This window comes from Cryptomeria japonica, chromosome 9 (assembly GCF_030272615.1).
Source record: "Cryptomeria japonica chromosome 9, Sugi_1.0, whole genome shotgun sequence".
Taxonomy (NCBI): Eukaryota; Viridiplantae; Streptophyta; class Pinopsida; order Cupressales; family Cupressaceae; genus Cryptomeria; species Cryptomeria japonica.
This window is the reverse complement of record NC_081413.1, coordinates 502,861,058-503,005,236: the sequence shown is the minus strand read 5'-3', so window position 1 is coordinate 503,005,236 and position 144,179 is coordinate 502,861,058.

Sequence of the window (144,179 nt, the reverse complement as noted above, 5' to 3'; positions counted from 1 at the left end):
CAATGCCTTATAAGTTTATCAGAATTTACAGGTACTAGACACCAACTCCACCTAGCTCCATAGGTTTGAGCGTGTCTTTAAATCTTAATGGCATGTGGTTTGGAGTTGGCACAAGTTCCCCTCACATACTCTAGGTCTAAGTTGTTCACTGTGAGTCGTTAGTGTCTTGGCATAGTTCGCCATGTTAGTTAGTAAGCTTGGTCTTCTTGGTGATGTGAGTATGTTTATTGATTTATTTATTTGTGTGAGATGATGTGATTATTAATGTTGAGACTAATAATTTGATTATCGATGCGAGATTAAATAGTTAATAATTCTTATTTTAATTATTTGATTAATAGTGATTTGATTATCTAATTATTTAATGTTTAATTTAATTTATTGGATTATTAGCCTTTTGAGTATTTAATTATTTGATATTTAATATTTATTTATTTAATGTTGATTTGTGATTTATTTAATATTTATTGTTTAATTTATATTTGTGGTTTATTTATTTATGTTTATTTATTATTGATAGCTTAATTTATTTATCCAAGTTTTTGATATTTTATTTCATCATTTAATTGTTTATGGAGCTTTGACATATTTATTTATTAAATTCCCCTTTGTATTATTTAATTAAATATTTCTAGCCTATGGTATATTTATTTGATAAAGTTGATTATTAATTTGCATTGTGTGTATAAATACCTTAGCTTATAACAATATTATTATATCCCACTTGTATATTATCAATCTGTTTTATATTAATCTCAACTACCACTTATTCCTATTGGTTGGATTTGAAATGGGAAATAAAATTATAACCTAAGACAGGCAACTAAAATATATTCTAAAATGGAATATTGTGATTGGCTGGAATTTTTGCTAGGGTTTTGAGTTTTATGGCTTTTTATTTTCGAGCCTGTGAGTGTTGTCGGGTTACTTTCTCTTGGCTTTCTATACAATTTTCATTCTTGGCTTTTGGATTTTGTGATTTTGGCTTCTAGAGTTTGTTGGAGTGTGTGTGGGCTCTCCTCCAACTTGCTTCCATCACACAGGGTGCAGGTTGGAGCTCCCTTTTTCTCTGCATTTAATTTTTGGTTTAATATCTGTATGCTCCATGTCTGCATATTATTTTGGGAGCTTGTGATTGAAATGTATTTCCTATTACATAGTTTGATACAGTTTATTCAATGAATATCTGGTGAAAGACCTATATTATTCAACATTATGTATAGTTTGGGTTTTGAAATTTGCATATGTGGATGGCTATTGTCGTGAATGCATGGTTTGCACCTTTTCTTTTGTGTATTGTCTATTCCATGGTATTTTTGAGCCTTGTTTTTGAGTTTATTATCTTCTAGGATTGTATGTGTAAGCTATATGAGTTGTATTGGTTGTTTTTGTGTGTTCTCGGTGAAATTTTGGTCCTTTGGCTAAGTAATGTTTTTGGAAAGATCTCTTGCCTTGTCTTATGTTATTTCGATTCGTTTATGCCTTTTTAAAGGTATTTTTTGGGCGTCTTCAGTGTATTTGGTTTCACAATTTATCTATACTTATGCAAATTTTAACTTCGATTTGTAACTTAGACTCTTTTCTACAATTTATGTCTTTGTTAAAAATGTGCCACAGAATGTGACATATGCACCACTTTAGGGAACATATGCGCCACAAAACTACATGTATGCACTACTGGATTGGACATATGCGCCACTCTAGGGAACATATGCGCCACAAAATTTGACATATGTGCCACAGAACTACGTTTATGCGCTACAAGATTGGACATATGTGCCACAAGATTGGGTATATGCGCCAATTTGTACTTTTTTCATGTTTTTCAAGTTTGGTCATTTGTATTGTACTTTTCTCGGTTTGACCTTATACCAGAGGCATTTGTGTTGGTCTTTTCATGTTTTCTAGTATTGGTATTGATATAATTTTGTAATTTTATGTGATTTTGCATCTTGGTAAGTGATGAATACTAAGAGGTGGGGGTGAATTAGTATACCCAAAAACTTAAACAATCTCTTAAGCAGTTTAACTGCAGACCGGTGTAGCAGATTAAACAATAAACCAATTAAAACATAAACAAGCCAAATAGCAAATAAAGCATTCACCCACAGAAGCACAATCACCATAAGACAAGATGTTTTGATGTGGAAACCCAAATGGGAAAAACCACGATGAGTAAAACTCACAAGTCAACTATCTGAAGAATAGTAACTAGACTGGTTAAGGCCTTACAATGTTCTTCACCAGAATAGATCCTGTTAGGAATCCAGATCTCTGTTAGGAGATAAGTCTTGCTAAAGACTACCCTATTAGAGGATTTCGGATCCACAACTATGAACCACCTTCTTAGAGGATTTACAATAGGCCTGGTTGGGCCTACCTGGTTAAGGGTTTCAGACTTGTCGAAGATATTAGTAATCAACAAGTGAATGATCTAGACAGTAGCACAGAATGCTTGATTAGATCCTTGACAGCTCCCTGTTAATGCATTCCAGCATTACTTCATTCTTCTATATTTTGCACTCTCTATCTATGTTGTGAGAGACCTTTTCTCGCATGGACCTAATCTTCTTTCCAACATTCGCACACAACAACTTATATAAAACCCTAGAAATGATGTCCTCATATACGAACCTAATTTCATGTTGGTCCAATAAAATTAGACTATAATTTCCTAGGTACAGTGCATCTAGACACATTTGGTAACACGACATAGAAATACTGCCAAAGTGTCGGTGGATGATAACTCATCACACATTACAATTATATCAGTTTAATACAGTATACCGATTACTAATTGACAAATGAAGACTAGAAAATTGGAGCGCAGTGTTCTCATCAAAAGATTAACTACCACTCAGGGTCTTCGTTCCACTTGAGATCTTCATACCTCTTGGGGTATGTGATCATGCTATGACCCGTAAGAATCTTCTGCAAAACACCGATAGTCTTCAACAAACAAAGACTATACATTTAATGACATACAATACCAATTGGAACAACTATCGGTTGAGAATAACTCATACATCAAATAAGTGTGTGTCCATCAATGACAATCACAACTAATCATCATCAAAATACCAACAATCTCCCCCTTTGGCATTGATGGCAACACTTAGGAAAATTTTGACATCTAAGTGCTTACAAAACAAAAACAGATGTCATAATCAAAATTACTCCCCCTAATCATATACACTACTCCCTTTGCAAAAATTACAAGTATGTGCCTAAAATGTTAATACTCACCAAAATTTTAATACACTACTCCCACTTTGCCAACAATGACAAAGTAATGCAAAATATTCCCCCTTTTTGCATAATATGAAAACAGAGTATATGTTCATGACAATAAGGAGTAAAACTTCTCAAAAAGAGATTTAAAGTTTTGCATAAAATTCTTCATGTCTGAGGACCATGACTCAAGAAGTGAGGCAGCAATGTCACTCTCGGGCTTCATCTGGAAGGCTAGTTCTTCCATTGCATCGATGGTGCTCATCTCTTGTGTCACTGTAATAGCCTCCAAGCTCAGGAAGCACTTCTGAAGAACATGCAATTTTGGCAATATGAGCAACTGGAGCTCCTGTAGATCTCGAGTCCGATTGCAAATCTCTGAGTCAAGCTTTGTAATCTGATGCTGGTGAGTATGAACAGTTTGTCCATATATTGTGAATAGATCATAGGGTAGTTTGAAGTTGTTGATATATTTATGTAACTCCAATTAGAGTTGAGTCTTCTATTTCAGAGCATCTTCACAAAATAGGTGAGGTTGGCAGATTTTACTCAAGAGTAGGTTACCTTCACCCATAGCTAAACTTATATCATCTTTTTTCTTAAGCAGTTGTGTCCTATCTTCATCCATTTGCTTTACTAAGGCAACTTTGAGTGCCTTTTCATGGTTTTTCTTTGCAGTGTCCTGGGCAACATCTTCCAAACATTGTACCTAATCATCCACTATTGTGCAAAGAAGTTTGAACTTGGTCAGCGAGGAATCAGTACTAGGGAGGTTAGTACCAGGGATTAGATTAGAAAGGGTGTCAACAACAAATTGAATGACATCATGTTCTTTCTTTTTCCTTAGTTCTTCCAATCTCTTGTGTGCTAGTTGAATGCTCCACAGTAGCTCAGTCTCATCAACCGATTGAGTTAGACAGGCAAGAGTCATATCGGTGGGACTGGTGGAATCAACCTGCTTGGCTTGATCTTCAGTTGCCTTAGGAGTCTGTCCTCCTTCCTTTGCCTTGATCTCCACTTATCTTTTCTCCTCCTCTTCTTCTTTGTCTTGGGCTACCTTGGCGGCCTTCACTTTCTCCTCTTCCACTCTCCTCTTCTCCTCTTCTTTCTTCCACTCTTCTTCCCTCTTTTTCTCCTCTTCTTTTTTCTTCTATGCTTCCTCCTTCTTCTCTTCTTCCCTCCTCTTCTTCTCTTCTTCCTTCTTCTTCTCTTCTTCCTTCTTTTTATCTTCTTCCTTCCTCTTCTCTTCTTCCTTCTTCTTCTCTTCTTCCTTCCTCTTTTCTTCTTCCTTCCTCTTCTCTTGTCTCGCTTTCTCTACTTTCTCTTTCTCTTGCTTTTCTTTCTCTACTTTCTCTTTTTCCTGTTTCTCTTTTTCCTCTTTCTCATCCTTTTATTTCTCCATTCTCTCTTTTTCAACTTTTTCCTTGTCTGGAGTGATTTTGTTCTACTATTCTTTCACCTAGACTGTCAAACACTTCATCCAGTTTGGTTGTGGATAGGTCAGGCTCTTGCTCAACCTGTCGATTAGCTTCAGATACTTGTTTCATTTTGACAGCAGCTTTAACCTGCAAATGGGTGTCTTTTTCCACTTCAGAAGTTTTGCCTCTGAGTAGTTGAAGTCTTCTTCTTCGCATGAAGAAAATGCCTTTGTACTTATTAATAATTTCAAACAATTCTGAGTTAGAGGCACCTAGAAAATATTGAGCAAAAACTTTCTCCCTGATGTCTTGCTCTTTTTTAATGGCAATGCGCCATTTGTTGTCCAAAGAATCATACAAAGATTTAGAAGTAACTGATTTAATTTTGGAAGGTGACCGATCATTAATACATAAATATTTAATAAGTTCTTGTTCAACATCCTCCTTTTCACTATCATTGAAATCATCAAAACATCTTTTTAAATCATCAAGAACTTTTCTTCTAATAATCTTTATGGTCCTTTGACAATGTGTCATAGGTTTGTAAGAGGATATATCTAAATTTACTAGTGTAGAGATTGCTGGTACATTACCGATTGACTTCGTCTTCTTTCTTGATTGCCTTGTCTTCTTCATTTCTACCTCTGGTTCAATGCCTTTTGAATCCAATGATTTATTCCTGGTTTTCCTCTTCCTTTCAAATACCTTTGCCGAAATAGCCTTCAGTTTCTTTTTAGCTAGTGACCTTTTGGTCACTTTAGGACTAGCAGCAGATGTAACCAGTGTCGATGCCGATGGTACTGCTTTATTCTTTTTCTGCTTCGGTACCTCAATAGGTTTGATCCTCTCTAAGTAAGTAAGGGTCCTCTTCTTCTTGGGATCTATTGGTGAAGCAAGTAGGGTAGAGGCATACCCTGTCAGTATATCATTTACCACTCCATACCCTATAGGCTCAACTACATCTTCTTTGGGTTCGACTGCTTCCATTATGTAGTGATCTGTTTTGATTGTAAAACAGATGTCATCTTCATATTTCTTAACTAAATCACCAGATATTATCATTCTTTGGTTCATCTTTAGTTTGAACTCATCAAAATATTTGTTCAGAGTCTCTGGATATGCAGTTCCCACTACTTGCAGACTCTCCTTTATTTGTCTATAAACCGATAGGTCAGTTGACCATTGAACATCATCGACTCCATGAAAATATCCTTGAAAGTAGAAAAATAAACTGACAAGCAGTTGACCAAACTTATACCTCAGGTTTTTGTCCAATTTTATCGACTTTAGGTTATCTATGAGTTGTTTCTGCATGCAGGTACATAAGTCACATTCTGCATTCTCCTTGATCATCCTATAAGCATCATCCACCACAACTGTAGGAACATAATTCATTCTACTAGCATAGAATATTCTATACCTAATTACCATGCATGCATATTTCACCAAATCATTTTTAATGGTGTTAACAATCATTGCCCATTGGTCACTCATAGAACCGGTGAGCTCTATCATTTTGCTTTTGGTGATCTTTCAAAGAACGGGGACTTCCCCAACATTTCAGAAACTGGCCACGATATGAATTGCCTCTGGTGTAATATCATGGGTTCGCTCAAGGTACATCTTATCACCATGAACCCCACTAAGGATAATCCTAATGTGTTCTTCTGTAAATTCTTTGAGAAAGTATACTGCATTATGTAATTTGTTCTTCTCTATTATGTTGTATCCAGGTTTAATCTTCTTATTGTCTCCACATAAGAGACTCAGCTGGGAGTGAATCACTAGGGACCCTAGGTCTTCTAGTTTTCAATCAATATATCCTGAAACATCACCTTCGACAATGAATCCGGTGGGAATTTGAGATAGGGCAATACATTTCATCTTCTTTTTAAGAAACTCAAGTGCATCCTCAGGTTCAGTAGTACTAGAGGGGATTTTAGATGCAGAAGCAATTTCAAGAAGATTCCGAATAATAAGAATGTTTCAACGAGAAATACCTTCACACTCCGAACTTAGGGTTTGTCGATGTCAAGCACAACACACTTCTTCGGAAGCTTGTTTACCACTTTGACTTCCACACTTATAGCTTGAAGTGGTTGCAAAATCTTGTGCAAGATTCCTTTCTGAATTCTTTTGAATGCAAGATGAATCACTCTAGTTGCACTGCTCAAGCTTAGAAAAATTCTTCTCTGAAAATAGGCAAGTAAAAATGATGACAAAAGTCACTTTTAAACATGCTCCCACCTACCATAATAAATACATCACCATTAGGGCTCAAACCCTAATTTTATCTTTTATCGCTTCATTTCTTCTATCGGTTGACAAGTAACAAATATCGATAAAGGTACTTTACCGATATACTTCGGAGGTTCGAAACATTTTATCGATATGTTCCCCCTAAGCTTTTCGAAGCTCAATTTGTTGGTTTAGGGATTTCCACACTGGGTGTAGAAACTGGTACATCTTGTGGCTTCTCTTCAAATTTCTTTTTTCAAGTTTTATCCATGCCCACCTGAATGGTTTCAACATCAATCTTCCCTTCTAGGTTGATTGGTATGTCTCCCGATGGATTCTTTCTCAGTCTGCATGCTCTGGAAATGTGTCCTAGTTTGTTGCAATGATAGCATATCATTCCAGGTGTTCTCCATAGTTTGGTGTTCACATTTCAATTCTTCCTTCTACATGTTGCAGCAGTGTGACTACTACCATGACAGATCAAGCAGGTTTCTCTCCAACTAGTTGCCACTCCATAACCATTTGACTGATGATCATAGGTTCTGTACCAGTTTAGGTTCTGGGGCAACTCCTTTAGATCTTGGTGGATAACTTCCAGAGTTGTTCATAGCCGACATGCACTCAAAAGATTTATGCCCAAACTTGTTGCATGCATAGCAATGACCATTAAATCTACTAGATCTAGCCACATTGTTTTGAAAGTAAGGAAAGTTGTTGTAAGCCTTGCTCCTACATACATTGGCAGTATGTCCTTCTTTAAGATAGTTAAAGCAAACAGGTTTAAACTTTTATTACCTTTACTCCTATTGTTGTTCTTAGGTGCCAATTGCTTCTTTAGTGCATCACTCTTGGTTCCAAAGGTCTCACCTTCCTTGTATCCAGAGAAACCAAGTCCAGTGTTATCCTTTGATGGCTTCACCGATTCCATCTTTTGTTCGAACTTAGTAGCACTCCAGTTGAATTTAGCAAGTATCTCCTTTGTCTCAGCAAGTTCCTTGGAAAGAGCAACATTGGTCTCCATCAAGGTTTCATTCTAAGAAATAGCTATATTTGGTTCAGCTTGTATTTCTTCTTTCTCTTCTTTACCCTCCTATAGATAGGCAGTATTGGTACCGATTTTTTGTTTCAACTTAGAGATCTCATGCTCCTTGTCCTTTACCAAATCTTTAGCTTTTCTTCTATTTTCTAGCTCCTGACTCATCATGATAGTCAGTCCTTCCAACTCCCTCCTTAGGTTAGTTTTGGATTCATTCAGTTTTTCCACTTCTCCAACTTATAAAAAGGTAGGCTCTGATACCAATTGATGAATACTAAGAGGGGGGGTGAATTAGTATACCCAAAAACTTAAACAATCTCTTAAGTAGTTTAAGTGCGGACCGGTGTAGCATATTAAACAATAAACTGGTTAAAACATAAACAAGCCAAATACCAAATAAAGCATTCACCCACAGAAGCACAATCACCATAACACAAGATGTTTTGACGTGAAAACCCAAATGAGGAAAACCACGATGAGTAAAACTCACAAGTCAACTATCTGCAGAATAGTAACTAGACCGGTTAAGGCCTTACAATGTTCTTCACCAGAACAGATCCTATTAGGAATCCAGATCTCTGTTAGGAGATAAGTCATGCTAAAGACTACCCTATTAGAGGATTTCAGATCCACAACTGTGAACCACCTTGTTAGAGGATTTACAATAGGCTTGGTCGGGCCTACCCAGTTAAGGGTTTCAGACTTGTCGAAGATATTAGTAATCAACAAGTGAATGATCTAGACAGTAGAATAGAATGCTTGATTAGATCCTTGACAAATCCCTATTAATGCATTCCAGCATTACTTCAGTCTTATATATTTTGCACTGTCTATCTCTGTTGTAAGAGACCCTTTCTTGCACAGACCTAATCTTCTTTCCAACGTTCGCACACCACAACTTATATAAAACCCTAGACATGATGTCCTCATATAGGAACCTGATTTCATGTCGATCCAATAAGATTAGACTATAATTTCCTAGGTACAGTGCATCTAGACGCATTTGGTAACACAACACAGAATCATTGCCAAAGTGTCAGATATTAGTAATCAACAAGTGAATGATCTAGATAGTAGAACAGAATGCTTGATTAGATCCTTGACAGCTCCCTGTTAATGCATTCTAGCATTACTTCAGTCTTCTATATTTTGCATTGTCTATCTCTGTTGTAAGAGACCTTTTCTCGCACAGACCTAATCTTCTTTCCAACGTTCGTACACAACAACTTATATAAAACCCTAGACATGATGTCCTCATATAGGAACCTGATTTCATGTCGATCCAATAAGATTAGACTGCAATTTCCTAGGTACAGTGCATCTAGACACATTTGGTAACATAACACAGAGTCACCGCCAAAGTGTCGGCGGATGATAACTCATCACACATTATAATTATACCGGTTTAATACAATATACCGATTACCGGTTGACAAATGAAGACTGGAAAATTGGAGCGTAGTGTTCCGATCAAAATATTAACTACCACTCGGGGTCTTCATTTCGCTTGAGATCTTCATATCAATTGGGGTATGTGGTCATGCTATGACTGGTAAGCATCTTCTGCAAAACACCAATAGTCTTCAACAAACAAAGACTATACATTTAATGACATACAATACCAGTTGGAACAACTACTAGCTGAGAATAACTCATACATCAAATAAGTGTGTGTCCATCAATGAAAATCACAACTAATCATCATCAAAATGCCAACAGTAAGTTGATGTGCCCTACCTATGAGTTTTGAGGTTTCTCCTTTCATGTTGATGAGCCATGATTGTGAGGATTGTTCTATTTCTTTTGGACTAGAAAGTTGGTGTGCCTTGTTGCTACCTTTTATTTTATGTTGATATAGTTTTGATTGCCTTCTTATGGCTTGATGTTTGTTTCAGGTATGAGGCTCAAGGTTGCTTTACTTGCTATTATGGCTTTTTGGATGTTCATGTTTTATGTGTATATTTATGGATGTATGATGATGACTATGGTTTTAGATTTGTATATGATTTCGGGCCTCTCATTATTTCTATTGTTCTTTTTGGAACATGTCAGGGGGAGCGGGCTTCCATGTGATGACCCAGATCATGAGAGATAGGCGACGAGTTGATAAGCCTCCCGTCTAGATTGCCAGGGCACATTGGAAGTTTTCCTATTGTTAAACAAGTGATAACATTGATAATGAATTAGATGGGATGGGTAATTAGGACTCACCTAAACAAGATGATTAATTAATTGATCCCCATGTTTTGATTCTATGAAGGATGTTTTAGGATAAGCTTGGGAAGACCACTATGGTGGTAACTCAAATCTCCCTTGATTCTGTCATGGGTAGAGATGGCTCCACATGTCTATTGGGGTTATGTTATGCCTTGAAGAGTTGTGTTGGTAGTATAATGAGGAGGATAGAATTTGATGACACTCCACTCCTACGTGTGTCCCTGCTTGAGATGTATTGATGCCTTGTTGTTTTGCATGCCTCTAGGAGTTTCTACTTGTGTTTGCTTGTGATTGCTTCTTCCTTGAGAGTCCTTGTATTGTTAGTCTCATTGGTTTTAAGTGTCAACCTAGATGTAGAGTGTGTGTTGGGACCTTGTGCATCTCCTGGCATGGGGGGTAGTTCTTTTGGTTCCACATGGTTGGGTGGTTGGTGCTTTTTAACCATTGGGATAAGCCTATCTTTGGATTCTTCTTGCATGGATGTGGATACTTCTCCACTATAATCTATGGATGATTATTGTAGTAAGAATTTAAATGATGTCATGGTGTACGTAATGAAATTATCTTGTAATGGTTGTAAATGAAATCATATAATAAGATAACCTTTCTCATGGAAAAAGATTATGTCATTCTAATAATAGTGTTAGCACAAGATATAGCATATGATTGTAATGATAAGAAATGATGCAAACGTAGTGATAATGGTGTTAGCTTAGGAATGACGTTATTGATTAATGCATTAAGTAAGAGAAAAGCTATGCTCTTGGTTAGGATGATTGTATGTATGTATATTGGTAGAAGATATCTTAGGACATGTTTATGATTTGTGATTGAAAATTTTAGGACTCATTGTATTGTACCTCGTAGCTTGTGATCTAATGGTGGATTGAAATCTTGTAATGCTTGGGTTGTAAATGGATGTTTCATATGAATGTGTTGTATGAACTTTCTTAATGGAAGAATTACTATTCTTATTAATGAATATCACTAGTACATTGAAGTAGACAGTTGAATGGATGATTATCTTAAAGGAAAAGAATTAGATTGTGTTAGTTGATGTGGACTAAGATTCTATCTCTAATTGGATGATGAATGAGAGCATATCCTATCATATTTTAAGTTTGTATTGAATTGAATTCATGTAGCTAATAGATTTGTAATGATTTTTTATTCGAATGGAATATATTATGCATTGGTTAATTAATATAGTTTAGAGAGAGCCTATGAGTTTTAAATGAGTCATGGATTATAATGTTTAAGAAGTTAAAGTGTATGAATTTTCTCTAATGTAGGGATTGTAGTAGCTAAATGGTATCATGTATGGCTAGTGGCATTCACTACTTATGGTTCAGTTGGAAAGTCAAGAAGACATGTATAGTATATAAAATAAGTAATTAAGGAATACCCTATGATTGTTGCATTATGCAGTTTGGGATCATAATAAGGAAATGAACATGCTAGGAACATAGATTATATATAGTTATGAGAATGTTAAATGTAAATGGAACTTATGTTAATGCATAGGTAAAGGTTAATCTTGGTTTATGAATGATGATCATAATAGTTGAAGGTTGGTTAAGGGTAGTAGGAACATTTGGACTTGGTGCGTAAAATGAACCTAAGTAAAAGGGGAAATAATTTTGCATGGAAAGGTAGAATCTCATATTGAATGAATGATTAAGTAGGTTGCATATCATGAGTAATAGGAGTTAATAGGTTGCACTTATGCTTGATTAATGAGTAAAGGCGTTGATATACCCTAGGGAGGTAGTTGTAATGATTTATTATATTCTGCTGGTGCAATTGACTAATAGTTTAAGTTAAATATTTTATGTTCATAATGCTTAAATGTTGATGTATGCTCACTGCATTGCTTAAGAGATGTTAGGTGTTGTATTGATAAATAAACAAAAAAAAATTAGTGTGTAGTTAGCTATATTTCTCTAGGGTATTTTGGCGGGCATTACATTTGGTATCAGAGCCCATTTTGCTACACTGGGATCTCTGGTTAAGGATGTTTCTCTTGGTTTTGTGCAGTATGTTATATTGTCCTTTTTAATTAAGTTACTCTTTGAGATATATGTTGCAAAATGTGTATTTGTTCTTTATGCATGCTCTGGATGAGAGAGATGTGTGATATTTTGCCAAGATCAAGAGCTCAATGAAAATAACAATAGAGAGACAAAATAGATGATAGAAATAAACTATATTCTATCAAGATGAAAATACTGATCAACTGGATCATCAATCAATACATATAATGTATATGAGTCTTCTTATAAAGGCAAGGCTAAGAGACGAGATCACACAATGATTACATGTGGCTCAATGAGATGCAAGGGTAGGTAGGGGTAGGGAGGAGAAATAGTAAAATATTCCACATGAGGTGGATCACCCACCAAAGGTGGGATTATCACTCCACAATAAGTGGATATGATAAGTAAAAATAAGATCACACCACAAAAGATGAAAATTCTCCTACATACACACTCCCAATGTATCACATCTCCCTAAGTGTCTCATATGCAAACTACTATGATATGCATGTACCTAAGTAAACTTAAGTAAAGTGTAATTATATCTAAGATGAATAAATAATTACACCAACACCCACCCTTAAATGCAACTTAGGGGAATGTACTTAAGTCTACAGTGCAACTAAATAATGCAAGATGGGTCCCGGCTACTAGGCCATGTTAGGTACCCATGTATAAATGCAAATGGATGCAAACCAATGCAATATCTCATAAAGCGGGGAAAGAGAGAAAAACCCAATGGGAAAAAGAACTCTCAAAGAAGTATGAGAAGGACCAAACCCCATGTGAGGAAAAAGTCCCCCCCATATGAGAGAAGAAGAGAGACTAGGTAGGCCCCCCTCAATGTAGAATCTGTACCTATGGTAGAAGCTCGATGTTGAATGATGAAACTATTCCATGAATGTCAAAAAACATTCCTCCCCTTAGGAAGAAACAAAACCAAAGGTGTATCCATGAAGTCTCCACAATCATGAAGGGAAGATGTAGGAAAAAAACTCATGATGAATGGAATCTCTAAAAATTGTTCAAGTGTCCCCATGTCGATGCTAAAAGTTACCCCCACCAAAGGTGGTGAACTACTCCACACTGCTGAAAAGGCACTCCAAGATCTAGTGGAGATGAATGTAGAACAAGTCCCAAAGACTCACATGTCTCCTCTAAAGACAAAGAGACCTCCTCCAACTGTTGTACAAAAGTATCCACAATCATGTCAACCTCTAAAGAACGATCATGTAGAGAATGCACAAAACGGTCAAAGTGTTCCCTCGCAAAAATCAAAGAAGGATCATCTTCATCAAAGAGAAGATGAATGTCATCAATGATGTCTCCCAAATCTACAATGTAGGACTCCACAAACAAAACTACAATGTTTGTCAAGTAGTCATCCCAATGAACTGAAGCTGGAAGACAAGAAATATTATGTTGCATTGAATCACAAGAAGGCAAAATTGTCACACTAGTTGCATCATCAAGTGCAATTAAATATTAAAATTGAATGAAATAGAGAATAAATCAATTTTTTCCTGATTTTATCTTAATTTTAGTTCAATTTCCTTTAAAATTGAGAAAAGTATCCAATCACATCAATTCACCTAGATTGTGCTTCCTCTTGGAAAATCTTGATCACTCATCATCATTTGATCTTAGCCTTTGGTTTCTTTCTGAATTTTCTATAAATTCAGGCCTTCATCTCTCATTCAAAAATCCTAGAGAATATATTGTTATTATGTTGTTTTTGCTGTAGGTTCATTGAGAATTTGCATTGAGATATTGCATATTAGTTATTTCATATTGCTTAAATCATTTAGCTCAAATATTCATATATTGCTTAAATCATGTTAGATTAATCTTGCATATCTAGCTTAAATCTTGCATCCATTTAGCTCATATTTATGTTCATATAGATTTAAAAATCTTTCGATTAGGTGTTGTCTAGTCACTGGATAACTTAGCAATCTGAGAGCAATCTAAACTCGCATCTACTAGAAGGCAATGGGTCGCTTTGTAATGGTTTATTATTCATTGATTATTGGTTTACTAACCATACATCTAATGACTTAATTGAAGTGTTGTGTATTCTAGATACAGATATAGGTCCACTTTTCACACACACATTTTTGGCGCCCACCGTGGGGCACGAAATTCAATACTTCGGCCTCAAAATCACTTTTTTTAATCTTACAAGTCTTGTCCATACAGTCGCTGCTAAATATCATATGAGTATTATTACTGCATCGTACGACATTTTATCAAGGTCTTTGTTTTATCATACAAATCAGAAAAGGAGCTCGTACGAATTTCTGCTCTAAATATCTGATTCTGTATTTTGTCATTCGGCTCTGTGGGAATAGTCGTATGAGTAACTTCTTTGTCATTTTCTTTTGTGTTTACTCATTCGGTTCTGTGAGAATTATCATATAGTCAAGTGAGAATACTCGTACGAGTTACTGTTTTGTCGTATGAAAAACAGAGAGTTTTGTTTTAGGAGTCTGCTTGAAATTAGGCTTCTGGAAGGTCAATATATATATAGAATATAATATTTAAGTATAAGAAAGAGAAAAGAGATAAGTTATATTCCATATATATTCTCAAGATGTTTGAGAGGGGTTTCGAACCTCCAAGAGTTATAATGCAAAATCTAGTTTTTGGAGGATCTTCCAAATTTCAAACTTAGTCAAATTTCAGGGCATTTCAGCATTGGGAGTGAAAAATTTATAACTACGATTTGAAATTAGGCTTGTGTAAGCCCACCAAGAGATTTTATATTTCACTAACATTTTCTTCTTGCGGGTTTCTAACAATTTCTTGGAGGTTGGAGGAGTTAGATTAGGATTTTTTTTTTTTTTAAAAACAAATTACTTTTCAGGGTTTTTCTTGAATTAAATTTTGATGGTATTGACGCTAACCCTAAATTGTCTTCTGTCTACCTGATATTTTCACAGCCTAACCAGTTTCTTATAGAACACTTGTCAAAGAATTTATCAATCACACATACACCTGTTGTTTTTGCAGGTTGCCTAAAGAAAATCGACCAAACATCATGTATTCTTTAAATTCATTTTTAGGCACTTAAATTCCTATCTGGTTAAAGAACAAATATGTCTTTCATGTTTTCAAAAAAATCAGAGAGGTAGGAGAATATGCTCTTGTCTTTTATAGACAATCAGAAATCTAGACCCTTGAAGCTTTTTCTATGTTTTGAGATTTGTATACCTTTAACGGGTCTGTCACAGTGGGAAAAAGTAATCACCCTATGAGAATGACCCAAGTGAGTATAGCTGGACCTGAGCATTCCAACTCACTATAATAAATAGGTCTCTAATGATTAAAGTCTCAGAGGATGGGATTATTTGAGTTTTCTATTTGAGATCTCTCATATCGAGCATTTTGTAAGGCCTCGCGGTCTCAATCACATTTACGTGACTACAACTTGTTTTGGTGCCTTGTCAGGCTATAGGCCTCAATCATGCTTGTGTGACTTCAAGGGGTAATTTCAAATGGAATTCCTAACTAAGAACTATAAGATTAGAAGCTACCCGGTTCACCTTCGAAAAGTTGATAATCTTTGTGCAAGAGAGATAGTAACTCTCCCAAGACACTTGTCATATCGTGTCCCCATTAGCGTTTGGAGTCGGATAATACAACATTGAGAATCCAATGTGTGAGACTCAACGGTCGTATTCTGATTAGCTATTGGGTGTGTGCCTAAGTCAGCAAGCAAAGGTTTTCTTCTCTAAGCCAACTTCCATAGGGTTAGGATGCTATGCTTGGAATTATTGACCATCTTGCATGTTTTCTATTTTTTCATCCCTGAAACTGAAACACTAAAAATGGAGAAAATAATACCAAATAAATCAGTGATTAAATCTGTCAGTGTCAAAAACTAGTCCCTGTCGGTCATTGAAAATCAGTCCTATATCAAAAATCGGCCCTCGTCAGTCATAAAAACTCAGTCTGTAAGAATTTTGTCTTTCTCCAGTCCTCTGTCGTATGAGCCTACTAAAATATCATCCTATTACATACCTACTTTCGTACGAGATTCCATCAATCCCAACAGTCTATCGTTTGAGCCTGCATTTTGTGTCGTATGATACCTGATTTCCTGTCGTCCTATGTAGGGAACTGTCATTTGATCTTGCATTCTGTGTCATACAATAAATTATTGCATTGATCAGTTTGTCATTCAGACTTTTACCCATATGTCGTATGGTACTAGGTAGAAACTCGTACAAAACACTATTGTCATCATCATGAAGCTATTAACCTATCGTCTAGTCCTGTAAAACCTGTCGTACGAATCTCTAATTTTGTCAGTCCAGAATAGTCAAACCTGCCCAGATCAGTCTATAGCAAGCATAAAACTGGTTATCATCCTCCTGAGCATAAACAAATCTAAATAGTGCACTTATGTCATAGTGTTGTATGATTTTGTCGATCATCTTTCAGCTAGTTCAATCAATTACTTATCAAACTTAAGTCACTTAGATAGATGTCTTACACAGGATAGATCTTTCTTGAAACCAAACCGAGTCTTAGTCACTTATCTCGAATCAACTTAGATAAACATCTTACACAAGATAGATCTTTCTTGAAACTAGACTAAATCTTAGTTGCTTCTCTTAATCAATACGTTAACCAAACAACTAGCTCTGAATTTGATCTTGACTTCTGCATCACAAATAGCTTTAGGTCACATCAGTCAATAAAAATGCCTACTCGAACCAGAAGCTCTTCTAAAAATTCTGACAAAAGTAAGAAGCCCATGGCTACCTTGGCCCAACAAATTCAAGATCTAAAGAGAGAAATATATGACATTCAAGCTCAACAAAAGGATTCAATGACCCCTCTTGAGATAAAATTTCATGATATCAAGAACACTAAACTTCAAGAAATGCTAAAACAATTACACAAGTTGGATCAAAAAGTAATTGGAAATGAAAATCCAAATCTCATACAAGATCACAAGACACCTTCACCGAGACAAAAATGCATATATTCCCTAGATAGACAGTTTACGCCTTTGGGACAATCTATTGAGTCAACTTTGAAAGAGATTCTTGAGAATTATCTTATCATATTGCCTAAAAAGACCACATGGGGATGTGAGATTATGAGTAAATAATGTGCATATCATAGATATAACAAACACAAGACTTCAATGTGCCTAGAATTAAAACATAAGATTCAAGATCTCATTGATAAAGATGTCATTGAAATTGAAGATCCTAATGACTCACCTAAAGAAAAAAAAGGAACTATTTCCAAGCATGATCAAAATTATGAACCTGTGTCTAGCAATGGCTTACATGTAGCCTACATCTCTTCCATGATGCCTCCATCTCCTAAGGCTTCTCAACAACAATCCATATCATGTCTCTCAAATAATGAACCTAATGATGAAACTTTCCATATTTATCTTCAAGGGCTATCTCAAGGCCCATCCTATCCAATGGTTGAAAAAGATCCTATCTCACTGGAATCCCATGATGATTCCCTTATACCTTTCCATTTCTTCCAAGATGATACCCTTCCATATCAAGAGAAAATAATCCTTCCTAAACAAGATCATGATGCCTCTTCCACCTTTTCAAATGGTCCTCTTCCACGTCAAGATAAAAGTATACCTTCATCTCCTTTTCATAATCCTCCACGTTCACCTCAAGGATCCATCATGCCTACAAAGCCCTCTCATGATCCTACAAGTCAACATATTTATAAACGTAAAGGGGTAGACCTTCACAAGCAAGAATCCCTCCATGTCAAAGACAATATTAAGAGTCATGGCCTCAGTGACATTCCTAAAGATGGTGGTATCCCTACTAAACCAAAATCCAGGTACATGCCTTCCCCTTCATCTCTTTCATCCATTTTAGGACCCTATATTCGTCCATCCCTTGTGCAAGATCAACAAAGGCGTACATTTTCGCATACCTTCCATCCATCTAGAAGGACAGAAAGGCCCATTGAGCAAAAGAAAGAAAAAACAAAAGCTATATGGGTTCCTAAGGCACTTGTAGAAGCAATGCGTTCCAAGAAACTACAAAAGCATGAAAAATAAAAAACCATGTGGATCCCTAAGCGTCTCCTTGAAGCACAATTGTCTAAAGAAAAATTCAAATCAACAACTAAGATTGTTGTTCCTCCATCCAAACCTTCCAAATCTATTTCTCCATCACCTCCTTCCTCCATTTTGGATCTTTATGCCCCAAAATCCCTGGTTGTTCCTCCATCCAAATCCCAAAATCTGAGATCCACTTTTCCTCCATCAATCCACCATCCCTCAAGATGTGTGCTAATGGTGATCCCGCAAACGTTTCCATTCTCTCATGCACCAAACTTTCAATATCTGATCCATTATCCAACACCTCCTTTTCATCCTTCCATACCCCTTATCCAATCCTTTGCATAAGACTTTACCCTAGTTTCATCACAAAATCTGAAAACTAAGGAAATCAACATTGGAGATGTTGGACATGTACACTTAGCTGAGTCCTCTTGGGAAGACATCTTTATGCTAGACCAATGAACTACCTACACAAAACTCCCTGACCCTATGAAAAACATGCATCTTAAATGATATATATCTAAGGAATGGGTTAGTTTTGGTTTTTATTTTTGCACTGCATTTCATTTTCTTAAAAGCACTGCATTGCATATAATTTCTTTTTCAAATGCGTCGCATTCACAAAATTTCTGCATTTACATATAGCAGTATTAATCAAACAAGGGAACTGTCCAGGTTTATCATTTGTTTGCATTCAAGACAAACAAGGGTTGTCTCCTTTCTTAAATATTCAAACATGAAGTCCTTGAGGTCATAAGGTCATTCATTTTCAACATTACCCTGTGACAACGCTTTACTTATGGTTGGGTAGTGATTTCACCATTTGAGACTTGCTAACCCAAAATCTATCAATTGCTATATCTCAAACACATTAACAAAATCTCAATTTCATTCTAGACACCTAGTTGATCATATGAATAGTGAAAAATCTAACATTCTACTTTAGCGTCATTGTAATTGTCACACCCAAGTAGGTTTCATTACTTACAAGTCAAGGCAAGAAAATAAAAAATAAAAGTGTTATGCCAAATATTCATCTCAAGGCAAAAGAGCAATGATATATAATTGAAATATCAGGCATACAAGTGCAACAAAAATATTGACTATGGGAACATGCAAGTAACTCTATCAAGGCTATGGATGCCTACTGGCAATGGAGCAATATTCGAGAAATTACAATCTTTAACCTCGTCGGAGCTCTAAAAGCTTGATAGTGGCGAGGCTCTATTCGGGATGCTTTTGAAGTTAGGATAATCCACGTAGCTAGTCATATAGGATGCTAAGGATTTTTAGTGAACACAAGAGCAGGAATTGACTCATTTGCACTCACATGGGCAAAAGAATATCAAAGTTTCATGAATCAATGGGGAAATTTGTTTGCATCTCCATTTGTAAATCCTAGTCACTAAGTGTGTTAATTTGGATGTTCCAAGGGACCTTAAGGATCGATTGACTGCTTATCTATGAAATGTTTTGTACCTCCAATTCAATTGATGTATTACAAAGTGCTAAACAAACATGGTCATCCTTGTTCAAATAGGAAATGCATCTTCATCATGCATATTGTATTAACATAGGTCATATCAAAAATTCATTGTCTCCACATGAATTTTGTAGATCATCATGTCATATAGGTCTGCATATTGGGGGCATAACTGAGAAAGTATTTTTTTTTAAATCATAAAATGTCCTTAACAAACTCCTAAAAATCATAAAATGTATTGAACAAAATCTTAAAAATCATAAAATGTTCTGAACAAACTCCTAAAAATCATAAAATGTTTTGAGCAAACTCCTAAAAATCATAAAATGTCCTGAAAAAAATCCTAAAAATAAAAAAACTCACAAAATAAAAATAAATAAACTGAAAAATCGAAGCAAGAAAGTATAGACTATCCTTCAAACCAAATCAACCACAGAAAAACTCTCAAAGTCTGCAATCAAACTTATCGCATGTCTTGTTAATCAATCTATCAAACTCTATCAAACATCAACATGTCTTATACAAGGATGTGTACGCTCGAAACCAAACAGATCGGTCTTAGACGAGGTACTTACTCTTTGAAACCAGACATTCCTATCAATGATCAAATCAAAACAATGACATAGATCAATATGGCTGCTGGATTTTGTCCAGGGTAGTCTTATCTCTTGTACTAAAATGATGCATCTTTGCTTTATCTTGTACAGATATTTTAATCACTTTCGTGACATCCTGGTTCTTTTGGAACCCTCATGGCTTGAAACCAATGAATGTCCTAGTCTTAGGGTAATCGACTGAGCAATTTACATATCCTAAGCAGTATCAACCAAGTCATCTTTCAATCAGTGGTACCTGGTCATCCACTCTAAGTTAGTCACCTGTCTCCCAACTACTGAAGAGTTTTATCATTGAGTACACAAGCAAAACAACAAAACTAAAAACAATTACTAAACAGTTTGAGCTAGGCATGGAAATTTTCTGTGTGTTGTCTTTTATATTGGTTTTCAATTATTATCCATCTAAGTAACTTGAGGAAGTCTATCTTGACTAAGAGGAGCAAGGATTGGGGGCATAATATTTTCTTTGTTTTTTGCTTGTAGGAATGAATCTGATGATCTGGAAAACATCTAATCAGCTGGGTGTCTATGATAAGTGCCTTCACATCAAAGTGAAATCGCCACACATACCTCAACTCTGCTTATTTGTATGCTACAGGGAGGTTCTCATCATTTCTTTGTCTGTTTTGAGGGAATTTCTTTAAATGTGCAATCTGGGTCTATGCGTAAACTGTCCAAGGATATGAATGAAAAAGGGGTCATTACAGACAAGATAATTAATATTGCACATGCAAATAAAGGAACTCTAATCTGTCTGCTATGTTTGTTAACGCTCAGTGATGAAACTTAAGCATTTCAAATCCAGCGACTAGGTTTAGGTTGCATTTCATTTTGCATCTCATTTTGCATTTTGTGAATTTAGAGTGATTTTTGCATGATAACAATAATCTCTTTATCTTCTGAATGAGAGTTTGAAGTATCATCATTTCTTAGCTAAGTAGTCTCTTTTTCATCATCGTTTCTCCGATCGAGTACTTGTGTATTGAGATGTTAGCTACATACATGAGCATTTTATATAGATCCATACATTTCATTTTATACTTATTTGCATTCATATTATTGCATGAAGAAAAATAAACATTTGCATCACTCATTACTCATTCTTCTCATCATTCATTTGCATCATCATTTATTTGCATGAAAAGAAACAAAAAAAAACATCCATATTCATTTGCATTACATACATTCATACTAAATAGATATGCATACTGTAGACACCCAAAATTGTCATGTCTAATTAAATAAATATTTTATTTATTTAATTACCTTAGCCTAATTCTTCTATTAATTAAATAAATCCTTATTTATTTAATTAATTCATTTATCCTCTTCTAGCCTTATTTCTCATTTAAATAAATACATTTATTTATTTAAATTATCCCTTTCCTAAATTAAATAAATATTTTATTTATTTAATTGTCCTACTTCTTCTATTAATTAAATAAATCTTTATTTATTTAATTAATTCATTATCTTTTTCTACACATGACACATGTCATTCATCTCTTAATTCCTACACTACCTACCTCTTTCATTATTTTGGTATTTCTTTTACCTACCCTCTAATCCTAGCCAACCTCTCTTTTTACACCTCTCAATCTTAACCCTCCATTTCTCATTGTGTCTTCTATTTAAGGAGATTCTTTCTTCATTGTCAAACCCTAATGACACATGCTAATGATCTTTTATGCAATTGACTACACTACGATCCTACTTGCAACCACATTCCGTTCTTTGTTGAGCTCTTGTGCATATAAAAATCTGAGAGCAAATATATCAAGCAAGATCAATGGAGATAGGAAGAATGGAGATCAAAAACCCTATTGGACATGTGATGGTATAATCTTTGTGATTTTGAGTTATTTGCATTGTCTTAGGTTATCTTCATATGTTATGGTGGATCTTTGTTCATTGTTAGGCTAGGGTTTAGTGGTTGAATTCATTTAGCCTTTCAATATTGTTGTTTATTGTTATCCATTTTCACCATAAACACATACATATAGAATAAAGCATATAGACAAGAATCTCATAAATTTATTGACACAAGTACAATGAAGTCAAATCAAGATCTCGTATATATAAAATGATCAAGTCTCAGGGTACAAAAGGATGTCAACTGACATATACAAACTCCCATCAAAGCAAGAATCATAAGGGCTACAAAAAATGGGTGTGTCTACAAAAAAATCTAAGAGCTCCACAAAAAGATCTAGCTCTCTACCTCTCCCTCATCGCTAGGTGGTGGAGGAGGTAGAGCCTACTAACCCGGATCCTGCCTAGGTGCCCGAGCCCTCTAATTGAGCCATATACTGAGAGTATGGTACAACCTGCTGCTCTACTAGAATTGTTACGTTGTAAGCCACAACATAATAGGTTGCTCGACTTGTCTGATGAAGAACCTCCTGCTACAGAGCGTCTTGCTCTGCCCTCATCACCGTGACCTGACAATCTCTCTCTATTCTAAGCTCTACTAGCTGTCGGTCTTGCTCCACTAGTTGTTGGTCTTGCTCCGCTAGCTGTGTCTGTGCCACTGTCAGCTATGACTACAAACCCACTAGGCATTCTCTCATCGACCGAGTTGCATCGCCCCCCTGATCCCTCGCAGACTCTCCACCTCCATCGTCTCCTCCATCTCTGCCTCTAGCTCCCCCCTGCTCCTCTCTCCACTGCTAAACATGTCTCAAAGCTTCTCTCTCCTCCTCTCCACCACCCTCTGCTACCCTCGCTCCACTCAACCTCACTCCAACCATCCCTAGGGATCCACCCTCTCCTCTCTACTGCCTACCACCAGCTGGTACCCTGCTGCTGTTAGCACCAGGATCACCACCTACCTGCCTCAGAGCCTCAGATCTTTGTCCCTGCCTCTATCTGTGTCCCTGTCCCTGTGCGAGGGCATCATCCTCTACCTCCTCTATGCGAGGTGCTTGCTCAGCCAAATCCATGAATCTTGAGAATGGATGCTGCTGGAACTAGTCCCTATACTGGGGCAATACCCCCGCATCTGCAATATCATCTAGGTAATCCCATCTAAGCTGTTGTAACCCAGTCAGCTCCTGCATGCTCAAGGTATATGATAGCCTAGGTCCCCATCCCTACCTCTCCTCATCAGCATAATGTGCGTATGCAGTAAACTCCTACAAGATCCCTTGAGGTCTATCGTACTGTCTCATCACTCAAGTAACAATAAACTGCTCGACCACTATCTGTGATCTGCCTATGAGAGGCCATGTCATAAAGAGGTCTCTACGAACAACTCTCCAATCATCCCAAGGCTCCAAACCCTTGTAAGGTCTCCATGTGACAGCTATTGGATCGTCCAATTGTCGTCTCTAATAATCGGTCTTGCCCAGATGGGGCTGCATCACATATACAACATATCTATAAACAATGGGCTGATATGGATCTCTGGCCTCATCAACAATCGACCTGCATACTGGGAGATGCTCCCAGGCCCATACCTGCAAAATCAAAACTCCGACAGCCATTCTCTTCCCCTCCCAGTAGATGATCTCATGCATCTCATGATACATGTGGGCCAATATGCAAGAACCTCATCCTAACCATTGGGGGTTCTCCATGAGCCTCTCGAACATTATGCCCCATCCACATAAAACCCCTGCTATCCTCGGTCTAGCATAAGAAAATAGCCAATGAAACCTGCCAATATGCAAGCCAGTGGAAAGTCCTCACTATATCTGGTCATCATCTCATCCCAACTGATTGACTATGTCAGAATGTCCGCATCATGAAATACCTGCCTCAGGGCTAGAAGGCCATGACATTGTGCTAAATCATAATTTACCTTATCCCCAGCAAAAGGGATATAGAGAATCCTATATACATCCTTGGGAGTGATGGTCATCTCCCCAACTGGCAAATAAAATGTATTATGCTCTGAATGAAACCTCTCCACTAATGCAGTGAGCATACCGTGATTCACACGGATATCAAGCAACCCAAGAAGATGAGTCAATCCGCATGCATCAATATGCGTCCGGTATATATCTGATAACTGACACACTAAAGTCATCATAGGTGGATATACACATCTGAATAATACATGGGGCAGTCGAACCTACAAAAATCAAACACGGGATCATCAAGACACATTCCAAAGTAGCCGATAAAGGAAGCAAAGCATCATGCAAATCCAACTACATTAATTGCAAAAATCAAACTTTCAATTTTACACCTTCAAAAATGCTCACTGTTTTCAAACGACAAAACATCATAGAGGCAGCAACTCGTACGAGTCAGGAATTGGTCTCATATGACAAAACAGGCTGATATGACACAGGACTAGCCCCTAAACAACAAAATGGGCTCTTTTGAATGTTCTCGTACGACACAAGGGTAGATGCAAAATGACAAAACTAGTAGACTTAAATGATAAAACAAAATTGATTAGTTTATTGTATAAGACAGGATCCTGTCTACATCGACAAAACGAGATTGCCCGACTTAAACATGCCCAAAACATGAAAAATTCAACAAAAAAATTCAATTTTGAAATGAATAACAGGCTTAAGATAGATCACTTATCGTTGGCTCATAGTTTCGAGGTCGATTATGTTGTCATTGGCACTTGAATCGATGCACATGAGTGGGAACCACCATTTTTCTTCACAGAAGGCTTTTTGAATTTTCAAACTTGGAGGGTTAAAATGAATTGAAAATGACACTTTTACCCCATATATAGTCAAAACCCTAATTTTTCAACTTGCTCCGATGGACACAAAAATTGTACCCTTAGCTAATTTGCACGTCCTGATTCCATTTTTGGGATCAAAATCAAAATTTGAGATCATTTTGCTAGTCAATTTCATAAAATTTGGACCAGTTAGCGCTTTTCATCAAAAGCTCATTCTTTCTTCAATTTGCGCTCAATTTCTAATGAATCAATGCTGAATCTCAATTTATTCTACAAATCAACTTTGCGCTCAATTTCTCATCACGCTTAATTTTCAAATATTCCTCTGAATCATTTGTGCTCAAATAAATCAATATCATCGCTAAGCAATTGCCTATAATCGTGTACCCTCGCTATCTTTCAAATTCGCTCTCAAGGGGGCATACTCATGACCTTATGACCTCACATCTTCAAATGTCGAGAAAATTTTCAAATCTTCGAGCAACTAAGCTTCATCAAATCAATCACTAGGGGCATATCAATTTTATCGCTTCATATCAAGATGATATTGTCTTTGTCTAGATTAGTCTCTTAACGTTAATCAGTTTCATCACTTTTCATCAAGCTGATTATTCGTTTGAACTCAATCAAAGGTTTAAGGAGTATCTTCGATCACACACTCAATATAAGCAAGTGTTCAGTTTCATTGCATTGAATCAAGCTAGATAGTTTATCTTCGCTCATCGTATCTTGATCAATCAAGTTCAAGATCAATTTTCTCTTCGCTCACTGTGTCTAGTTCAATCAAGTTCTAGATCAGTAAGATCCACTTCTTGATCAATCAAGTTCAGTATCTTTGCTCTCTATCATTCCTAGTTCAATCAAGTTCAGGATCGGTATCTCTTTAATCAGCTCTGTTCAACTTTAGCGCTTCAAATCAAACTAAACACCTCACTCTTCATCTGGTTCATGATGAATCAAGTTTAGAACTAGTATCTCCTAGACATCAAATTTTCTTTGAACCAACGCACTGCAAATGTAATACCCTAAAAATGGTCATCTAAACCATGAACCCCTAATCTCGACAATGTCACCAAGGTCCTAACCAAAGGCAATTAAATAAATCTTGAGCACACAATTAATTTCTAAAATCATCAAATGTCACATGGCAAATCAATAACTCAATATTAAATATTTATTTAATTAATTAAATAATTCCAAGAAAATCATTTTTAAAACAATTATCCTATTTATTTTATTGAATATCCCAGCATATTTAATGAAGTAAATCAATTTGCCATTAAATCTTCAAAAAAGGAATTAATTGACAAAAAAAGAATTAAAATTTGAGAAAAGAAATCAATTGGAGATAATCTTGAAAAACAAATTAAAAAATGATAAAAAGATCTCAGGAAAGCAATTAAAACAATTAAATATTAAAATTGAATGAAATAGAGAATAAATCAGTTTTTTCCTAATTTTATTTTAATTTTAGTTCAATTTCCTTTAAAATTGAGAAAAGCATCCAATCACTTCAATTCACCTGGATTGTGCTTCCTCTTGGAAAATCTTGATCGCTCATCATCATTTGATCTCAACCTTTGGTTTCTTTTTGAATTTTCTATAAATTCAGGCCTTCATCTCTCATTCAAAAATCCTGGAGAATATATTGTTATTATTTTGTTTTTGTTGTAGGTTCATTGAGAATTTGCATTGAGATATTGCATGTTAGTTATTTCATATTGCTTAAATCATTTAGCTTAAATATTCATATATTGCATAAATCATGTTAGATTAATCTTGCATATCTAGCTTAAATCTTGCATCCATTTAGCTCATATTCATGATCATATAGATTGAAAAATCCTTCGTTTAGGTGTTGTCTAGTCACTAGATAGCTTAGCAATCTGAGAGCAATCTAAACTCGCATCTACTAGAAGGCAATGGGTCGCTTTGTAATGATTTATTATTCATTGATTATTGATTTACTAACCATGCATCTAATGACTTAATTGAAGTGTTGTGTATTCCAGATATAGATATAGGTCCACTTTTCACACACACAATATCAAGAGAAGGAGATGAAATGTAAGGCTCAATAACACGGTCACATGTAAGAATCCCCAAGTTCAAGTACCCAAAGTTCTCCTCAAAATTTGAATCATCGTGTGAAGAATCAGTCTCATCAAAAGGACCAAAATGTGAAAAGGAGTACAACTAAGTTGCATGATCAACCACCCCAGTCGCAATGATAGCTCTAGTCTCCAAGTCTCTAATGATAACTGAATCAGGTGTGAACTCCACAGTTTTCCTAGTTGCCCCATGTGTGATTTAATATATGGAAAGAAGATTGTTTGTCAAGTGTGGTACACACAACACATCATTGAAAGAGTTATCCCCAATTACAATAGATCCTTTCCCAATAACATCCATGTATGTATGATTTCCTATCAAATTATGCGGCATGGTGCAAGGCTCAAATGAAGAGAACAAAGACTACAAAGATGCCATATGATGAGAAGCCCCTGAATCTAGAAGCCATCTCCCTGGATCATGACTTATAGTAGCACAAAGAGCTTATCCCTTTCCTTTATCTGCCCCAAAAGAATGATCCTTCCCTTTATCATTTTCTTTGGAAGAATAAGCTGATGTAGACATTCTAGAACGCAAACTGATTTTGTTCTTCTCAAGAAGATGCTTCAACTCATCAATATCCTTCTTGTAACAACGATGTTCATCATGTCCTGACTTCTTGCAATATGCACAAAAAATATTATCCTTAGATTTCCTCTTTGGTGGGGATGTAGAATCACCTTTTTGTGGAGAGGAGGATTGTGCTCCATCTTGTGGTTTAGACTTAGGTTGCTTTTGGTTCTTGCCTTTCCCTTGATTGCTTTGAATCCCTTTATTAGCCACCAAAGCTTGTGACTTTGAAGATTTGAGAATCCCCATCTTAGTCAACTTAGATTGCTCAATTATCAACATCTTCGTGAATACATCAAATGAGGGAGAAGTGTATGAGGAACCTTGAGCTAACCTATGGGTGTGAAAGATAGATTCAAAGGCTGCATACTCTGATGGAAAATTGTCCAAGAAGTTGTAAACCAATTGAGCATCCTTTTTGCCAATTCCACGATCCTTAAGCTTTTCTCTTAGCTCATTTGATTTTGTGACATAATCTTGGATTGTAACAAAATCCTTGGGATCCAATGTTGTGAGTTCACTATCAAGCTTGTAGCCCTTAATCTCATCAACTTGTCCATACAATTTTTCATAAATATCCCAAGCCTCTTTGATTGTTGTACACTTCTCAATGTGAAAAATGAGGTCATCTGATACATACTTTCTAAGAGTTCCAAGTGCCATAGAGTTTTTACTGAGCCATTATACTTGAGCATTAAGATCATCCTTAGGATCAGGTGGTGCTATTATTGTTCCATTTACATAACGAATGAGTCTTTTTTCCATTAGTTTACTCCATGCCTTTATCTTCCATGATGCATAATTATGAGGAGTTAAAAGTGGAAATTCAGAAGAACCCATAGCACCAAAATGAAAAAACACAAGATAGAGAGAGGCACAATCACAAAAGACACCCCCCCAAATTACTCAATCAATAACCCCTCCCCCCACCCCAAAATAATGATTTGGCACTTTATACTTAGTGCGTATACAATGGGCCACTTGCAAAACAAGTCAAGGTGGACTTCTAATTTCAAGTTTACAACTGCCTCAAATAGGCTATAAGAGACTCCAAGAAATACTACAAGTGATCTAAACTAAGATCCAAGCAAAATACAAGTACCAAATAGGTCAAGAATGGCCAAATACTGAAAGAACAATTTCTACTCAAAATCACTACAAAATAAGGGTAGATTATGAAATTAGACAAAAAATTATGCACTTTCAAAAAAAACCGGCAACTGAAAAGGAGGTTGTATGACCCCAAACGAAGCCTCTAAAGTTGCAAAATAGGGAATTAGACAGGAACACTCATGAAAATATGCAAATTATGAAAAATCCATTCATCAAAATCATAAAATTCCTCCACCACTACGAATAGCACAAAATTCTAGCCCATTTAAAAAAAAATTGCACAAAAAAAGGAGGAAAAATGATCAAGATACGACCTCCTGAAGTCGGACTACGAAATCAAAAAGCTCAATGAGAGGGGGGTAAAAAAATTTCAAGAATTGATGATGTATGCTGACATCATAATTTTAACGTATTAAAATTGACAGTTGTATGCCCGTCAAAATGGCCATCGCACCCCCTATCCAAGATGTAGGAATGATGATGTCATCAGGTGATGTAGCTGTACGAATAGTTGAATGTGCGAACTAACGTGTCAAGGTGATGTGGCTCAATGAGTCTGTAAGGAAGTTAAGTAGCGGAAACAACTTCCTACACTAACTTTGAGAGGAGGGTAATGCAAAACTTTTTCAGATTGTTACAACAGTTAAAGAAAAATAGAAATAGATATAATAGCATTCATACCACAACATAGTGATTTACGTGGAGAAAACCCTTTCGGGAGAAAAACCCCACACTCCAAAAGCAGCTCAATATTTTATTCAGCAATCAAAAATAGATTACAACATACTTGCAGAGCAAGCTCTTCATAGGAGTACCATTAATCAGAGATTCAAAGGCAACTCAATAGCCATAAGACTCTTACGCACAACCTCTATCTCACACACCTCATAAATAGGAGATACAATACAGGAAACCGTCAAACGGTATTACAAAACCATGGGCTAAAACCACCCAATAAGGTGTAGCCGACCTTATCTCCCTTCTAGATGCCCTATGACATGTTAAAGCACACATCAACACGTGTCGCTCCCTTTTACAGCTCATTTATGTATCTGATACAAATTATTTTTTCCTATTTCAGGAGTACAAACTTCCGGAGGCCATAACTTGAGAACCGGGTGTCCGATTGACAAACCGTTTGAAGCGTCGAAAAGCTTACGAAGTGCTCTATCACCTTGTAACCGGCTGCGCCGGTTACGGCAACTTTTCAAGGCATTTCAGAGCCTCTAAATCCCCCAAAATTAAGTTTAAACATTTTATCACACCCCTCCAAGATGAAAACTTTAATATCTTCAAAACTAGCTGTGACCTTGCGACGCAACTTTACCGGAATGCTTATCTAGCCAACCAGAAGCTTCAGGGAGAGTTTCGCACCATTTCGTGCTCAAATGAAAACTTACTATAAATAGTAACCTCGCATAAATGCAAGGTTGAGACACCATTTTTCCCAACAAATCTCCCACTTGTCGAACACCTTGCAGGAGCGGAAGGGAATGTCAACACAATGAATCAATTGCTAGGGTCCATAAGGCCCATAGACTCTAAACACCATCTAAACTTCTCTGTGCTCACAGCCTTAGTTAAAGCATCTGCAACATTCATCAAAGTTTCCACCTTAACCAACTTCACCCTACCATCTTCGACCATATCTCTAACAAAATGATACTGAACATCAATATGTTTGGTCCGGGCATGAAATGTTGGGTTCTTAGCTAGGCTAATTGCACTCTGACTGTCACAGTAAACTGTCACTGTACCTTGTTTTATTCCAATATCCGAACACAGTCTCTTAAGCCAAATGGCCTCTTTACAAGCATGAGTAGCTGCCATATACTCTTCTTCAGTAGTGGATAAAGCAACCACAGCCTGTCGCTTACTCATCCAACTAATTGCACCACCAAACAAAGTAAACACATAAGCACCGGTGGATCTTCTGCTATCAATATCACCTGCCCAATTTGAATCCACATAACCATGGATATCAAGGGAAGTCATGTCTCCAACTGAATTACCATGATAACACAAAGAATACTCTGAAGTACCCTTCAAATATCTGAAGACTCGTTTGACTGCATCCCAATGAACTCTACCAGGATTAGACATATATCTAGAAAGTACTCCCACTGCTTGGGCAATGTCTGGTCTAGTACAGACCATAGCATACATCAAGCTTCCAACCGCACTCTGGTAAGGCACTCTGCTCATGTCTTCCATCTCCAATGGGGATGTAGGACAATTTGAAACAGATAGTTTCGTTCCAACTGTAAAAGGAACACTCAATGGTCTACAATTCTGCATGTTGAACCTCTGTAACACTGAATTCACATACTTACTCTGGCCTAGCCATAGCTTTCTGTTCACCCTATCTCTTCTAATTTCCATCCCAAGAATGTGCTTTGCTGCACCAAGATCTTTCATTTCAAATTTAGCAGCGAGCTGAAACTTCAGTTCTGAAATCATACCTTTCCCTTTACCAATGAATAACATATCATCAACATACAATGCAATGAATAAGAAATGATCACCATCAGATTTATAATAAACATGGTGATCTGATTTAGAACGTTCAAATCCCAAACTCAACACATATGTATCAAATTTTTGGTACCACATCCTAGGACTTTGTTTGAGACCATACAAAGATTTCTTCAATTTACAGACCAAATTACTTTTGCCTTTCACCACATAGTGCTCCGGTTGTGTCATATAAATATCTTCTTCCAAATCACCATGAAGGAAAGCGGTTTTCACATCCATTTGCTCAACCTCTAAATCATAAGCAGTAGCAATAGAAAGCAAAAATCTAATGGACATCATTTTTGCAACAGGAGAAAATATCTCACCGTAATCAACACCCTCAACCTGAGAGTAGCCTTTTGCAACCAACCTTGCTTTATACTTCTCAATGCTTCTATCTGAACCAATCTTTTTCTTGAACACCCATTTACAACCAACAGGTTTTCATCCTTTAGGCAATGGTACAAGATCTCATATATCATTCTTTTTCAAAGTTGTCATTTCTTCCTCCATAGCAATCTTCTAGGATTCTGCATCATTCATACCTAATGCCTCTTCTACAGATTTCGGTTCATCCACACTAGTATTCAGAGTAAAAATACATCTCCAATCATTAGGTGAGTACCTTTCAGGTGGTTGTCTATGTCTTGTAGACCTTCGAACAAGCTGAGTTGGAGGTTCTTCCTCCTCTTCTGAAGATTTAGAGCTAGACGAGCTCTCCTCAACTTCTTGCCTATCTAGGGGTCTCGATTCAACTCTTTCAGGTGTAGAAGGAAGTTGAATCACATCTTCTTTTTTAGTCTGTTCTGGCTGCAATGTAACAGAAGGAGACTTAATTTCTCTAAAAATAACACTTCTACTGTGAATTACCTTTTGTGCAACAAGGTCCCAAAGCTTGTATCCTTTCACACCATAACTATACCTGATGAAGATACATTTCACAGCCTTGTTCTCCAACTTTGTTCGCTTCTCCTTTGGCACATGTGCATATGCCTCGCAACCAAAAACTCTAAGATGTCTCAATGAAGGCTTGTGACCTGACCATGCTTCCATAGGCGTTTTATCAACAAGAGCTGATGTAGGAGACCTGTTAATCAGGTAGCAAGTAGTGGCAACAGCTTCAGCCCAAAACTTTTGTTCGAGACCAGCACCACTCAACATACTCCTAGCCTTCTCCATCAGTGTCCTGTTCATTCTTTCTGCAACTCCATTCTATTGTGGAGAATACGGAGTTGTCTTCTGCCTGTTAATTCCACAGTCTTTACAGAATCTATCAAAATCATTAGAGCAAAACTCACCGCCATTATCAGTTCTCAAACATTTTATTTTCTTTCCAGTCTGCAACTCAACCATTGCTTTAAATTCTTTAAAACGACTAAAAACTTCAGATTTACTCTTTAGAAAATAAACCCATGTCCTTCTACTAAAATCATCAATAAATGAAACATAATATGTGGATTTTCCAATCGAAGAGACATCTACTGGACCAAACACATCAGAATGGATAAGATCCAAAACACCACAAGTTTTAAGAGAACTCGAGTAAAACTGAACGCGGTTTTATTTTCCATAAATGCAATGCTCACAGAAATCAAAGTCAAGATTACAGTCATTCAAACCTTCAACAAGGTTTTTATTTTTCAAGGTCCTTAGACCCTTTTCTCCAATGTGGCCAAGTCTCTGGTGCCATAACATAGTCTTCTCTGCAGGTAACTTTGCTTCAGACAAAAGAGCACCCTTAGGTACCCAAAAACCATTTCCATCTGCTGAAGGTGAAACCTTCAAATCTTCCAGTGAAGTATCCACAGATTTACTTTTTACAGAAGTGCTATTACACTCAACAGTGTATGCTTCAAGCTTATACAAAGTGCCAAACCTGACACCTCTAGCAACTACCATAGCACCCTTAATCATCTTACATCCTGCTTCAGAAAAGACTACCTGCACACCTGCATCTATCAGTTTGCTCACAGATAACAGGTTTCATTTTAATCCAGGGATATGCAGCACACCATTAATCCTTTTTATTCTACCATCAGAAAACCTGATTCTAACTTTACCTTGACCAACAATGTCTAGATGTGAATCATCACCCAAGTACACCTTACCTCCATTAAATCCTTTATATTCAGAAAACCAGCCTCTATTGGAAGTCATATGAAAAGATGCACCTGAGTCAATTAGCCAGGCATCATTACCTGCATGAGTCGCCAAAGCCGCAATAAATGTATCACCATCTTCCTTGTCGAACTCAGAATCAAAATCGAACTTTTTCTTTTTCTTCTTCTTCTTTTCTTCTTTGCAGTCCTTACGGATGTGACCCAGTTTACCGCAGTTCCAGCAAATGACTTTGGACTTTCCAGGAGATTTCGATCTCCCTTTGGATTTGGACTTGTCGCGCTTCTCATTCTTCTTGCCTTTCTCCTTAGGTCTTCCACGAACGGTTAGGGCTTCCTTTGAACTGATGGATACCTTCCTTCGCATCTCTTCACCAAGTAGGGCACCCACCACATCTTTAGATTTCAAAACAACAGAAGTACTACCGATAGCCATAACAAGAGAATCCCACGAATCAGGCAAAGAACAAAGCAAGATCTGACATTTCTCCTCCTCGTCCATCTTAACACCGACGGATACTAATTGAGCCACCAACATATTGAATGCTTCCAGGTGGTCTGCAATTCGTCCACCCTCTTCCATCTTCAAGGAATACAATTTCTTTCTTAAGAAAATTTGATTTAAAAAAGATTTCACTTGATACATCTTACCAAGCTTAGTCCATAGCTTCTTTGCAGAGTTCTCTTCATGGACATTGATTAGAACAGAGTCTGCCAGGCACAGTCTGATTAGACCCTTGGCTTTTCGGTCCATAACATCATACTGAGCTGCCGCAGTAGGATCTGAGGGCCTTTGGACATTAGCATCAACAGCATCCCAAAGATCTCGATCTATTAGCAGATCTTCCATCTTCAGCTTCCACATCTCAAAATTACTTCCATTAAATTTCTCCACCTCTATTCTCCTTGACGAACTCGCCATCTGAATATTCCTGCAACAAGATCAAAAAGTGTCTTCTGCACAAGCTCCCACTCAAATCTAGATTAGTTCAAAAAACCCAACTGCCCATAATTGAAACCAAAGGTGATCAGGCTCTGATACCACTTGTAAGGAAGTTAAGTAGCGGAAACAACTTCCTACACTAACTTTGAGAGGAGGGTAATGCAAAACTTTTTCAGATTGTTACAACAGTTAAAGAAAAATAGAAATAGATATAATAGCATTCATACCACAACACAGTGATTTACGTGGGGAAAACCCTTTCGGGAGAAAAACCCCACACTCCAAAAGCAGCTCAATATTTTATTCAGCAATCAAAAATAGATTACAACATACTTGCAGAGCAAGCTCTTCGCAAGAGTACCATTAATCAGAGATTCAGAGGCAACTCAATAGCCATAAGACTCTTACGCACAACCTCTATCTCACACACCTCATAAATAGGAGATACAATACAGGAAACCGTCAAACGGTATTACAAAACCATGGGCTAAAACCACCCAATAAGGTGTAGCCGACCTTATCTCCCTTCTAGATGCCCTATGACATGTTAAAGCACACATCAACACGTGTCACTCCCTTTTACAGCTCATTTATGTATCCGATACAAATTATTTTTTCCTATTTCAGGAGTACAAACTTCCGGAGGCCATAACTTGAGAACCGGGTGTCCGATTGACGAACCGTTTGAAGCGTCGGAAAGCTCGCGAAGTGCTCTATCACCTCGTAATCGGCTGCACCAATTATGACAACTTTTCAGGGCATTTCGGAGCCTCTAAAGCCCCCAAAATTAAGTTTAAACATTTTATCGCACCCCTCCAAGACGAAAACTTTAATATCTTCAAAACTAGCTGTGACCTTGCGACGCAACTTTACCGGAATGCTTATCTAGCCAACCAAAAGCTTCAGGGAGAGTTTCGCACCATTTCATGCTCAAATGAAAACTTACTATAAATAGTAACCTCGCATAAATGCAAGGTTGAGACACCATTTTTCCCAACAGAGTCAGCGTATGGATGCTGAAATGGACTGACGACTCGACACCTGCATGGATGCTAATTATGTGCTGATTATACAAGGTGTTTATCCCACGGGCCAGTGGCCACCTACCACATGGCAGACATGGGTCTCGCCAGTTTTAAAAAGTATCAGAGTCGGGGAGGAGCTATCAAGAAGCCAGGAAGCGACAGGAGGCTTGAAAGCTAGTGGGTAGCAGAGGTGGGTAGACAGTGTGGGCACTAGAGGTAGAAGTGCGATCGACGGTGGAGGTCGGTAGGGAGTCACCAGTAAGAAAGGCGGTCGTCGGGTGGAGGGGCCCGAAAGCAGCGAAAGACAACGGTGTGGACGTAGTAACCGGGAGCAGCAGTGGCGTGGACATGGTAATCGAAGCACGGGTAGTCAAGAACCAAGGGAGGATAATAAGTGGGAGCCGGTGTATGGGTACGGTCCCTGCATACTGTAAAGCAACAGTATGGTGGCGTGGGGGGGTTGAAACCCCCCGTAAATATATATATATATATATATATATATATATATATTGATTTTTTAATTTAAAAAATTTTACGACGATTTTAATTAAAAACTACAAAATTAAAAAATATGGAAATTAAAATATAATTTTGTAGAAAAAAAAATGATTTTATTTTTTTAAAAAATCTGTACCACTAGCCTTATAGGCTAGATTTTTCCTCCAAATCTAATTTTCTCCAAAATAGGCTGCGTTTATACTCAATTTTCATGGAAATGGCCCCCCAGACTCAACCGTGATGTCCAAATTGTTGTAGGAGACACCAAAAAAAAAGCAGATCCCCAAATCCAAAATGACTAATCAATGAAGCCTTATAGGCTCTGATACCATGTGAGATTTTGCCAAGATCAAGAGCTCAATGAAAAGTATAATAGAGAGACAAAATAGATGATAGGAATAAACTGTATTCTATCAAGATGAAAATTCTAATCAACTGGATCATCAATCAATACATACAATGTAGATGAGTCTGCTTATAAAGGCATGGCTAAGAGACAAGAGAGCACACAATGATGACATATGGCTCAATGAGATGCAAGGGTAGGTAGGGGTAGGTAGGAGAAAAAGTAAAATATTCCACATGAGGTGGATCACCCATCGAAGGTAGAATTATCACTCCACAACAAGTGGATATGATAAGTAAAAATAAGATCACACCATAAAAGGTGGAAATTATCCTACATACACACTCCCAATGTATCACATCTCCCTAAGTGTCTCATATGCAAACTACTATTATATCCAAGATGAATAAATACACACTCCCAATGTATCACATCTCCCTAAGTGTCTCATAAGTAAAGTGTAATTATATCCAAGATGAATAATTAATCAAACCAACAAGATGGTTATGTGATTTTGTGTGATCCTATTGTTTCATAATCCCTAACGCCTCCTTGAATGTTAAAGATTGCTACTCCTATATATAGATGACTATGCTATAGAAAGAGAAAAGATTGTGTATTCTTTTAACTGATGCTATGTTTCTAAGATTAGCTTGTTATGTGGATTTTCGTGTGAATGGTAAGAAGAAGTGTTTTCTAGATATAAGAACAATTCAATATAGATAAGGATGTGAAATTAAAGAACTTGTAGGAGATGCGTATATATGTAAGAAAATGGTAGCTAGGAGTGTCTTCTCTATAATCCCATTTCCTATGTAAATATGAGGAATAATAGCTAGTGGAATATGGAACTGTCAAGTGTACAAATAATATACGAGGCTGCCTGTAAGAAAAGATTGTTTGATTAAGCCATATTCTTTAATAATGATTGGAATCTTTAGTTGCATTTGTAATATTAGGAAATACCATGGGAAGTTAAAAATTGCATACCTTAGGGAAGAATGTAGTAGATGCATAAAGCTTGTCTAACAAATTAAATTATTCATGAATAATCTTTGTGTGAGTTTATTGGTTGTTGGAAATATCCTTCCTTCCTTTTCTCTCTATTTGGGTAAAATAGTCATGTACCTAGGAGTTATCAGCATTAAATATAAGGAATGAACAGCCATTGTTGGATGTGAACTTTGCATTCATTAAAAGAGTAGTTAGATGGAATAACTGTGCATTAACATAGGATAATTTGGTGATTGCATCCATGATTTCTATTCCCTTTTAAAAATTGGTTAGATAAAATATCTCTTCATATGGATGCAAAAGTATTTATAGAGTAGCAGGTTAAAATACCATGTTATAGTATACATATCAAATCAAGTAAAGGGTGGTGCATTGCATGTGTAGGAAATGTTTTACTTGATAAATAGATAGGCTACGTATAAATACTACTTCCTTTATTTGAATTATAAGAAAATGTTTGTTGTAATAAAATCTAGTAGTGTGAATTGTTAATAACTTGTATGAAGGTGTATTGAGAATTCTAAATAGGCAATTCCCTCTTGAAATGTTGTAAATACTTAGTTCATGAATGTTTATAACTAAGAAATGATAGGAGATGAGTATGAATAGAATGATGTATGTATCTATTTGATAGTGTGACATTAGGAAATTAAGTTTTGTAAGTAGAATTGTGATTTCCATAATATCTATAGATGGATAACAATGTATTAGGAGATTTCTTTAGTAAAATGGGTGGGTGTGGTTGGAAACTAATATTAAAATGTTGTGTAAGTAATGAGACTTGTTTTCTTGTCTAGATGTATGTTTGACTAAGTTGCTTAATGAATTTATGAGGGAAATCCTAAACATCTATGTGCTATTAGTTATGCATTGAGAGAAATGGTGTAAGTTATGGTGTTACTTCAAATGATTAATCAAAGATTTAACATTTGTTTCTAATATAACTCGATAAGGGTGATCATTTTATAGATAGGATATATTGGACATTAGTCATGAACAAGTGTATTTATTGCATGCATATGAGCCCATTGTGCTTGTTCACACTTAGAATGGGGTAGCCTACTAGTTTAACCCTGCTTATTGTTTTCTTGCATTAAGTTGTCCTAGATTGTAGCTTAGAGGCTTCCTTTGCATCTTGGCTAGACAAGATGTTTGTCGAAGATAGTGGTCATGAAGCTGATGATCATTTGGGGACCTGATGGAATCCTTGTACTGAGGTTGTGGATGAGGCACACGAAGAGGAGCATATTCAACATGTGGAAGGAGCACTTGTTGGTGATACAGATCCAAATTTGATCAATATGATATAGGAGCTTCTCATGCAATTGGGAGCAAGACAGAGGGAGCTTCATCGTATTGGACCAGTGGATGGAGATGCGAATCAGGAAAGAAGAGAGGTGACAGTGGTCGATCAAGATGTCGATGCAGAAGGTCATATGAGAGAGCTTCTTAGGACTCACCCTCCCACTTTCTATGGATCAGGCAGTAGGATTAAGGCAGAGACTTGTCTCTTGGACATAGGGAAGTGTTTTACTATGTACCCATGCAACAACAATAGCAAGGCTAGATGTGCGATCATGCATCTTTGCGGTGCGACATACTCATGGTGGTGCTTGGAAGAGTTGAGGCTACAATTGCATGTTATGATGGTGACTTGGGAGATGTTCATAGAGTGGTTTTGTGCTCATTTATTGTCAGGTTTTTGGAGGTAAAGTGAGGTATGACCAGCTGAGGAGAGCTTGATTTGAGTTTCAGGAGTTTCGCCCAGAGTGCAACCAACAAATGATCCAGATTCAGGAGAAGATGCGAGAGGGGCATAGACGTCGATGGTAGGAGTTGAGAGGAATTTCCCTCCTTCAGTTAAGAACATACACCACAAACATAGATCAAAGAAGGATGAGAAGTTTAGTAGGCAGTATGCTATTCATTTCCACGCCCCGCAGTTAGCTCAAGGTTCTCAACTGAACCTTATTAAGGATAGCTTCCTACAAGGTGGTACGTCGTCAGTGAGTCAAGGTATTAGGTGGAAGAGTTGTCATTTTCGGTCAGGAAGGACATATCACTATCCATTGCCCTTAGAGGTTTTCATAGATGTTTAGTCAGAGGTTAGCAGCAGTTAAACCTATATTTTTGGGAGCTTCAGGTAAAATATGTGATACTTTTTCTTCATGTTGTTTGTTTCTAGTGTTTTTAATCCTTTGCCTTTCCTTGCTGGTGGAGTAGTTACGGTTTGTTGTGGCTAGATAGTCATTATATCCAAGGTTGAGTTGACTCAGAAACCAATTTAGTGGTGGTTTTCCTTGCTTTTAGTTATGATCAGAGTCACATAGCAAAATCATTATGTGCGCCCAACTTTCCTTGTCTCCATTATGTGTCTCTTTTAGTTATTTTGTGACCATAATTTTCTTAACAAGTTACATATTTTGAATTAATATGCATTGCAGGTGGAGGACAAACAACCTTCTTGGGTGCTCATGTGCTTTATCCAGCCCCAAGGTATGATCTTCAGGGGTTGTGATATGGAGCAGGAGAGGGTCGAACATGACCTAATTGAGGATTCTTAGGCATTTTGAGAGGATACAACAGGAAGAGAGAGTGTTACCCCTATTTGTTTTTCAGGCTTCCAAGAGTAAGCCTAGGTAAAGGGGGCGAGGATGTAGTGTCCCTCCTCAGTTTACCTTTTGACCTATGCATCGATAAGACTTATTTAGACATATTGATGATTTGATGATTGCTTATGACTCTATTTATATCTAAGATGCTATTTTATGATGTTTTAGATTGCGATCGTGACTCTATTTATATTTCAGATACTCATTATGATGCTAGACATTATCTGGACATATGATAATCTAATGACTTATGTGAATATATGCTATTTTGATGTTTTATGTGGATGATGGTACTATCATTATTGATCATGTGATTTCATGAGTATAGGTGTTGATGGATCTTATATGTATTCATATGCTTGATGGATTTTGCATGCCTTACTATACTGATGGATTATACTGATCATGCACTTGATGATATTTTAGATATACTGACCCTATTTCATGGTTACCTATGATGAGTTGATCTTATGATGTGTTTTATTATTGTATGACTATCTTCATGATAAAGATGATGTCACATCACTCATTGTGAGCGGGATGTGTCGTTGCGATTCTCTATCACTTACCTGTTATTATATATATGTATATAACATATCGTTGCTTTGTTGATGCAGGAATTTGTAGATACCAGACATCGACTCCACCTAGCTCCACTGGTCTGAGCGTGTCTTTAAATCCCAATGGCATTTGGTTCACAATTGGCACAAATTCCCCTCACATACTCTAGGTCTAAGTTGTTCACAGTGAGTTGCCAACATCTTGGCTTAATTTGCCATGTCAGTTAGTAAGTTTGGTCTTCTTGGTGATGTGAGTATGTTTATTGATTTATTTATTTGTGTGAGATGATATGATTATTAATGTTGAGACTAATTATTTGATTATCGATGCGAGATTAAATAGTAATATGGTTATTTTAATTATTTGATTAATAGCGATTTGATTATCTGATTATTTAATGTTTAATTTAATTTATTGGATTATTGGCCTTTTGTTTAATTATTTGATATTTAATGTTTATTTATTTAATGTTGATTTATGATTTATTTAATATTTATTGTTTAATTTATATTTGTGGTTTATTTATTTATGTTTATTTATTGTTGATAGTTTTATTTATTTATCCAAGTTTTTGATATTTTATTTGGTCATTTAATTGTTTATGGAGCTTTTATATATTTATTTATTAATTTCCCCTTTGTATTATTTAATTAAATATGTCTAGCCTATGGTATATTTATTTGATAAAGTTGATTATTAATTTGCATTGGGTGTATAAATACCTTAGCTTATAATAATATTATTATGTCCCACTTGTATATTGTCAATATGTTCTATATTAATCCCACCTACCACTTATTCCTATTGGTTGGATTTGAAATGGGAAATAAAATTATAACCTAAGAGGGGTAGGTAAAATATATTCCAAAATGGAATTATTGTGATTGGTTGGAATTGTGGCTAGGGTTTTGAGTTTTATGGCTTTTTATTTTCGAGCCTGTGAGTGTTGTCAGATTACTTTCTCTTGGCTTCCTCTACAATTTTCATTCTTGTCTTTTGGATTTTGGGATTTTGGCTTCTGGAGTTTGTTGGAGTGTGTGTGGGCTCTTCTTCAACTTGCTTCCATCACATAGGGTGCAAGTTGGAGCTCCCTTTTTCTCTGCATTTAATTTTTGGTTTAATATGTGTATGCTCCATGTCTACATATTGTTTTGGGATCTTGGGAATGAAATGTATTTCCTATTACATAGTTTGATATAGTTTATTCAATGAATATATGGGGAAAGACTTGTATTATTTAGCATTCTATATAGTTTGGGTTTTGAAATTTGCATCTGTGGATGGCTATTGCAATGAATGCACGGTTTACACCTTTTCTTATGTGTATTACCTATTGCATGGTATTTTTGATTCTTGATTTTGAGTTTATTATCTTCTGGGATTGTATGTGTAAGCTATATGAGTTGTATTGGTTGTTTTTGTGTGTTTTGTGTGAAATTTTGGTCCTTTGGCTGAGTAATGTTTTTGGAAAGATCTCTTGCCTTATCTTATATTATTTTGATTCGTTCATGTCTTTTTAAAGGTATTTTTTAGGTGTCTTCAGTGTAGTTGGTTTTAGGATTTATCTAGATACTTGTGCAAATTTTAACTTGGATTCGTAACTTAGACTCTTTTCTGTAATTTCCCTCTTTGTGACAAATGTGCCATAGAATGTGACACATGAGCCACTTCAGGGAACATATGTGCCACAAAATGTGACATGTGTGCCACAGAACTATGTGTATGCACTACAGGATTGGACATATGTGCCACACGATTGGGTACATATGCGCCAATCTACACTTTCTTCATGTTTATCAAGTTTGGTCAATTGTATTATACTTTTCTGGGTTTGACCTTCTACCAGAGGCATTTGTGTTGGTCTTTTCATGTTTTCCAGTATTTGTATTGATCTGATTTGGGAATTTTATGTGATTTTTGCATCTTGATAAGTTGATGTGTCTTACCTATGAGTTTTGAGGTTTCTCCTTTCATGTTGATGAGACATTATTTTGAGGATTGTTCTATTGCTAGTGGACCAGTAAGTTGATGTGACCTGGTGCTATCTTTTATTTCATGTTGATATAGTTTTGATTGCCTTATTATGGCTTGATGTTTATTTCGGGTATGAGGCTCAAGGTTGCTTTACTTGCTATTATGGCTTTTTGGATGTTCATGTTTTATGTGTATGTTTATGGTTGCATCATGATGACTATGGTTTCAGATTTGTTTATGATTTAGGTCCTCTCGTTATTTCTATTGTTGTTTCTAGAACATGTTAGGAGGAGTGGGATCCCATGTGATGACCAAGATCATGAGAGATAGGCAGTGAGTTTATAAGCCTCCCGTCTAGATCGCCAGGGCACATTGGAAGTTTTCCTATTGTTAAACAAGTGATAACATTGATAATTAATTAGATGGGTTGGGTAATTAGGACTCACCTAAATAAGATAATTAATTAATTGAGCCCCATGTCTTGATCCTATAGAGGATGTTTTAGGATAAGCTTGGGAAGACCACTACGGTGGTAAGTCAAATCTCCCTTAATTCTCTCATGGGTAGAGATGGCTCCACATGTCTATTAGGGTTATGTTATGCCTTGAATAGTTGTGTTGGTAGTATTATGGGGAGGATATCATGTGAGGACACTCCACTCCTACAAGTCTGCCTGCTTGAGATGTATTGATGCCTTGTTGTTTTGCATGCCTCTATGATTTTCTACTTGTGTTTGCTTGTGATTGGTTCTTGCTTGAGAGCCTTGTATTGTTAGTCTGTTTGGTTTTAAGTGCCAGCCTATATGTGGAGTGTGTATTGGGACTTTGTGTCATCTCCTAGCATGGGGGGTAGTTCCTTTGGTTCCACATGGTCAGGTGGTTGGTTCTTTTTAACCATTGGGATAAGTCTATCTTTGGATTCTTCTTGCGTGTATGTGGATACTTCTCCAATATACTCTATGGATGATTATTGTAGAAAGAATGTAAATGATGTCATGGTGTATGTAACGAAATTATCTTGTAATATTTGTAAACAAAATTATGTAATAAGAGAACCTTGCTCATGGAAAAAGATTATGTTGTTCTAATTACAGTGTTAGCATAGGATATAACATATCATTGTAAAGATAAAACATTGAGTTGTATTATTATGCATTTATAGTTAAATGAAATGGATGTAAGAGATGTTGATATGTGTTATGGATTGGAATTTGATGATTCAATTGGTATTCATGATGAGTCATGTTAAAAAGAAATTATGCAAATGTACTGATAATGGTGTTACCATAGGAATGACATTATTGATTAATGCATTAAGTAGGAGAAAATTTATGCTCTTGGTAGGCTGTTTGTATGTATGTATTGTTGTCACTCAAATTGCACCTGTAGTGCACAAGTTGAAAGCTCAAGCAACTTGGTGACACATGGGATAATTCTCAAGCCTGTGGATTGCCTATAGTGAGAATTAACCTCCAGATGAAGGGCTGGTTCCCTGTGAATAACTCTAAATCTTTATTGAGAAAAGGGGTAGAAAAACTAAAATGAAAATAAAATGACTTGCAAATGGTAAACCAAGGTGAAGAATCAATAAGATATATCAAAATGGTAGAGATACACTCCTAAAAACACCAATCTACATAAATAGACTTCTGGTTCATAACACATAAATATTTCATGCAAAGGATTTAAACTTCAAGAAATTGAAAGGAAAGAGAAACTTTCACAATCAACCAAATGAACCAATTTATCACAATGCACAACGTGTGACTTATAAATGAGACAGAAAATTTAAAGGTTATTTAAACAATAGCACAATAAACTAGCTCTCAATCAAGAATAACAAAATGAACTAAAAAGACATAAGGCATAAGCTGATGTTTTTTATTTAGAATTTTGTCATAAAACTATATATGAGCTACAAGAATGTATTCTCTGCTAAAACCAACAAGAGAATCCTCAAGAACTAGTGAAGAAAGATAAAACTTTTCCACTTTATACAAAAACCTTCCAAAAGGTAGAGGAAAGATAACTCCACAATGACTGAAGATGAAATCCCACTAAAAATATCTCCTCTGAAAACTAATCCTCTCATAGAAATAAAAAACCCACCAAAAAGGCTTCAAAACATGCAAAAAGAACTCATGCAAACTTTCTCTCAAGCTGGGTAATTCATTTCAAATTCTTAGTCAACTAAAGTTGACCCATGTGGTGCTCAAAAACAATCCTTATTACCTCAAGATCACAAGAAAAAAGTCATGCAAACTTGCTCTGAGCTTAATAATCGCCTGCATTAACCGGATGACTTCTTCTTATTTCACATGGATCGCAAACTACCTCGCCTGCCACCATTTTTGGCTTCTGACTGTAACTAGCATTGCTTTCTTCATCGGGTCCACCACATGTCACTTCCTGGTTGGTTTCGGGGTTCCTTCCCTGCCATCTTAGCACAACTTGGACTCACTGCCAAAATGAAGCTCTTTCGTCCGATCAACCATAATCTGCATTCTTTATTTCTTCCTCCGAATTGCTTCCTTGGCGGGCCCCACTACTTGGTTGCCAAGTCGTAGTGAATAAACACCATGCATCTTCATCATGCGATATAGCGACCGCCACTAGATCTTCAAGAACTTGCTTGCTTTTTAACTTTTCTTGTTTTCTTTTATCTTCATGGGCCCATGGGAACAAGCGATGCTAATGAAATTTGAACCATTGAACCATTTTGAAGCGTTGAACCACTAAACTTTGAACCATTTTGAACCATTGAACCATTTTGAAGTTCAATTTCAAGGTTGACTTAGATATCTACTCATCTATAGATTTTTTGCCACGTGTCAAGTTGTGATTTGATCAGAGTCCACCTCGGCACCACCTAGCCTACCACCCGTCGTGAGGGTTTTTTTTTTGGGCACTTCATAACCACGGTACAGTGACAGTCATGGATAGCCCCAGAATGTCACTCCACCATTCGATCTCTCTTGATCTGATGGTCAATCTTTACTCTTTGTTCTACCACATCATCAGTCGCCAAGTCGCAGCGATAATCCAGTGTGCATCTTTTCATTGCGACATAGCGACAGTCGTTAGATCTCTGCGATCACCATTGTTTTTCTTCAACTTGCTTGCTCTTTAGTCTCTTCCCACCAGTCGCTCACAAAATTAGGATGCTTTGAGATGCGCGCACACGGGGTCCACCAGGCCACGATTTGCCTCTTCTTTCCAAAAGTCCATAAGCATTGACACTATAGTTATATGTGGCCTTATATTTAAATGTGATAAACTCCCTCCATGCGGCCAATGTGGGATAAAAGGTCTTCCTGCCTGGCGACTGAAACCGCTTGGGAAATCTAAGGCCTTACATTTAAAACCCTCTTTGGTGCCCAAGAAAAACTTTACACAAGCCGATTGCATTTTGCTGAGTTTCTTTTGGCATTAAGGTTTCAATAGCTACGCTACTTCATCTGCAATGGAGCATAATATCTCTACCATCTACAACATGCTAAGCTCAACCCTCATGGGAGCCACATTTTAACCCACATGTTGTCTTACTTTCCTGTATCTCACCTGAAGAAAACAAGTTAGACAAAAATAGTGCATTTCTCCTTGGTTCATGATTTGATCTATTCAAAATGAATGAATGCAAGGCTTCATTAGGGCACTAATTTTGGCATGTGCAAAATTTGGTAACATTTTTGGTGACTTCTGCGGAGTCTTTTCCTGCTAAACACTATAGACTAGTCATGGCTTATCCATTGGGCTTATGGAGTCATTTCAGCCCTCTCTCCAAATGGAACTTCTTGAAAATTCAGCTGCTTTGCAGCATGATTGCAAAACAAAACGGGAAAACTAGGAAAAGACAAGTGGTGCTGCCTAAAATAGAAACCACAAAATTGTGCATGAGCACTTATTGAAAAATAGAAATAGCAAAAATAGAATGTGTATCGACACTTATGATCTTAAATGAAATCTCAAAGGCATGCTTTGAGATGAATCCCATTAACTGGGATTGGAAGGGTCTCACCATTCAACTTTGAAAGCTGAAAAGCATTATGTTGCTTTTTCTTAGTAATGATGTATGGGCCATCCCATATGGCACCAAATTTAGTATGCTTTCCAGGCTTACTCTTTAATTCATCCCATTTCAAAACCAAATCTTCCTCATTGAAAACTCTCAGAGTTGCCTTTCTGTCGAAAATCCTCTTCATTTGAGCTTGATGATTTTCAATAGTCAACAATGCTTTCTTTCTTACCTCTGCCAACTCTATTAGTTCTGTTGGAACTCATTAAATTTGAGTAATTTGAGAGGCCCATTTCAGAATTTTACTATTTCATTTTCAGAAAGGCACCTAATCTCACTCAGGTGGCCTAGTTAGAGGGTAAAATGGAGCCAGTTGATTTTCAAAGGGCAAGGCTTGGGAAATGTGTCCTACCACTTTCATTTGGCCTATGAAGTGTTCTGCAACTTTTAGTTTTTAGTTTGGATTAGTTTATCAAGTACCCATTTCAAGGGGTGAGCTGAAAGTGCATCATAGGTGCAAATGCAGATTTTATTAAGTAGCCTACTTTGAGTGCATATAAATTTTGACTGGTTGATTGTTATGGTGAAATTCAAGTGTATTGAATTGTATACATAAATGTGAGTCAACACACAAAATTTCAAGTCCCTGTGAATCCATTTGCTCAGTTTGGTAAGCTCAATGTGTTTGTAGTTTATGGTTTGCACAAGTCCCTATTTCGACAACTAGTCAGAGCCTCACTTTGCACATGTGTAAAAGTTGCCTCGGTGAATGTCATGTCAAAAAAAATTTTCTAGGCTATAGCTGGTATAAAAGACAAGCTATGTTTCAAATTTCAAGCTCCTGCCAATCCGTTTGATCAGTTTTCAAAAGGGTTTCTTGAGCCGCTTTATTCAGTTTTCTACATTTTCATTACTACATCAGTTAAAGTTGCTATTTGCTTGAGCACAACATTTGCACCCAGTCAGCCTTCTAGTCAAACTGAGCATTCTAAGGTCTTCTTTGTACTTCAAGGTATATATGCCTTAGCTTTGGGGGTCTGCGGAGATCGTTTGATATTTTTAAGAAAGGCATTTTGAGGCCCCTGCACATTGATTTTATCAAGTTCATAGTGCTGACAGAGCCAAATGGTCATCTTTGATCATTAATATTTCTTCAACTAGGATTTGTCTTAATAAACGACTTGGAAAAGTTAATGTTTGTATATCAAACAGTACGCCTGTTAGTTTGTGAAGTCTAGAAAGATGTTTTGACCAGTTTGAAAATTACGTCTTTGGGATTAAATGCAAAAATGTGGCATAGGGGCCTGAAAGTTGCGAAACTCCATTTAATGATCATAAAATGGTGCTGATTGACTCCAGAGGTTTAAGGTTTCTGACGCATTTTGAAGGTCAGTTGCATGAAAACAAAAAAAAATTTTAGCCGGACCCACTTTGGGGCCCGACCTGACTTGCCACTTCATGTGTCTTTTAAGCAAGTTATTTTAAATCACATGTTATATGATTTAAGTATTAAGGAGTTCATGAGGAATGAAGAAGACTATATGTTCTGGGATGCTTATCATCCCATAGATGAAATGTTGAAACATATGGGTGCCTTCCCAATTCAAGCAAATGCACTGAATATGTTTTTCAAGAGAACAAGGGCTACAGTGGTATTTGGATTGAATGCTTTGAATGGAAGGAAATGAGTGTTAAAGGGTGTTTTGGGAGGACCTTGGGTTTCAACCAATGCTTATGATTTCATTCAGTATACAGTTGATCATGGTTATCGAATAAATGCATGGGAACTAGGAAATGAGTTAAGTGGAAGTGGTGTTGGAACAAGAATTAGTTCTAAGCAGTATGCAGCTGATGTAATTAAGTTTAATAGGATACTAACAAATATTTATGAGGATTTTCAAGTGAGACCCCAACTTGTTGTACCTGATGGATTTTTTATGCAAATTTGTTTAAAGAATTTCTTCACGAATCAGGATAAAGCATTGTAGGTGTTAGTTACACATCATATTTACAATCTGGGACCAGGTGTTGATCAACATCTTGTGGATAAGATATTGGATCCATCTTATCTTAGCCGATAAGAGATTACATTCAAAAACCTCAAAACAATCTTGGAGAATTATGGACCTTGGTCAAATGGCGTGGTTGAAGAAGTTAAAAAGGGCAATAGAAAACCTTCCACCAAATGCTTATGGCAAGTGCAAAGCTTAAAGCCCCTCCCACATGGTAGCAACCTTCAAAATACTTCCAAACAAATGCAAATTCACTTGGTAGATTTGAATGCCATAATCTCCTCCTGCGTGGTGGTGAAGGACATGTTAAACATCCACCAAATGAAAATTGGTAGGTGAAAATGCAATCCAGCAGTCAGAACATGACGTGGAAAATGTTATAAACTTTCTGCAATTGCATTGGCAAATGTATAGGCCAATCTCCCTGTGCGTGGTTGAAAATGCCATAGAAATTCCAAACAAGTTGCAATTAGCAGGTCTTATGCCCACGTTCTCCCTATCATGCTAATGAAAAGGTTTTATTAACTTTCAAACAAATGAAATTGCCAGGTTGCGCGTGAGTGGTGGAGAGGCCAACATTTAAAATCTTCATACAAATGCAATGGCAGGTCTTATGCCCACGACTTCTACTAACCTCCTCTTCTGTGTGTGGTATTCTACAAAACACACAGAAATTTTCAAGTAAATACTTTGGCAGGCATAAAGCCCAGATAGCTTACCTCCCCTGCTCATGGTGCATGAACTATGAATGGCGTTGATAAAAGGGTTATTAGAAATTCAAGCGAATGCACTTGGCAGCCGTGTTTGAAAGGGGCGACATTAAACCCTTAGGAAAATGCAAGTGGTTGGGAGCACCATTAAAACTCTCAGAAAATGCATAGTTCCAGGCTAAGAGTATTATCCCACATTAGCTGGGCGTGGAGACATTTTGATATTTAAAAGTAAGAACACACACAACCATAGTGTCAAAGCCTTGAAGGCTTTTGATGGAAGGTGTCGATTGGGCGCCCAGTGGACCCCACGCGCGCACATGCGACTCTCGAGGCGAAAAGGCTAGCTGGCGACCAAGTGGACTCCACGTGCGCATGGTTTCGAAGGTAAATTTTGCAGAGAAATGGTGACTTAACTAGTGAGCAGGTTCATCGCAGATCAATGATGTGCGTTGTTTCACAAGCGAAGGTGCTCGCTAGTTACCCTTCGCGAAATGGCGAAAAGATTAATGAGTGAGAAAGTTCCATGGTGATCTATGGCTGGTGTTGTTTCGCAAAGAGAAGATGCACGCTAGTTACCCTTCACAAAATGGTGAAAGATAATGTGGCAGGTCTAAGTGGCAGTCCAGCTGGCGGGTCCGAGTGAAGTGGCTGACAGGTGGCGATGACGTGGTCGACATGTGACGGATGGATGAAGTGTCATCCTAGGTGGCGAACAATGGACCCTACTAACGAATCACAAGCTGCCACGTGGTAGGACACGGGTTGCAAAATAGAGAAAAATTAAAGTTAATTGATATAGTCCAAGCTATAGGTTGAAAAATAAATATTTAAATGATGGTTCACATGAGTGATTAATTCGCCCAGGGATCATTTTTTGCCTAAAATAGCAAGTATCATATACCGTTGGAAAGCCCTCAAAATGAGGAATTCAGTTTTACAATTAGTTTCAATAGAACTTAGATATTTTGAGAGAACTTTTGATGAGAAAGATGAAGGAAATATTTTTCAGTTGGGGAAGAAGGGACACATGGCGATCTCTGGTGCATTCTAGTTTTTTCCCCCTCCTTCATATTCCTATTTCTTCTCATTTGTAAGGGTTCCAGTTTTTGAGAGATTTTCTCCAAGGGAGAAATCTAAAATTGCAGGTTCCAGTGATGGCATCTTTTTATTTTTGCAAATGACTATGTGTTCTTTTGGGTTTCCAGTTTTGTCTTTGCTGTAGGATTTGTTTCAATTTGCAGGTTTACACATATGCAAGGCATGTATGATTTTCCATGAAATTATCTCCAAAAATGTATTCAGATTCATACAACTTCATATTGTCAAGGATAATTTGGATTTGTCTCTTTTAGCCTTCTCTAAGAGTGTAATGTTTGTCTTTTGGGTATTCTTCAAGGAAGAATTTAAATCCTAAAACCCAACATTAATGATGTTGAATGTGTATATTAGATATGTAAGCATGATTTTATGACAGAGAAGAAAATTGTATTAATGTAAGGCATTGATACCTGAAAAATTTAATGTTGAAAGAAACTTGCATCTGAGATTTATCTTCCAGTTTTATGCATGACTTTGTGGCTTGGATAAGGCACTGGTCTTTTGTAACATTGAAGGATTGTCAGAACATCATTTTTAAAATTAAATCAGAATATCTTTATTTTATGTTATGTGGTTTTGTTCCACCCATCTCATGATTCAAAATATTGTTGAGTTGTAAGCGTAGATCTAGCCCATCTACAATACCCTACGTGTTTTTGAACCTTTTGAGATCCATCTGCTTTTGTTGATGTTGTTTTGTGTGTAATGGGTCCGATTCAATGCATAAAAGGTATACCCACCTAGGTTTTGTAGAGCCTAAAGAGTAGAAGTATTTAGATCCTTGTTATGTTGTCCAAGTCTTGAGGTTCTTCATAGATTGAAATTGGCTAATTCATAGATCAATTGTAGGTGAACTTGGGTTAACTAGTTTTGGTGAACAACAAGTTCTGCCAACCTAACCTGCATGGGTTCTTCTTGCAACATTTATAGCTCTCTAATCAGAGTTAGTGTAGGCATTTCAACTGAAATTGGGAGTCTTGCCTCTTTACCATAAACAAGGACATAGGGAGATATACATGTAGCTCTCTTAGGGGTGATCCTATCAACCCACAATGCATGTTTCAACTAAGTGTGCCAAGTTCTCTGATTATCTTCTATTGTCCTCTTGATTATCCTAATCAAGTTCTTATTAGTAGACTCAACTTGTCCATTACCCTGAGGGTAATAATTGGAAGAAGTACTCAAAAATATGTTGTTTTGGACAACCCAATTAGTAATCTTAAATCCTACAAAAGCTAATGCATTGTCTAAAATAATAGAATCAGGGATACCAAACCTTGCTACTAAGTCCTGATAAAAGTTTAGGAGTGCACTTTCATTTGCCTCTTTCAAGGGTACAACTTCAATCCACTTGGTAAGTAATCAATGGCTATCAAGATCCATTTATGCCCAGAACTTGAAGGTGTATTGATGACTCCGATAAAATCAAGACCCCACTTCATGAATGGTTGTTCAATTTGAACAGGTTGTAGGGGTAAAGCTTCCATCTTTTGTTTGCCTACAAATATTGCACAATTCTTACATTTTCTTACCCAAGCATAGGCATCTTTATGCAAATCGGGCCAAAAATATCCCACCCTCATGATTTTTAATGTTGTAGTCCATGGTGCAAAGTGACCACCAACTGGTCCATTATGGAATTCCTCTAATATTCTCTCAGTTTGATCTGAATCTATGCATCTTAAGAATACACCATTAAAATAATTTCTAAACAAAATTCCATCCAAAATGATATAAGGGATAGATTGAAGTCTATAGTATCTTCAATTAGCATTGTTCAAGCCTTTAGGACACTCACCAGTCTAAAGAAAATGCATCATTTCATGCACCCAACTTGTAGGAGGTGTTTCTACAACAATTGGTTCATTATCTTCATGAACTAGGATAGCTTCTTCGCTTTCTTGTTCGGTGTTTTCATTGTGACCAGCGAGTTGTTTGCATAATCCCTTACCTCTAATTAGCTTCATTACCTTTATATTGACATCATACTGCATCACTTTCATGATCCAACCAGCTCTTTTGTCGTTAAGATCTCTATTCAACAAAATTCTTTTATACTAGGATGATCACTTTTGGGATGATTATTTTTTACCTTTTGACCGCCTCCATACTTGGTTTGACCAAACTTTGACCGGCCATAACTCGAATGTATGGACTCCTTTTTTGTCTATTCAAGTTGCATTGGATTCAAGATCTCAAGAACTTTACCATGATGTTGATTTTTGGAGCTTTGGAGATACTTCAATTTTTTGGTGAAAATATCCCCTAGATCAATGGGATTATAATACAAGGATATGGTGTGAATGTTGTGGAAGATATGAACATATAAGTGCTAACTGCTTTATAAGGTTTGGAATGAACAACCGAAGATCATGGAGAAATCCTAGTATGGCATGTTTTCATTGTCACAAGGTTGGACACTTGGCTAGAGATTGCAGAGATCAACCTAGAGAAGATATTGAAGAAATAAAAAGCAAATTCCAAATGATTTGGAAAAAGAAGGAAATTGTGTCAAATGAAGAAAGCACCTTACCTATCGAGTTAGGTGCATCTATTCCAAATTAATCGGTAAAGGTATGAAGGGACTGCATTCTCTCAAGGTTAAATCTTAAATAGTTCCTATTTTATCATGTACTTAATTCAAAATTTGCATAGCTAAGATGCATTAGCAAGTTTGAAATTTTATCAAGTCTTTTGGAGCACTAGTCAAGTTGGTAAATGCAGGAAGCCTGTCAAGTCAGTAAATGCAGGAAGCCTGGCTACTCGGTAAAAGATTGGTTTAGTGGAACCGAGTGCATTTAATGTTTTCTGACCTAACTGCACGGAGCCCGATAAGTTAAAATGTGTACTTAAAGCTTTTTCACGGTCATTTTACACTTACCAAGTTTTCAGAATGAAGAGTGAAGCGATTCAAAGGTGATCAAATCTCTTCCGAAGCAAAATTCAAGGTATTTATATCAATCACAATGCATTGTCAAGCAAATTAACTGATCATATCAATTGTGAATATCTGTTTTATATTTACTAAGTAGAAAGTGTTTGCTAGTTAAAAGTTTTCAAACCCTAAGGCTCTTTCGTTAGTGATTATCCAAAGTTTGAAATGGCGCCTAAGATTCAGAAACCCGTTGTTGTTGAGAACATTGAGAATCCCTCACTGAAATACTCACTACCTCCCAAAGTAGCATCCGAACTGGATAATAAAACTACAATTTCACTCATTCCGGATAGGGTTTTATTAGTTGAGGATGTCAGATTCTTCACTAAGTGTCGTGTTGAGGAACTAGGTCACACAGAGATCAAGGACACATATGATGAATTGTGTACTGATGCAAAATTGGATAGCAAGTTTGAACATATTAAAATCAAGAGATTGACCGAAGCCCTAACCTACCCGCGAGTCTTCAAACACCAATGGGTTAAATTTGTTTTGAGCAGAGTTCATGATGACTTTATGTGGTTAGAGGAGCAACCATTCAAGATCACCAAGGAAATCATCCACTTGATCACCGGCTACCCTATTTTTGACCATGCCCGAGCTTAGAAAATGATTTCACAGAAAGAATTGATCACTTTAACCGGAGTTGAATCTGATTGCAAAGGTCTGAAACTAAACAATGTCACAGATGTAGAGCTAAAGTTTGCAATTAGAGTCATAGGTTATTGTTTCTTTCAATCGGCAAGGGAAAATAGTGTACCCTGTGTTGCTGTTGACTTAGCCTATAAAATTGTGAAGAAAGGTATGAAGATTGATCTATGCGAAGTGTTGTTAAAAAAATTGTTTCAAAATTTCGACACCATAAGGAAGCCAAAGAACAACTCGGCAAACACACTGAAGTTTGGATCACTTTTGGTATGATTGTTTTTCTATTTTGAGAAATTATTTCCATCAGTCGGTAATGTAGTTTGGGAGCTACACCGACCAATCACCCATCAAATCAATGACTTCATCAAACAGCTAGGTGATAACTTCAATGAGATTAAGGATGATTATTTTAGCAAGTTTCAGGAAAAGATGCATAACAGGTATAGGATACCACCCTAGTTAGTGGAAAAATATAAGGACAATATATGTTTTGAAGTGGATACCGACTACTGCTATGTCAATGTGGTAGAACTGAGAACTTAATCTTTGCCACCTATGGGTTATGAGATTGATTTTGACATTACACAGCAGCAGATAGATACTTTTCTTGCACTACCAAGGCATGCTACCGAGATCAGATATGGTACATATGAAGAAGTTAAAGAAAAAGTCAAAATGAGCATTGTAGTACCAAAGGCTACTAGGAAAGCAACAAAAATGACTAAAGCATTAACAGAGAAATTTGGAGAAGGTTCTTCCTCCACTCCTGTCAAGAGCATTCAAGTCATCACCAAGGAGGAATCTGAAGCCCAAGAAGCAGCTATTACATTGAGCACCGAGTTGCCAAAAGGGAAAATTTTGAAAAGGAAGAAATAGGATACATCACAGGTATCACCGACTCCTCCAGTGAAATGCCCAAACATTAGATCATCTGCAGTGTCACTGAGTAAGAAACAGAAAAATGTTGCAATTCCAAAGGTAACAAAAACTTATAAGAAGTCTACTCAGAAACTCATTTTGAATAAAGAGTCAAGTGACACCGAATCTGAAGACAAAAACAAATTTCAGATTGTCAAAAGCAAAAAGGAAGATGTACATAGTGTTGATAATTTTTGTGCCAATTTGAAACAACATGGTGGATTTGGAGCATTTAGGTACGTCAAATATGACTCTCGGACAGAAGAAGAAAAGAGGCAAATAGAAGAGTCAGTTGTATGCACACTTCTTAAATTTCAATTGGTCCCATTGGAAGTAACTAATTCTCTTCCAAAATCATTGTACTTACACATTGATAACAGGTGGAAATATGCTATGGACTCAGAAAAGAAGATGAGAGAAAGAAGTCTAGTGCATCTCTTTCCAGACATGTCGGTAGATGAGATAAGTGAACATCTAAAAAACTACCACACAAACTTCCTAGTCAAGCAAAGATCCTTGAAACTAATGAATGGCCTTTACCTTGAAGTAGAGAAAGAGACGAAAGAAAAATGGCAAGAAATTTTTTGAATCAAGAGTGTTGATGAGCAAGGTGAAGTTGAAATAGTAGATATCACCAAGCAAGATCTTGCTGAAACTATCCAACCTAATGAGGATGTCATGGATAGCGAGGAACAGGAACAGGAAATGATAGAAGGGAATGCTTATGCCAAACTAGTATCAAGTGAGTCAATTTTGGAACAAGTCAAGTCCTATCCTCCGGTAAGTCAACATGTTTCAACTGAGACACCTCGGGATACTGAACAAGGAAAAGAGGGTCACCAGTCTACAAAAGGAGAAGCTACTTCTCAGGCCACCGGGGAACATACTTCTCAAGCCCCTTCAATTAATGACAATGTTACAACTGAGACCCCGAGAAAGGATTCACCGAAGGCTACATCTGAGGCTAAAGAAATTGACAAAAGTGTTGCCTCTACCGAGCAACCTACCAAGGGTACACAAGCCTCCCAAGCCATTGTATTAGTTCAACTGGTGAAAGCCTCCTCCTCTAAAGAAAAAAAAATGAAAAAGCATAGTTTCAAGTTAGATTTGTCAAAACCAATTGTGTTGCCAAATGTAGACATATCCAAATTAAAGGGGCAAGCACTTATTGAATTCGGTGAACTATGCAAAGCCAAAGCCGAACAAGAAAAACAAATGGCTTTTCAAAAGAAAAATAGAGTACTTCAAAAGGTCAAAGCACTCTTAACAGAAATGCTACCTGAAGCTACAGTAACAAAAGATGCAGCCATCCATATTCAACTGGATGAACTCCTCACTAAAATAGAAGCATATGGAGTAGATGCATCTGAATACCTAAGCAAATTGAAGGACAAAGAGCTCACTGCAAAATGATTGAAGAAGTGCAGAAAGCCATTGCTATCGGTAAAGTAAAACTTGTCAAATTTATTGCTGAGTTGTCCCCTCAACTCAAGCACATTCTTTATTTATTTTAGAAACTCTATACATTCTCTTTATTTATTAAAGATATCAAGAATAAAATAGAAGTGATTGAAAAAGAGATCATTGATCTCTCCAATAAATTGACCACTGAACCAAGTTCTATTCAAAATTTCTATACCAAGTTACAAACGCTCATGGCTCAACAATTGGAACTTAGGAATGAAGAGCACAAAATAAGGATGGACATTATGACTCTTCAAACCTTATTCATTCCACACTTGTCCTCCATCCAAGAACAGATCAACAAGGCTACCTCCTTATCCACTCAGCCAGAGGGAAGCACTTTAGATGGTCTGATTTCACTATTAGCTGATATTACAGCTCAGAATTCACTCGTGGATAGTGTCAAAGATGCCCTCTCTGCCACTCTCACTGATGCAAGAACAAAGTATAAATCCATTTTTGACCAGTTGCCTCCACCGAATGGTAACTAGTTTTGATGTTTGTCAAAAAGGGGGAGTATAGTGTATACAAGAGGAGTATACCAAGCAGATCAACATATTCGTGTATACAGATAATTTTGACAGGGGGAGCAGTGAACCGAGTAGTGAATATAGAATATCGATCACAACGCATGCATAATCAGAGTTATGTACAGTATATTGATAAGGGGAGTATATCTGAGTATACTATTTTATTGACAATTGTATATACTGTCAGTATAGTCAAATTTTGTAAGTATATAGATTTTTTTTTGAGTTATGACTTTGAAAGAAGTTTTGTCAAACATTTCAAAACTAATGTCAAAAGGGGAGATTGTTACTATTTACTAAGTTGTCATTAGTTTTATGTCCAAAGTCATTCTATATACTCTAGTCGATTATTACTACCAAAATATTAAGTCGGTAAGCACATAGCAGTCGGTTATAGAAGAAAGGAGTCAGAAAGTTTAGTATACACCGAGTTGTTTACCGAGTAACGTTCTATGACTACCGAGCAGCAAAGATGGTATACCGAGTTCATACACACCAAGTAAAACGTGCTACCAGATTCATTGAACCTAGACACATATGGGAAACGTGTTACAAAGATCGAGGAACAAGAAACCGTTAACACATTGGAAATTGCACTTAAGATTTTGTATGATTTTGAGAACATCTATCCAATGAAATAATTTTGTATGATTAATCATTTAATGAATCATGTTTGCAAGATCGAAGCATGAACAAGATCACCATTACAAGAGATCTATTTATATAGCATGAATGAAGGATCAAAAATGTGTGTGAAGCAAGACATATGTGAAAAGCAAAATCATGGGAAAGCATTGAGTGTTATGACTGTTGCGATTGACAAAGATACATAGAGGTCACCAAGAAGGATTTAAGAGAACAGTCAAGAAACAAAGTAAACAGAAAGGTTTACTGAGTAAATTTATGGGTTACCGAGGTATGCTATAAACAAGGTAATCTCATTTTGAGCACATAGAATCTGCTATAACATTTCAGATGTGAAGTTGTAGATATTTTGTAAGATTTTGATTGTAATATTTTGAGTTGTAAGAGAAACCTTTAACAGGTTAAAAGACTCTAACGAAGTCTATAAATTGTAAAGCCTTTAACTAGGTGCAGCATTTTAGAATAAGTGTTGTAAAATCCTTTAGCAAGGTAGATCTAAAGATCTTGATACTCCTAACAGGGTAAGCTATCAGAAATAGCTAAACATGAAGCTCTAACCGAGCAACCTTTATTATTGCAGTAGTGAAGTTGTGGGTGTCATCCCCACCGCAGTTTTTCTCTCTAACCAAGAGTTTCTGCGTAACCAGAATATATGTGTTATGGAGTGAATCATGTATGATTGTTATTTATTTGTTTTAGCATTATATTATGTTACAGCAGTTTTTGGTTTATGCTTAACGGTAAAGTTATTGTTGAAGAAAAGATTTGAAGTATCGATTCACCCCTCCCCTCTCAGTACATTAGCTTTCCATATTGGGCCTAACATATTTATGTTATTAAGTTTCAGATCAAGATTTGTAATCTTTTATCAAAACCATATGATGGCACCATATGCTTGACACCTATAAATGACTTATGATAGTGTATAAATCATTTTCAAGTGCCATTTATATTTAACTTGAAATTTGGGGCAGCATAGTGGACAAAACATGTTTTAATTCCAGTGTATTTTTGAATTTTCCCATGTATAGCTGAAGTCAGATATTGTGATGGAAGAAGGCATCCACTCAAACTGTAATATTAGCTGTGTGAATATTTAAACAAGAGCTTTGCAAAACCTTGAGGTATTTATATGCTATTATAAAGCTACTACTTGAATATAAGAATGAATGAACATTTGACTAGTCTGATATTTGTGTATCTAAATGTTCCAAGTTGCAAGCACGTTCAATTTAATATATATAGATGCCAATTATTAATATGGGTTAAAATTTATGCACATTGACAATGAAAGTAGTGAATTCTCTTATTTGTGTGTTGACACAAGTGAATCTGAAATCTCAATTCAGTTCTAAACTTATATACTAAGTCTCTATAATGCATATGTTAATGTTTTGTCAATAGATATATATTTGAGTACAGAGGCACCAAGTGGCATTAATCATTTTCTTATATCTATTCAAATTAGATTTTCTCATTTACACGTTATAATGGTATGGGTGAAGGTTTTCCCAACTAATACAGAATAAAACTGAAAATAATTGAGCACTGATTGATGTTAGTGTTCTTTGCTTCTTGCAAGTCCATTAACACGTTAGTTCAAATTTAGTGTAATGATGTTGTGTCATTATGTGTTTGACTAAGTAACCTGATGTTGCAGCACCATGTGTAATGGTTTTTTTCTTTACTAATTCTAGTATATATGTCTTAGTATCAGACATTTGCAAAAGTAGAATCGAATCTTGTGTATTAACTTATTAAGGGACATGAATTTTATTTGCATACGTTTATGTAGAATAGATTATTAATTTTATTTGCACACATTTATGTGGAATAGATTGCAGGTCAGTAGACAATGTCATTGTTGTTCTAATCATAAACATAGATTAAAATATTGAAGTGCAACTTGCATTTAGTTAAGAATGCTTAAAATTTGTAAAAGATGGAGTGTTTCTATTCTAGTCGGCAATACTATTTGTGGTATTTGGCTCGAGAATATTTGCAGATCATTTTAGCTAGAAAAATTGATATACATGCTACATCAAAGGAGCTTCCATTTGAGTGCATGATTTATAGGGCTCTTCTATTAGCAAGTGATTAATTTGTTTGCAAGAAGAGATTTTTAAAGTTGATTGTAATGGTTCACCAATTTTGGTAAATTTTCTACCTATATTGGGAAAGAATGATTTGGTTTAGCATTGTTGTCCTTATTACTCACTGGTGCTCTGCTTGATAGATTGAAAATAGGTTGTTGTGGTTTAACATTATTGTCATCTACTCCATCATTCACAACATTGTTGTTTCTTGTCCAAAATTTAGGTTTTTCATTATTGTGGTTTTTATTATTGTTATTGTTGAAGGAGTTTAACGAATTATTTCCTTCTTTATAGAGTTTCAATTCTCCTTTCTTAATCATAGCATCCTCAATTTTGAGGTCGTTTTCAATCATCTTTGTAAAAATAGGAGGACATTGTAATTTGAGTCTATAACTCATTTCAATTATTAGATTATCAATGAATATTTTCATCTTTTCATGATCAAGCACTGGTCTAGGATATCTGTTGAATAAACGTCTCCATATCTGCAAAAAGGTCATGAAAGACTCTCCACTTTTTTGTTTAATATTGAACAAATCCAACATAGTTATCTGATGATGTATGTTGTAAGAGTATTGTGAAATGAATTTTTTTACCAACTCTTCGAATGATCTAATCCCAGGTGGTAATTTGGAAAACCACTCCATTGATTATCCACTCAAACTTCTAGGGAATAACCACATGAGATGTTTCATTGTGAGAGAATTACATGCTCATTGTGTAGAACTCTTTGATGTAATCTTGTGGATTAGTTTTCCCATTATATTTATCATATTTTGGGATCTCACAATATTATGGAAACGGTACCATGTTCAAACTCTTGTCAAAGGATATGAGCAAATGTCTTCTAATGAATATCTCTTGACACTTGTTCCATTTTCCATATCTTGAATCTGTTGTTGTAGAGTTTGTATTTGTTGAGTGAGATTTAAAAGAGGATCATCGACAAGATTTATCCTCGTATCATCATGAGTTCTTGTGTCAACATGATTTCTTCTCGTATCATCACGAATCCTTCTTGTGTCATCATTAGTTCTTCATGTGTTCGTTCTTGTATCATCATGAGTTCTTCTTGTGTCCTCAGGAGTTCTTGTGTCATCCTTCCTGAGATTGAGAGTTTCCTCATTTTGCTCATTTTCATTGTGAGTGTCACTTGATCCTTCCTTTTGTCTTAAGTTGTTTATGTCAAAATCTTGGGGAAGTTTAGCACCAATTTTTGCTAACATTGGGAAGTATTTTTCTTTTTTGCCCTCCAATATTTTCTCCATGAATTTATAAAATTTAGGATCTTGTTGGATTTCTCTGATGTGTTGGTCAATTATCTCTTCTTCTATTTCATTTCCTTGTTCCATTTCCTCGTGATCTTCTTCTATTTCAGGTGTTTCTATTTTTGTTTCCTTGATTTTTTATCTCTGAGCCCTAGTTAAAATGGGCATACACGTGTTTTGAATGCTTTGTGAGGTTTCGATTTTCTATAATATGTCTCAATAAGTGATCAATTATTGAGGTAAATATGATAAATTGATACGACCACTTCTATTGAGAGATTGGGATAATCCTAATCTTTGTTGCAAGGCCTACGTTCTCAGAGGTTCATTGTTGAACTCATTTCCACAACCACATAGATAATGATGATAGCGGTATAAGAATATGTGATGTTCCAATAAGAGTTTGCGATTGATGTAGAGAAATATTCTTTTTTTCAAGATCACTTTTTGACTAAGCTCTCTCTTTTTCAAACAACACGAAATGGTCATTCAAGTATTTGCGAGTTTGCAAGTTTTTCGATCCTAGTTTGGAGTGCAAATTTTGTGGTTTTGATATGATCAAGTTCAATAGGAATGATATATCCTATGATAGAGAAGGAGGTTAGTTTGATCAAGAGTTGTAGTTTCGTGATAAAGGATGATAGATCCTGATGAGAAACTATGTTTGAGAGATCAGTTTATCAAAGAAAATGTGATGATGCACTTTGAGATGTTGGATCTTGAACTTGTTGGAGATGAATACTTGAAAACCTTAGTGTGTCTATCTTTGAATATGTTTTGAGAGAAGATAACCTAACTAAGTGTCCCGAGAAGATGACCTAATCTCTATGCTTATTTGTCTGAGAAATGGGTTGCTTTTGTTTTCTAATTTTGATGTAGTTTACTAGAAACACTAACAAAATGACAAGAAACGCTGCTATACTGACCATAAACGCTAACAAAATGACCAGAAATGCTAACAAAATGACTAGAAATGCTAACAGAATGACCACTGACCAGAAACATTGTTGTTTGGACTGAAAATGCTATGGTACTAACCAAAAATGCTATGAAGCGGACCAAGAACATTGTTGTACTGACCATTGTTTGAACCAAAAATGCTATTATACAATTTAGTGACTCTAAAGTTCAAAATAGTTAAGTTTAAACTCAGAAAATGGTTGTTTAAACTTAGAAGAATGTTGTCTTGACCCAAATATTTGATTTTCAGACTCAGACAACTGATGTTTAGACCTAGCAAGTGCAAACTTGGAGAGCTAATGTTGAAACATGAGCAAGCTGACATTCAAACCAAGAGAGATAAAGTTTAAACCAAGAGAGATGACATTTGGATCATAAGAGCTAACATTTGGACCGTAAGAGCTGACATTTGGATCGTAAGAGCTGACGTTTTGGACCGTACGAGCTAACGTTTGGACCGAGAGGGTTGATGTTTGGATCGAAAGAGATGACATTTGGTACGAGAGAGCTGACATTTAGACCGAGAGAGCTGGCATTTGAACTGAGAGAACTATTGTTTGTAGAGCTAATGTTTGGACCGAAAGAGATACTATTTGGACTGAGAGAGCTATTGTTTGGACCCAAAAAAGATATTGTTTGGACCGAGAGAGCTATTGTTTGTAGAGCTAATGTTTGGACTAAAAGAGCTATTGTTTGCACCAAGATAACTACTATTTGGACCGAGAAAGCTACTATTTGTACTGAGAGAGCTACTGTTTAGACCGAGAGAGCTATTGTTTTGACTGAAAGAGCTACTGTTTGGACCAAGAGTGCTATTGTTTTGATTGAAAGAGTTGTTGTTTGGATTGAGAAAGATATTGTTTGAACCTAAAGAGATATTGTTTTGATCGAGAGAGCTACTGTTTGGACTGAGAGAGCTGACATTTGAATCGAGAGAGCTATTGTCTATAGAGCTAATGTTTGGACTGAAAGAGCTACTGTTTTAATCGAGAGAGCTACTATTTGGACCTAGAAAGCTATTGTTTGGACTGAGAGTGCTACTGTTTTGACTGAAAGAGTTGTTGTTTGGACTGAGAGAGCTATTGTTTTGACTAAAAGATTTGTTGTTTGGACTGAGAAAGTTATTGTTTTGACTGAAAGAGTTGTTGTTTGGACCAAAAGAGCTAAAGTTTTGACTGAAAGAGATGTTGTTTGGACTGAGAGAGCTATTGTTTGGACCGAGAGAGCTACTGTTTGGACCAAAAAAGAAAATCTGTTGTAAAATGTGTAAATTTGACAGTTTGAAGTTTGAGTTTGCATCTTTTGCTAAGCTGCAATGCATGATATCTTGACGCAATTTACAAACACATAAGCCAGATTGTATTTTGTCCCAAAGGACACATAAAGTGTATGTTCAAGAATCTTTAAAGAAAGCCCAAGTTTTCACGGGTTGTGAACAATTGAAAATGCACCATTTAGCCTATCCTAAGGAAATTGGCTTCATTATTAGTTCTCAGCCCACATCTTGGTACCCTATCAAATCACACAACCTTTTCGCCCCCTATGGTGAGTGTCTTCGGGAGAGATTCTTCCCCATCCCTGCATTGAGAAGATAATAATGTTCAAAGGTAAATCGGGTAGCTTCTAATTTTAATTGGAACTAGTAAGGGATCTATTCGATGTGTCGGGTATAAACTCAATTAAGAGGTCTCCCAGCCTTGAAAACCAAGGTTTGATATACCCGAAGGTACGGAGGAGAGCTATTCATGAGCACTCTCGTTGACTTGATTTTCATTAAATCATGTTTATTTTATAGTGGATTGGAGTACTTGGCGTTAGTCGTTCCTACTTGGGTTGTTCCCCTCTCACCAGCCTTTTGGGCTTCTCGAGAGGGCAAGCCCGCTAAAGATATGCACTATTGAAAAGAAAACATGAGTCTAGTTTCTGATCACCTAAGAAAGGTGAGAGCATACTCGTCTCTCATCAAAAACACATAAGACATGGTTGTTTGTTCATCTCCATTCTAATTAGTCTATGTGCCTAGTTTATCAAAAGGAAGTACAAAATCCCATGGCTACAAACAAAGTTAGTAGTTTATATTGCATTCTTTGATGGCGAAATGGTTTGTAACTTTGGTCTTTTACAACAAAATGAGTACCTACAAAATCAACAAACTCTGAATTAGGTTCGGGAAAATGACAATCCAGATGCATAAATGAGAAATGTAGAATATGACACTGAAATTATTAATGAAAAAATGAGAAAGTTGTCAAATTAACTAAAAACGTTTCTCTGATGACCAAGAATGTAGCTCTGAACCCCAGAAACACTGCCAAAATGACCAGGAACGCTTCAAAAATTACTAGGAACGCTACCAAAATGACTAGGAGAGTTGCCAAAATGACCATGAATGCTGCAAAATACACCAAGAATGCTAACACAGAGACTGAAAATGCTAAAGAACAAAAAAAACATAAAACCAGAGTTGAAAAATCTCCCATGAATGCCATTTGAGATCACGGGACGCTAAAATGGAGACTGAGAATGCGAATCTAGAGCCTGAAAGAGCTAATTTGTGCACCGAAAAAACTAATCAGCCTATCAATGAGATTTCCTCCAAGAAAACTTGTTAAAGATCAAAAGTGCTAAGCCCCATGGTGAGTGCCAATTAATGTGCTACTAAAATTAGGGTCAATTGCAATAAACAAGCATAATTAATGAGACAATATAAATGAAATTATGAAGCAAATTGGAAGATAAATAAAAGTAAACCAAAAGCTCCTTTGAGATGTCACCATCTTCCTCTATGTTTAAGGACCTTGAAGATGTTGGATGTTGGCTCTCAGCGGAGAAATAACCTCAAAAGTGGCAACTCAAAAGTTGAGTAGCTACTTCATGATAATGCAAGTGATTTATTGTATGATTGATTGATGCATGATTTAGCTAAAATGATGATTTAAGCTGCACGATTGATAAATGGAAACTAAATTAGCATGCCAAAAACTATTCTAAACATGCTAATATTGATCTAATTGCCAATTAAGCTAGATGATTAAGATATAAAATGCCTATACTAAGTATGCAAAAACTATTAGTGCAAGGGATCTTTATTACTCCAAAATGAGGGGTATTTATAAGATTCCGAAGGCCAAAGTTGAGGTGGCAGGAATCAATGGTCTGGATTCGATCTGAAGATATCAAGGGCTATAATTGAGGAAGTTGGAGAAGTGGCTGGAGGAAGGGACACATGTCATCTCTATGGTGACAAGTGTCAAAGAACCTTTCTCATGAGAGGGCAAGTGTCCAAGGGAGAAGACATGTGGCCAAAGTGCCATGTGTCTCAAGGAGGGGATATCCAACTCATGGGAGGTTAGAATAAAAGAGGTTAGGATGTGCAAGATAGGATAGGGTTAGTTAAACCCAAGATTACATAGAATGGGTTAGGTTAGGGGGTGGTTAGGCTAGATGGTTAGAAGTTAGGAGACAATTACTCATTTGAATTTAGAAATTCAAATAATTAGGAAAATGGATAATTAATCTCAACAAATTTGAATTTGTTAATCTTAATTATGCGATTAGAAGAATTGATTTAAATGGGGGGGAGGGGGGATTTAATTAATTTAGATTAATTAATCAAAGGGGGTTATTGAAATGAACTTAATGAATAAATCCTTATATTTATTTATAAGTAGATGAATGGGGAAATTAATCAAATGATTTGTGAATTCAATTAATTGGGAAGGGTTATTAATTAAATAACTACATATTTAATTAATTATCTTCGGAGCATTTTTAGGTGTGTACAATTCTATTATCAGTAATTGGGAATAATATTTTGGGAAAAAAATTATATATGATTTTATGAATTTATGTGTTTTAGTGTCGAAAAGGGGCATTTGTGTATGTTGATATGTTGATAATAATTTTCATGTAAATTCATTGTGGTAACGGTTGGTTTTGTAGAGATTTATTTGTTGTTGCATACCCTGTTTCAGGATCTCCTTATGTCATGTGTCCATTTGGTTTGATTAGATCTAGAATGGCTATGTTTGTGATCTTTTTTGTGCAACTTATTACCGGTATATGTTGGAATTATTGGATGTGTGGTCTTATTGGCCTTAACAAGTCTTTTTTTGGGTTTCTTATTGGCTTATAATGACTTTTAGGTCATATTTACACCATTGTAAGGTCTGTGCCCAAATCTAATTAAGTTTGAGTCCTTATGTGTTCTGTTTTCCATGAGTTTTTCTCTTTGTTACAATAGTACCACTTCAAAGAACAATAGCGCTATTGTACTGACAGTAGCACCAAAGTGCTATAATTTGGGGTTTTGGTGGTTTTTGCCTTTCTCGGTTCATTTTTCTGATCTGTTTTGACTCTAGAGGCTTTGTTATGGCGTGTGTGAGATTTTTGGGGCACTTTCCTATTCATGTTTGATGTATTTGAATTCATTTGAGCTCTGACAAGAAGTATTTCACTTGTTCGTTGAGGTTTTGATATGTTCCTCCAGCAAATTGAGTGACTCCTTGTTGTTGAGGATGGTTAATTGTAGCTCCAGTGAATGGTTATGTTGTGCCTCAATGTGGAGGATCATTCTATGTTATTGGATTCATGTATTACCCTATTTATGTTTATTTGTCCTTCTTGAGGCCTTTTTATTATTGTTGTGATTTGGCATTGTGAGCTAGATGGATTGATTCTTAATGCTTAGTCCTTGTGGATGTTTATGACTATCATTTCATCTTTTGAATTATGTTCATATTATGTTATCGTTATGTTTACCCTATTGTTATGTTCCATGGTTGGGAGAGTGGGCTCTTTCATGTGTAGGACTAGAGTCATGAGCAATAGACCGCTAGTAAAGGGTCTAGACCAGTTGGAAGCACATGAAGAGTTTTCAATTGTAATTGCAAGTGATAACATTAATAACAATTGATTAGTGGGTTTGGGTAATTATGAATTCACCTAATCAAGATAATGAAACCGAGGATTATGATCTTGTGCCCCAATGATGCCCAGGGAGGTGGTTTTGGGATCTAGTATTGGGAAGACCACTGAAGCGGTGTACCATTCTCTCTTGATTGGCTCCAAGGTTGAGACAGATTCCACATGCAGAAAGCATGTGATGATACTCTACCCCACATTTGTCCATTATCCATATGCCTTTCTTTGTTGATTTCACCTCTAGAGGGCCTATTGTTGATTTAAGCCATGTGTTGTAATTGTTCTTGATTTCTGATCATTGTCTTGTGATGTCATGTTGTATCCCTTGGTTGTTAGGTGTCAGCCTAGGTCTTGAGTGTAAGTTGGAACCCCATGTCATCTCCTAGCATGGAGGTGGTTCCTATTTGGTTCCACATGTTCAAGTGGTTGATGCCTTCTTCCAATTGGATGTTCTTCTTTGGATGCATGTGTGCATGGATATGGATCTATATTATCTTATCATGTGGATGGATCTTTGGAATCTATGAAATTGGAATTAATATCATGTGTTTTGTATCTCGAGAAAGATGTAACATTAAAGGAAGCTATGTAATTAATATATTGTGAACATAAGTATTAGGACTAGTAGTAGATTGATTTCAGAATGAGATGTATTGGATGAGATTGATGTAAATGGATAATCAATGTGTATATATTTCTAGATTAAAAAGGAATTAAATGATTGAGTGATATGATTATATTATCTTTTGTAAATATTATGTATGATAGTGGATATGTTGATGATCATGTATGCCTTGATTGGAAGATGTTAATCTTTAATGTTAGTTGTCTTTGGATTATGGATTGGAATGTGTAGTTGTAGATTTGTATGGACTCTATGATTCTTCTTTATGCGGAGCTGATTTCTATGTGTTTAAATAGTTTTATGTATCATGGTGATATTGTAAATGTAAGAGGCTAAGTATGTGTACCATGTATTATTATGCAATAGGACAAGATGATGAGATAGTTGAGGTTATGATTTTGTAATGGAATAGGATGTTGTATTCTTTGTATTATACATGTAGAAGGAATGTTCATTAGGTAGAAAAGAGATAGAGATCTAGATGGAATAAGATTCGAAATGGTTCTCTATGTGTGTCCTTATTGTATATATGGTGTTACTAGATGATCTTGTTACAAGTAATCTCATTTGGAAAGTAACTAGCATTTGTTGTATAGACTTGTTTATGGTTGAGTATATGTCATCTTGATGAGATGAATGATGAAATTAATAAGAAACAGAATTAGAATTTCTTATATGTTGATAATACTAATTGGATTCATATTGAGTTAGATGGTTAGTGAAGAAATGGAAAATTAGGAATATTTGGAATTGGAGTAATAAAATGAACCTAGAGAGTTAATGGGGTTGATAAGTATTCATTGGAAATGAATGATTCTCATGTTAGAAAGGAAGTATCGAGAGGAATTTAAATAAAATGGGTGTTAATGGTTTCTTGATATGGATGTATTATTGTGATGTTGTTAGTTAGTAGTGATGTAAATATACCCTAGGGGTAAGAATGAATGGATATATGTTTATGGATAAGATGTTAATTTTACTTGCATTAAATGTTGTAATAAGTTATATGTGTGTTCATGATGTTTATGCATTCATGTGATGTTAATCTATTACTTAAAGTAATGATAGTTTACCATGTTGCATTAGTAGATGATTTAAAAATATATATATCTCTATTTGTTAGTTAGTTTGGTTATTTTCTCTAGGCTATTTTGGGGGCATTGCATCTGGTATCAAAGCCCGTGTTGCAAACATTAGGATCTCTAGTTCAGGTGGTTACCCTTAGTCTTGTGTGGTATGTTATAATGTTCTTTTGATTATAGTTGTTTATAAGATTGGTGATGAAAAAGCATCTAGAACCCTGGAGATTTTAAGATATCTATGCTTATGATCTCTTCCTAAGCCCTTTAGAAATTACAATCATGGGTAATTTGTGTAGTTATTTCTTATGCATGTCTCCTGGATGTGAGTGATTTATATATGATTTTGTGTGGTCTTTCTTGTTTGTATTTCAAGCGCTTGTCTATATGATAAAGGTTGTTTTCACTATATAAATGGTTATGTTATAGAGAGAGAAAATTGTGTGTATTCATTTAATGGATGCCATGTTTATAGGATTAGCTTGTTATGTTGATTTGATCAAGAGTGGTAAGATGAAATGTTTGTATTATGCATATAAGAATGATTTAGTATAGATCATGATGTGAAAATAGAATAATTTGCATGAGTTGCAACAATAGATAGAAAATAGTAGATTAATAGTGTCCTTCAACTTCCCTTACCCTTCTTCGAAAAATGTAAACAGTTAATTGGTGTTGTGTGGTACTAAATAGGATTATTGCGTAAGACTCTATATGTGAGAAATAATTGGCTAGGTGAATCATAATTTTTAATAAGGATTTTAGGATCTCTAGTTGCATTTGTCATACTAGGAGACCTCATGGAAGATTGAATTTGCATATCTTATAAAATGGTGTAAGAAGTTGCATGGTGCGATAAATATGGCATGTCTAGGAAAATTCAAATTGTCTGTGTACAATTTTGATGTGCATATAGTGATTGTTTGACAATGCTTTTCTCCCTCTTTTCTCTATTTGGATAAAAGATTTATAGAACTTAAGAGTTTCTTAACACTAAGTAGAAGCATTGAATACTCAATGACAAATATGATTTTGAAAACATTAAAAGAGAAGTTTGGATGGAATATACTTGCATCGAAGATCAAAATTTATGCATTGCATTCATGAATTTTGTTCAAAGAAGGATTAGTTAAATAGAGTATATTTTTTGTAAATAATGTAAAAAAAATTTATGAACTAATAGGTTAAAAGATCATGTTATAATATGTGTATTGAATGAATTAAAGGTTGGTGCATTGCATGAATAGGAAAATTAAGTCATACCATTATGCCTTTAATTGGTTTGGTGATATAAAAATCAGCTTTGGGTAGGAGTTGTGCGGTTTTGATAAAATATTTTGCTTGATCAAATGGATAGAATAAGAAAAGATGTTATCTCCTTACCTTATTTGAATTTTGAGAAAGTGTTTGCTTAACAAATTCTATTAGGATGAATTGATAATAAATTATATGAATGTGTATTGTGACTCTAAATGATAATTTTCCTTGAATTGCTGAAAATACCTGGTCTACGGATGATATAGTTAAATGATGATAGGAGATGAGTTTGAATAGAATAATGCAAGCATGTACTTGAAATTGTGTGGCATGAAATGAAAATGGAGATAAAGTAAGTTGTATGTAAGGCTATGATATCTAGCTTTATGCTTAATATTAACAAACTGATTGGTTAATAGTGAGTTAGAAAATGGTCATAGGTGATGGGAGTAGGTGTAATACAAGTTTGATATTAAATTTTGTTTGGCAATAAAGTAATGAGAACCATTCCTTATGAGTAAATTTACTTGTGTGAATATATGATTGATTAAATTGTTCAATAACATTATGTAGATTATTGTTATCATTTCTATGTTATTTGTTGTGCATTAAGGGAAATGGTGAATATTGTAGTACATTATCGAGTGATTAGATGAGATTTTGATATCTATTTCTGGTGTAACTTGGTAAATGCAATAACTTCATAAATATGATATCTTGAATATTAATCATGTCATTAGTATATTCCTTGTGTGTATGAAACATTTTATTTCTGCCTTGCATGTCTTCTTTCATAAAGGACACTTGCCTAGAACCTTGTAAAAGATTAGACTACAATAAAATGATAAAATAAATATGGGAATATAAATAAACTTATGGTTTAAAATGTTTGGCACGCACTCTCTAACACATTTATGGTTTTGTACCCTCGACCGATGTGTAGCAGTTACTCCCTTTGGTGTGGCTGATAATGGTCACCTTGTGATGTAGATTTGGATAAGTTGGCCATTTGCCTTGAGTTATTTTGTGATTGGTTCTAGCATCGTTGTAGTCAATTTAATTTTTGGACTTCTATAATTCTTCTTTCATCTATGTTGTTTTATGTGGTGACACTTGTCACGATTTAATTCTTGATTAATTTAGCCGATAATTTTTTTTCATGATTTGATGTTGGATTTGATGATCTTTTTCTTCTTGGACTCTCTCTTGTGTCATTGTTGTCTATAGTGGTCATTTTGTACCTTGAGTATTATGGGCCCTCAATTTGTGTGAAGTATTGTCTCTATTGTGTGAAGTATTGTCTCTATTGTGTTCATTTTGAATCTCTGATAGTGTGTGCAAGGGAGGACATTGCATAGTAGTGCACTAGACTTCATGAACACTTAGATAATGCCAGTATCAGTTTGATGGTTTGATGAAAGAATAAGTATCTGGTAGATTACTGAGAGGGGGGGTGAATCAGTAAACTAAAAAACTGATACAAACTCCCAAACTCAAAATAAACTTATCAACAAAGAACTCAGTCAAGATAATATCTCGAAGATTACCAACATCAACCAACATCAATCAGTTTGACTGTTATGATAACTCAATAGTACACAACTTCAATCTTGTAAACATAAAAAATGCTTAATCATATGTCAACATATTCATCTCTCAATGCTTCTAGTCATCATGCCTTATCAGAATAGTTAAGTAGTTAATCAAATCAAAAAATAAGATCATAACCACAAAAGCATTCACCACTTGACACAAATATTTATACATGGAAAACCCAAATAGGTAAAAACCATGGTGAGAGAGACTCAAAAGGTTAGCTATCTAAACTCTTTTGAAGTTTTCCCTGTTAGGAGCCAAGCCTATTAAAGCTTTTACAATAAGTCCTATTAAGAATTGATTCTGTTAAGAATCACCCGGTTAAGGGATTTACAAATATGCCTTGATGAAAAGAACAATACCCTGTTAGGAGTGTTGGCATTCTTGATGTTTATGTTGTGATTGTCATTGAAGGACACACACTTGCATTAAGATCCTCTTTATATGTATGAGTTAGAGCACAACCGGTATTTGTTTCAACCAGTATGTTACAAGTATGTTGTATTATAGTCATTAGACTATTGATGTTTTGCAGAATGTGTTTACCGGTCTAAAGTGACATGTTGACCTCAAGCGGTACGAGGGATTAAAGCATCATAACACATTTCTACTAGTCTTCATTTTTTTCAAACCGGCAACTGGCTTTGTGTATGAACCAGTAATACCCTATGATGAGTTACCAACTAGCATTTTGTGATGAGTTACCAACTAGCATTTTGTGATGAGTTACCAATCCACTGATTGTTTGATGGTGTCGACACACTGGCGGTGCTTCTTGTGTCGTGCTACTGAGTATGTCTAGATTCATTGAACCTAGGAAATTGAAATGTAATCCTATTGGACCGACATGAAATCAAATTCCTTTAAAAGGACATCATGTCTAGGGTTTTAGTTTGTTGCTAAAAGGGTTTATGTTGTGGCTAGGGTTTAAGGTGGTTGAGGAGTTGAAAAGAATATGAATGTGTAGAAGACTGAAGTAATGCAGGATTGCATTAAGAACTAGCTATCAAGGATCTAACTGAGTAGTCCATGCTATTAGATAGATCAAACACTTGTTGATTACTCACATCTTTGACAAGTCTGTAGCCCTTAACCGGGTAGGCCCAAAAGCCTTTTGTAAAATCCTCTAACAAAGTGGTTCACCTCTGTGAATCTAAAATCCTCTAGCAAGGTAGTCCTTGATCGGACTTATCTCCTAACAGAGATTGAGATTCCTAACAGGATCTTTTATGGTGAAGACCATTGTAAGACCTTAACCGATCTGACCTTAACCGGTCTGGTTTCTATTCTGTAGATAGTGACTTGTGAGTTCCATCTCACCATGGTTTTTCCCATTTGGGTTTCCACGTCAAATATCTTTTGTTATGGTTGTATTGCTTTTGTGGGTGAATGCTTTATTTTCATTTTGGTTTGCATGTGTGATAACTGGTCTGTCTGTTAAACTGTTTTACCAGTTTATCTTTAGATTGTTTAAGTGTTTAAGTGCAGTGTTTTTTGGTATACTAATTCACCCCCCCCCTCTTAGTATTCATCAAGGAGTAACCTCCTTGAGGAATTGAGAATCCAAACTAATGGACCACCTTGTGAGAGGATTTAGAAAGTAACCAAGCTTGTTAGAGCTTACCCGGTTAGGGGATTTCAATTTCTGTTGTAATTGTTAGAAAACTACAGGTTTTCTTGATCTGTCTGAATAGCACTACATCTGCTTGATCAGATCCTTCTTAAGCTTCAATCTGCCTTTACTCAGACTGTAGATACATCCACCAGTTAGGCAACCACACACTCAACTGGTTTCTGTCAATCTTGTTAACTTGACCAACTCCTAACAAAACAATATCATCGACCTTAAATACAAATCAACTCGATCGGTAACACAACAAAAACCTAATTCTCATCATCGATATTACAAACAAGTCGGTAAAATCTTGACCATTAGAAATCATAACAATCTCTTCACATTAATCAAGAAAATTCCAACAGCTCCTTGATCACTGCTTCATCAGACTTGTAACTCATCACGTGTTATGCATTAGATGCAATCCACTTTGCTCCTTTCCAAGATAATAAACAAACGCGCCAAATCAATTCTAACTAATCCTCATACAATGATCACACTTGTCTCCATCATTATGACTCAACGTTAGATCTTAAACCAACAAACTTGATCGATTAGGGTTTAACAGAAAACAACTGGTAGGGTTTACCAGTTACATAACATAGAAAGGTTTAACCCTTTACACCGGTTAAACATACAAAGTACCATATATTGGTTTACAACATCTTCCTTAAATTTTATCATACCAGTTACAACACAATAGCAATAACAACAATAACATCAGCAATATCATGAATACCATTCACCGGTTCAATTGACATCAATGACAACATATCATTAATGCATTCTATATGCAAAATGCCAACAATCTCCCCCTTTGGCATTGATGGAAATACAAATATCAACGCCTATGATTGTTGTTGTGGATTGGTGAATAGGAATCCCGGTTTACATTACCAAATATTCACCATGCTTTGTTTGTCTTCAGTCTATCGTTGGTTCACCTAATTAGACACATAATTCTTCTCCTTAATCACATAATTCTTCTCCCCCTTTGAAATCAATTCAAAATTGAAATTAAAACATTTAATTCCAAATTGAAAGTAAAACATGTAATTCCAAATTTTCACTATGCATCAACATACTGCAACTTGATGCTCCCCTTGTGGAATACATCCACTTTCGAAAACATCAATCCATGTAATATTTTGCAAGTAATTCAGGGACTGATACAATCACCATCATGCTCAACTGACTTCATGAAAAGGGGACAAACCCCAACTGACTTCTAAGATACTCAAAATTGGTCTTAGGCAGACGTTTGGTAAAGATATCTGCAATCTTCTCCTAGGTAGAAACATTTTCTAAGATAACATCTTTACTTTGAACATTTTCCCTCAAAAAGTGATGCTTTAATTCAATGTGCTTAGTCCTTGCGGGCAAAACAAGATTCTTAGAAATATTTATTGCACTTGTATTATCACACAAAATCTTTATAGGTTCTGAGATCCTCATCTTAAAACCTTACAAAATTTGTCTCATCCAAATAGCTTGTGTGCAATTCATATAAGGTGCTACATACTCAGCTTCCGCAGTAGATTATGAAGTACAACTTTGCTTCTTACTACTCCATGAAACTAGCCTTCCTCCTAGAAAGAATGCTCCAACAGTAGTACTCTTTCTATCATCAATATTTCCTGCCCAATCAGCATCTGTGTATGCCTTTAAATTAAAGTTTCATCCATATGGATACCATAACCCATAGTCAATTGTACCTTTCAGATATCTAAAAATTCTCTTGGTTGCTATTAGATGTGCTTCCTTTGGATTTTTCTGAAATCTAGCAACTATACCAACTACATGGGCAATATCTAGTCAACTATGAACAACATAGTGTAATTTTCCAATCATTGACCTATATTCTTTTTCATCTACAGACTTAGATGCATCTTCCTTGGTCAATTTACAACCTGTAACCATTGGAGTTCCAACTGCTTTACTGTCACTCATGCCAAAAGTCTTTAAAACTTCTTTCACATATTTAGATTGAGTAATGAAAATACAATTCTTCATCTACTGTATCTGCAAGCCTATGAAATTTTTTATTTCCCCTACTACTGACATCTCAAACACATTCTTCATTTCATCTGTAAAATTGTTGCTCATGACATCATTACCTCCAAATATAATGTCATCAACAAATACTTCACTGACCAGTATTTCATCTCCTTTAGACTTGAGATAAATGTTGTTGTCATCATTGGTTCTTGTAAAGCCTATCTTCATCAAATGTGTATGAAGTCATTCATACCATTCTTTGGGTGCCTTCTTTAATCCAAATAAAGCTTTATGCAATCTGCATACCATGTCTTCCTTATCTATCAATGCATAACCATCAGGATGCTCTATATAAACCTCTTCTTCCAATATCCCATTCAAAAATGCAGACTTAACATCCATCTGGTATACCTTAAACTTCTTATGGGCTACAAATGCAAGTAATGTTCTAACTCCTTCCAGTCTTGCTACTGGTGTAAAATTTTCACCATAATCTTCTCCTTCTTCTTGTGCATAACCCTTGCAAACTAATCTTTCCTTGTTGCGAACTACAACACCATCTTCATTTAACTTGTTTATGAACACACATTTAGTACCTATAACATTCTTGTTTACCAGTTGGGGTACCAGGGTCCAATTGTTATTCTTCTCAATTTGATCCAATTCCTCCTCCATTGCTTTCACCCAATGATCATCACCAAATCTCCCTAGCACTTCTTGGTTCAATGATGAAGATCATGTAAGAGTTCTCTCTAATTCTCCTTCTAGTTAGTACTCCAGTATCTTTATCCCCAATAATCTGTTCAGGACTGTGATTCAATCTCACATATCTAGGAATAACATGATCATTCTCTTCAGGTTCAGCTTCTTCACTGTCTACTTCCTCTGAATTTATTTGTTCCAGTTGAACAAGTACATCAGGATTTTCTTTACCAGTTTCTAATTTAACAGTTTCGGGTTCCAAAAGAAAAATTCAAGGATCTTCATCCTTCTCTCTGAACTGGTTCCTTTTGAAATTTTAGGACATTCATCTACATGAACATTAGCACTCTCAACAATTATGTGCTTCTGGTTGTTGATGCATTTGTAGGCCTTACTCTTGGTGGAATAGCCAATAAATATGCCTTCACCACTCTTAGCTTCAAACTTTCTTATGTAATCATCTCTTTTAATAAAACACTTGCTACCAAAGATCTTAAAATAGCTAACATCAGGTGATCTTCCATACCAATACTCATAAGGTGTCTTGTCCTTACCACTTTTCACTAGAACTCGGTTCATTGCATAGACCGTTGTACTTACAGCTTCTCTCCAAAATATTTTATCTACATTTCTTTGTATCAACATAGTTCTAGCTTCTTCAACCACTGACCGATTGTTCCTCTCTGCTATACTATTCTGTTGTGGTGTCCTTGGTGCAGAAAGTTGCCGCTTGATACCATTCTTATCACAATACTTAGTGAATTCCTCAAAAGTGAATTCACTGCCTTGATCTGTTCTCAGACATTTTATCTTTTTGCCACTCTCTTTCTCAGTTAAGGCTTTGAATGCCTTGAATTTACCAAAAGCTTCATTTTTATCCTTCAATAATGTGACCCAGATCATCCTTGAACAATCATCAGTGAAGATCATGAAATATCTATCACATGAAATACTTCTAGTTCTTATTGGTCCACATAGATCTATTTGAACCAAATCTACCAAGTGCTCTGCTGAAAAGGACTTGCCCTTGAAAGTTGAAGAAGTCATCTTTCCTAACTGACATTCTTTAGAAAGAGCATTAACCGGTTTGTCTATCTGAGGTAGACCTCTTACTATCTTAGACTTTCTCACTCACTTTAACAATGTTATCAAAGTTTATATGACAAAATCTCATATAAAGCCAGCTATCATCTATCCTTGCAATTAAATAGTTGTTAACTTTAGGATTAAGATGAAATAGATTACCTCTGGTTTGTTTCCCGGTTGCAATCAATTCACCTTTGTTGTCAAAGATTTTGCACATACCATTTCTAAACTCCAGTGGGTATCCTTTATCATTAAGCTATGCCAAACTCAGAAGATTGTGTTTTAGGCCTTCAACCCAATAGACATTGTCAACACTGCTCTTCCCATTAAGAGAAATAACTCCATTACCTTTAACCATACAGGGTGAGTCATTTTCAAATCTGACAACATTGCCATCAGATTCCTTCAAGGAAAGAAATTTGCTTCGATCACAAATCATGTGATGTGAACAACCACTATCAATGATTCAATCATCAGAGTTATCCATTCTGGACACTAGTGCCTTCTGATCTAATATCTCTTCCTTAATAGCTACAAACACAATATCTTCACTAGCATCATCATCAGATTCTTCATCAGTAATACCACTATCAATAGAAACAAGACAATCTATCTTGCCTACACCCTTATATTTCTTAAATTTATCTCTCTTGTATTATTTTTCACCATTAGGGAAATTAGCTGCTATACGACCAATCTTATTGCAAGCAAAAATTTTCAATGATAGCTTACCTCTATATTTCCCAGTGCCTCTAAGCAGTCATTTTGCCAACAATGCTTCAAGCTCCACTAAACTGACTTCATCATCAACATCTCTGCTGGATCTAGGTCCATAGCTATGGCCAGTATCTCTAATTCTTCTCAAAGATGGGTTAGAGATAGAAGCTTTGAATGTAGATTCAGATTTTTGTACACTACCATCATAGCCATTTAATTCAAAAGCAGTAAGTTTGCCAATGATAGAGTCAAGATTTACCTTTGTTTTGTCAATGGATTTCAGCTCTTGAATAGCTACAACTCGGATAGCATAGACCGGTAGCAGTGTTCTCAGTACCTTACTAATCATTGTGGCATCTTCCACTTTCCCTCCTGCACTCTTTATTTCACCAACTATCTATTTTATCCTTTGACCATATTGTTGGATATTCTCACCTTCAGACACTCTCATGTCATCAAACTTTCCTCTTAAACTCTCCTCTTTAGCAATCTTAACATGTTCATCAGTGCTATAAATCTCTTCAAGTTTTTTCCATACTTCATATGCAATTTCAAGACCATGAACATCTACATATTCAGCATCAGACATGGAACTGATAATAGCCTCTAATGCTTGATGATTCTCTTGTTGTTCTTTCTTCTGATCATCAGTCAGAGTTCCAGTAGGTGCAGTATACTTAGTTTCTATATGATCCCAATACTGACTTCCGAGACTCTTAATGTAAATCTTCATTCTCTCACTCCATATCCTGTAGTTATCTTTGTTGAACTTTGGACCTTCTTTCTTCATCATGATCTAAGAGATCTTTTCCTCAAGCTATTAGGCTTTAGGTTAAAGAGGACCCGAGACGCTCTGATACCAATTGATGTTATGATAGAATAATAAGTATCAAGTAGATTACTAAGAGGGGGGGTGAATCAGTAAATTGAAAAAATGATACAAACTCCCAAACTCAAAATAAAATTATCAACAAATAACTCAGTCAAGATAATATCTCAAAGATTACCAACATCAACCAACATCATCCGGTTTGACTGTTATGACAACTTAACAGTAAACAACTTCGATCTTGTAAACATCAAAAATGCTTAATCATATGTCAACATATTCATCTCTCAATGCTTCCAGTTATCATGCCTTATCAGAATAGTTAAGTAGTTAATCAAATCAACAAATAAGATCATAACCACAAAAGCATTCACCACTTGACACAAATATTTATACATGGAAAACCAAAATTGGTAAAAACCATGGTGAGATGAGACTCACAAGGATAGCTATCTAAACTCTTCTGAAGTTTGCCCTATTAGGAGCCAAGCCTGTTAAAGCTTTTACAATAAGTCCTGTTAAGAACTGATTTTGTTAGGAATCACCCAGTTAAGGGATTTACAAATATGCCTTGATGAAAAGCACAATACCCTGTTAGGAGTAACCTCACTAGAGGATTTGAGAATCCAAACCAATGGACCACTGAGAGGATTTAGAAAGTAACCAATCTTGTTAGAGCTTACCAGATTAGGGGATTTCAATTTCTGTTGTAATTGTTAGAAAATAATAGGTTTTCTTGATCTATTTGAATAGCACTACATCTATTTGATCAGATCCTTCTTAAGCTTCAATCTGCCTTTACTCAAACCATAGATCCATCCACTGATTAGGCAACCACACACTCAACTGGTTTCTGCCAATCTTGTTAACTTTTCCAACTCTTAACAAAACAATATCATCGACCTTAAATACAAATCAACTAGGTCGGTAACACAACAAAAACCTAATTCTCATCACCAAGATTACAAACAAGTCGGTACAATCTTGACCGTTAGAAATCATAACAATCTCTTCACATTAAGCAAGAAAATTCCAACCGCTCCATGATCACCGCTTCATCGGACTTGTAACTCACCACGCGCTATGAATTAGATGCAATCCACTTTGCTCCTTTCCAAAACAATAAACAAACGTGCCAAATCAATTTGAACTAATCCTTATACAATGATCACATGTGTCTCCATCATTATCACTCAACATTATATCTTAAACCAACAAAATTTATCAGTTATGGTTTAATAGAAAATAACTGGTAGGGTTTACTGGTTACATAACATAGAAAGGTTTAACCCTTTACACCGGTTCAACTTACAAACTACCATATACCGGTTTACAACATCTTCCTTAAAGTTTATCATACCGGTTACAAGACAATAGCAATAACAACAATAACATCAGCAATATCATGAATACCATTCACCGGTTCAATTGACATCAATAAAAACATATCATTAATACAATCTATATGCAAAATGCCAACAATATAAAAATGCCAACACAGTTGAATAAATAAAATATGTTAATGGGATGAAATGTACTAGGAACTTTCAGGATTTTATGGGATTTTAGATAGAAGTGCATTTGGATTTGAGAAGTTTGTAACATATGAAATAGCTTAATGCAAAAGTGTTGGCATTATAACAGACAAAGGGAGATTGTTGGCATTTCAATTAGGATATTGAGAAGGTTGTTGATGATTATGGATATAACTGATCAAGGATGTTTACTGTCTTAATATTATTATTTTGTCATTGATGTCAAGAAATTGATTTTCTAATTCAGTGTGATGTTGCCATATCTTAAGAAGTATGATTTGATGAGTATAAAGATGTCGGTAAAAGAAACAGAAAGAATGTGATGAATAAGGGTAGGAATAAGTTATTCAATGGGCAACTATTACTGAGTTAGACAATGATGAGATCATGATGTTTAGATTGTTTTGATATCCTACATATGTTGTTGATTGTAAGGTTAATACTATACTATGTTACCGAGCAAAGAACCTAGTCGGTAAACCCTAAGGTTATCGCTATCAGTTAATGAAGGCAAAATGTCTATCGAGTGAAGTTTAGTATTTACCGAGTTGCAACCGAGTAGTAACAGAATGCATTAAATGAATATAAGCATTATTTAATGAAGGAAGCTGATGAGCTGGTTATGATTAAATGATTGGTATGTCGTGCATGAAGTTTGTTAAAGAATCCATGGCAAAGGAAAAATGGCAGGAAGATCTACAACGTAGTTTGAACTGCAATACCCTGGCACAAGTTCCAAGAAATGTGTAAAGCGGAAAATCGCAATCGAACCCTAGTTGCTCTCCCCTCTTCCAACTCCGAGGAGAGAGAAGGGAGATTCACTAGGGTTGATGGTTTTCACTTAGGGGAGAGACTTTACATTCAAAAGAGGGGTTGAAACCCACAAGATCCAATCCCACGCAATGCAAGATTGGATGCTAAATGTGTTTCAAGGGTTAAGACAGCAAGGCTACCCTCTTTTGTAAAGAATGTTGATAGAAGAATTAAGCTAGGAATGCATAGAAAGTGACAAAGATTCGCTTATAAACTGAGATAGGAATACAGTATGAAGCTGCGGACCTAGAATTAGCAGTAAAATGTTGATACAGCGCTGTCCTGCAAATTTGAGCAAAAGTTATCGGGACGATGGCGCCCGAGCGCCACGGTCCTCCGAAAAATCCGCGAAACGAAGGGGGATCTATTCGTCTCTGCACAAGGATTCCAGATCTTCAATTTCAGCCGCGTACCTGCAACCTACACACAGAAAAGCAAAGACGATTGGGGGGTTAGGGATTAGGGGTTTGCCTTTAGGTCAAACCCCGGTTTTGGAATTAACCAAGAAATGAGCAAGTGCTATAAATGTATGTAATGTAAAACAAGTACTAATACCTTGTTGTAAGGATGCTTGTATCCTTATGTGCAAAGGTATAGATGTTGTATGTTGTATGTTGTAGTAGTATGTAGTAAGTGATCTCCTCTTCAATGGTTGAATCCTTGTCTTGAATGCAACACTTAGCCTTGAATAGAGACTTAGAAGGAATGCTTGAATGTTTGAATGCTTGAATGCTTGAGTATAGCTTCCACGCTTGTACACATATGTCCTCCTTCTTCAAATGGGAGAGGCAAATGTAGTTTATATACTTGTCATTTAGGGCTGATAGACTGATTTTCCCGACCTTAGGCCGACCAGGAAAGATAATTTTCCAATTTGCAAACATAAAGACCCGAAGTCCAAAAGAGACCGGGCCCAAAATAGGACCCAGGGACCAGGGCGCTGGGCGCCATGGTCCTGGGGACCAGGGCGCTGGGCGCTCTGGTCCCACCTCCCGGGATAGCAAGGTGCAAAGGAGGTTCAGGCCAGGGTGCAAGAAAATGCAGTTTTTGGTGTCATAATCAGGTTTCGGGGTCTCCATTCAGGTTGCGTGTTGCGTCGCCATCGTGAAGACTGAAATGCAGTCGAAATTGCAAGTGTCGCAATTTTAGGATGCTACATTTAGCCCCCACTTTAGCAGGAGTATGGGCGTATGCTCATACTTCCGGTAAAGTACAAGGAAACAACATTGAAAGACTTTCACCACGTCAAGGAGGCAAGACACACCAAGCCCCCAATGGACTAAGGATCTTACAACTTCGATTGACAAAGTAAAAGGAAAGATCATGAGGGAGAACCATGACTGTCAGTAGTAAGGTTCCCTCACTATGAGTCATGCAAGAAAGATATCAAAAATTTTCAAGGCAAAGCTAAATTTGTCAAGAAATTTTCAAGTATCTTGAAAAGATATGAACGGGATGTATGCCCCCCTACGTTAAAGAGATCGCACACGCCTCACCGGGGGTGATTGCTTTAAGGTAGTGATACATATAAGAATGAAAAGGGAAAGGAGCACGTTATCACAAGGATTTAGCCCCCAAGTGTAAGGTAAACCCAAGGATAATAAGCACAAAACACAAAGCACGAGGTGACTTCGCTTTCCTCAGGGTCAGTATGTTGTATGATAATTCATGTATATCATATGTATGTATGCATAATTGTTCTTCATTCCCCAGTCAAGGAAGGTCACCTAGAAGAAGGGAACACATGTGTCTTTTAAGTCAACATGAGAGAGATCGAGAGATCTCAATGCTTTGCATCGTCCTCAAGTAGACAACACTAAGGACAACAAATAGAAGAATGAGAACAACATATAGAAGAAGTAACACAAGAGAGGAGGAGAGAATCTGCTATGCTAATGTAACTAGTCTAGCACGTCATCTACCCCCCGATCTTACTGATCAATGTTTCGGGAAGGTAGGGAACACGCTAGAGGAGGAACATCCAACACAGTAGATGGAGCTATCACAAGATCCAAACAAGGGCTATGTTCATATCCCAAGCCGCGGTGTTCTTGTCTAGGAGCTAGGATAAGTGCTTTAGAAAATTCGTTAGATAAATGCTTATCAATATCAACAAGTTCATATTCACTATCAGAATGAACAGGAGAAACATTTGCATCATGAATAACATTTTCATCTATATCATCATCAAGATTTATAAAAATAGGATCTTTAACTCGCACAGGATCAAGACCATCATGCATCTTATGTTTTGGAGATTTTGGAGAAAATGGAATAATGCTTGTTGAAGGTGTTTTTGGAGATTGTAAAGTTTGAGAAGCAGCCGCTTGAGCCCTAAGACGACGCTTTCGTCGGTGCTCACGTGCAGAACGATTTCGTCTAGTCTTAGTAGGAAGATTAGGAGATTGAGGAGGAGGAATGTTCTCATCCTTAGCACTTGGGTGTTTAGGTTGTGGTCTCTTAGGCTGGATAATAGGAGAAGAAGAAGGTCTCTTCTCTCTATAAAAAGAAGGAGGAGGAACTGCTCCATACAAAGGAGGAATATTTGGTTTAGGAAGAAGACCAAGTCCATCATGACGAGGAGGTATAGGTCTACTTTTAAAAAGTTTATTAGATATAGACATAGTCACATCCATAGGAACGGGTTGGGAATCTTCTTGAGGAAGGACATTAGTTTTATCTTTCAAAGGAAGAACTTCCTTCTCAAGAATGATAGGAATATCAAGTTTAGGTGTTCTAGGTTCACTTAGAGATAGGATCATATCTGTTTTCCACTTTTGATAAGATTTGAAAAGATGATCACTTCGCGGAGGAAGAGATTGGAATTGTTTATGCCAAAAGTAATCAATAGGAACGCTAGAAGTTCTTTCAGCTAGTTTAAAGAGACTATGATTGACAGTAACAACTTCACCATTATGGGGAAATTTCAAACAATTGTGAATAGGAGAAGCAATAGCTTTCATGGAAGATAGCCAAGGATAGCCAAGCTTCACACGAAATTGTACGGAAGATGGAATAATAGCAAAGTTCACATCAAGGGATTTGTTATGGACCTCAATAGGTAATGTAATAGAACCAATTGCAGGAGAAGAAAATGCATCAAATAATTTCACAATCACATCTGTTTTGTCATATATCACTTGATTCAATTGCAAAGTAAAAGGAAATTCTTCAGTAATAACATTAATCATGCACGAAGGATCAATAAGCACTCCACGGCAAGGTGTATTCTTGACTTTTGCAACTATGTATAAAGGACCATCAGGTGCCCTAATGGTTTCACTGGAATCAAATGTGATGGAAGGTTCTTTAGGGTTTTCTTGCTGCTCCACAAAGTTAATCACATTCGGAGTCATGGACACAAGATCATCAAGTGAGACAGAGGAATCAGTAGTATCAATCGCATTAGAGGTATGAGAAGGCAATGGATCAGTAAAAATCTGAAGATTTTGGTTAGGATGAGCTACAGATGTATTGCCTTTATCATTCACTCCAGAAACAGAAATAGTATTATTATCAATCAAATCTTGAATTTTACCCTTTAAAGCAAAACATTTTTCAGTATCACGCCCAGGTTGACGATGAAATTGACAAAAAGATTTGTTATCAAAATAAGGTGAATTAATCTTTGCAGGATCAATTTGCCTTATAGGAGGGAGAGTAAGCACATTTTGTTCCAATAACTTATTCATAATACTATGCAATGATTCATTCAAAGGAGTATACTTTCTTTCTTTCTTGAAAAATTTAGAAATAGGAGGCACACCTGATGCTGCATTCACATTGTTGTTGATGATGTTTTCATTGAATTTGATGGAATCTCTGTTCGGTTTAAACTTCCCAAATGGTTGTTGACTACTATCACCCTTATCACTCGGAGCCATAGGATGTGATTGTTCCATTTGACTCACAGTCAGTTGATAATTGTGAAGAGTTGCGCACAACTGTTGGAAAGAAGTAAACTCAGAAAACAGGAGTTTTTCTCTAATGTCTTTTTGTAAATTAGAAATAAAGATTCTTTGAATATCATTGTCAGGCACTAGAAAGGAAATTTGAGCATACAAATGCTTATATCTACCAATGAAATCAGTCACTTTTTCTTTAACACCTTGTTTACAATGCATTAAATCAATCAAAGTAACTTTAGGACTTATATTGTTTTGAAATTGTTGAATGAAAGCATTTGCAAGTTGTTCGAAAGAAGTAATAGAATAAGAAGGCAACGAGCAATACCATTGTAGGGCTTTGTCTCTTAATGTTCTAGTGAACAGTTTTGCAAGCAACCTTTGGTCATAAGCAAAATCGGTACATATTGTTTGAAAAGTCTTAACATGTGTTAGAGGATCACCTTTACCATTATAAAGCTCCAAATGTGAGATTTCAACATGTTTAGGAGGAATAGCTCTAACAATATCAAGAGAAAGTGGGCTCGCAACATCAAATGTGGGCACACTAAACTTAGATTGATTCATAGAGGCAATTTGTTGCTGTAAAGAAGAGACAGTTTGTGCAAGATTGTTAATGGTCGCTTCAGTCGAAGAGTTCATATTAGATGTGTTAGATTGTGATGGAGGTGTTATGTTATTGAAAGAAGGTAAAGAGTAAGGTGGTGGGACTCTATGATAATTAGTCATAGGAGATGATTGGACAGGAGGAACACTACAAGGAGGAATGGAATGGTTAAATGAATTGCCCCCTTGCATCATGTTCATTTGTGGAGATATAATAGGGACACTCATTGAAGGAATGAATGAAGAAGTCGGATTGAATGAAGGAAGAGGGTTAATTGAAAAAGAGGGATTGCCCCCATGACTGGTGATCATAGGAGGAATGTCTTGTGTTGAAGTAGTCATTATGTTTGATGTAAAAGTAGGTATGCTAGCAATAGAAGTCATCAAAGGAATAGAATGATTGTCTTGAGTAGGAGGTTGTGCATAACCTAAGGTTTCAGCACAACTTTTCATAGGCATCACATTCGAATCCACAATGTGTGCAATACCACGCAAAATATCAATTCCATTCTTATCACTTTGAAGCATACGTTTTAGACCCTCAATTAAAGGAAGAGCTTGACTATCAGGGTATTCTTGAGACATCCATTGTCGAAAATTGTCAAATTGGTTATCCAATTTTGAAAGTTGTTCTACAGAAACCTCATGGAGAGATTCTTCATCATTAGGAGGATTAGAGGAATTACCCATGTCCTCATTAAAAAGGCTATTCAAATTAGGTTCCATCTCCTCAGTAGTTAAACCTCGAAAAGACTTAATTCTACGGCTTCGTCTAACAGGAATAGTGTAAGTAGGGCTTATTGTTGTAAAACTCATGCACTAGAGAGAGAGAGAAGATTTTGAATTTAGAGGTAGCAATTTTCAGTAAAATCAGCCAATCTTCTGGATTTAAGCTGTTAAATACAATCACGACAGTCTCCCGAAATTTCGGAAAAAATGTCCGGGACCGTGGCGCTCGGAGTGCAACACGGTCCCTGCAATTTTTTTCAAAATTTGCAGGGATGAAAAGTATGATGATTTTAGAGCTAATCTGAAAAAATTGAGTGATTTTACGATCTGTAGATAGGCCAAATTAAAGTTGCAATCTCGAAATTGAACCCTATCAAGATTGTCGAAAAATGCAAAAATTTGAATTTTGAAAAAGAGAGGGAAACTGAAATTTTGAATGTTATGATTTTAGAGGGAATGTCAAGAGCAATGCAAATTTTGAAATTTAAAAATTGACTCAATTTCACGCAAAATTCAATTTTGAAAGCAGAAATTAAAGTTGTTGTAATTAAGCACTTAATTTCAAAAGTCACACATTGTAAGAATTTGAATAAAGCACTGAAATTTCGAATGAATGATAACACACTTTTCAGATTTAGGACAGTAAGAACACAATTTTGACACAAAATTTCAATTTCGATGATTTTTGAATGTTTAGAAGCCTTAATCCAAGCAATCCCTAGACCAACTTTGACTGTAAATTTGAAAGTGTTAGATTTGGTAAAATCAGCCAAAATTCTGGATTTTAGCAGGAAAATACAGTAAGACCTTGCTCCCGAAATTTCAGAAAAAATGTCGGGGACGATGGCGCTCGAAGTACACACGGTCCTCGCAACTTTTTTCCAAATTTTCAGGGATGAAAGATATTGTGATTTTATTGCGGAATCCAAAGTTACAGCTGATTTGGAAATGTTTTGATTAGTGAAATTATCAGTCAAAGGTTGAATCAAGAGGGTTTCAAAAATTAGGGTTTTGACACTTAACCACTTAATTTTCAAAATTAAAGCATAGATATGAATTGATAATTTGTAATAGAAGGGCAAATCTGAAACAAGCATCAACAATTAAACATTTCACAAGTTTAATTACTTAAAAAGAAAATTTAGGGTTTTTATGCAAATAACCTCTAAAATTTTGCAAAAGATCAAACATGGAAATGTAATCAAGGAATCCAATTTTCAGATCTAACCATGAATAATTAGAAAGGATGTTCACGTCGGGTTCACCAAAATGTAAAGCGGAAAATCACAATCGAATCCTAGTTGCTCTCCCCTCTTCCAACTCCTAGGAGAGAGAAGGGAGATTCACTAGGGTTGATGGTTTTCACTTAGGGGAGAGACTTTACATTCAAAAGAGGGGTTGAAACCCACAAGATCCAATCCCACGCAATGCAAGATTGGATGCTAAATGTGTTTCAAGGGTTAAGACAACAAGGCTACCCTCTTTTGTAAAGAATGTTGATAGAAGAATTAAGCTAGGAATGCATAGAAAGTGACAAAGATTCGCTTATAAACTGAGATAGGAATACAGTATGAAGTTGCGGACCTGGAATTAGCAGTAAAATGTTGATACGGCGCTGTCCTGCAAATTTGAGCAAAATTTGTCAGGACGATGGCGCCCGAGCGCCACGGTCCTCCGAAAAATCCGCGAAACGAAGGGGGATCTATTCGTCTCTGCACAAGGATTCCAGATCTTCAATTTCAGCCGCGTACCTACAACCTACACACAGAAAAGCGAAGATGATTGGGGGGTTAGGGATTAGGGGTTTGCCTTTAGGTCAAACCCCGGTTTTGGAATTAACCAAGAAATGAGCAAGTGCTGTAAATGTATGTAATGTAAAACAAGTACTAATACCTTGTTGTAAGGATGTTTGTATCCTTATGTGCGAAGGTATAGATGTTGTATGTTGTATGTTGTAGTAGTATGTAGTAAGTGATCTCCTCTTCAATGGTTGAATCCTTGTCTTGAATGCAACACTTAGCCTTGAATAGAGACTTAGAGGGAATGCTTGAATGTTTGAATGCTTGAATGCTTGAGTATAGTTTCCACGCTTGTACACATATGTCCTCCTTCCTCAAATGGGAGAGGCAAATGTAGTTTATATACTTGTCATTTAGGGCTGATAGACTGATTTTCCCGACCTTAGGCCGACCAGGAAAGATAATTTTCCAATTTGCAAACATAAAGACCCGAAGTCCAAAAGAGACCGGGCCCAAAATAGGACCCAGTGCCCTGGTCCCACCTCCCGGGACAGCAGGGTGCAAAGGAGGTTCAGGCCAGGGTGCAAGAAAATGCAGTTTTTGGTGTCATAATCAGGTTTCGGGGTCTCCATTCAGGTTGCGTGTTGCGTCGCCATCGTGAAGACCGAAATGCAGTCGAAATTGCAAGTGTCGCAATTTTAGGATGCTACAAAATGTATGCAAGTTCCAAGGCGGGGTAAAACATTTTCAGATCAAAGGATACATTGAATCTGGTCAAGTTTGAAGATCTGATGGCTATGATTGATCATGGAAAATGTGATCAAGGAGATTAAGCGGTTGGCAAATTGTTTATAAATAAGGAACTGTTGATAAACAATGTATGCGGGCAAGTGTATGCACAGGGATACTACATAGTGATTACCAAGCATAGAAGCTTGAAGACCTATTTGAATAACAGAGTATAGAGCCCAGCAGATGGACAAGATATGTCCTAGATTGTATTGAGGAAATAAGAATCTCCTTTAGAATTTTAGATGTGAAGTTGCAGATAGATTTTTATTACTGTTATTATGTGAAGTGATAGAAAATCTCTTAACGGAGTGGACTTAACAGTCTTATTTGTAAAACCCTCTAGCAAGGTGACATTTTGATTGAGTGTTTGAAATACTTTAACAAGATCACTTCTAACAAGGTGAAGATCCTAACAAATCTGAGGGAAATCCCTTAACCGAGTCACATCTAGCAATGTGTTTGTAATCTTTAACAAGATTTGTTTTTAACCGAGCATACTCTAGAAGAGTATATTTCTTAGTGGGTCTAAAATCCCACAGTGGTTTTTCCCTATTTGGGTTTCCATGTTAAATATGGTGTTATGAGTGTTATGATGTTTATATGCTTTTGAGTTTGCATGTTTAGCAGTTTTGGTTATATTACTGAAGTATATGTTACAGAGGTTGAATCTGTTGTTTTTATGGAAGATTAAGTTTGTATGATTCACCCCCCCCCCCCTCTCATCTTTTTAGCTTGGCATTTGTACTTAACTTTAAGTATCAGAACTATCAATTGGTATCAGAGCTTTGGACTCTGGAAGAAAAGTTTAAAGGTACTTGAGGAAAAGATCCAAAGATGTATAAGAGGGATGCACTGAAGCTGAACAAGTCAAGTTTCTCTACATGGTAGAAAAGGATGAAGTTGCACCTATCAGGAGTTGGAGAATATGTTGTATATTATCTAGAGAATGATTTCATTACACCGAGCACCTATCCATTAACAATGGAAGAGATAAAAGAAAAGAAAGAACATATCCAAGCAATGATTGAAATAACATTTGCATTGACCAACTCAGAGTTTAATGATCTAAAAGGCTGCAATGATGCAAAGGCAATGTGGGACAAGCTCATATCTATGTATGGTGGTGATGAACATGTTCAAAGAGCAAAAGTGGATAGTCTAAGAGGACAACTTGAATCAATGAGGATGAATGAAAGTGAGAACATAACCCAGTATAGTACAAGACTAAAGGAGATTGTCAATCAAATCAAAGGAGCAGGTGGAACTATTGAAGAAAAGGATATAACAAGTAAGTTGTTAAGAACCCTTCTACCAGCTTATGCAATCCGAGTCTTTGCAATCAATGAATTGAGGTCTGTACCCAATATGTCAGTTTCTTTAGATGCTACTATTGGTAAGCTACATGCATTTGAGTTAAGTAACTTTGATAACAGTGGGTCATCAGTACATAAAGTTGAATCTACATTTAGTTCTTTTCATATTGGTGAATCTGATGATTACAATGATAGAATGAGTAAGTACACTAAAGGGGATCACAGTGGAGCAAGTGAAAGATTTTGCAAGAACATGGAAGAAGTACACAAACTGTATGAGGAAATCAGAAAGCAAGAAGAATTTGAAGCACTATTAGCCAAAAGGTTACCGAGAGGCAAAGGTAAGTATAAAGGAAAACTACCTTTGAAATGTTTCAATTGTGATAAGATAGGACATATGGCTTCTAACTGTCCTGACAAAGATTCTACTGAAAAGAGAGATTACTGAGATGACAGACAAAAAGATAATCATTACAGAGGACACCGAGACTTCAGAAGAAGAGATAGAAAGTCATGCCTAATAGCTGATGAAGAATCCAATGATGATAAATCAAATGAAACTGATACAGAGGAAGTAGTTTATGTGGCTATCAAAGATGGATCAGATGAAGAAAGGTATGAAGAAAAAGCCCTAATATCTCACATAAATACTAATGATTCTTGGATCATAGATAGTGGATGCTCACATCACATGACAAGTGATAAACACAAGTTTGTTATGTTAGAAGATTATGATGGAAGCTATGTAAGATTTGGTAATGATGCACCATGTCCGGTAAAAGGTAAAGAATTCATAACACTTCTTGACAATGCAAAATGTAATGATGTTTATTGGGTTCAAGGTTTGAAATACAATTTGTTGAGTGTAGCACAGCTAAACAACATAGGCTACCGAATAGAATTTCAGAAAGGAATTGTCAAAGTTCATGACAAGCATGGAAAGTAAGTTGCTACTAGGACACAAACAAAAGGTAATACATTTCATCTTGACTCAACTCGAAATAAGTGTTTGTATGCAAAGATAGATGATACCTGGTTATGGCATAAAAGGTTTTGTCATGTAAATTTTGATAATCTGATCAAAATAAGTAAGAAGCACCGAGTAAGAGGTCTACCGAGTCTGGAGAAACCTGAGAATGCTATGTGTCGAGGATGCCAGATGGGTAAGATGACAAGATCAAGCTTTACAAGTAAGTCCTACACTTCTAAGGGAATTTTAGATCTTGTGCACACTGATCTTTGTGGTCCTATGAAAGTTCAAAGTTATTATAGTGATAAATATTTCATATTATTTGTGGATGATTATTCAAGGATGATGTCAGTTATGTTTTTAACAGAAAAATCAGAAGCTTTTCAAATGTTTAAATGGTACAAGGAAAGAGTTGAAAATGAAACAGGAAGACAACTTAAATGTCTTAGATTAGACAGAGGAGGAGAGTTCACATCTGATGAGTTCAACTTATACTGCAATGATCATGGTATAAAAAGACAAGTCTCTGCACCGAGAACTCCATAACAAAATGGAATAGTTGAGAGAAGGAATAGATCTATTGTGGATTGTGCCAGAACCCTGATGATTGAAAAAAAAGTACCAGAAACAATTTGGAGAGAAGCAATAAGCACAACAGTTTACACCCTGAACCGAGTACAACTGAAGAAAGGAACTTTGAAGACACCATATGAAATCTGGTATGACAAGAAACCTAATGTAAGTTATTTTAAAATCTTTGGAAGTAGATGCTATGTACACAAATATGATAGACATGGAAAGTTTGATCAGAAAAGTGAAGAAGGAACATTCCTTGGTTATTTTTCTAGAAGTAAAGCATTTAAATGTTTGATCAAATCATCTAACAAAATAGTAGAAAGTGCAAATGTGAAAATTGATGAATTTGTAGAAAGAAATGATGAAGGAAACTCCAAGAAACCAGAAGATTATGATGAATTTGTCTATGTTCAACCAACAAGTCCTACCGAGAAAATTGCAAAAGGAAATGAAGAGAATATTTAATTACCGAGTGATGAAGAAGATCATATAGAGCCTACCGAGCATGTATTAGCCAAGTATGTCAAAAGACATCGTGCATCAAATCATATTATAGGAGATAAGGATGATCCAGTAATGACAAGGAACAAACTGAGACAGAACACATGTCTGATATCTGAATTTGAATTGAGGATAGTGAAAGAGGAATTTAATAGTGAAGATTGGATAAATGCTATGACAGAAGAGATTGATCAAATCAAGAAGAATGACACATGGACACTGGTCCCAAGACCGAAGGACAAAAATGTAATCGGTACAAAGTGGATTTTCAGAAACAACCTAATGAAAAAGGTGAGATCATTCAAAAAAAAGCAAGACTAGTTTGCAAAGGTTATGCTCAAGAAGAAGGAATTGATTATGGTGAGACTTTTGCACCTGTGGCTAGACTTGAAGGAGTAAGGAAATTGTTGGCATATGCTGCTTACAAAAATTTCAAGGTATATCAAATGGATGTCAAATCTGCATTTCTGAATGGTATATTAGAAGAAGAAGTTTTTATTGAACAACCTGAAGGATTTGTTGAAGACAAGAATAAAGATCAGGTATGTAAATTGAACAAAGCTTTATATGGTTTGAAACAAGTACCTAGAGCATGGTATGAAAGATTACACTCTTATTTAATCAAAATTGGTTTTATAAGAACAAGTGAAAACAGCAATATTTACATGAAGAATGATGAAAATGGAATACTGTTCTCAGCCATATTTGTTGATGATATTATCTTTTGTGGAAATGACTCTCTATGCAAGAACTTTGGAAATGAAATGAGCAAAAAATTTGAGATATCATTAATTGGTGAGATAAAGTATTTTATAGGTTTACAAATACTGCAAATGAAAAATGAGATTTTCATTACTCAATCCAAGTACATAAAGGAAATCTTGAAGAAATTTGGAATGGAGGATTCAAAACCAGTAAGTACTCCTATGACTACCAACTATAAATTATCAAAGAATGATGAATCTACATCTGTTGATGAGACACTTTACCGATCCATGATTGGAAAGCTACAATATGTTGTTCACAGTAGACCAAACATAGCACATGCAGTAGGTATAGTTGCAAGATTCTCTGCAGATCCCAAGGAAACACACATGACAGCAATCAGGAGAATTTTCAGATACTTGAAAGGCACTGAGGATTATGGCTTAATGTATATGGTGAAAATGGATAAGAATAATAACGATATTGAAAGGTTAAATGAATTCAAACACAAAAACCCTATCCTAACAACAACAAAGATCCACCATAACATATGAAGATTACCTAAGACAATGCAAATCAAACGAAATCACAAAGATTATACCATCACATGTCCAATAGGGTTTGAATCTCCATTCTTCCTATCTCCATTGATCTTGCTTGATATATTTGCTCTCAGATTTTATGTGCACAAGAGCTCAACAAAGAACGGAATGTGGTTGCAAGTAGGATCTTAGTGTAGTCAAGTGCATAAAAGATGATTAGATTAGAATGAATGGTTAGGGTTTGATAATGAAGGAAGCATCTCCTTATATAGAAGACACTCTATGAAATGGAGGGATAAGATTGAGAGGTGTAAAAGGAGGTTGGCTATGATTAGAGGGTAGGTAAAAGAAATAATAAAATAAAGGAAGGGGTAGGTAGTGTATGAATTAAGAGATGAATGACATGTGTCATGGGTAGAAAAGGTTAATGAATTAATTAAATAAATAAAGATTTATTTAATTAATAGAAGAAGTGGGATAATTAAATAAATAAGATATTTATTTAATTTAGGAAAAGGATAATTTAAATAAATAAATGTATTTATTTAAATGAGAAATAAGACTAGAAGAGGATAAATGAATTAATTAAATAAATAAAGATTTATTTAATTATTAGAAGAATTAGGCTAAAGTAATTAAATAAATAAAATATTTATTTAATTAGACATGACAATTTTGGGTGTCTACATTTTGCCCCTCTTTGAGACAATGCGGCTTGTCGCGTTGTTTCAAAGAAGATAATATGAACTGATACAGAGTTGCCTCAAGATGGGAATGATATGCCCCCTCGAGAGATTGGATGAGAAAATGTCTGAAAAGATCGCAGACAATCTCTCGATAAGAAAGACGGGATAGAATGGACTGACTGGATAAAGTGACAAAGTCACAGGATAATGAAGGTTGACTTGGGAAACGAGGGCTAGGGGTAGTCTATAAGATAGACCACGGGGGAAAATACATCCTCATTGTCATCTACACATCCATGAGAGCAGAGTGCAGAGCGAAAAGAGAGTAGTAGCAGTCAGCAGCGATGGCCTTCATTCATAGATTCGATCGCATTGGCCGATTCCAAAGGCCAGCAGAGGCAGGAGAGCCGGTAAGTACCACCAAACCTCCTCGTACTTTGATGCATTTATTGTTGTCATTAATGCATGGTAGATAGGGTAATAAATGCACTTAGAATAGGGTCCAAAAAAAGGTCCAAAAACATCCAGGTGCATCTACGTTGGTGCCAGGCGCATCTATGCTCGAGAGGCGCGTCTATGTTTGTGTCAAGCGCGTATGTGATGGAAACCGCGTCTGTGCCAAATGCGGTCGCATTTGTGATGTGTAGGTGCATCTGTGCCAAGAAGGCACGTCTATGTCACCCAGGCGCGTCTATGTAGAGCATAGGTACGTCTGTGTTTTTCAGGTGCGTCTATGTTTTTCAAGCGCGTCTATGCAGTCTTTAAGCGTGTTTATGTCAGGAAAGCGCGTTTGTGTCAAAAAAATGTGAATTTGTGTCTTCTAGGTCAAATCGGTAGTTCTGTGATGAACATACGTTGTCGATTGGATAAGCTACTGAAAGGATACACTCAAGCAGGTCCTCTAGGGAAGACTAGGATAGATCAAGGCACTTTGTGATGAACAAGGAGTACTAAAATATGAGCAGCACTTTGTGATGAACATGGAGTGCAAATGTGAGCAGCACTTTGTGATGAACAGGGAGTGCAACACACGTAGTACTTTGTGATGAACAAGGAGTACCACTAGGATAATTAGCAACACTTTGTGATGAACAGTGAGTGTCACTAGGATAGATAGTAACACTTTGTGATGAACAGTGAGTGTCACTATGACTGACATGATTGATTTGCTTGACTGCAAAAGTATTTGCCTATGTTGGAGTCACGGGAGAGATTCCCATCGACTCAGAGGTTGCGACCTGAGCTGACAGTCGAGGATCGAGCTGTGATCAAGGCTATGGGATTGAGACATGTGTTATATGTGCCTGAGTTTCAAGCGAACATGGGATTGCTGACTGCACTGGCGAAGAGATGGCACTCCAAGACTTGTACTTTCCATTTGCCGATGGGGGAGATGACAGTCACCCTCGAGGATGTATACAGGATCTTGAGGATACCGATCAATGGGGAGTTGATTCTGTATGATTGAGATGGAGACAGGGAGGCCCTGAGACGAGTGTTCCAGGACCCAGGACTAGAGATGAGGGCTGGACATGTGGCTTGAGATACTATGACAACTACAGGGTTAGCCCTACCAGCAGTGATAGGAGGAGCGGTCAGTGGGTTCCTCTGTCCAGATAGGGTGACACAGGGGTTGGTTGTGGGCTTGGGAGGTGCACTAGAGACACTGGTGACACAGCACACCAGATATGCTTGGGGACCGTGTGTGCTGGCACACCTATACTATGAGCTGCATCAGTTTGTATACCACGGATCAGTGGGATTGGGCTGTGGGGTGACATTGTTGTAGGTGTGGGCTTATGAGCATCTGCCAGTGACGAGACCGATACACTTTAGAGGCAGAGGTCATGGACGCAATTTTGTTCACCTATACGACATGATCACATCGCAACCACAGATTGGCAAGTTAGAGCACTGGCGGCGGGTGATTGACGATATTGACATGGTCATATGGAGGCCATACCTGGGATGTGAGCAGTGGGAGGATGATGCGGTAGAGCTTCCCTACACCTTCCGGAGCAGGTACCTGATTGGGCGGATGCCCTATGTGCTAGAGAGGCAGCTAGTGGATAGGGTTGGCAAGCAATTTGGCAGGATTCAGCAGATGCCACGGGGTTCAGGCATGTATGCATGAACTGTGAGAGATCAGGCGCAATTTGGGCCCCTATTATCATATGATCAAGTTGTTACGTAGCTGGTAGAGATGATGCCCCTACCCTGGGACATGTGGCCAAAGATTGAGGATGTCGGCATGGATGTCGAGTATACAGCATATTGGGTCGAGCGTCCATTCCCACGCTTGACAGATCCAGGAGAGTTATTAGATGGAGATGGTGGTGGGGATGGGGATGATGATGGAGATGGTGGTGGCAGAGGCCGATGGAGGAGGAGGGGAGCAGTTGGAGAGAGGAGGGTTGCACTGCGGAGGGAGGGTGGAGATGATAGGCAGGCTCGGGTGGTGAGGGGTCATGGTGGATTGCCGCTACAGGTGCCAGCAACACAGGATCCTAGACAGGTGCAGGTACAGGGATAGGTACAGGGATAGATACAGGGACAGGTACCAGTACAGGCACAGGCACAGGGGAAAGCACCCATATAGGGGGAGCCACAGGCAAAGCCATAAGGGGCTAAGGTAGAGGAGGATGAGCTGATGGAGCTGAGGGAGATCTGCCAGGGATAGGCAGATGAGATCCAAGAGTTGGAGAGGGAGAGGGATAGGCTTAGGAGGAAGCTCAGAGATACTAAGCAGGAGCGGGATCAAGCCATTCAGTGCTATATAGAGGCTGAGATAGCACTGAGGGCTGGGAGGCAGGTGGCAAAGGACACAGGGGCCGGATATGCTTACGTTCTACGAGCCGAGGAGGAGATTGCCTACTGGCGGGATCTCTATTATGGTGCAGTGCCAACGGATCAGCGGGCGAGCAGCTTCCATAGAACATCACGGATAGCAACAGCTATGGGAGGGAGCCGGAGGAGACAGGGATCTAGTGGTGGGGTTATGGGTCCTCCACCACCACCAGATAGAGGGGACAGGAGGGATGATCCTGGAGTGGGTCCTTTAGGGGCTCAGATTCCATCGAGGCCGGGTGGCTCCGAGGGAGGGAGTTCATCATAGCCGTAGAGGGCTCCCTATGTATCAGTATTGTACCATTTTTGTATGATGATGCAGACACCTTCGGGTGATTGTAGCCATATGATTTTGACATCATTGTATCATGACACTTTATATATATATATATATATATATATATATGAGATGATTCATTTTTGTGGTAGCTATATGCATGTGTACCTATGTGATGAGATGTTCTTATGTGATGTTTGTTTTATGTGATGCTTATGATATGGATGCAAATATGTACATGATGCAATGCAATATTTTTGTTCTTTTATGTTTTATATATGTATGCATGATGCAAATGTGAATGTATGAAATGCAGAGGAATATGATAATGCAAATGTAAATTGTGCTAACAGGTGTTGTGTGCAGGATGTGATGCAGTTGTGATATCTATATGTATGTATGAAATGCTTATATGTGGTAATGCAGGTGCAACTACATGAAATGCAAATGTTTTTAGTGTGTCATTATACTCAGTCATGTGATAGCGGGCTACACGGACTCGAGAAGGACGATAGAAGTCAATCAAGAAAGGGGGATGAAAGATAGAAGATATGAAAGTGAAAGAGCTTCTTGTGTGTTATCATCATTGAGCTTTATTATGGCAAGTAGGTTATGACAATCAAGGCATATGTTTGACCCAGAAAGTCATTGTACCTGTTTGCATGGAGATAAGACAATCACAAACAAGGAATGCCCCAATTCACACTAGACTCATAATGTCCTCATATCCTTGGACAAGTCATAGCATTACTAAGAGACAATCCACAGACAGCAATTACAAATAGGTGACGATACCCCATCCTCGCCTTTCTAGTCAAAGACATCCTGGAGATAGAATCTCTAGTCAGAGACATCCCGGAAAAGCTAAAAGACATGTCACCAAAAAAAATGAAATCAAAAGAAAACCAAGACTCGACATCAACATCCACTGTAGTCCTCAAGTTTAGTGTCTCTTGTCACTTGTATAAGTCTTATTTGATTGTGGTCACAATGTTTACTTTTACAGAAAGGATAGATAGCACTGAACCATAATGTTGTCTGAGTCTGTTGAAAGATTTGATTTGTTGAAGCTCATTGTTGTTGTTGTGTCTCATCTGAAATTGACTGAATCCATGAAAATGATACTTTATTGTGGAGAAGACAAAACTTTATTGTGGACCGGCAATGCAAATGTTGCTTTATTGCGGATTGTGCGCAGATAGACTGAAGAAAGCTGGAAGAAACTGTACTCCTCGAAACATGTGATGTTCTCAGTTCCACACCCATCACTAGATGTAGGATTAGCCTTAGCCACAGATAGGATCTAATTTATTATGAATGGAAAGGGAGGTGAAAAGGGAGGTTTATTATGAATGGCTAACCAATCTTGGGTAGATCAATAACAAGCCATGATGGGAATGGGTAAGTTTATTATGAACGAATAGGTTGTAAGTGTGTGCAAACTGAAAGGATGAAAGTGAATCCTGAAGGAGGGAGGAGCAATGTCTCTACACATGGCATTGGTGACCCAGTTTTCACCATGGTATTTGCCCAGGACGCCACCGAAGTGGTTTTCACCGCTGGACGAAATTATTTCTCTTTACTTTTTTCGATTTTTCAATGTTTTTGTGTCACAAGGCGCCTATTTGCCAAGTTTTCACCAAGTAACGATTTTTTTTTTGTTTTATAATTTTTTTTGTATTTTTGAAATTTTTGATTTTTTTTGTATTTTTGAATTAGGATATTCCAAATAGCTATGTGTAGAACCTGCAAAGGTGCATGTTGTTGATAGGATCCTCCAAAGGTTCACCTTCTATAGTTGAGAGCTGATATGCCCCAGATCCATATGCTGCTATAATGATGTAAGGACCAAGCCAATTTGGTTCAAACTTGCCTTTCTTCTCTCTGTCTTGCTGATTTTTGGGATTTTCTCTGAGAACCAAATCACCTACCTCAAATGTGCGAGGCTTGACTTTTTGATTGTAACTGCATTGTTCCTTGACTGAATGATGTGTAGCTTGAGTGATTGTCTTCCTTGATAAAGGAACTGAGATAGAATTACTAGCATGTGGACTACGTAGGCCCGTATGCGTGTCACCTAAAGAAGTTTGGGCATCCCTGATAACAAAGTCCCTTGAGGAAGTTCCATTAAAGATCCATGATGTATCGCCAAAAGGAGATGGATGTGTGGAACAAGTGGATGAGTGATGAAGGCTTATGATTGCGAAAAGAAGTGAAAGTAGGATAGCATGATGGAGACTTAGGATCAACAAGTATTTTTTTTGGCTTGAAATTGTAGAACTTTTGCCCCCAGTTATTTTGATATTAGGGGAGATCAACTCTTGCTCTTTTTACTTCATAGGATTTTTATCCTTGACTTTGATTTTTGTAGAGTCCAATAGCTTTTGATTTTGATTTGGACTAAAGGACTTTTCTTTAGTTTTGACTTTTAGATTTTTCTTTTCAAAGCTTGATTTTTGATCCCCAATGAGTAAGGGCTTTTGTAATTCTTGTTGATCCAAGTCTGAAAGTGGAGTGGAAATGGAATGAGTGGATGAAATGGTAAGGCTATGTGAGTTCTTAAGAGGGCTGGCGATATACTCAATAGATTCTTTGTTGGAACCACTCTTAGGATTATTGATATCAAGAGTTGCTTGCACCACTAGAGGAGATTTGCATTCGGACTTAGTAGCCACAAAACTAGGTGGTTCACACCCAATTCCTTGGCATTGCAATTTTTTTGTAGGTTTTTCTTGTCGACTGAATACCTTAGGAGATAGTGGGAGTTGATCAACATGAAAGATATACTCACCACATCCCATATCTTTAAACTTGAACTTTTCTTTGATCTCTGCCTGTTTTGATGTAGAAGCTTTTAAGGATTCTGAATCAACATATGCTGATGAAGGAATAGCTTCTCGATTAGCTGGAAATGATGGTCTCAGTTTTTTATCTCAGGTTATTATAGTATATGAACGGATTAGGATCATCGTTAACTATTACTTCCACTCCATTGTGAGGAAACTTAATGCATTGATGATATGTAGATGGGACTGCCCTCATTTCATGAATCCAAGGACGTCCTAGCAATATATTATAAGTGAGATCTAGATCCAAGACTTGACAAACCACATCCTTTCTAACTGGCCCAACTCCAAGAGGTAAGGTGACTGTGCCCTTGGATGAACGCTCTTCATCATCATATGCCTTGATGGTGATTTGATTTGTAGAATTCACAGCTTTATCAGAATATCCCAATTGTTTAATAGTGCTCAATGTACAAATGTTTAGACCTGCTCCTCCATCTATCGGGACTCATTTTATTCGATGTTTGTGTATGAAGGCTTCAATATGTAGCAGTGCATTATGTGGCTGACTTACGGAGGTGTCATCAGCTTCTGTGAATGGAAGTGAATGTGGAACGGAAAGGTATCCCACCATGGCTTGAAACTAGTCCACGTTCAGATCAGTAGGAATGGCAGTGTCTCTCAATATTTTGTCAAGAATGGTTTTATGTGCAGGGGATATGCATAAGAGCTCAAGGATGGAGATGAGCGCCGGTGTCTTCCCTAACTGTTCTACAAGGTCATACTCAGGTTTGGTTGATGAGGAAGTGGTGTTCTTGGCTGGAGCACCTTGCAAAGTGAGTTTACCTTGGCAGGTTGTGAAATGACATTCAGAGGTAGATTCGGAAGAAGATCCAACGCCTTTTAGGACAATCTTGGGTCTTTGGGTAGAATTCTCAGGTGTTTTGTCCTTGATGATAATGGTAGAGACATAATTGTCCATCGAGATGTGATTGATGGTTGAATCATAGTTATAGGTTGCTCTAGTATAGTTGGTTTGGTCATCTATGGCTTTCACTTTTTCTTTGTCATGTTTTGGGAATGGTTCCTTGAACATCTCATGTTCTTGATTGGATGAGTGTCCCTCAATCTCAATGTCACCTCTATCAATGAGATCCTGTATGATGTTCTTCAGTCGATGACAATTTCCTATTTTATGTCCCTTGCTCTTATGAAATTCACAATATTCATCATCATTCCAACAATTTGGTTTAACCTTTGGTTCGTATGGAGGAAAATCTGGAACTGTGATTACTTTGTTTGCCACTAGCTTCTTGAAAACTGACTCAAGTGGTTCTCCCAATGGGGTGTACTTCCTTCGTGATTTAGAAGTTGTTTGAGTATTCACTTGATTGTTTGTAGAACTTTCTCCCGAAAAGATGAATTTGGGTCACACTATGTTGGCGTCAACAACACCATCATTGACTGTGTTCTTGTTTCTATTCCAAAATCTTGGCTTGTCTTTTCCTTTAAAGTCCTCTTTGTTTTCCTTGAATATCTTAATGACTCCTTGTTCAATTAGGACCTTCTCTATTGCTAAGCCTTTTTCAATGACGTCCTTGAAGGTGGACAAACAAGCTTTCCTTAAGTCATAGCCAATGTTTTTGTTAACGTTTTGGGTGAACATTTCTACCATTTGTTTTTGTGGAATCTCACAAGAGCATCTGCTAGCTAGATTCCTCCATCTTTGTAAAAATGATGCAAAAGACTCTCCCTCTTTTTGCTTGGTGTTGCACAAAGTAGTGACTGATATGTTTGTCTCTATATTGTAGGAGAAATGTTGAATAAATGCCTCTGCTAAGTCGCCCCATGACTTAATACCAGGTGGAAGTTGGGAGAACCATTTCATAGCTTGATCACCTAGGCTCTGTGGGAATAATCTCATCAAATATGTCTCTTCTGCTGCTACCTCAATGCAAGCTGTGAAAAAATGTCTTATGTGTGCCTTAAGATCCCCTTTTCCTCTATACTTATAAAATTTAGGCATCACAAAGTGTGTAGGAAAAGGAGGCATTGGAATGCTTTTGTCAAATGGATAAGGACATATGTCTCTCATTGTGTATGTTAGCTTTGGTGTATTTATGTCCTCCATTTTCTTTTGTAAGTCCCTGATTTGTTGCTCCAAATTGCTCTTAGGTGGAGATCGACTTCTTGGACCATACCCCATGCTTGAGGCACCAATTGGAGGAGGAGCATGTTGCATATATGGATGATATTGATCATACACATGTTCATATGGAGGAGGTCTATAATGATGCTGCATATATGGACCACTTGGTATAGATTCATGTTGAGGAATGCCATATCTATTTTGTCCATGTATACCATACTCTACAGGCATGTCATGTTCTAATGTGTTGCCCCCAAATTTGACACGAGGTTTCCTTGTGTCCAAATTTTGAGCATGCCTTTGAATATTCAATTGCTTTGGTGGTTGATCCTTAGCATTGATATGTGATTGAGCATATTTCTCTGCATAAGACTTCCATAATGGTCTGCGAAGGTGAGTATCATATGCTTGACCATGTGTGTATGGGACCTCTGATTTTTGAAACAAAGATGATGGTGTTTTAGGTACCATATGTGGTCCTCTATTGCCTCCACTATTAGGCCTTCTTTGATCCATGTTGGAGTGAGGTTGTTGCAAAGGTCGATTTTCCATTATTTGAGACATGTCAAAATCATGAGATATCTTGGCTCCACTTTGTGCCATCATTTGTAAGAAGTATTGTCTATCCCTCATTATTTCCTCAACCAATCGATTGAAATGGGGATTCATAATGGATTCTTCCACATCTGCTAAATGTACAGAAAAGTTGTCCATATTGTCATTGTGTGTATCATTGTTGTTTGTAGTGTCCATGTTCTCAACATTTGGAATGTTTCTATAGGCATCCATGTCAGGTAATGTAGTATGATAGGAATTGAAAAAGATATCATTATCATACTCATAAGAACTCATGTTTGCGGACTCTTGAGCCTCTTTAGTTTCTCTCCTAGATTTTTGAAGGTGGGTTTCAACCATGAACTAGGTATTGACCGAGATGTGTGAGACTAGATGAAAATGGAAAAAGTATGGAAGACCAAGAGTTGGATGGAATGTAAATGAATCTGAGGTTTACTTGCAATGTCCAAAGTGTAAGACCAAGTATGTATGTAGTAGAGTAGGTGTGGCTTCCAAAGAGAGGATAGTTTCTCTTGCTGAGGTAAGTTGACCTTGACTCTAAGTAAGACCAAATGAGACCCAAAGGTAAGAAACCTTGATGAGGGACCACTTAGCAAAGTGTTGTTGTATGTAGTGTGTTGACAAAGTATGATGAGGACAAGCAAGTGACCTTTTGACTCAAGTTTAGACAAATGTGAATGTAATGTAAGGTGTAAAGCAATGATGGACTTTGTGAGACCCAAGGACAGGTTGGCTGCTAAATGAAACCCTAGAGAAATGATCTAGGAAGCTCAAGAATTCTGAAACTGACTGTGTTTGTTTGCTGGACTGTAAAAGTTTTTTTCAATTCTGAACACAGACGCGCTTGTATACTTCACAGATGTGGTTTCCTAACATAGACGTGGCTCTATTCAACACAGACGTGCTTCTGAGATTTTGTTGCAAAGTGTAATGTTGATTCTGTAAACACAGACGCATTTATGCCCTTCACAAACGCGGTTATACAACACAGGTGCTATTATGTCAGACACAGATGCGTTTCTACAAAATTTGTGCAATCTTTTCCAATCTGTGAAGTCGTTTTGTTGTAACCAAATCTGACTGTTTGACTATTTTTTGTGACAAGATGACACAGTGTTATTGAAGACCTAATGTTTGTAAGTGTCTAGACTCCAAAATGACTCCAAAAAAGTGTGTTGTTTGATGTAAAAATATTTTTGCATACACTTGAAGACACAAAAGACACAATGTTTTTCTGTTTGGTCTTGAATGTTTTGAATGCTTCAAATAAGTCAAGCACAATTCTTATGGCTGGCCAAGACAATAGTTGTTGATCCCACATGGGGTTTTACCCTCGAGGCTACGCTATTCAGAGCGGGTACTTAGATGCTTGACCTCACTGGCTCCACCCTCGGCACTCACTTCTCGGGTCAGCCAAGCATCAGTCCCCATGAAAACTCCTCGTGGCGAACTTTGTATCTCTACTAAGAACCATATGTGTGTGGGCCGCTACCAAAGGTCCGACCTCCTGCCCCAACAACTAGAAGGATTTGGGCTTCTAAAACAAAAAGGTGCTAGTAAGGGCATCCGCTCGTGTGGCCATACATGTGGCACTTTCAGCTCTGTAAGTACAGAAGGCTCCCAGTCGGTAGGGGTTACGCCCTACAACTGATCAAATAAATTTGATCAAACAAGTTTCTGGGGAGATATAGTGTCGGTATGAACTAATCAGCACACGTTATCCATAGTTTTCACCATGAATATAGTTGTTTATAGTGGTTCGGAAGAGGTGGGTTTTCCTCGCTACCACTTGGGTCATTCTCTTCTCACTAGTAGTCCTAATGACCACACGAGAAGACAAGCCCTCTAAAGATTAAACAAAAAGAGCCTATTGCTCAAGACACAAAAGACAATGATTCAATTTTAGTGCACCAATTGAAGTGTTTGCTAGTCTATGAAAACAAGGCACACAATAAAATCAAAACCCTTGCCAAGGACCTACAACAAAGAGTTGTTAGTAGTTTGGATTGTTTCAAATAATCACCCCTTCCTGCAAGCACACAAGTTAGGTAAATTTTAAATCCAAAAGACTTTGTGAAAATAGGGGCCTTCAACCAAATGATTTTGCTTTCAAGACAAGTTGCACCAATTTCGTTAGCTAGATCTGAAAATGTTAGCTCAAAATAAACCAGATCCGAAACATTAAATGCAAAAACCCAAAACTAAATCAATAACTCAAAATTTAAAATTGGTGAACACAGACGTGATTACCCTCAACACAGACGCGACTTTTTGACACAAACGCAGTTATGTGCAACGCAAACGCGGCTCCAGAATGCAGACATGACTTCTGGACACAGACGTGGCTAAAAACACCACAGATGCGACTGAGGAACGCAAACGCGATTTCTGGAATCTGCAAAAATAAAATATTGCCGATAACACAGACGCGATTCCAGATGTCTCAGACGCGCCAGAAAATCAAAAACGCGATCCGAAAGTGCGCAGACGCGGGAATATCAAAATGCTGCCGAAAACATCAGATCTGCAACTTCAAAACATAAAATCTGCAACAAGGATATTAAATACAAAAGGGACACGAGTCCCACCGGGTGTGCCAAAATGTATATGGTGAAAATGGATAAGAATAATAACGATATTGAAAGGCTAAATGAATTCAACCACAAAAACCCTAGCCTAACAACAACAAAGATCCACCATAACATATGAAGATTACCTAAGACAATGCAAATCAAACGAAATCACAAAGATTATACCATCACATGTCCAATAGGGTTTGGATCTCCATTCTTCCTATCTCCATTGATCTTGTTTGATATATTTGCTCTCAGATTTTATGTGCACAAGAGCTCAACAAAGAACGGAATGTGGTTGCAAGTAGGATCATAGTGTAGTCAAGTGCATAAAAGATGATTAGATTAGAATGAATGGTTAGGGTTTGATAATGAAGGAAGCATCTCCTTATATAGAAGACACTATATGAAATGGAGGGATAAGATTGAGAGGTGTAAAAGGAGGTTGGCTATGAACAGAGGGTAGGTAAAAGAAATAATGAAAGAGGTAGGTAGTGTATGAATTAAGCGATGAATGACATGTGTCATGGGTAGAAAAGGTTAATGAATTAATTAAATAAATAAAGATTTATTTAATTAATAGAAGAAGTGGGATAATTAAATAAATAAGATATTTATTTAATTTAGGAAAAGAATAATTTAAATAAATAAATGTATTTATTTAAATGAGAAATAAGGCTAGAAGAGGATAAATGAATTAATTAAATAAATAAAGATTTATTTAATTAATAGAAGAATTAGGCTAAAGTAATTAAATAAATAAAATATTTATTTAATTAGACATGACAATTTTGGGTGTCTACACTTAGTATATTAGAAAGGAAATGACTTTGATTTAAAAGTTTATACTGGTGCTAATTGGGCAGGCAACATTGATGATAGAAAAAGCACAAGTGGAGGAGCTTTCTTTTTAGGAGAAAGACTAGTGAGTTGGCTTAGCAAGAAACAAGGATGTGTTTCACAATCAACAGCAGAAGCTGAATATGTTGTTGCAACATTGAATTGTACCAACATAGCATGGATCAAACAACTGTTGGAAGGTATAAATGAGAAAGTTACCAAGCCAGTAACTATATTCTATGACAATACTAGTGCCATTAACATTTCAAAGAATCATGTTATGCACTCTAAGACAAAACACATCTCTATCAAATATCATTATCTTAGAGAAGAAGCTCAAGAGAAGAAAGTGGTGTTGGAGTATATTAGCACAAAGGAACAAATAGCAGATATCTTCACCAAGCCACTGCCAAGGGACACTTTTGAGTATCTCAAAAGTAAGTTAGGGGTCCTACCCCTATCTTCTACTCACTGACTAAGTTCGGTGAAAACATCAATTCGATGACTCTACAGAATATCCTTTAGGAGTTGATGTTGATTTACACACTTTAGGATGTTTTCTAAAGGTGTACAAGAAACAAATATAAGGAACAGGAATTAAAGACAAATGCTCTGGCCGAGACTAAGTTGACACATAACAGCAGGAAATCACTTCACACAGGAAGAAATTATGTTTTAGTTCTTTACTTTTTGGCATTGTTGTCAAAGGGGGAGAAGACTGAAGAAAAGGGGAGAAGACTAATGTATGGGGGAGAAGTCTGATAACAGGGGGAGAGCATTTCAGAATCTCACAGCAATCCAAATCAAATAGGTCAAATCAATTGGTTTTGCCATCAATGCCAAAAGGGGAGATTGTTGGCATTATAACAGACAAAGGGAGATTGTTGGCATTTCAATTAGGATATTGAGAAGGTTGTTGATGATTATGGATATAACTGATCAAAGATGTTTACTGTCTTAATATTATTATTTTGTCATTGATGTCAAGAAATTGATTTTCTAATTCAGTATGATGTTGCCATATCTTAAGAAGTATGATTTGATGAGTATAAAGATGTCTATAAAAGACACAGAAAGAATGTGTTGAATAAGGGGAGGAATAATTTATTCAATGCGCAACTATTACCGAGTTAGACAATGATGAGATCATGATGTTTAGATTGTTTTGATATCCTACATATGTTGTTGATTGTAAGGTTAATACTATACTATGTTACCGAGCAAAGAACCTAGTCGGTAAACCCCAAGGAACCTAGTCGGTAAACCCTAAGGTTATCGCTATCGGTTAATGAAGGCAAAATGTCTACCGAGTGAAGTTTAGTATTTACCGAGTTGCAACCAAGTAGTAACAGAATGCATTAAATGAAAATAAGCATTATTTAATGAAGGAAGCTGACGAGCTGGTTATGATTAAATGATTGGTATGTCATGCATGAAGTTTGTTAAAGAATCTATGGCAAAGGAAAATCGGCAAGAAGATCTACAACGCAAATTGAACCGCAATACCCTAGCACAAATTCCAAGAAATTTATGCAAGTTCCAAGGTGGGGTAAAACATTTTCAGATCAAAGGATACATTGAATCTGGTCAAGTTTGAAGATCTGATGGCTATGATTGATCATGGGAAATGTGATCAAGGAGATTAAGCGGTTGGAAAATTGTTTATAAATGTAAAGCGGAAAAATCGAACCCTAGTTGTTCTCCCCTCCCCAACTCCAAGGAGAGAGAAGGGAGAGTCACTAGGGTTGATGGTTTTCACTTAGGAAAGACTTTACATTCAAAAGAGGGGTTGAAACCCACAAGATCCAATCCCACACAATGCAAGATTGGATTCTAAATGAGTTTCAAGGGTTAAGATATCAAGGATACCCTCTTTTGTAAAGAATGTAGATAGAAAGATTGAATTAGGAATGCATGTAAAGTAGGAAAGATTCGCTTATAAACAGAGATAGGGCTATGGGATGAAGCTGCGGACCTGGAATTAGCAGTAAAATGTCGAGACGGTGTTGTTCTGCAAATTTGAGTGAAAGTCGATGGGACGATGGCACCCGGCGTGCACACGGTCCTCCGAAAAAATCCGTGAAACGAAGGTGGATCTGTTCGTCTCTGCACAAGGATTCCAGATCTTCAATTACAGTCGCGTACCTGCAACCTACACACAGAAAAGAGAGGACGATTGGGGGGTTAGGGATTAGGGGTTTGCCTTTAGGTCAAACCCCAGTTTTGGAATTAACCAAGAAATGAGAATGCTATAAGTGTAAATGTTTGTAATGTAAACAAGTACTGATACCTTGTTGTAAGAATGTTTGTATTCTTACATGCGAAGGTGTAATGTATGTGGTATGTTGTATGTTGTATGTGATCTCCTCTTCAATGGCTGAATCCTTGTCTTGAATGCAACACTTAGCCTTGAATGGAGACTTAGAATGCTCAATTGCTTGAAGGAATGCTTGATTGCTTGAATGTTTGAATGTTTGAATATCGCTTCCACCTTTTGCTCACCTATATCCTCCTCCTTTTGAGAGGGGAAATATAGTTTATATACTTGTCAGTTAGGGCTGATAGACTGATTTTCCCGACCTTAGGCCGACCAGGAAACATTATTTTCCAATTTGCAAACTTAAAGACCCGATGCCCAAAAGAGACCGGGCCCAAAATAGGGTCAGGGACCAGGGCGCTGGGCGCCATGGTCCTGGGGGACCAGGGCGCTGGGCGCCATGGTCCTGGGGGACCAGGGCGCTGGGCATCCTAGTCCTGAAGGACCAGGGCACTGGGTGCCATGGTCCCACCTCCCGGGACAGCAGGGTGCAAGGAGGGATCAGGCCAAGGTGCAGAAAAATGCAGTTTTGGGTGTTATAAATAGATTTCGGGGTCTCCATTCAGGTTCAACGTTGCATCGCCATCATGAAGACCCAAATGCAGTCGAAATTGCAAGTGTCACAATTTTAGGAAGCTACATTTAGCCCCCACTTTAGCGGGAGTATAAGCGTACACTCATACTTCCGGTAAAGTACAAGGAAACAACATTGAAAAAATTTCACCACGTCAACGAGGCAAGATACACCAAGCCCCCAGTGGACTAAGGATCTTATGACTTCAATTGACAAAGTAAAATGGAAGATCATGAGGGAGAACCATGACTGTCAGTAGTAAGGTTCCCTCACTATGAGTCATGCAAGAAAGATATCAAAAATTTTCAAGGCAAAGCTAAATTTGTCAAGAAATTTTCAAGCATCTTGAAAAGATAGGAGAAGAGGAAGGTCTCTTCTCTCCATAAGAGGAAGGAGGAGGAACTGCTCCATATAAGGGAGGAATATTTGGTTTAGGAAGGAGACCAAGCCCCTCATGACGAGGAGGTATAGGTCTACTTTTAGGAAGTTTATTAGATATAGGCATAGTCACATTCATAGGGATGGGTTGGGAATCTTCTTGAGGAAAGACATTAGTTTTATCTTTCAAAGGAAGAACTTCCTTCTCAAGAATGATAGGAATTTCAAGTTTGGGTGTTCTAGGTTCACTTAGAGATAGGATCATATCTTTCTTCCACTTTTGATAAGATTTGAAAAGATGATCACTTCGCGGAGGAAGAGATTGGAATTGTTTAGGCCAAAAATAATCAATAGGAACGCTAGAAGTTCTTTCAGCTGGTTTAAAGAGACTATGATTGACAGTAACAACTTCACCATTATGGGGAAATTTCAAGCACTTGTGAATAGGAGAAGCAATAGCTTTCATGGAAGATAGCCAAGGATAGCCAAGCTTCACACGAAATTGTTCGAACGATGGAATAATAGCAAAGTCCACATCAAGGGATTTGTTATGGACCTCAATAGGTAATATAATAGAACCAATTGCAGGAGAAGAAAATGCATAAAATAGTTTCACAACCACATTTGTTTCATCATAGATCACTTGATTCAATTGCAAAGTAAAAAGAAATTCTTCAGTAATGATATTAACCATACAAGAAGGATCAATAAGCACTCCATGGCAAGGTGTATTCTTGACTTTTGCAACTATATATAAAGGACCATCAGGTATCCTGATAGTTTCACTAGAATCAAAGGTGATGGAAGGTTCTTTAGGGATTTTTTGCTGCTCTACAAAGTTAATCACATTCTGAGCCATAGACACAAGATCATCAGGTGAGACAGAGGAATCATTAGTATCAATCGCATTAGAGGTATGAGAAGGTAATGGATCAGTAAAGATCTGAAGATTTTGGTTAGGAGGAGCTACAGATGTGTTGCCTTTATCATTCACACCAGAAACAAAGATAGTATTATTATCAATCAAATCTTGAATTTTACCCTTTAAAGCAAAACATTTTTCAGTATCATGCCCAGGTTGACGATGAAATTGACAAAAAGATTTGTTATCAAAATAGGGTGAATTAATCTTTGCAGGATCTATTTTCCTTATAGGAGGAAGAGTAAGCACATTTTGTTCCAATAACTTATTCATAATACTATGCAATGATTCATTCAAAGGAGTAAACTTTCTTTCTTTCTTGAAAAACTTAGAAATAGGAGGCACACCTGATGCTGCATTCACATTGTTGTTGATGATGTTTTCATTGAATTTAATTGACTCTCTGTTCGGTTTAAACTTCCCAAATGGTTGTTGACTACTATCACCTTTATCACTCGGAGCCATAGGATTTGCTTGTTCCATTTGACTCACAGTCAGTTGATAATTGTGAAGAGTTGCGCACAACTGTTGGAAAGAAGTAAACTCAAAAAACAGAAGTTTTTCTCTAATATCTTTTTGTAAATTAGAAATAAAGATTCTTTGAATATCATTGTCAGGTACTGGAAAAGAAATTTGAGCATACAAATACTTATATCTACCAATGAAATCAGTCACTTTTTCTTTAACACCTTGTTTACAATGCATTAAATCAATCAAAGTAACTTTAGGACTTATATTGTTTTGAAATTGTTGAATAAAAGCATTTGCAAGTTGTTCGAAAGAAGTAATAGAATAAGAAGGCAATGAGCAATACCATTGTAGGGCTTTATCTCTTAATGTTCTAGTAAACAGTTTTGCAAGCAACCTTTGGTCATAAGAAAAATTAGTACATATTGTTTGAAAGGTCTTAACATGTGTTAGAGGGTCACCCTTACCATTATAAAGCTCCAAATGCGGAATTTCAACATGTTTAGGGGGGATAGCTCAAACAATGTCAAGAGAAAGTGGGCTCGCGACATCAAATGTGGGCACACTAAACTTAGATTGATTCATAGAGGCAATTTGTTGCTGCAAAGAAGAGACAGTTTGTGCAAGATTGTTAATGGTCACTTCAGTCGAAGAGTTCATATTAGATGTGTTAGATTGTGATGGAGGTATTATGTTATTGAAAGAAGGTATTGATTGAGAGTAAGGTGGTGGGACACTATGATCATAGGAGATGATTGGAAAGGAGGAACACTACAAGGAGGAATGGAATGGTTAAATGAATTGCCCCCTTGCGTCATGTTTATTTGTGGAGATGTAATAGGGACACTCATTGAAGGAATGAATGAAGAAGTTGGATTGAATGAAGGAAGAGGGTTGATTGAAGAAGAGGGATTACCCCCATGACTAGTGATCATAGGAGGAATGTCTTGTATTGAAGTAGTCATTATGTTTGATGTAAAAGTAGGTATACTAGCAATAGGAGTTGTCAAAGGAATAGAATGATTAACTTGAGTAGGAGGTTGTGTATAAGCTAAAGTTTCGGCACAACTCTTCATAGGCATCACATTCGAATCCACAATGTGTGCAATACCACGCAAAATATCAATTCCATTCTTATCACTTTGAACCATACGTTTTAGACCCTCAATTAATGAAAGAGCTTCGCTATCGGGGTATTCTTGAGACATCCATTGTCGAAAATCATCAAATTGGTTATCCAATTTCGAAAGTTGTTCTACAGAAACCTCATGGAGAGCTTCTTCATCATTAAGAGGATTAGAGGAATTACCCATGTCCTCTTTAAAAAGACCATTCAAATTAGGTTCCATCTCCTCAGTAATTAAACCTTGGAAAGACTTAATTCTAAGGCTTCGCCTAACAGGAATAGTGTAAATAGGGCTTATTGTTGTAAAACTCATGCACTAAAGAGAGAGAAAAGATTTTGAATTTTAGAGGTAGCAAATTTCAATAAAATCAGCCAATCTCCTAGATTTAAGCTGTTAAATGAAATCAGGACAATCTCGCAAAATTTCGGAAAAAATGTCTGGGACCGTGGCGAACGAAGTGCACACGGTCCTCGCAACTTTTTTCGAAATTTTCAGGGATGAAAGTTATGATGATTTTAAAGCTAATCTGAAAAAATTGAGTGATTTTAAGATCTGTAGATAGGCCAAATTAAAGTTGCAATCTCAAAATTGAACCCTACCAAGATTGTCGAAAAATGCAAAATTTGAATTTTGAAAAAGAGAGGGAAACTGAAATTTTGAATTTTATGATTTTAGAGGGAATGCTGAAAGCAATGCAGGCTTTGAAATTTAAAAGTTGACTCAATTTCATGCAAAATTTGAATTTGAAAGCGGAAATCAAAGTTGTTGCAATTAAACACTTAATTTCAAAAGTCACAAATTGCAAAAATTTGAATAAAGCACTGAAATTTTGAATGAATGCTAACACACTTTTCAGATTTAGGACTGTAAGAAACACAATTTTGACATGAATTTCAATTTCAACAATTTTTGAATGATTATAAGCCTTTATCCGAGCAATCACTAGACCAACTTTGACTTTAATTTTGAAGATGTTAAAATTGATAAAATCAGCCAAAATTCTGGATTTTAGCAGAAAAATACAGTAAGATCTAGCTCCCCAAATTTTGAAAAAAATGTCGAGGACGATGGCGCTCGGGGTGCACATGGTCCTCGCAACTTTTTTCCAAATTTTCAGGGATGAGAGTTATTGTGATTTTGTTGCGGAATCCAAAGTTACAGCCGATTTGGAGGTGTTTTGATTAGTGAAATTATCAGTCAAAGGTTGAATCAAGGTGGTCTTAAAAATTAGGGTTTTGACATTTAACCACTTAATTTTCAGAATTAAAGCACAAACATGAATTGACAATTTGCAATAGAAGGGTAGATCTGAAACAAGCATTAACAATTAAACATTTCACAAGTTTAATTACTAAAAAGAAAATTTTAGGTTTTTTATGCAATTAGCCTCTAAAATTTGCAAAAGATCAAACATGGAAATGTAATTAAGGAAACAAAATTTTCAGATCTAACCATGAATAATCAGAATGAGGATGTTCACGTCGGGTTCACCAAAATGTAAAGCGGAAAAATCGAACCCTAGTTGTTCTCTCCTCCCCAACTCCAAGGAGAGAGAAGGGAGAGTCACAAGGGTTGATGGTTTTCACTTAGGAAAGACTTTACATTCAAAAGAGGGGTTGAAACCCACAAGATCCAATCCCACACAATGCAAGATTGGATTCTAAATGAGTTTCAAGGGTTAAGATATCAAGGATACCCTCTTTTGTAAAGAATGTAGATAGAAAGATTGAACTAGGAATGCATGTAAAGTAGGAAAGATTCGCTTATAAACAGAGATAGGGCTATGGGATGAAGCTGCAGACCTGGAATTAGCAGTAAAATGTCGAGACGGTGTTGTTCTACAAATTTGAGTGAAAGTTGACGGGACGATGGCGCCCGGCGTGCACACGGTCCTCTGAAAAATCCGTGAAACGAAGGTGGATCTGTTCGTCTCTGCACAAGGATTCCAGATCTTCAATTACAACCGCATACCTGCAACCTACACACAGAAAAGGGAGGATGATTGGGGGGTTAGGGATTAGGGGTTTGCCTTTAGGTCAAACCCCAGTTTTGGAATTAACCAAGAAATGAGAATGCTATAAGTGTAAATGTTTGTAATGTAAACAAGTACTGATACCTTGTTGTAAGAATGTTTGTATTCTTACATGTGAAGGTGTAATGTATGTGGTATGTTGTATGTTGTATGTGATCTCCTCTTCAATGGTTGAATCCTTGTCTTGAATGCAACACTTAGCCTTGAATGGAGACTTAGAATGCTCAATTGCTTGAAGGAATGCTTGAATGCTTGAATGCTTGAATGTTTGAATGTTTGAATATCGCTTCCGCCTTTTGCTCACCTATATCCTCCTCCTTTTGAGAGGGGAAATGTAGTTTATATACTTGTCAATTAGGGCTGATAGACTAATTTTCCCGACCTTAGGTCGACCAGGAAACATTATTTTCCAATTTGCAAACTTAAAGACCTGATGCCCAAAAGAGACCGGGCCCAAAACAGGGCCAGGGACCAGGGCCCTAGGCGCCATGGTCTTGGGGGACTAGGGCGCTGGGCACCCTAGTCCTGAAGGACCAGGGCACTGGGCGCCATGGTCCCACCTCCCGGGATAGCAGGGTGCAAGGAGGGATCAGGCCAGGGTGCAGAAAAATGCAGTTTTTGGTGTTATAAACAGATTTCGGGGTCTCCATTCAGGTTCAACATTGCGTCGCCATCGTGAAGACCCAAATGTAGTCGAAATTGCAAGTGTCGTAATTTTAGGACGCTACAATAAATAAAGAATTGTTGATAAACAATGTATGCGGGCAAGTGTATGCACAGGGATACTACATAGTGATTACCGAGCACATAAGCTTGAAGACCTGTTTGAATAACAAAGTATAGAGCCTAGCAAATGGACAAGATAAGAAAACAAAAATCTTCTTTAGCATTTTAGATGTGAAGTTGCAGATAGATTTTTATTACTGTTATTTTGTGAAGTGACAGAAAATCTCTTAACCGAGTGGACTTAACAGTCTTATTTGTAAAACCCTCTAGCAAGGTGACATTCTGATTGAGTGTTTGAAATCCTTTAATAAGGTCACTTCTAACAAGGTGAAGATCCTAAAAGATCTGAGGGAAATCCCTTAACCGGGTCACATCTAGCAATATGTTTGTAATCTTTAACAGGATTTGCTTTTAACCGAGCATACTCTAGAATAGTTTATTTCTTAGTGGGTCCGAAATCCCACAGTGGTTTTTCCCTATTTGGGTTTCCACGTTAAATCTGGTGTTATGAGTGTTATGATGTTTATATGCTTTTGAGTTTGCATGTTTAGCAGTTTTGGTTATATTACTGAAGTATATGTTACCGAGGTTGAATCTGTTGTTTTTATGGAAGATTAAGTTTGTATAATTCACCCCCCCCCCCCCCTCTCATCTTGTTAGCTTGGCATCTGTACTTAACTTTAAGTATCAGAACTATCAAAAGGAACTATTGATTTCATAACTTCAATGAGTACTTATATATATATATATATTGTTGGCATTATGTGAACCGGTATGAGGACATAATGACATTGTATGTTGTCATTGATGTCAATATGCTAAAGAAGTGAGAACCGGCATATGAGAGAATCGATAGAACACTGTGAACCGGCATTTGTGCCAAAGTGAAGCATGACATTGTACGTTGTCATTGATGTCAATATAATGAAGAAGTGAGAACCGACATATGAGAGAACCGGTAGAACACCGTGAACCAGTATTTGTGCCAAAGTGAAGCGGTGTGTTTGTTCATGATAAACCGGCATATAGTTATGTGAACCGGCTCATGGAAGTATTGTATGACTACTGGTTGGTAGTCTCAACTTCAGGGTTTCTGGTTTAAGTACTTCAAGCCTATGTGGCTCAACTGGTGACTTTGTGTGATGAGTTAGCATGGTAACAAAGAACAGATCGTGTTGCCACGTAAGCCTTGTGCACGTGAAAGATCTTGCATGAAGGAGATTGTTCCTATCTACCTTGGGAATGTGAAAAGTTTGTAAAACGGTGATAACATGTGATGGGTTATTAGCCACCATAAAATCGGTGGAAATGGACGATTGAGAATGTCTTGAGATTGGATCAAGAACTGCTACATTTAATGCAGTGTGCTTAATGATCAGGATTGAACCGTTTGAATTCTTTAACCTAACAGGTTTACGGTTTAGGGTTTATGCAACTGACTTATCTGTTTACCTATAAGATCGATGTTGTGTCTCTTTCTGAGGTTGTTGGCAAAAGTTGTGTGTGTGTGTATCCAAGAGAAGGGATTCATGATTCTTGCCAAACCCAAAGAAGAGAAGTGATACCTACAGAGTGTAAGTGTAGAAGGTGAAGAGGAGCTCGAGCGGATTTGCATTGGCATTGAGTGTTGTTACCAGATCATTGTAATACCTGTTGATCTCTAACCACCTCAACAGTTGGAAAATCCCTTAACGGGGTAGCCTTAATCGGCTTGTTGTAAATTCTTTAACAGGGTAATTCAAAGCTATTGAGTTCAAGATCCTTTAGCTATTGAGTTCTTAAAATCCTCTAACAAGGTAACCTTTAATAGGGTTTAACCCTTAACCGGGTATTCTATCCATCCCTTAACAGGGTGATCCCTAACAGGATCGGTTCCTACCAGAACCTATTGTAATGTCTCTAACTGGACAAGGCTCCTAACAGAGCAGACTTCTAAAGAGTTCAAAAACAGCTTGTGGGTATTCATCCCCACCGTGGTTTTTCCCAGTTGGGTTTCCACGTGAAAAATATGTGTGTCATGTGTGATGCTTTTATCTTGTGATGCTTTCCTATTGTCTGTCAAGCATATGATGGTTCTATGTTTTATGTTTGTCAATAAAACTTGTTGAACTAGCTGTTATTATGATCTGATGATAGATTACCTATTTATGCATAAGGGTGAAATGGTAGTGTAGTCTTGAGTTGAGTGCAAAGCTAAGTGAGTAACGGGTTAATGATTGTCTCAGTCATTCTTAGCTTTACCGGTTGCACTCTATTTTCAAACCGATGTCACTGTTTGCCAGTCATTTGAAGTGTCTGTTGTCAAATCGGTTTAGAACTATATTTTTGCCTATACTGATTCACCCCCTCCCCTCTTAGTGTCGAGTTAGTACTATCCGTTCATCATTGAGTTATCAATTGGTATCAGAGCATCCTCCAGGTCCTCTGTGCTATAAGCTTAACCGCTTGAGGTAAAGATCCTAGTCTAATGATGAAGATGGAAGGTCCAAAGTTTAACAGAGATAATTTTAGTATATGGAAAAACAGAATGAAGATATACATCAGAAGCATGGGTTTTCAACACTGGAGCTATGTTGAGACTGCCTATGTTGCTCCTACCGGTACCCTTACCAATGACCAAAAGAGAGAGATGCAAGAGAATGGGCAAGTCATGGAAGCCCTAATTAGTAGTTTATCTGACATTGAGTTTATTGATGTTCAGGATAAGGTAAATCCCAAAGAGGTATGGGATACTCTTGAAAATATCTATGGTGGTGATGAGCATTTAAAATAGGCTAAGGAAGAAAGCCTTAGAGGGAAGTTTGAAGATATGCGGATGGTTGAAAGTGAGACCATTCAACAGTATGGAATAAGAATCAAAATAGTTGTCGGAGATATCAAGAGTGCAGGTGGTAAAATAGAAGATTCCACTATGGTAAGCAAAGTCCTGAGATCCCTATTGTCGGTCTATGCAATAAGGGTTGCTGCTATTCAAAAGTTAAGATCAATAGACAAGACTAAGATATCCCTAGACTCCATCATTGCAAAGTTGACAGCCTATGAGCTAAATAGTTTCGATAGCAGTGTTCAAAAGACTGAATCAACTTTTAAAGCTTCTGTAGTACCATCCAGAAAAGGAAAAGAAGCTAGCACTAGCGGTGAACCAAGACAGGGCAGAGAAATGGATGATGAGGATATTCTGATGGCATTTGAAGCTCTCCTTTCCAGGAAACTTCCTAAAGGAATCGGCAAATACAGAGGTAAGATACCTTTGAAATGCTTTTCTTGTAACCAGATAGGACATATTATTGTAAACTGTCCTAATGGTGACAACAAGGACAAACCGGAAAGGTTCAAGGAATTCAAAGGAGGAAACCGGAGAAACTGTTTTGTGGCAGTTGATGAAGGTGTCACAGATGAAGAATCAGAGGATGAAGAAAATGAAGATATTGTGTTTGTTGTTGTCAAGGAAGATGTGCTAGAGAAGAAGGCTCTTGTCTCCCAGTTTGATAATTCCAATGAGTGGATCATTGACAGTGGTTGTTCTCACCATATGACTGGTGACCGGAGCAAGTTTCTATCCTTGGAGGAGTATGATGGTGGTGTGGTTCGCTTTGGCAATGATGCACCATGCATGGTCAAAGGCAGAGGGTCCATCTCTCTCAATGGAAAGAGTAGTGCTGACAATGTGTATTGGGTTGATGGTCTTAGATACAACCTTCTGAGTGTTGCCCAGCTGAATGACAGTGGCCTCACTCTGGAATTCAAGAATGGAGTTTGCAGAATCAAAGGAAAGAATGGTGAATTGGTGGCCATCGGCATGCAGACCAAAGGTAACCTATTTCAGCTAAATGCAAATATAAGTACATGTCTTATGGCTAAATTTGATGATAGCTGGATATGGCATAGGAGACTTTTCCATGTAAACTTTGATAACATTGTGAAGGCTAGTAAGATCAAGGCGGTTAGAGGGTTGCCAGTGCTAAGCAAATCAGATAATACCTTGTGCAGAGAATGTCAATTGGGGAAAATGTCTTCCTCAACCTTTAAAGGTAAATATTTCACTGCTGACAACTTGCTTGACCTTGTGCATACTGATTTGTGTGGTCCTATGAAAACTAGAAGTGTGCAGGGTGATAGGTACTTCATGATTCTCACTGATGCCTGCTCAAGAATGATGTGGGTCACATTCTTGAAAGACAAGTCTGAAGCCTTTGTAAAGTTCAAAGCTTTCAGAGCATTAGTGGAGAATGAATTCAACAAGTATTGTGAAGAACATGGCATCAAGAGGCAATTGTCTACCCCTCGGACTCCATAGCAGAATGGCCTAGCAGAGAGGAATAATCAGACTGTGGTTGAAGCAACTAGAACCATGTTAATTCAAGAAAAGGTAGCTCACACCTTTTGGAGAGAAGCGGTGAGCACTGCAGTCTACACAATGAACTGGGTACTCATCAAGAAAGGTAAGGATAAAACTCTTTATGAATATTGGATTGGTAAGGCACCTGTGGTTAGCTACTTTAGAGTGTTTGGTAGCAAATGTTACATCAAGAGGAGTGAACACCAGAGAAAATTTGATGCGAAATGTGATGAGGGAATATTCCTAGGATATTCCACCAAGAGCAAAGCTCTCAAGTGTTTCAACAATAGGACTCAGAGAATTATGGAAAGCATCAACGTAAGAGTTGATGAAACCTCTGAGAAAACTGAGGAAACTAGTAGTGAGCAAGCGGTAAACGAGCCGGTTGCAACCTTCTGGAAATTGGTTGATAGCCAATCGAGTACCAATAACAATGTTCCTACACTGGCAAATGTAGTTGTTGATACTGATGGAGATGAGGATGAAGAAGAAAAGCAAGAGGAATCTATCAAGACCATTCCTGAGTATGTCAAGCTGAATCATGATCCTAAGCAGATCATAGGAGATAAGGATGTAGGAATCCTTACAAGAAGAAAGGTCAAAGAAAACTCATGTATGATCTCTGAATTTGAGACTAAATCATTCAAAGAGGCACATAAGGATGAAGACTGGATCAAGGCAATGGAAGAGGAACTTGACCAGATAGAGAAAAATGGTACATGGTCTTTGGTACCCAAACTGGAGCACAAAAATGTCATTGGTACTAAATGGGTTTTTAGAAATAAGATGAATGAGGATGGCATAGTGATTAGGAACAAAGCCAGATTAGTGTGCAAAGGATATTCTCAAGAAGAAGGAGAAGACTATGGTGAAACCTTTGCTCCCGTAGCCAGATTGGAAGGAGTCTGTATGCTTCTTGCATATGCATCTTTTAAAGGTTTTTAAGTATATCAAATGGATGTAAAATCTGCATTCCTAAATGGTGTACTTGAAGAGGTGTATATTGAGCAACCAGATGGTTTTCCCTATCTGAAGATAGTAACATGGTATGTAGGCTACATAAAGCCTTATATGGACTAAAGCAGGCACCTAGAGCATGGTATGAACGTCTGCATTCCCATCTTGTGAAGATTGGATTTGAGAGAACAAGTGAAGATAGTAATATCTACTTGAAGTCTGAAGGAGATCAAATCCTGGTCTGTGAGGTATTTGTTGATGACATTATCTTTGGTGGAGACGACAAGATGAGTCATGAGTTTGCAGATGAGATGAAGAAGGAATTTGAAATGTCACTCATAGAGGAGATTAAATTCTTCACTAGACTGCAAATCCAGCAGATGAAGGATGGAATCTTTATCACTCAGTCCAAGTATGTCAAAGAGGTGTTGAAGACCTTTGGCATGGAAGATAGAAAACCGGTTGGTACTCCGATGGTGACTAGTTGTAAACTATCTAAAGAAGATGACTCAGAATTGGTTGATGAGAAGGAATACTGATCGATGATTGGTAAGTTGCATTATGTAGTGCATAGCAGACTAGATGTTGCACATGCAGTTGGCATTACTACAAGATTCTAGAAAAGCCCAAGAGAATCTCACTTGGTTGCAGTCAAACGGACTCTTAGGTATCTGACGCGAACTGTTGACTATAGATTATGGTATCCTTGTAGCAAGGATTTCAACTTGAAAGTATACACAGATGTTGATTAGGCAGGCAATATAGATGACCAGAAAAGAACAACAGGTGGTGCATTCTTTCTTGGTGGTAGACTGGTCTCATGGATGAGTAAGAAGCAGAGTTGTATCTCTCAGTCTACAATAGAAGTAGAGTATGTTGCAACTTTCATGAACTGCACTCAGACAATTTGGATGAAACGTGTATTAAATGGCTTCGAAGTTCCTGTATCTGAACCGGTAAGTATATTTTGTGACAATACTAGTGCAATTAATATCTCAAAGAATCCATTTTTACATTCTAGAACCAAACACTTTGAGCTTAAGTATCATTTCTTGAGGGAAAAGGTTCAGAACAAAGAGATTGCACTAGAACATGTTTCTAGTCAAGAGCAGTTAGCAGACATATTTACCAAGCCTCTCCCAAAGGCTACAATTATGTACTTAAGAGGTGAATTAGGGGTGTTGCCTCTTCAGGAGGTAAACTAAAGGTATATGCTCCACATCAATCAGGTATTGCATTGTCAAATTTTTTCTTCAGGATTGATGTGTTGAAGGATGCTACTCCTCAGGGGGAGCAACATAATGGAACAGGGAAGCTTGTGCCTCCGCTTTGGCATTGTTGTCAAAGGGGGAGAAGATGTGAAGCAGAGAAGATATCTTTGTTTATTGTCATCAATGTCAAAGGGGGAGATTGTTGGCATTATGTGAACCGGTATAAGGACATAATGACATTGTATGTTGTCATTGATGTCAATATGTTGAAGAAGTGAGAACCGACATATGAGAGAACCAGTAGAACACTACGAATCAGCATTTGTGCCAAAGTGAAGCATGACATTGTATGTTCTCATTGATGTCAATATGTTGAAGAAGTGAGAACCGACATATGAGAGAACCGGTAGAACACTGTGAACCGACATTTGTGCCAAAGTGAAGCAGTGTGTTTGTTCATGATGAACCAGCATATAGTTATGTGAACCGGCTCATGGAAGTATTGTATGACTACCAGTTGGTAGTCTCAACTTCAAGGTTTCCGGTTTAAGTACTTCAAGCCTGTGTGGCTCAACCAATGACTTTGTGTGATGAGTTAGCATGGTAACAAAGAACAAATCATGTTGCCATGTAAGCCTTGTGTGCGTGAAGGATCTTGCATGAAGGAGATTGTTCATATCTACCTCGGGAATGTGAGAAGTCTATAAAATAGTGATAACATGTGATGGGTTATCAGCCGCCATAAAAACAGTAGAAATGGACGATGGAGAATGTCTTGAGATTGGATCAAGAACTACTGCATTTAATGTAGTGTGCTCAATGGTCAGGATTGAACCGTTTGAATTCCTTAACCTAACAGGTTTAGGGTTTAGGGTTCATGCTACCGACCTATCTATTTTCCTATAAGGTTGATGTTGTGTCTCTTTTTGAGGTTGTTGGCAAAAGTTGTGTGTGTGTATCCAAGAGAAGGGATACGTGATTCTTGCCAGACCCAAAGAAGAGAAGTGATACTTGCAGAGTGTAAGTGCAGAAGGTGAAGAGGAGTTCGAGCGGATCTGCATTAGCATTGAGTGTTGTTACCAGATCATTGTAATACCTGTTGATCTCTAACCACCTCAACAGTTGGAAAATCCCTTAACAGGGTAGCCTTAACCGGCTTGATGTAAATCCTTTAACAGGGTAATTCAAAGCTATTGAGTTCTAAATCCTTTAGCTATTGAGTTCTTGAAATCCTCTAACAAGGTAGCCTTTAACAAGGTTTAACCCTTAACCGAGTATTCTAGCCATCCCTGAACCGGGTGATCCCTAACAGGATCGGTTCCTAGCAGAACCTATTGTAATGCCTCTAACTAGACAAGGCTCCTAACAGAGCGGACTTCTAAAGAGTTCAAAAATAGCTTGTGGGTATTCATCCCTACCGTGGTTTTTCCCAGTTGGGTTTCCATGTGAAAAATATGTGTGTCATGTGTGATGCTTTTATCTTGTGATGCTTTCCTATTGTCTGTCAAGCATATGATGGTTCTGTGTTTTATTCCTATCAATAAAACATGTTGAACTAGTTGTTATTATTATCTGATGATAGATTACCTATTTATGCATAAGGGTGAAATGGTAGTGTAGTCTTGAGTTGAGTGAAAAGCTAAGTGAGTAACCGGTTAATGCTTGTCTCAGTCATTCTTAGCTTTACCAGTTGCACTTTGTTTCAAACTGGTGTCACTGTTTGCCAGTCATTTGAAGTGTTTGTTGTCAAACCGGTTTAGAACTGTATTTTTGCTTGTACTGATTCACCCTCCCCCCCTCTCAGTACCGGGTTAGTACTATCCGTTCATCATTGAGTTATCAATTATATATCATGCATAATTAATGGATTAGAGTGCCTTGAATAATTTGATTGGATGAAAGATGTGTGAATGTCTGTATTAGAGTAGCGTAGCAGAAGTGTGGTAGAGATTGAGTAGTTTGAATAGTGTAAATCCTATTTTCCTTGAAACTATAGGATCTAGATTTCCAATAATTGTGAGATTATTGATCTTATTCGGTCTGGAAGGAAGTTAATTCAAATTTTCCTCATGTGTATGACATGTGACTTCTTAAATAACATAAGGATGTGCCTATGAGTAAATATTGTGTAAAATGCATATTTATCTTCCTAATTGTGTGTAAGTAGATGTTAAAGGAGTGTTGCCATGCTTGAAATGGTGTGAGTTATTGTGATTTTTGCTTATAGATGCTAACTCGGAGATAGGAATTATAATTGTATTCTTGAAAAATGTGGTTGAATAAAGTTCTTTTGAAGATATTTTAAGGATTTAGCATGCTTATTGTAACTAGTAAGAGTTTTGTGACTTGTTTTATCTCTGATGTAAAGCATTCACTTTGAATAATTGAAGCATAGTAAGGAAACTCTTGTTGTCATTATCTTACTTTGGGCTAGGAAATGTTTGAATTAATTAGTTTTGGGTTGATGTGTGTATGCTTTCAAATTAACCCTTGACAGCTTCCAGGAGTAAGTCGAGCCCAAGGGGGGGAGGATGTAGTGTCCCTCCCTGATTCATCTTGTCTTTTTGTACATCAAAGGAATATATTGATCTAACTTAGTCTACTTTATGATGATTTGATGGTACCATGTTATGTACAAACTCTATTTCATGATTGTATTGGATATGATGATGGATCTATATTTGATGATTTATATGTGTTAATCATTCATGATGGATCATATTGCTTATGAGATTTTGATGACATTATGATTACGCTAACCCTACTCTATGATTCTGATGACTGAGTTGATGTTACGATGTTTGTGATTGTCTTTTAGTGTCTTCGTGATTAGAGACGATGTCATACCACTCATTGCAAGCCCGATATGACGTTGTGATTCTCTATCACTTGCGTGATCATTTATGATGTATATGTGTTGTATATATGTTGTATTGTATTTAGTGGTGGATGCAGGTAGCAGACATCGACTCCACCTAGTCTCACGGGTCTGAGCATGTCTTTATCCCAATAGCAAGTTGTTGGAGATGGCATGTGTTTCCCTCTCATACTCTAGGCTTAAGTTGATACCCTTGTCAATTAGTGTCTTGGCTTGAGTCATTGGTCTGCGTCATGTGGTATGTTATTCAACCTTATGTCGGGTTGCCTTGTGAGTTTGCGATTATTTATTAATTAATAATTAATCAGTTTATATAGTTTATAAATATTAAATTAAATCAATGGATGACATTAATATTTAATATTAATGTGCGATTATTATTATTGGAGAATTATTATTCATTAATATTTATTTTATGGATTTATATTTTATTGGCTATTTGGAATTGTGGAAATTAATTAATCAAATTAGTACATACAGCCCATTGGCATAAATTATTAAATAATGGTTAGTACGAATACAAAATATATATTTATTTACTGGGAGTTTATAATTAATTAATAATTAATTGGTGGAATTATATTAGTTCAGTATTTATGCTTATCAGTGCATCCATTTATTTATTATTCGATTATTTTATATGTATGTGGGAGATTATTGCTCATTCGAGCATCCACATTACAAAGTTATTACAAATACCAGCTCCTTTCGAGCAAACTTATTACAAATACTAGCTCCTTTCGAGCACCAAACTAGAAACAACAATTGGAAAACCAAGGGTCACAACTTAGAAATCCACTTTAAACAAAAATGGAAGACCAAGAGTCACAACTTAGAATTCTACACAAAGGTGTCCCTCATGGGAGTTGAACATTGGTCTCCACATTGAGAACTCAATGCTTAACCAACTAAGCTCAACCCCTTGGACTTGTGGGAGATATTTATAGTATTGAGTTTAAATTATATTGGCTGGAGCATTTATATGTATCTGTACATTTAATTATTTGTTTATTGTTTATCTATTTATTTATTTTTGGATCATTTATTTATTGGTTATTTATTATTTATTTATTTTTGTTTAACTACTGGATGGGTATTTATGTTTGTCTGTACATTTATTTATTTATCTTTTATTTATTTATTTATGTATTGTTGGGTTATTTATTGTTTATCTAATTATATATTGTTTTGATTATTTGTTTATTTATTTGCATTATTGTTTTATTTATTTGTTATTATTATATACCTACCCCTTGTTATGATTGGCCCTCTTGAGAGTTGTGATTGTGAGGATAATATTATTTAATTATTTGTTTATTTATTTATATTATTGGTGGTTTAATATTTAATTGAAGCATTTATTTATATTACCTCTGATTTATTTTATTAGGCTTTAATTTATTATTATTGTTTATTATATTATTATTACATTCTCTTGTTACTAATTGAGTAATTAAATATTATGTTTATACATATCCTATTATTTTATTGGTTGAAATTTAAGGGTAAGTAAATAATATTATTTTATATTCTACCTCGATTTTTGGAAGGGGGTTGGTATAGAATATATTTTATTAGAATATTTTGATTGGCGGATATTCTTTTGTAGTTTTGAATGAGATTTTATTTATTCGCTTTGTGAGCATTTTTGTGGGTGTGCTTTTGGATATCTTTCAGTGACTTTTGGATTTTCGAATTGCATGGAGTGAGAATTGGTTGGTTGGGTTCAATTTTTGAAAGCTTGTTGGTTGGGATTTTTGCTCTTCTATGATTGCATTACCATCACTCTACTTCTAGGTTGGAGATCTTTTTCCATTCTTGCATTTTGATTTTTGAGAAGAGCGGTTTTCTTCATGACTGCTAAAAGATTGTTTGGCGAGATTTGAGAATGAATGATTATTCTATTATCAGTAATTGGCAATAATATTTTGGGAAAAAGATTATATATGTTTTTATGAATTTGTGTGTTGTATTGCCGAAAAAGGGCATTTGTGTATGTTGATATGTTGATTATAATTTTCATGTGAACGCATTGTGGTAATGGTTGGTTTTGTAGAGGTTTATTTCTTGTTGCATACCCTGTTTCAAGACCTCCTTATGTCTTGTGTCCATTTGGTTTGATTAGATCTAGAATGGCTATGTCTGTGATCTTTTTTATGCAAGTCATTACCGATATGGGTTGTAATTCTTGGATGTGTGATCTTGTTGGCCTTAACAAGACTTTGTTTTGCTTTCTTATTGATTTTTAATGACTTCTAGGTCATATTTATGCCATTGTAAAGTTTGTGCCCGAATCTAAGAAAGTTCGAGTCCTTCTGTGTTCCGTTTTTTGTGAGATATCTCTCTATTACAATAGTACCACTTCATAGAACAACAGTGCTACAGTACTGACAAAAGTGCCAGACTGCTATAATTTGGGTTTTTGGTGGTTTTTGCCCTTCTTAGTTGATTTTTCTGATTTGTTTTGACTCCGGAGGCATTGTTTAGGCGTGTTTGAGATTTTTGGGGCACTGTGCTATTCATGTTTGATGTACTTGAATTCATTTGAGCTCCAGCAAAAAGTATTGTACTTTTCCATTGAGGTTTTGATATGTTGCTCCAGCAAGTTGAGTGACTCCTTGTTGTTGAGGATGGTTAATTGTAGCTCCAGCGAGTGGTTATGTTGTGCCTCGTTGTGGAGAATCATTCTATGTTATTGGATTCATGTATTTCCATGTGTGTGTGTGTGTGCATATGTGTGTGTGTGTGTGTGTACATATATATTATGCATACATACAAACAGACACATATATTGATACATATAGACATAAATATATATGTGTCATTTTGGAATGTCTTAAAATCTGATAACATTCTTATCCATTCATGCTAAAAATGGATCAAAGAATTTATCTTCCCAAAGATTCCAATGAATGCAAACTCTCCTATACACAACCAATTTAAGAGTGTCTTTTGCATTGGAAAGCAGTATAAAAAGGAGGCAATCAAAGCTATTCTCGGTAATCATTTACTATGTCATAACTCTCTTTTTGGACCTTGATATGACTTGCTATTATTATTATTATTATTATTATTATTATTATTATTATTATTATTATTATTACTACTACTATTATTAATCTTATTATTATTTATTTTATGAGCAATGTTAGTTAGAGATGAAAATTGAATAAGGATGGAATTAGTTTAAAAAGAAGAATTAATAAGTGATGACTCGCTCGTGAGGTCATAATTTACTTGGAAATTATTTATTTCCTCAATATTCTAATTGAGCACATGGTGTAGGAGAAATATGAAGATTCTAGAAACGAATTTCAAATTCGAATTTTGCATGGTCAAATGTAACCCCCACTATGACAACAATCATTTTTGCATGAAATTAATTTAGAAATTACTTATTTTCTCAATATGTTAATTTAGCACATGTTGTAGGAGGAAATGAGAAGGTTCTAGAAGAGAATCTCAAATTCAGATTTTTGCATGTAACCCCCACTATGACAATAATCATTTTTGCATGGGATTATTTTGGGAAAAGAATCTCAAATCAATTAATTTCTTTGCTAGTGGGAAAATGACTCTCTTTTTCTATATATTGAATTATATTTTTTCAAAAGGGGAAGTTCATTTTTTTTGTTTTTATGTGATAAAATGGGTCTTTGAAATGTTAAGAAATTAGCTTCAAATTTATGTTAAATGTAGGAGGAATTTTGTAGGAATATTGCAAGATTTTTACTTCAAGAATTTGGAGAAGATCTTCACCAAGCTACAAAGCAAGGATTGAGGAGGGATAGCTAGGAATAAAGTGTGAATCAGCAACAAAGTCTTCATTCAGCTTGTAGAAATCAGGTTCCCCTCTTCCATATTCACTTACATGATTTTTTTTCAAAAAAGGAGAAAAGAGGAGAGGAAATTTTTTATTTGCACGCATGTTTTATTTATTTATTTTTCTATGAGGAAATTTAGAGGATAAACGTAATTTTAAAATATAGATATTTTATTTAAAACTGAAATAGATGGGTTATTCTTTTCTCATTTCTCTCGAAAAAGTTTTTCCTTATTTTTCAGATTTATAAATATATGCTTTGTTTACCTTCATCAATTTTAATTTTTAGATAATAATATTCAAAAGTGTATATACAAATGGATTTAATATTTTATCTATTTTTACTTGAAACCCTTCCTTTTTATCCAATTAATTACTATCTTAGTGATATATATATATATATATATATATATATATATATATATATATATATATATATGATATACACACACACACACATATATATATATGTATGATATGCGCACACACACACACACACACACATATGTATATGTATATGTATATGTATATATACATACATATATATATACATATACATATATATGTATGTATATATATACATATACATATACATATATATATATATATATATATGTATATTTTGTTAAATTAAATTTATATTCTAAATTGATTTAAGTTTATTTATATTTTAAGAAAATCCTAACTAATCAAAATTAAAAATTATTATATTTTTAAAAATTAATTAATTAAATTTATATTAAAAAAATTATTAAATTAACACACTTGGTTTAAATATAATGATAAAAATAGTAGTAAAAAAATAATAATTAAAAGAAAGTTTTAATAAAATTTTAATTCAATTTTTTTAAAAAAAAAGGAAGCGGGAGAGGGCGTGGTACACGGTGGGCCGCATGGGAGAAGAGGGGCCCGCACCCCCTGCTGACTTCCCTGCAGGGCACGCGGGACCCCCCTCACATAATTCGTTATTTTTTTTTAAAATGATCAACTTAAATTAAATAAAAATTATTTTGTTTTGGGGATTAGTAATAAATCAAAATTTGTTTATTTAAAAATAAAATATAAATAGAGTTTGTAATTAAAATTCATTTATACTATAAATTTATATTTAATATAGTTGAAATTTAATAATATTTTAAGTTGTTTAATTAATTAAAATTTATTAGTATTATTAGACTTAATTTGTACATTAAAAATTATTTAGAGTTGAAATTTATTTATGATTAAAGTTATAAAAAAAATAATTAGAAAGGATTCTTTAGTGTATAGTAAATTAGATTATGAAAATATTAAAGAAAAATTAGAGTAGTAATTATTCTTTTATGGAGAAGTATAACAAATGTAACTCATACTAATGGTTTTCTTATTGGAATATTAATATGAAAAAATTTAAGTTGCAATTTGGACTTTCCCTTCAACAAATATCATATTTCTAAAGTGTTTATTATCTCTTTAATGATGAGAAAGGAGTCCTTTGGGGTTCAAAATGGATCAATATTGGAAGAAGCTAGTAGTCAATTAACTCATATGGAATTCGGATGGATAATTAAACATTAAGAAATGCATTGCCTTGCATTTATTTATTTTGCAATGTAGATATCATAGTTAAATCTCCTTATAAATAAATTACTTGACTTAAAAAAAAATGAAAGAAAAGGAAAAATAATATTGTAGCAATGATACACTTACTCCATAGTAATGGTTCTTTTCCATCAAGTATCACTAGTTAGTCTCAAATAAGTTATGATAGTAAATAGATTCCCTTCAAGAAATTCGACACTTTTCAAATATTTAAGTTCTTATTTATTGGACATCAAATAAATACTTTTTTGTATATATTCAATTAGTGTAAGCATTAAAGGTTAAAATATTACCTCCCAAGTCGATGTGTAATTACCCTTTTATGTATTTTGAGTAATATGAACTAATGGTTAGTTAAACATTTCTTCAACTCGAAGGTTGAATACTTGGTTGTTTCTTTACACAAGTAAGATTTCAAGATATAGAAAAAAGAAGCTATTTTATTAATAACAAAAATTTGTCTTCTATCTTTTAAGGCACATAAGACTAGTAAAAGGAGAAGTTACATTTACATTGCAAAGTAATTGGTATAGATGAATCTAATTAACATTTAAATTTGGTGATGAATTGCATGGCTAAATTTCCACAATGGTATAACCTATTTTGTAAGAACATTACTATTAATCAGGGTGCAAATAAAGTTCATTTGAAACCAAAATAGTTTTAGCAAATGGAAATGAAACAAAATCTGAAATCTTTTTACATGAGATTGTGTTGCTAAAATTAGGGTCAATTGTAATGAACATGCAAATAGATGAGAGAATATAAATGAAATTATGAAGCAAATTGAAAGCTAAATAAAATCAAAGCAAAAGCTCCTTTGAGATGTCCCATCTTCCTCTATTTTTGAGGACCTTGAAGGTGTTGGATTGTTGGCTCTCAGCGGAGCAATGACCTCCAAAGTGACAACTCAAAAGTTGAGTAGCTACTTCATGATAATGCAATTGATTTATTGCATGATTGATTGATGCATGATTTAGCTAAAATGATGATTTAAGCTACATTATTGATAAATGGAAACTAGATTAAAATGATAAAAGCTATTCTAAAAATGTTAATATTGATCTAATTGCCAATTATACTAGATGACTAGAATGTAAAATGCTTATAGTAATGATGCTAAAATCTAGGATGCAAGGGATCTTTATTGCACCAAAATGAGGTGTATTTATAGGAATTCCAAGGCCAAAGATAAGGTGGTATAATCGACGGTCTATATTTGATCTAAAGATATCAAGGGCCAAGATTGAGGAAGTTAGAGAAGAGGTTGGAGGAAGGGACACATGTCATCTTTGTGGTGACAAGTGTCAAAGAACCTTGCTCATGAGAGGGTAAGTGTCCAAGGGAGAAGACATGTGGCCAAAGTGCCATGTGTCTCAAAGAGGGGATATCCAACCCACAGGAAGTTAGACTAAAAGAGGTTAGGATGTGCAAGATAAGATAGGGTTAGCTAAACCCAGGATTAGATGGAATGGGTTAGGTTAGGGAGTGGTTACGCTAGGTGGTTAGAAGTTAGGAGCCATGTGCTCATTTGAATTTAGAAATTCAAATAATTAGGAAAATGGATAATTAATCTCACCAAACTTGAATTTGTTAATCTTAATTATGGGATTAGAAGAATTGATTTAAATGGGGGGAGGATTAATTAATTTAGATTAATTAATCAAAGGGGATTATGATAAACTATATAAATAAATCATTTAGATTTATTTATAAGTAGATGAATAGGAAATTAATCAAATTACTTGTGAATTCAATTAATTGGGAAGGGGGATTAATTAAATAACTATGTATTTAATTAATTATCTTTCTAGACCATTTTTTAGGTGTATACATTTTGCCCCTCTTTGAAGCAATGTGTGACAATGCATTGATTCAAAGAAAATCTCGGTTCGACGATGTTGATGTGATATGATTCGATGCGGATTTCATCTTGATACGATAAATTTTGATTTGATGCAGACATGATTTGATATGATGCCCCATATGTTGATTGATAAATTGTGATACGAGTAGGTTCCAATTAATGTGATGTTAAAATTAGGGTCAATTTCAATAAACAAGCATATAGATGAGACAATATAAATTAAATTATGAAGCAAATTGAAAGCTAAATAAAATCAAACCAAAATCTCCTTTGAGATGTCCCATCTTCCTCTATTTTTGAGGACCTTGAAGGTGTTGGATTGTTGGCTCTCAGTGGAGCAATGACCTCCAAAGTGAAAACTCAAAAGTTGAGTAGCTAGTTCATGATAATGCAAGTGATTTATTGCATGATTGATTGATGCATGATTTAGCTAAAATGATGATTTAAGCTACATGATTGATAAATGCAAACTAAATTAACATGATAAAGTTTATTCTAAACATGCTAATATTGATCTAATTACCAATTATGCTAGATGACTAGAATGTAAAATGTCTATAGTAATGATGTTAAAATATAGGATGCAAGGGATCTTTATTGCTCCAAAATGCCAAGTATTAATAGGAATTCCAAGACCAAAGCTAAGGTGGCAGAATCGATGGTCTAGATTCGATCTGAAGATATCAAGGGCCAAGATTGAGGAAGTTAGAGAAGAGGTTGGAGGAAGGGAAACATGTCATCTCTGTGGTGACAAGTGTCAAATAACCTTGCTCATGAGAGCACAAGTGTCCAAGGGAGAAGGCATGCAGCCAAAGTGTCATGTGTCTCAAGGAGGTGGTATCCAACCCACAGGAGGTTAGAATAAAAGAGGTTAGGATGTGCAAGATAAGATAGGGTTAGCTAAACCTAGGATTAGATGGAATGAGTTAGGTTAGGGGGTGGTTAGGCTAGGTGGTTAGAAGTTAGGAGCCATGTGCTCATTTGAATTTAGAAATTCAAAATATTAGGAAAATGGATAATTATTCTCAACAAACTTGAATTTGTTAATCTTAATTATGGGGTTAGAAGAATTGATTTAAATGGGGGGAGGATTAATTAATTTAGATTAGTTAATCAAAGGGGATTATGATGAACTATATAAATAAATCATTTAGATTTATTTATAAGTAGATGAATAGGAAATTAATCAAATTACTAGTGAATTCAATTAATTGGGAAGGGGGATTAATTAAACAACTGTGTATTTAATTAATTATCTTCGAGCCATTTTTAGGTGTATAGATTTTGCCCCTCTTTGAAGCCATGTGTGATGACGTATTGATTCAAAGAAAATCTCTATTCGACGATGTTGATGTGATATGATTCGATGTAGATTTGATCTTGATACGATAAATTTTGATTTGATGCAGACATGATTCAATATGATGCCCCATATGTTGATTGATAAATTGCGATACGAGTGGGCGCCAATTAATGTGCAGCTAAAATTAGGGTCAATTGCAATAAACAAATATATAGATGAGACCATATAAATGAAATTATGAGGCAAATTGAAAGATAAATAAAAGCAAACCAAAAGCTCCTTTTAGATGTCCCATCTTCCTCTATTTTGAGGACCTTGAAGGTGTTGGATTGTTGGCTCTCAACGGAGCAATGACCTCCAAAGTGACAACTCAAAAGTTGAGTAGCTAGTTCATGTAATGCAACTGATTTATTGCATGATTGATCAATGCATGATTTAGCTAAAATGATTATTTAAGCTACATGATTGATAAATGGAAACTAGATTAACATGCTAAAAGATATTCTAAACATGCTAATATTGATCTAATTGTCGATTATGCTAGATGACTAGTATGTAAAATGCCTACAGTAATGATGCTAAAATCTAGGATGCAAGGGATCTTTATTGCTCCAAAATGAGGGGTATTTATAAGAATTCCAAGGCCAAAGCTGGGGTGGAAGAATCAACGGTCTAGATTTGATCTAAAGATATCAAGGGTCAAGATTGAGGAAGTTGGAGAAGAGGTTGGAGGAAGGGACACATGTCATCTCTATGGTGACAACTATCAAAGAACCTTGTTCATGAGAGCACAAGTGTCCAAGGGAGAAGACATGTGGCCAAAGTGCCATGTGTCTCAAGGAGGAGATATCCAACCCACAGGAGGTTAGAATAAAAGAGGTTAGGATGTGCAAGATAAGATAGGGTTAGCTAAACCGAGGATTAGATGGAATGGCTTAGGTTAAGGGGTGGTTAGGCTAGGTGGTTAGAAGTTAGGAGCCATGTGCTCATTTGAATTTAGAAATTCAAATAATTAGGAAAATGGATAATTAATCTCAACAAACTTGAATTTGTTAATCTTAATTATGGGATTATAAGAACTGATTTAAATGGGGGGAGGATTAATTAATTTAGATTAGTTAATCAAAGGAGATTATGATGAACTATATAAATAAATCATTTAGATTTTATTTATAAGTAGATGAATAGGAAATTAATCAAATTACTTGTGAGTTCAATTAATTGGGAAGGGGGTTTGATTAAATAACTGCGTATTTAATTAATTATCTTCAGACCATTTTAAGGTGTATACATTTTGCCTCTCTTTGAAGCAATGTGTGATGTGTGACAACACATTGATTCAAAGAAAATCTCAATTCAACGATGTTGATGTGATATGATTCGATGCGGATTTGATCTTGATAGGATAAATTTTGATTTGGTGCAAACATGATTCGATATGATGCCCCATATGTTGATTGATAAATTGTGATACGATTGGGTGCCAATTAATGTGCTGCTAAAATTAGGGTCAATTGCAATAAACAAGCACATAGATGAGACAATATAAATGAAATTATGAAGCAAATTGAAAGATAAACAAAAGCAAACCAAAAGCTCCTTTGAGATGTTCCATCTTCCTCTATTTTTGAGGACCTTGAAGGTGTTGGATTGTTGGCTCTCAGCGGATCAATGACCTCCAAAGTGACAACTCAAAAGTTGAGTAGTTGTTTCATGATAATGCAACTGATTTATTGCATGACTGATTGATGCATGATTTAGCTAAAATGATGATTTAAGCTGCATGATTGATAAATGGAAACTAGATTAACATGCTAAAAGCTATTCTAAACATGCTAATATTGATCTAATTGCCAATTATATTAGATGACTAGAATGTAAAACGCTTATAGTAATGATGCTAAAATCTAGGATGCAAGGGATCTTCATTGCTCCAAAATGATGGGTATTTATACGAATTCTAAGGCCAAAGCGGAGGTGGCAGAATCGACGGTCTAGATTCGATCTAAAGATATCAAGGGCCAAGATTGAGGAAGTTGGAGAAAAGGTTGGAGGAAGGGACACATGTCATCTCTGTGGTGACAAGTGTCAAAGAACCTTGCTCATGAGAGGGCAAGTGTCCAAGGGAGAAGACATGTGGCCAAAGTGCCATGTGTCTCAAGGAGGGGATATCCAACCCATGGGAGGTTAGAATAAAAGAGGTTAGGATGTGCAAGATAAGATAGGGTTAGCTAAACCCAGGATTAGATGGAATGGGTTAGGTTAGGGGGTGGTTACACTAGGTGGTTAGAAGTTAGGAGCCATGTGCTCATTTGAATCTAGAAATTCAAATAATTAGGAAAATGGATAATTAATCTCAACAAACTTGAATTTGTTAATCTTAATTATGGGTTTAGAAGAATTGATTTAAATGGGGGGAGGATTAATTAATTTAGAACCAACTTAAAACTCATATGAAGCATGGGAAATTTTAAAACCAACTTATGATAGCTCAAATGAATCCCAAAAAACTCAGCTTCAAGATCAACTTAGAGACATTAGGTATACGGATTTTAAATCCATGGATGAATTCTTATTAAAGTTTGATTCTACTAATAGTCAATTAACTTGTTTAGGAGTTAAACTAGCTAATATACATTTAATTCATCTTATTCTTAAAAAATGTCTTCCTCGTCAATTTCAGCTTCCTTGTCAATTTCAGCAATTCATTACTAATATTCATGCTCAGCTTGCTATTCCTAGTTTAGCTACTCAATTAACATGATATTTTTCATAATTTATTACGTCAAGAGGAAGCTAAATTAATTCAATTTGGTACTCTTAAAAGTAGTGAACATGCTTTTATGTCTAAAAATTGAAACATAATAATCATTTCAAATCAAATAATAATAATCATAATAATAATTATTCTAATAATAAATTTCAGTTTAAATCCTATAATAATAATTCTAATAATAATCAAAAGAATAATTATTCTAAGAGGCCCCATTGTACGTATTGTGGTAAGGATGGTCATGTGACTAATAATTGTTTTAAGAAACAAAATGGTAAAAAGCCCATGAACCAAAATAATCAAAATAATCAACAACATAAACCTAATTATAAGAAAGGTAATCATAATGGTAATTCATCTCATCATGCATTTACTTGTAGTTACAATGTTTCAAAGCCTCTTGAATGGATTATTGATTTTGGTGCATCTCAACATGTTACTTCTTGTAAAGAAATTTTTGATTCTATGCATCCTGACACTTCAAATATTCTTGTTCAAATTACTAACAATTATACTTGTAAAGTAGAAGCTATTGGTGATGTCAATGTTCCTAATGGTAAATTACATGATGTTCTTTATGTTCCTGAATTAAAATCAAATTTTCTTTATGTTGCTAAGCTTTGTCAAGATTATACGATTGAATTCTATAAGGATATGTGTTATATCATTGATCCAAAGCATAACCAAGTTATTGCTAATGCTAAAATGGACAATGATAACTTATTCAAATTTTATGAGTTTGCTCGTTCAAAGTATTATTTGCTTACTACCATTGATTTTAATGTTTGGCATGAAAGACTTGGCCATATAAATTCTAATAATCTTGCCTTGATGCAAAAAGCAAATATGGTAGATGGATTGCCTAGCATTGTTCCTTTTAAAATTGTATGCATAGTATGCATGAGTGGTAAGATGCATAGAGAGCCCTTTCCTCATGGTCAATCCTAGAGGGCAAATCATAAATTGCACCTCGTTCATAGTGACCTTTTGGGACCCATGGAAAGTTCCTCCATCCAAGGATCAAGGTATGCACTTACATTTGTTGATGATTTTTCTAGGAGAACCTGGATCTATTTCCTTCATAGCAAGGATCAAGTTCTTGATGTTTTTACTGAATTTCACATGTTTGTTGAAAGGCAATTTGGTTTTAAGATTAAAATCCTTAGAACTAATAATGGTAAGGAATATGTTAATAATGCATTTAATGATTTTTTTAAATCTTTTGGTATTAAACATGAGCTTACTATTCCCTATACACCTCAACAAAATGGTGTAGCAAAAAGGAAGCATAGAACCATTGTTGAAATGGCTAGATGTTTATTGCATGCTAAGAATATGCATTATAAATTTTGGGTTGAATCTATGGCTTGTGCTACTTATCTTATGAATAGAACACCTACCAAAGCCTTAAGGGATATAACTCCTAAAGAGGCTTGGTCCGGTAGAAAGCCCAATTTAAAGCATTTAAGGATTTTTGGCTCCATTGCTTATGTTCATAAGCCTAAACAAAAGAGGCATAAATTAGATTCTAAATCTTATCCTTATATATTTGTTGGTTATGATGAACATTCTAAAGCATATATAGTTTACAATCCTATCACTAACAAATTCAAAGTTGCTAGAGATGTTTGTATTGCTAAAAATGGTATTCATGATTGTTCTAAAGTGCAAGATAATGAATGTTGAAAGTAAGGTTGTGGTTGTGGAGGACAAACCTCCTTCTCTAAACCCTACTCCTTATCTCAACCCTACTCCTAATGTATCTATTTTTAAAAGTGATAGTGATGATGATCATGATAATTCTACTCCTAATGATTCTTCTTCTAGTGATGATTCTATTACTTCTAAAAGGAAGCCTAAATGGTTTAAAACTTTAATTAAAGAAAGTGATGATTATTTAGCTAGAATGGATAAACATAAGACTAGAAGAATACATTATTGCAATTATGCTTTGATGTCTACTATTATGAATTTAAATGATCCTAATTATTTTGAGCAAGCTAAAAATCAACCTCATTGGCAAAAATCTATGCAAGAAGAATATGATACTTTGCTTGCCAATCAAACTTGGAATTTAGTTCCTTTATCTCAAGGTAAAAATCTTGTTTCTTGTAAGTGGTTATATAAAACTAAATTGAATGCAAATAATGAAGTTACTAAGTTTAAAGCTAGATTAGTTGCTAGAGATTTTTCTCAAATTGAAGACCTAGATTATAATGAAACTTTTGCTCCTGTTGCTAAAAAGCCTACTATTAAACTTGTTCTTTCTTTAGCTTCTAATATGAATTGACCTATTCATCAAACGGATGTTAAAAGTGCTTTTCTAAATGGTGACTTACATGAGGAAATTTATATGTCTCAACCTTCAAATTTTGTTAAGGAAGGTAATGAACATTTAGTTTGCAAGTTAAAGAAATCAATTTATGGTTTGAAACAATCACCTAGGGAATGGTATTCTAAGATTAATGCATTCTTTCTTTCTCAAGGTTTTATTAGAAGTAAAAATGATCCAAACTTATATATTAAACATAGTGAAGATGACATTGTGATTATTATTTTATATGTAGATGATTTAACTCTGACTTCAAGTTCCAATAATTTGATTTCTGAAATTAAATTTCAACTCAATCAAAAGTTTCAAATGATTGATTTAGGACTTTTACATTATTTTTGGGGAATGCAAATTTGGCAAACAAGTAATGGTATTTTTATATCTCAAAGTAAATATGCTTAAGATCTTTTAGACAAGTTTAAAATGAATGATGTTAATCATGTTTCTACTCCTTGTGAATTAAGAACAAAGTTAATGCTTGATATGAATACTCCTTTAGTTGATGCTACTTTATATAGATAAATAGTTGGAAGTTTAAATTATTTAACTCTTACTAGACCATATATTGCTTATAGTGTGGGTTTAGTTTCCATATTTATGTCTAAACCTCAACAAACTCACTTTAAAGTTGCAAAAAGAATTTTGAGATATATTAAAGGAACTCTTAATGTTGGTTTATTTTATGATGCAAATTGTGATTTTACTTTAAAAGGATTTACTGACTCAGATCTAGGGGAGATCCAAATGATGGTAAATCTACTTGTGGATATTGTTTCTTTGTTGGTCCAAGTGTCATTTCTTGGAATAGTAAGAAACAATAGTCTACTTCACTTAGTTCCACCAAAGCTGAATATAAAGGATGCACTAATGCCTCTAAAGAAGCCTTATGGATTAGAAGATTGCTTGAAGATTTGGGGCTACCTCAAACAGATCCAACACCTTTGTATTGTGATAATCAAAGTGCCATTGCCTTGGCTAAAAATCGTATCTTCCATGCAAGGACCAAACATATTGCTCTCCAACACCACTTTATTAGAGAACAAATTGAAGACAAAAGTTTCACTTCTATCTTGCAAAGGAGAAGATCAAGTTGCAGATATTCTAACAAAGCCACTTTGTAAAGAGAGGTTCCAATTTCATTGTAAAAATCTTGGTTTGCAACCCATTGAATGGTTTGATGTAAACTCCCCAAGTGAAACTTAAGGGAGGGTGTTAGAATATTTAATCTTTACTTGGCCTAGGTTTGTTTTTATTTAATTTGGGATATTCTTTTGGAATCCCTATATGTAATTTGTCCTCTTTTACATGTGTGATGACAAGTCATTTCTTTTATTTTCCTTTATTAAGGAATATTAGTTTATCCTCCTTAAGATGATGTTGATACATTGCACATACATATTATGAATAGTGGCATTCATAGATTTGGTAGTTACTTTGTATCTCCTCTTCTCATCTATATTTAAGAGATGCTTCTCATTTCATTCTTCACTTTAGATATCCTTGTAATAAGATTCTCTCTCTCTCTCTCTCTCTCTCTAGGCTTTGCCTTCATTCATAATACATAAGGAGTTTTTCTTTTCTTTTCCCCTTTCAAAATCGTTTGTGTTTCCTCTTCAAGTTTTGGGTGATTGCTCTCAAGTTGCTTTCTACTTTAGTAACACTACTTCAATCAACATATTTACTTGGATTTCTTTTCATTTTCTTGCTCTTGTATTTCCTTTCAGTATATTATGATCTCCACGAGCAGGGTGGTACAGATGCACTTCGTAGAGTTTTTGGTGATGATGAGGTTGGCGGATATGATATTGCATGGCAAGAGATGTTAGATCTAGGTTACGCCACATTACCTATTGTGCTTGCTAGATTCGTCGGGGGTTTTCTTTATCCTGATCACAAGTCAAAGGGATTATCCATTGGATGGGGTTGTCTCCTTGAGCAACTGATTGCACGGGGGACTTGATTCGCATGGGGATATTGCATGTTGGCCCACCTATATTATGATTTGCAGCAAGTAGTGTATCAGAGATCGGTCGCATTTTCAGTAGGGGTGATTGTTCTCCATATATGGGTCTGGGAGCATCTTCCCATCACACGACCATTGGTAGACAAAAAGAGACCTATAGGTAGGCCTTACGCACATGGATATCTGGGCATTATTGTCCAACAAAAGCTAGGCAAATTAATGTATTGGTGATGACCGCTAGATGACATGGATATAGTGATATGGAGATCTTATAGAGATTATGAGGTCTGGCTAGAGGATGCAGTTGAGATGCCTTATGTATTCTTGAATCGGTACCTAAATGGATCTACACCCTATGTTCTTAAGCGATTCATCTGTACGAGGGTGTTGAGACAGTATGGCAGGATATAGGGGATTACATAGGGTACAGCCCACTATGCACGTAGGAAACTTGATGTGTCTACTTGGGGGCCCACTATTTCATATGAGCAGGCGTGCACAGAGTACCTATCATTGGGGTTACAAGATTGGGAATATTTACTAGGTATCATAGATAGTGGGATGATAGACGAGTACCCTGCATATTTTACTACACACAGGTTCCCTAGATTGACTTGTCTTGATGAGTCAGATCCATCCTTTGATTAAGATGATGAGAGGCCATGATGTAGATCTCTGAGACGATCGATGGATGGTGGGAGGAGAGAAGGTGGGGGTGGAGATGATGGCAGAGATGGCAGAGATGGCGGATATGGATATGGAAGAGATGCAGGAGATTATGGTGGTGGAGATGGAGATGGAGGAGACGATGGTGGGGGAGATGGAAGAGCGCTGGCAGTGGTATCGGCAAGAATGCAAAGAGCCAGCAGTTCTAGACCTGCTAGAGAGTTACCTATAGATTGGGTGACCCAGGTGGTCAGACAAAGGAGATCAAGTCCAATGGACCAGGGGCAGCAGGTCTCAGAGCAGAAGGTTCCTCAGGCTAAGCAAGTACAGGCATGAGTACTACAGGTTGATTAACCACAAGCAGAGGCACCACGACAGATCCTCATTAAGAAGTCATCTCATCAGCAGCAGGCTCAGATTAGTGACCTATAGGGTCAGGTTCAGCAGCTAGAGGGTTGGCTAGTAGAGAGAGACTCTCAGATAGCTCAACTACAGGTCCAGATGGCACAATTACAGGTACAAGCACAAGCACAGGCACAGGCACAAATTTCCCAGGCAGAGGCTTAGATTCCCTCTTTCAATGCAGAGAGAGATGCAGCCTTGGACATGTGTCGACTAGCAAAGATAGGTGGTTGCGTTCGTAGGAACTAGGTCAGGGGAGGCCATTGGAGCCATCTAGCGTTCGACCCATGAGACTGAGTACTACAAGACCTTATACTATACTGATGTTCTTGTTGATCAGAGGGCTCCTAGTTTTTCAGAGATGAGCAGGAGATATCGGCGGAGCCAGTCTGAGAGTCGAGGAGTGACAGGGCCACTTCGGATAGATCCCCCAGGTGGGGACCCAGGTATAGGGGCATCAATTGGTGTTACCAGACCTGACACATCAGGACAGAGTTCCACTCCGCATCCTATTGGTTACACTAATATGGGATATTGATCCATTGATGTATACACAGTTTTGTGATGAGATATTGATGATTCCCACAATGTATTATTGTGATGTATCTCAAATATTTTTGTGATGTCATTGTATGTCAGACATTGATTATTTTTTATGATATGATATGCAGACGATTATACTTTGTCTATATGACCTATGAGATTATGGATGGATATTACATGCTATATGATTTTTTTGTGCAACTATTTACATGATGTATGCTTTTTCTTTCTATATGGTTATGGATTCTGGATGATGGATGTATGCTTCTCATATGATGATGTAGTATTTACATGATGGATGCTTTTACTTTCTATGTGCTTATGGACCCTAGATGATAAATGTATGCTTCTTATATGATGATGCAGGTGCCATCTTTTCTATTTTATGATGTTTTTATGATTTTACCTATTGTGAGACATGGACTAGCTCTGATACCATGTGAGATTTTGCCAAGATCAAGAGGCAATGGAAAGCACAAATAAGAGAGACAAAATATATGATAGAAATAAACAGTATTTTATCAAGATGAAAATACTGATCAACTGGATCATCAATCGATACATACAATAAATATGAGCCTACTTATATAGGCAAGGCTATATGGATATGATAGCACACAAACATGACATGTGGCTCAATAAGAAACAAGGGTAGGTAGGAAATAGGTGTGGGTAGGTAGGAGAAACAATATAATAGTCCACATGAGGTGGATCACCCACTAAATGTGGAGTGTAACAACAAGATCACACCATTAAAGGTGGAAATTCTCCTACACACACTATCCCAATGTGGCACAAACACCCAAGTTTCTCATACCCAAACTACTATGAAATGCATTTCCTAAGTAAAATTAAGTCATGTGTAATAATATCCAAGATGAATAATTATTTACACCAACACCTATGCATATTTATATGAGGTGGATGCAATGAAATGCAATGATGATGCCATTATGATACATGATTAATCTGAGATGGATGCAATGAAATGATCTAACTATATCAATGAATGATTGGATGTTTCATATGAATGATGTCTTATTATGCAATGCTTACATTTGATGAAATGAACTAACTTATCATGCTGGATGGATGAATTGATTTTTTTTTATTAATGTTTAATGTACTCAATCACTTAATAAGAGAGATAACACCTGTTTTGAAGCGTTTGGCCTTAGAAAAGATGATTTTTTATGATCCCATGCAAACTGAAATGCAAATCTCTAATCGGACTAGTCATTTGGTCATTTCTTTCTGTCATCATTGAGCCTTTAAAATGTGGGAAGTGAGTGCAAACATTGATGGTATAATTGAACCATGATGACCTAAGAACTATTTTCTTGGGTATTGATATTGTAGGTTAGCACAAGCATCGAGGTATAATTGAACCAAGATCACCTACGTGTTGCTTGTGTAAAACAGGCAGTATTAATAGTTCCTATGTGCAAATCTGAAGTGTCCTCGATGATACCCTAATCATCATGTCCTGAGACAAACTTGCACATATTAACGATTAATTTACAAATAGTAGACAAAATAAAATATCATGTTCCTTCATTGTTCCTCTAGTCAAAGGCATCCTTCAGTCGCTCAGAAATCATGATAGCGAAAATCAAGATATAAAAGTTGAACCATTGTTGTCAAAGTGTTAAAACCATAAGTCAAAAGATAACATCCATTGATATGTGTTTTCCCTGTTGAGTTTGATAGTTGATGGTTGATGATTTGATCTTGTGTTCGATGTTGGATGTGTCTCAGTTCTTGCTTGACAAGTGTTGCCTAACTTTTTCTCTGCCTATTTGATTAATCTCAATGAATTTTACCCCTAGATAGGTTCAGGATTTTGCCCCTAGTGTAGAAATAAACTTTATTATGGATATTCCACGATGATCCAAACAAATGGTGAGATGGTGTTGCCTAATTATATACAAAAGGCTTTATGATGAATATATACAAATGTGATGGATGAATGCAAAAAGAAATCATGAACTCATAGATAGAAGATCTAGCTGATAGATAGCACCTGTTACCAGGTTTGCACCATCTGTTTTTATTGCATTTTTCCTCATATTTGATTTTATTTTTATTTTTCACTATTTTCGCTACTTTTTTGTATTTTTCTACTTTTTCACTATTTTTTGGATTTTCTTCTTTTAGATATAAAAATTTTTCAAACGCATTGTGTTGATAGGCTCTTCAAACCATTCACCTTCTAGTGTTGACAATTTGTAGGCTCTGGATCCATATGCAGCAACCACGACAAAATGACCTAACCAGTTTGGTTCAAATTTTCCCTTTTTCTCTCGATCTTGTTGGTTACATGGATTTTCTCTTAAGACAAGATCTCTCAACTGAAATAATCTCGGCTTGACCCGATGATTGTAGCTTATCGCCATTCTTTGTTGATATGTTTTTAAGTGATCAGAAGCATTTTGGCAATTCTCTAGTAGCAATTCTAGTTCTTGTAACCTGGATACTCTCTACTCCTCATCTGGAATAAGTCCCTTTAGTGACACCCGTAGAGAAGGTATCTTTACTTCAATTGGTAAGATTGCTTCTGACCCGTACATGGGAAATATGTAGTTGTCTCCCTGGGCGTATGGATGCTAGTGTGATAAGCTCATAGAGCAGGATTCAACTGAATGTGCCAGTCCTTAATAGCTTTATTAACTATCTTCTTCAAAATTTTAAGGATTGTTTTGTCGGATGCCTCACCTTGATCATTCCCTTGAGGATAGTAAGGTGTTGAGAATCTATGTTGAATTTGTAATCTCTCACATAGTTCTTTCACATCTTGATTCTTAAAAGGGTCTTCCATTATCAGTGACGATGGAGATGGGATTGTCGTAGCGGCAAATGATATAATTGAGGATAAAAGAATCTATTTGTTTCCATGTCATTGTTGTTAAAGGCATTGCTTCAATCCATTTAGTAAATTGTTATGTGGCAGTCAGGATGAACTTGTGTCCATTTGAAGATGAAGGGCGAATCTTTCCTACCAGGTCCAGACCCCATTGAGAAAATGACCATGGTCTTGCTAAAGGATGCAGTTCTTGTGTTGGTGTATGTACCGAGTTGTCATGAATTTGACATTGTTTACATTTCTTAGCATATGTGAAGGGAAATCTTTCTATAGTGGGCCAATAATAACCCAAGCGTATAAGTATCTTGGCCAACGTAAGACCACTTGAATGTGTGCCACAAATACCTCCATGGACTTTGTTTAAGGCTTTTTTGGATTTGTCACGTTCGAGGAACCTGAGGAGAGTGTTATCCAGACCTCATCTATAGAGGGTATCAACAATAAAGGTATAACAAGTAGATTGACGGATAAAGTTCCATTTCTATTTTTGTGAGAGATATGGGAGGAGGATATTATCTTTCAAGTAAAGATACATAGGCCCATAACATGAGGA